A 144,179-nucleotide genomic window follows, 5' to 3' on the forward strand; every position below is an offset into this window, starting at 1 on the left:
GATCCTAGAGACGAGGAGGAGAAATATGTAAAAAAAGAACCTGTCAACCCAGAAACATCCTTGAAGGTTATTAGCATCTCCGACGAGCACCCTGAGCGGACAGTCCGCATCGGCGCTCAGCTAGCCCCAGAGATAGCCGGGGAACTCACTCAATTTCTGCGAGATAACGCCGCCGTCTTTGCATGGTCTTACTTTGATATGTCGGGCATCTCCCCTGAGATCATCACACACAAGTTGAGCATCAAGCCATCTTTCTACCCAGTAAAGCAGAGGCGAAGGGGCTTTGACAAAGAAAGATATCGTGCAATAGGGGAAAAGGTCGCCAAGCTCCAAGGTATCGGGTTCATCCGCCAAGTCAATTATCCCTAGTGGATTTCCAACTTGGTCATGGTTAAGAAATCTAGCGGAAAGTGGCGAATGTGTGTAGACTTCAACGGTCTCAACAAGGCATGCCCCAAAGATAGTTTCCCGCTACCCCGCATTGACCAACTGGTGGATGCCACAGCGGGACACGAATTACTCAGCATGATGGACGCCTTATCTGGATACAATCAAATCAAGAACGCTAGAGCAACATACCAGCGGTTGATGAACGCCATGTTCGCAGAACACCTTGGAAAAATAATAGAGGTCTACGTGGACGACATGCTAGTTAAGAGCATTAAGGCCAGAGGACACGTGGCAAACCTCCGCATCGTATTCGCCATTCTCTTGGCCTACGGTATGCGCCTTAACCCAAAAAAATATTTTTTTGGCGTCACTGCTAGCAAATTTCTGGGTTACATCGTCAGCGAACGAGGCATAGAGGCTAAACCTGACAAAGTGCAAGCCATCCTCAACATGAAATCTCCGGTGTGGAAAGTACACGTCCAGAGCCTCCAGGGCAAGCTAATCGCCCTCTCTCGGTTCATCTCCAGACTCACCGACAAATGTCTCCCATTTTCAAGGTTCTGAAGAGAACCCACAAGAAAGTAGTTCTACCTAGGGGTATCCCCATCAGTGGTAAGCTGCGCCATTGTACGGCAAGAAGGACAGGAGGAGTTCCCAGTATTCTACGCCGGCAGAGGCATGAACTGGGCGGAGACAAGATATGCCCCCCTAGAGTAGCTCGCTCTCGCACTAATTGTCGCCGCTAGACGCCTCCGCCAATACTTTCAGGCCCACACAATTCATGTCTTGACAAATCAACCGCTGAAACAATGCAGACCCCTGAGCACTCCGAGAGCCTCAGCAAGTGGGCCATCGAGCTCAGCGAGTTCGACATTGACTACAAACCAAGAACCGCTATGAAAGGCCAGGCGGTGGCGGACTTCATCGCTAAGCTCACTGAGCGTCAGGATGAACCCAACCTCAAGGCAGAAGAAGCTAACACGGCAATAGTAACTGCTGAGTAACCAACGCCCAAGCAACAGTCGGACTGGAACCTCCATGTAGATGGCTCCGCCTGTGCCAAGGCATGCAGTGCCGGCGTCATCCTGACAGTGCCAAGAGGAATGAACGTGGAGTACGCGTTGAAATTCAATTTCACATCCTCAAACAACATGGCGGAGTATGAAGCGCTCATTGCAGGCTTACTCCTCGCCATCGATTTAGGGGATGACAGCGTCAACATATTCAGCGACTCCCAGCTAGTCGTCAACCAGGTCAACGACAACTTCCAGGCCAAAGACCAACAGCTAGCGGCATACTTGGGATACGTCAAAACGCTCCTCAAAAAATTCAAATTCCACACCATCACACAGATCCCTAGAGAAAAAAACGCCAAGGCTGATTCACTGGCAACTGCTCAACCACATCAAAGTCCAGCGGACACAAGGGTGGAGTGCCTTGACAAGCCAAGCAACACTAAAACCCTAGTGGAAATCTTTAACATTGAGGTGAACCCCAGTTGGATGGATGAAATAATCGAATACAAGCGCAATGGAACACTGCCAACCGACAAGGTCGAAGCAAGGCAACTTAAGCGGAGGGCAACCCGCTATAACATCCAGAATGGCAAGTTTCACCGCTAAGGGTTCACTCATCCCAACCTTCGGTGTCTGACCCCAGAGGAGGGAAAGGTCGTTCTGGCAATGATACACGCCGAGGAATGTGGAAACCACTCAGGCGCCAGGTCTCTGGCCAATCGCACAATGCGACAAGGCTACTTCTAGCCAACGCTAGGCGACGACGCCATAAAGGTTTCCAGGTCTTGCCACAAGTGTCAACAGTACCCTGACCTCCCCCATGCCCCGGCAGAGCCCCTTTCGATCATCATTGGCCCATGGATTCACTCCACTTGGGGATTGGACCTACTTGGCAAGTTCCCAACCACTAGGGGTTAATTCAAATACATCATTGTCGCCATAGACTACAACAACATATGGATAGAAGCGGAGCCGCTGACAGCAATAACTACCACCAATGTAACTCACTTCCTCTGGAAGAACATCTATTGCCGCTACGGCGTCCCCCATACCATCATCACAGACAACGAAACACAGTTCAACAACAAGGAGCTCATATCTTTCACCGCTAACCTGGGCACCAAGATGAGCTTTGCATTTGTCGCTCACCCCCAAACCAACGGCCAAGTTGAAGCGGCAAACAAGATAATCAAGAAGCTGCTAAAAAAGAAACTCGACAACGCCAAGGGTTTATGGGCGGAGAAGCTCCAGGAGGTTCTGTGGGCCATCAGGACAACCCCAACATCCGCTAATGGAGAGACACTGTTTTGCATGATGTTTGGAACTGAGGCCGTATTACCTATCGAGGTCACCCAACCTACCAATAGGGTCGAGGGCCATTGTTTCGAGACCAACGGCGAAGGCATCCACCTCGACAAGGATCTCCTCGAGGAGAAATGCCACAAGGCCCATTTGCACAACTTGCAAAACAAACAGCGGGTATCGCATTTTTACAACGCCAGAGTCAAAGCCCGGAACCTCCAACTTGGGGACTGGGTCATGAAGGAAGTCATTCCCCTGCCAATGACACTCCGTGACCATACAAAATAGTGGAAGTCGTCAGCCCCGGCACCTTCTACTTAATGGACAAGGATGACGTCACAACGACCCACCCTTGGAATACCGAACACCTCCGGTATTATTGCAAATAGTCATGCCGCTACCCAGGAGCATCATGACTTAGCTAAATTTTTGTTCAACATTTAGCTAAGGGAAGCTACCCAACGGGTACAAACCCTTTTTTGTAAACGCTGATCTCTCAGTTATCAATGAAACGAGGAATTATTCAAACCATTGTTCTCCATAGCACAAGTTAACTGGCAACGCCAACAACAGTCAGCGGACAACGTCCGCTACAGCGTGCACTTGGAACAATTTTAATTCCTTTAATGTTTCATTGATTAACAAAAGCACAAATCAAAACTCTAGTGGTATATCAACATTCAAACAACACAATCATGTTATCAACAACAATCCCACACTTAGCAAAATTTTCAGAGACAAGAAAACGATACTTCATATATTTAAGGCCAGGACTCCCCGCCCAAAAATATTGTCGAAGTTACATATGACAAAACGCCTCAGCGGCAAAAAAAAAAAAAAAAGCAATGGAGCTAGGGCAGTCTTCAGGGATTGTTGGTAGTTGCAACAACATTTTCACCGTCAACCGACGGCTGTCGAATGGCCAGGCAGCTTGTTTGATTGGAGCCATGAGCGGTAGAACTCGGCGTCACTATAGTACCATCCGCACGTGTGTGAGCCGCCAGGAACTCGGCACGCAACACTTCGGACTGGGTAGGCAGTGGGGTGCGCTGAGAATCATCCGCCGGACCATGGTTGCTCTCGCCACTACCAGAGCGCACACCTCTAGTTTGATCAACGGCAGGCCCACCTACCAGCACGGGTGGCAGGCTCGATGTACTGGCAGGCCGAGCAGCCTTGTCCTAGTTGATCACACCCTTCTGGTTCAGCATCTCAAAGTTGGCCGCTGCACTAGCCTTTGCCGCCGCCGTCAGAGTTTGCTTGAACTCTGGAGATTGTTTATAGGTCTCAATGGTAGCGGCATCGGCACGGGTCCTCTCCACTCCCAGTCGGGCAACCTTGCCCTCCAGCTTCTGCAGCTCAGCGGTTTTGGTGGCAGACTCCCGCTGAAGGATCTTAATACCCCTACCCTTCACTGCCACCTACCCCTGCAGCAGGGCCACGTCTTGCTCCAGCTTGGCCACCTTGTCGTTCCGCTCCAAGTCCAGGTTGATGGCGACATTCAACTTGCCCCGCACATCCACCAGGTCACATTCGGCCTTGGACAAATGTTGCTGGGTGTCCGCCAGCCTTGTAGACGTCTCCTCTAACTCCTTCCGGAGGCCTTCAACTTCCTTCCTCAGCTGCTGCTCAGCAGGAGAAGACTTCGACGCCTCCAAAAATAGCTCGTGGAGCCTGACGGACAAGTGCCCGAAGGCCGACCTAAACGGCAACTGTTGGAGGGTCGTCAAGTGTACCGTCCCGTCCATCCCACCGAACCCGAGCCGTTCACAGAGATAGAACAGAAACTCCCGCTCGGGATCGGTCAGAAACTCAGCATATGCATCAAACGAGTCCAGACCGCTTGGAGGCACTTCCTTGGCGACGGCCACAGTCACCGGCTGCGAAGCCTGTTTTGCCCTTTTCTGTTGGCGGGCCCTGATGGTCTCCGCGTCGTCCTCCTCATCTCCTTCATCGGCGTCATTTTGCCGCCTTTTCCTTTGGAGAACCCCCTGTGTAGCACCTACGGCGCTAGGCCTCGAAGGTCCCTGCGGCTCCAAACCAGCAATGGTAACGGGCTCCTTCGTCGACACCGTTTTCTCCCTTTGGGGCCCTCTCCGCTGGGCAGGCACTCTCTCTTTGATCTTTGCGGGACCAGCATTGACATTGCTCCTGCTAGAAGCCCCTTACTTGGTGCGACACTCGGCCTGCACCAGCGTCTGACCAGCAGCGGTGAGATGGGAATGATGAGGCATTGGCATCACCACCTCAATCTCCGACTGGCTCACCGCCAGAGTTTGAGGGTCGAGGATGGTTTGTTAAGCGTTCAACCCGGCGGCGTACATGCCCTCAGGGAAGTTCTACAGCTCCACACGGTCCATGGCCTTATCAAACGCGTCGCGGCTGGCTTTGTTACCGGGAACGAGATCTAAACGAACAAGCACACAACGCAGGTTAGCGTGGGACAGGTTAAAAAAAAAAAAAAAAAGCACAAGTTGGCGGGAGACCCTTACCAAGGGCGCGAGTCAATTTCAAATCGACCAACAGCTCCCAACCAGTGAGCAGGCGAAGGTCTAGAAGGTTGCGGTTCTTCCAACACCCAGTAATCCTCGCAATACGACACCGCTCGTCACGAGTCAATGTGAACCGCAATCCCGCTGCACAAAGAAGAAAACAGAGACAATGTAAAAAAAAAAAAAAAAGGGAAGATATTTATAAAGATAACCGCCATAATGGCTCAGCGAAGACTAGTGACAACCTTGGATAGGTTGGAATTCCGATTTAATCCTAAACGACGGGGTTTGTGTGTTCGCCCCCACATCGGACTCCCACCCTGTGGTCGCAACACAGAAGGTCGACCGCCAAGGGGACATCGAATCCTTCAAATTCTCCATCAACTTAGGCGCCCCCTGGCGATGAATGAGATTCACCTGGCCGCTACAGCCCTGACGCCTCACGTAAACTAGCTCGTAGAAGTGCAGCACCTCCGCCATGGTCGGACCTTCGCAGCCGGACAACCGCAAGAGTGAGTTGAGCGCCATCAACAATCTCCACATATTATGGCAAATTTGCCCAAAGGCAAGGTCGAACTCGCAAACCAAAATTTGTAGATTTGGCAGTAGCGGAAACGTCACCCCCTGGAGGAAGATAGCCTTGTGAACGGCGGCATACCCTGCTGGCAGAATTGATGCTCTCTCATCCCTCATCGGCGGACACAGCTTCACTACTCCAGGAAGGCAAAACGCTCGCTTCAGACGATTCACGGCCGACATAGTCATCGGACCCCCCGCCTCGACAACAGGGGTACCATCACGGAGAACCCAAGCTGACTCTATCTCCTCCCCACCAGCCTCTCCCCCATCAGCGGAGCCGCTAGCAGTGCTATTGCTAGCTAGCCTCTCCTCGTGCTGCTTACGGGCGACAGTTTCTTCCCTTGCCGTCTAACTCTCTGGACGCCCACCGCGAGCCATGGCTTCTTCCCAAGGTATGGTTTGTAATGGTTCGATGTCTAGCGGTTCCGGTAGTGAGGTTCCTACAGGAGCAGACAGACGCAACGAGTCAATAAAAATCCTATCAGCAACGCTGAACGACACATCAGACCCGGAATCCTCACTGCTCGAGATCTCTAAGACGCTAGCCATCACAAACACCCTAAAACCCAGGTTAGTCAATTCCAAGAAGATCTAAGCTAACCCTATGTTAGATTTCATCCAAGAACAGTTACCCAGAAACAACCAAAACAAGAAAATAACATGTACACACCCAAAAATCCAGATTCGACCATCTAGCAAAACTACAACCTTCAATCCTCTGCCAAAAACGCCCAAACCAATCCCTAAACCATTTTAGACCCTCAGACACACCATAGAGTCGTAGCAATTACTTCGCATAACAAAAGTATCAATTGACAAAAACAAGGAGCAACCAAATAAATAGGGGGCTCAGATCACCAACCTGAAATATGGGAACACTGGTGCGCTTGGAGATGTTTGCCTTCACTTCGGCAAATTTCTTTCTTCAAAGGATAACACCCTCACTCGATTTGCAGAACGTACTCCTCAACTCTCAGAAAACAAAGCTTGAAGACGACGAGTTAGGTTTGAAGTGCAGAAGATGTCAAAACCCCCTTGGTTTCCCTCTCTTTTATGTCAACATCAAACAAATCCAGGCCGTCCGTGAAAAACGACATCAAATGAGAACCGTCCACGTGCCCTACGATTGCACCCACTATCCGGAATAACCGAGGTGTCGCCTCGATTACAAAAATGATAATTACTCGCATTAATGGTGAAGAGACGGCCGTGCTAAGGAGGCTGACACCAGCATGTCAGCCCAATGCATGACAGCCACGTGTCGGGAGTTGTTAGACGAAGCGTCTATCCGAAGTAACCTTCAAAAAGCAGGCATACCAATCGGCAAGTGAGACAGTCTCGGCTGAGCACAAAACCGCTCACGGAACTTTTCCCTTTCATCTTGCAAGCGAGACAGTCTCCGCTAAGCGCAACACCGCACACGGAACTTCTCCCTTTCATCTTGCAAGCGTGACAGTCTCCGCTACGCGCAACACCGCTCGCGGAACTTCTCCCTCTCACCTTGCAAGCGAGACAGTCTCCGCTAAGCGCAACGCCGCTAGCGAAACTTCTCCCTTTCATCTTGCAAGCGAGACAGTCTCCGCTACGCGCAATACGGCTCGCGGAACTTCTCCCTTTCACCTTGCAAGAGAGACAGTCTCCGCTAAGCGCAACGCCACTAGGGGAATTCATCCCTTTCATCTTGCAAGCGAGACAGTCTCCGCTACGCGTAACACCACTCTTGAAACTTCTCCCTTTCATCTTGCAAGTGAGACAATCTCCGTTAAGCGCAACACCGCTAGCGGAACTTCTCCCTCACATCTTACAAGAGAGAAGGTCCCCGTCACACTTCTTACCGCTTACTCCCAGCGGAGGGACTTCCGCCAACGGCGATTCCCGAGGCAACGCCTCATACAGACAACGACTGCCACGCGGCATTGCAGTCAAGCTATGCTAATCCGGAACGAGTAAGGGGACACGTCAACATAGTCTTCGACGACCCTGATCAAGCACATTGACCCCCGCCACTCGGGTATCAAAGATTGGGCTCGCTACCCAACACCTTCTGCTCAGCGCAGCTCCCCTTCAACCAACAATATGCCTGCCAAACGGAGGCCTATCTTAGCCGGGGAGTGGGGGACTCCCTGGAGGGCTTAACAGGGCCCACCCAAAAGGGTATAAAGTGTTTGCTCATAATAAAACCATGGTCGACAACACACTGACGCTAATTATGCTTTCGCAAGTCTAGTAGAAGTAATGTTTCAAACCGCTAGGCAACTCCCCAACCAAGATTGCCCTTCTTGACTGAGGACTTGGGGGACTTGTACTTACATGAGCATTTGCCAAGCATAATTAGCTATAATGAGCTACGCTCATATTATTGCCAGCGGTACCGACAACCATCAACGATGTGACCTACGGAAACACAGCCAAGCAGGATATCGCCTGAGCCCCGGCTCACCCCCAGATCATTGCTGACGCACCGCCACGCGCCGCGCCAAGATCACCTCGCTGAAGTATCAGAAGCTAGGAACTGAAGCATATTAGTCCCACATTGAAAACAAGGAAGAGATCAGTCTCTTCCCCACCTATAAAAGGTCAACTCCTCTCTTCTCATTAATTACGCAATTACTACTTACCTACTGTTATTCTGTCAACATAAATATATTGACTAACTTAGGCATCGGAGAAGAGAAGACCGCCCAGCGCGGTCTCCCTCTGACGCCCTTCGTATTTTACTTGACAGATAGCAGAGGCTCTGAGAACATCACAAGTAGCGGTCCGCCAACCGGATATTTAGCTACCGTTAAATCTTAGACATTAACATACACTATCCTCAATTTGATCATCACTTGTCACTTCTCTATCCCTACTTTTTAGTTTGATGTTCATAAACATGTTGGAGCTTATATATTTGATTATCAGTGAGTAGTTAGTTTATTGGGGCTAGGGTTGAAAGTTCTAGCCAATCTTGTATGACATTGATATAAATATTATGTTTGATGCACTTTTTATTAGCACCTTAACATGCGAGTTCAAGAGTTGAATGTTTATGCTTAAACTTAATCAATTTGGGTATGAATATTTGCCATGACATGAGAAACAATTAGGGTTTGATTAACCTTGGTTGTTTGAAGCATGATAGCATATCATATGTGCATGTTAGAGTTGTGAACTACAATCACTTAGAGATAAGCTTGGTTAGTTTGCATAATCTCTTCACCTCTAACCTTTATGCACTTAGGTAAATGCATTAGATACCTAACTGAATTGAAATGCATGACTTAAGTAGTTAAGTACTACACCCGAGAGGAGTTGCTTGATATCATCAAAGGAGCATGTCTCTTGTCATACCCGAGAAGGATGCAAGGAGAGAAATTGGCTAATTAAAATGGCATCATTCACTATAAAAGCATCATTGTTTGCAAGAGAGGCTAGAAGTGAAAACCTTAAGTCATAACTCCCATCCATTTCATTACATCTAATTTAGCTTAGCCTAGATTCATATTTCAGGTATTCATTTAGCTATTTCAAAATCAAATCATCTCCAAAACAAAAATCAAACCACTACACCATCTTGTATATATTCACTATGAACTTTGGTTCACTTGTGAGCCTTTGTTTATAACTTGCACATTTGCATATTCATCTAGCATCCTTTATGTTTTCCTTAGCTAGAGTGGGTTTTTCAATCATTTTGGTACGATATCCCCTACTCATAATCCCTACACTATAACTTGACCCTTATACTTGAGGGTGACTATTTTGCTAACAAATGTCGTCAATGGATGCACATAATTGCAGAAAAGGAAAATGAGTGAGAGAGAGAGAGAGAGAGAGAGTGTGCGCTGAATATGTCTTCATGGTGGTGTGAGAAGTGATGTGGTGTTTTTATTTTTATTTTTTTTTAAATATTTTGTATCTATTTAAGGACACTTAGTTTGTGTGTCTGGCCCAAACTCTAATTACTTATCTGAGTTGTAATATGTTAGTCTTACCGATATATACGGAGATATTTCAATCATTGTATGATTCAGTTACCTTGTAAGATGTAGATTCTTTGCTTGTAATCCTCTATATAAAGATGACCCTATTATCAATGAAAATACAACTCATTCTCACCCAATTTCTGATTTCCTAAAACACGTTATCAGCACGAGCCCTATCCCTGAAACCTAAAAGCCAAAACCATAATTTCGTAACCTTGAAACCCTAACTGCCCCCGCCGCACACCTCGAAGCCCTCCATCCCAAAAGCCCAGAACCGGCCGGAAAACCCCCAAACCGGCCACCAGAAATTTTGAACCGGTCTGGTTAGCCCCGCTTCGCTAGCCCCGCCTTGCTTGCCCAGTGCTCTGCCATCCCCCACATAGCGGCCCTAAAGCTCTTGATCCCAGGAGCACAGAAATGACAGTGGAACCTCCAGAACCGACTGGAAAACTCTCGAACCAGCCACCGAAAGTTTTGAACCAGTCTGGTTAGCCTCACCTGCCTACCTGCTAGCCTAGCCTTACCTGCCCAGCGACCCCCAGCCCCCGTACAGCGTCCGGCCACCGACGACATCTCTGGCCATCTTCGGAAGCTTTTTCCGGCCAATTTTTCGGCAACCCCTGTTTCTGCGTGAATTCAGAGACTAAGTATAAATCAAGATAGAGAGAGAGATGACATAACAAGTATAGTGATTCACTTTACCTAAGAGGCAGCAAGGCTACGTCCACTTAGAGATTTCACTATGAGTGAGGCTAAGTAGCCTTTGTAATAATACAAACAAGTATGGGGATCATGGATCTCATCCATTATAAGAAGGGGAGGACTCTCTTTTATGGCTAAAGAGGTCCTCTCCCATTTAATGTTTTCGATGTGGGACACAATGCATATCATACTTCTCTTGAAGTCTTTTAGAGAGCATGGGAGGGTGACCTCCCAACAAGGTAGTCCGACCTCCACCATGGCGAAGTAGCTCGGGTGTTGGTCTACCAAATGTATGTCGTAGGTGAGGTTAACCATGTTATAGGGACCACCTACGAGGTCGTTGTTTATGCTTAGCAGTATGTAATATAGGCGGTATGTACAAGTCCCTAAAGTCCCGGAGTAAGAGGCACTTCTTCGTTGAGGAGTTTAAACATGATGCCGCCAAGTATAAGTAACGACCTAGTAGAACGTCATACCCATACTAGTCCCCTAAGTCCGTAAGCAAGAAGAGACTCTTCGGGTTTTGTAAAGTCTTGCATGGCAGGTTGGTGCCACGGGGGCTCATCATCGAGTTGGTACCTGTAAATAAGATAATGATAGTGTAGAAATAGCTTACTGATTGCACTAGGGCAATCATTAAGGTGCATAAATGATTTATATGAGATGCATAAATGATTTATATGAGATGCATGTTACACATTGTGTGGATGCTTGTATTGTCGAGTGTTAATACGACGTATGAGTCTAAAATGTATGTGGTTTGTGATTGTTTACAAAGTGCATATGATGCACAGTTGTGTGATGAACACGATGGCACTGATATGTATATGTCGTATGCATATGATGCTCAGATTTGATGCACGGGTGTTGGGATCGAGAGTGTTGTTACTAGCCGAGTCCCCCAAGTCATGTAGTTAGTAAAATGGAAATTTGGACTTGGATTAGCCCGGTGGGGTACCTCGCTTAGGCCAGGGATTTTGAGCAAAGGACTAGGTCATGGCATGAGCGTAGAGCTCGCGGATGCCGATGAGGTATAAGCATAGAGCTCCAGTATCGAAGCAACTATTGGCCATATTGAGGAGACTATGACGTGGCCATGATAGTCCCCCAAGTATAGGTTAAAGGAAGGAACATGGAAAAATTGGGGAGGAATACTTAGTTATCCATGTTACTTTGATCAATCAAATATAGTTAATTTAATTGTATGCTTCAACATGGAGAAGTATGAGAATTAGTGTATTGACTAGCATATTTGTTTTGCATGAAAGTGATGCACAATTGATCATGCTTCACATAAGGTGCATTGTCATTACCTATATAGTAAATCACTGTGGCCTAGTAGCTACATGGGTGAAGTGAATATAAAATTTTTTACCATGGCAGCAAGCTTAAAGAGTAGTAGCTGGACATATGGTCTATTTGTATAATGTATACTAGTTTGCTTTTTGTAAACTAGAGTTGTCACGTTTGACATATATGCACTCAAATTGACACGATTTATTTGTATACTTCCAAAAATATGCATCATATAGTGGTGAATAATTGAGGAACCAATCATGTATAAGGTACTATTGATGAAATGGTGGAAAGAATTGTGCATGAGCTAGCAGTCATCTTTTACGATGTTGATAACGTTGTATGAGATTTGTGGACTAGCAAATCATATGTACCCACATAATGCTCATGATGTGTCAAGTGCCTAAGTGATGTTGTGAGAGTAGTGAACCACCAGACTGTGCATGTGGTCATGTCTTGTTAATGTTAATGACCGAGGGGGTCTAATTAACATTAGAGAGAAGAGAGAGAGAGAAGAGAGAGAGACTCGATGTATAGTGGTTCGTCTTCCGCCTTAGCGGGAGACTACGTCCACTTGAATATTGTACTATGTGTGTTTGGGCCGTAAGGATTACAAGAGATGTAATGGGATGTTGAGTAAGTGGGAAGGAGTCTCCTTTTATAGGGAAGGGAGGCTCCTTCCTTTACATGTTTTCCAATGTGGGACAAGAAGTCCCCATTCTAGGCTAGAAAACCATATTGTGAAGACAACCTGGCAAGGCCAGGAAGGTGACTTCTCAGAGAGGTCTTAGCCGCTTCCGACTATCACGGTGTAGCCTGGACATCAGGCTACGGGATGCATATCGCGGTTGGGTCCCACCATGGCTTGTGGGCCCACTAAGAGGGTGTTACTTATGCTTGGTGAGATAGCAAATTCTCCATATTGTTGGAGGTATGTACAAGTCCCCGAAGTCCCCAAGTAAGAGTGACTTCTTGGTTGGGGAGTTATACACATGATGTCATCAAGCATAAGTAACGTCTGAGAGGCGCCTGACCCCTATAAGTCCCCGAACTCTGTAAGCAAGAAGGGAGTCTTCAACCTGTAAAACAAATATAGGAACATGAGCACGTAGGATGCTTGTTGTATTGGGCAACGTATGTGAGTTGCATTGGTATGTATTGACATATGCGAATGTATGAGGTGCATGATACATGTTGATGTATATATTTGAATGGCGTTGAGTATGATCGGTTATGACGTATAAACTCGAGAACGCATATGGTTGTGTGAGCAAACGGATTGCATATGATAAATGCGTGATGCGCTCGAACGAGATCGAGTTTGACGAGGTTACGCTCGTGAGGTGTAAGTTGCATGGGTGCCGTGAAGGCAAGAGTTTTGTGACTCATGAACAATGAATATGCAAACATTTGTGTTAGTTTGGTTTTCGCTCGTATTAATGGAAAGTGAAAAGAATTCGATTTGTGGCAAACAACAAATGGTAGAAGAATTCAATGTTCCATTAATGTGTATTATGTCGAGGGGATGTGTGTAAAGCTTGGGAATGCCGGAAGGCAAGAGCATGAAAGCTCGGGGGTGCCGGGAAGGCTTGAGCGGGAAGCTAGGGGTTACTGGGAAGGCGTGAGCGGGAAGCTCGGGGTTGCTGGGAAGGCATGAGCGGAAACTCGGGGTTACCGGGAAGGTGTGAGCAGGAAGCTCAGGGTTACTGGGAAGGCGTGAGCGGGAAGCTCGGGGATGCTGTGAAGGCGTGAGCGCGAAGCTCAAGGGTGTCGCGGAGGCGTGAGCGTTAGAGCTCATGAGAGGGAAGCTCGGGGATACCGTGAAGGCATGAGCACGAAGCTCGGGGGTGTCCCGGAGGCGTGAGTGCAAAGCTCAGGGGTGTCGTGGAGGCGTGAGCGTTAGAGCTCGTGAGTGGGAAGCTCGGGGATGCTGTGAAGGTGTGAGCACGAAGCTCGGGGGTGCCGCGGAGGCGTGAGCGTTAGAACTCGTGAGCGGGAGGCTCGGATGTGATGCCCTGAGGCGTAAATGTCACCGTTGCTAATTATGCTGGGCTGTATGTAAGAGTCCCCGAAGTCCCCAGTCAAGGAGGGTTTTCTTGCGGGGTTAATACCAAAGCATGGCTTTGTGCCGTATTGAGAGCATAATTAGTGCAAGTGCGTTGTCCATCTAGAATTGGTTGGAGCGAACGCTTATGCCCTTTCGGGTGGGCCCATGCTAAGCCCTCCAAGGAGTCCCCCATTCCTGGCTATAGATCTCTGTATGGTCGAAAAGTTGTTTGATGAGGGGAGCTGCGTATAAGCAGTGGGTGATAGGTAGCGAACCTAATCTTTGATACCCAAGCGTCGAGGATTAACTATCAGATCAATGGCTGTCATGGGCTGCACTAATCGGTCCCTTTACTCTTTCCTGGAGGAGAAAAAACTTGACTGCAATGCCGCGTAGCGGTCATCGTCATTATGAGGCGTTTGCCTTACAGCTTGACGGTTGGTCATGGACCACAGACTCGTGGAGTCTAGACCGGTTTAGGTCTTTTTCCTGTGGGGAGAATTTGACAAAATATGGTGCCTGGAGGCTAGACCATATGTTTACATATAGAGTACATGTAAATTTTGCTTAATTGTATGAAGAACAAATAAGCATAGCAAGTAATTTTATGCGGATCTTATGACCATGTAACATGTACATCAGATAGTGGCAAGTGTCATGGGTGTCCAAATAAAATTTTGGGAGTAGCTCCCGATGAAATAGTATGAAGCGTTTGTGAACTTAGCGCTTAACTAAAGCATGTTGGACATGTTTGGGCAAGTTGAGTTATGTTCGAGCAAGTTGGGTGTAGTTGAGCGGGTAGGCACTGTGCAAGCATGCGGGGCGTGGCCCAAGCAAGTCATGGCCATGCTCGATACCTAAGCAAGTCGTTATCCGAGCATGTTTAATTAAGTCATGAGTGTTACAAGCTTCTAGATATGGCATGGTTTGTTTAAGTGAGTGTCACATTAAATTGATTTAAGCGTACTAGTAGTAAAGTTGCTAATAACATTTTGCATTTTGTAAACATGCTTAAGGATCATTGAGTCCGGTATGTGAAGCATGGTATATCTAGCATGTGAGGCCTAGAAAGTGTTGCCAAATCTACCAAATGTTGTAGGCATGCTCAAAAGTTATGAAAGCATGGCATGGCAATAGCTCAAATTGAAGAGCATAAAAGAGAAGATATAGTTACTTATCTTATGCCGATTTGGAGCGAGTTGACATTGGAATTGATATAAGTACCCCAATCATGTTGGAGTTGTTCAAGCATGACGCTCCATTGCTCCGGTGAAGTTCCTTAGTAGAAGGGTGATGATTTCGCTATTTGGAGAAGTGATCGGTGGTTATGTCTCCTTAAAACAAAATAGGTGATTAGTACACGAGTACATAAAATCAACACTAGTTTTACATATGTACTTTGATAAAATTTTAAACAAAGTGTATATGCAAAATTGTAGTTGACAACACATGACATATTTGATTGTGCGTCTCTAATGTGAATTTCAAAGTGGCCATGAAATGTTAAAGAGGCATGTTCAATAAGCCACTAAGCATCTACTAGACGATGGAGCATATACATAGAGTTATGTGTATCTAATCATTTTGCATAGGATAACCATTGGTCTAGAATGACTAAATTGGGTTTGGAACAACAGTTTGAGATAGACCCACTAATTGAAGATGGGTATGCTATATAATGCACATCAGTTCATTTGGACTTGGCCAAATATGAAAAGTTGACCTTTATAGCTAGTCCACATGTAGGCATGCTCTGCTAACCAAATTGAATCATGCATATTAATTATCATATGCAATTGTGGTACTATATAGGACAAGAACGGTCATGAAATTTGGACTTATGACACAATAGTTATCAAGTGGTGGCATATATGCACAGTTCATACGTAGGCATATATAATTGGCAAAGGAATTAGACATGTGCCTTCATTTGATACTTAGCTCAATACTAGATGAGTATGTGTCTATAGCTGATAAAAGCGGTGCATGCATCCAATATAGATACCCAACGTTAGGCGTAATCATGTATATCACAGCTAGCATGCATGAGCGGTCAGCTAAACATATACGTACATAGCATTAATTAGACATGTTGTCCTATCAAATATGGGGGCATGAGTGTATATGATGAACAAGGTTCGAAAAATCGCTAGGCGCTAGTCGGGCGGTGGCCAGGGGACTAGCGCCCAGACGCCTAGGCGGTTTTGTATTTTTTAATTTTTATTTTATTTTTATAGCTTTTATTTATATAATTAAAAATATATAAGGACTTAAAGAGTAACAAAATTGCATCTAGAATATTCAAATTTCAAAAGAGTCCTCAAAAATCAAAATAGAGAGAGAATGTTAAGCATCCAACATCGGTTGACCCACGCCTCAATGATCTATCCACTTCATTAGTAGCATTAGCTCCTCCAGAAGGTGCTATCAAGTTTTCCCCTATCAATAAACAAACAATGAAACAAATACAATTTAGCTTCATTACAAAGTGGCAGAAAGCATTAACATTTAACAATAGTGGCCTCTTGATCATTAACATTTAACAATAGTGGCAGAAACTCATAGTGGCAGAATGCATTTGCATCTGAACAGAATGCTTCTAAATCTAAACAGAATGCATCAATTTAGCAATGAAGCATTAAGCCATAATTCCCATTAACAGAATGCATAAGCTATTAACAGAACTAGAATGATTAACAGAATGCATTAGCAGACTACCTATTATACACTAAAGACAAACATCAAAACATTTATTTATTTATTTTGGCTAGATAAACATCACAGTCTCACCAGGGATTGATCCCCAGCACTGATTCTTCTCAAGGAAGAGAGTGTATCATTATGTCTGAAGATTGAAAGCTAGTTCAAAGAAGAAACATATAAGACTCGAGCACACACACATATAACAACAAGAATGATTCAATTGAACTATCTGCTGCACTTGTTAATTTAGTCATTATTCATTAACAGAATGCACTCAATGCAGTAACATGAATAATTGAATAGAATTTCAGTCAATCAAGACTAAATCACACTATCACATGTTCACAGCAAACTTAGAACTTAGAAGTAAAAGCATAATTAGTAATTAATTAATTAACAATCAACAGTTAATTCTTCTCTTCAAACTGAAGAACATTGCGAAGAACTGAAGAACAATCAACACCAACACCAATAATCAATAGCTCAACAATCAACACCAATTCATGCATCCAAAATAGATCAGTAGATTCAGTAGTCAGTACCCAACTACCCACTAACCAAAATAGTGAAATACCAATTCAAACTTCCAATCGTATCTCTCACTCCATCGATTTCAATGGAATTTGTAAGAAAATGAATTAAAGGTAGAATCTTTACAATGAAATTAGTTTCCTTTGTACAAAAGATCATCATGGTTTCAAAGGGTATCAAGCAATGACATGGTTTTGGGATTGATTTTAGCAGACACAAGATTCATTGCGGCTGAAGTTTAGAAATCAAAACTTACCGTTTAGAGGCAGAGGCGCGGAGCAGAGGGAGTCTGAGGCAGAGACGCGGTGGAGCTGCGGTGGAGGAGTTGAGCTGCGGTGGCTTGGGGGGAGGGTGAAGAGCGAAGACTAGCGAAGAGCTGCGGTGGCTTGGGTCTGTTTTGCCAGTTTTAGGGATCGAATGAATCGATCTGTTTTGCGATTAGAAGAAAAGACCTTTAAAAAAAAAACGCCTAAAGCCGCCTAGCCCGCCCAGGCGCCCGCTCAAGCCGTCTAGGCGGCCGCCTAAATTCTGTCCGCCTAACAGCTCCGATTACCCATTACTCTCCTCGGTGCTCTGCCGCCCAGCGCCTAGGCGGCCTGGGCGGCCGTTTTTTAGAACATTGATGATGAATATCACGTTTAGTTTTGACATGATTCTTGAGCACCGAAGAAACAGGCAGAGTATAGAAAGCTTAGCTTATTGCCCGGTCTAGGTTCCAGAGGTGCTAGAGTCTTTGACGACTGTTCGGAGCGTTATTCCAGATTGATGAGATTGCAGGTAACGGGACTCGTTGAACGCTGCAATTGAACGCTGGGCTGATGGATAATCGAAGGCGTTGGCTGGGGATTCTTGAAGGCATCTTGATACTGATTCAAGAACATGAGTTCTTGGCTGTGCCTTGGGTGCAGCAAAAATTGCTGGGTTGTGTCAAGGTTTTGCTAGCGGTGCCGCAAGGTTGCGTTTGGTACAACAAGGCTGCTGGCGGTTGGGTGATGGGTGTTGGCTGGCGCTAGTTATTAGCGGATCAGCTCACTGGCTGTATTGGCCGCTAGCCTAGCTAAGCGGAGGCGAGTGCTAGAGGTAGCGGAGCATTGGTCAGCGGTGTGGAGCCTTGGCGATGCCGCTGATAGAGCTTGGCAGAAGAAGTGTCCCGCTGACGAAGCTTAGCGGAGGAAGTTTGCCGCTGATGAAGCTTAGCGGAGGAGGCTTGCACGGTGCGTTAAGATGGCTGGCGGTCAGCAGAGCTCTTGTTAGCGGTAGCCTCGCTGACGAAGCTGGTTGTTGGCGTGTTGGTGCTAGCAGGGGTGTTGTCGGGTTTAGACAATTGCTGGCATGTCGGTGTTGCTGTGAATCTAATGACGGTGCCGCTGTAATTGCCGCTCGGCGCTGGTGGTTAATTTTGGCGCTTGCTGTGCGCTAACGATGGTGGAAGAAGATTGGTTAGCTTGGCGCTTGCGCTGCTGTGACTGGCAGCAAGCTGTGATTGTCGCTGATGAAGCTTAGCGGAAGATGTTGGCGGTTGCCGCTGATGGTTGGGTCGTGTAATGGAGGTTGCCTAGCGGATGATTGCTAGTGGAGTATGGCTAGCGGTGATTGCAGTATTGGTTGCGGAGCCTTGGCCATCGGTATTGATTGCTGTAGAATCGATTTCACCCTCTTTAAGTAGATAGACAATAGAAAGAAATAGACTTTTAGAATTAGAACAAGAAAAAGGAGGCAATAATTACCGAAGGGTATATTCCTACCATGATTTTTTCTTCGATTAAGAAGTTCTTAATGAGGACATTTTTTCTTCTTCTTCATATTATTACCGCAATATTGCTCATATGGCACTACCAAAACAAAAAGGTGACCTACGACCCACTAATTTTATTCGTGTGCATGCGAATAAAATTGTGTTGATACTGACTTCTCTTTCTAATTCTTGCTTGCAGTGTACGGTATTATATTAAAGGGTCCTTGACCCAAAGCACCAAAATCTACTAAAATTATCTCACTTACCCCAGCAACAAATTTTTATTCTCACTCACCCATTTTAGTGTAAAAAGTCAATTTTGCCCTCGTTCTAACTACAGCCACTGTCACTCTCTCATCTGTCTCTCTCATTCCGATTTCTCTCTCCGCGCGCTCTCTCTCATTCTCCTATCTCTCCTCCGCCGTCTCAAAGCGCTTTCTCCGCCGTCGATTAGCTTGTCCTGGCTCTCCAACTCCGTCTCCGCCGAGATCGAGCGGCTCCGGCAGCACCTGATTGTTCTCGCCTTCACGGTTCACCTTCTCAGCGACGGGAAGGTCCGGCGAGCTTGGGAGACTCCAAAGGGATGGGAGGGCTGTCTCTGCGCGCGCGCGCGCTCTCTCTCTCTCTCCCTCTCAGTCTTTCCCCGATCTATACTGTTTCTGCGTGAGACGGAGAGGAAACTGTCCTTTTTTTATCTTTCAGGTAGCATACATGTCATTCTCCGTGAGGGATCCGGATATCTCTCCCTCTTTGACCTTTCAGGTACTCAGGTAGCATACATTTCCTCTTTTTTGACTTGGCGTGGGTTTCAGCATTCTGGGGCCCATTACTCTCTTCAATTCAATTTCAACTTCAGCTTAACACTTCCAGAACGATGTGCAAACATTTTTTTTGGCAATAGATGTGCAAACTTGTGGTTGCAAAATTGCATGCCTTTTTTTTTTTCTTCTTAATATCTTTCTGGCTTTAGGACTGCTTTATTTTTAGTGGGCCTTTATAGCAATATAACATGGATTGAATAAGATAGATCAATCACGGTCTGGTGATTTATTATGGAGGTTGTTTATTAAGTTTTGCTTTTGGAAATATGTATCAGTGAGTAGGATCGATCATGTTAATAGGGCAGAAGGAAAGAAACAAAAAAATTTGAATATCTATCGGGGGGTAATAGACGTCTATTGGAGGGCAATAGACGTTTTGAATTGATATAATCTCTTCATTTTTTTTTCTTTAATCAAAGTTTTATTTGTCTAATTTTAAGAAGATTAGTTCTCATTCCGACTACCGAAAGTTCTATTGGGGGGCAATAGACGTCTATTGGGGGGCAATACATGGCTAATAGACATCTATTGGGGGCAATAGAGGTCTATTAGGGGGCAATACATGACTGATAGTCGTCTATTGGGGGGCAATAGACTATTGGGGCAATAGACGTCTATTGGGGGGTAATAAAGGTCTATTGGGGGGCAATAAATGTCTATTGGGGGCAAAAAAATATGGGAAAATTTCGCAAACAGTACACCAAGTAAAGGCCACTAATAATTCTTATACATAAAGTTCCAAACCAAACATTTCGGTACACGAAATCTGAAACTCGACCCACTATCAGTGCACGACGTCAATTTTTGACACCAAAATGTCCATTATACCTTCAGTTCTTTTTTTTTTAAAATAAATTTTTTTTTTCTGTTATTTTTTTTCTTTCTTTTTTTTCTGTTATTTTTTTTCCTTCGTTTTTTCTGTTATTTTTTTTCCTTCGTTTTTATCTCTTTCTTCTTCCTTCTTCCGGGCTCACTCCCTCGCTTCCAACGCCGCCCTTGCCCTCCAATTGGTGAGATTTATGGTCCTACAGCATATATTTGTAAATCAGCCAATATTTAGTCATGTGAAAAGAAAGAAAAAGATAAAAACGAAGGAAAAAAAATAACAGAAAAAATGAAGGAAAAAAAATAATAGAAAAAAAAATTTATTAAAAAAAAAAAAGAACTGAGGGCATAATAGACATTTTGGTGTCAAAAATTGACGTCGTGTACTGATAATGGGTCGAGTTTCAGATTTCGTGTACCGAAATATTTGGTTTGAAACTTTATGTATAAGAATTATTAGTGGTCTTTACTTGGTGTACTGTTTGCGAAATTTTCCCAAAAAATATTTCCGGTGAGATTTTCAGCAAATTCCGATGAGCGGTAGCCGGTGACCGAAATCCGGCGACCGGAATCCTGTAAAAGTTGGCAGGATTCCGGCGATCGGTGATCGGAATACGGCGAAAGTTGGCCGGACTTCGGTGGCCGGATTTCGGCGGCCGGTAACCGGACTCTGGCTGCCAGTGACCGGGCTCTGGCGAAGTCTCCTATGGTTTCTCTCTTCCATTTTCTCTCTCTCCCTTTAAGTTTCAAAGGGGTGAGGGTAAAATGGTATTAAAAAAATTTAAAAAAAAAAAAAAAAAAATCTTAATGAGGTATTAGGGAAGACCTCCTTAGAGTGTTTTGGGTAAGAGGGAATTAAAAAAACTTAATGGGGTAAGTGGGAAAAAAATCTCTAAAAATGGGGTAAATGGATAAAAACCCTATATTAAACTATACTTTTGCTTATTAATTGGAAAACAGTTTTCCGAGCTCCGTACCATAATCTAACTAAACTTGGAATTAAAGTGATAGGTTGTATGAAATAACTACTCTTATTAATCACTTGGTCAAATGGTATATTATTTTGTGATGAGTTGTTCAATTCAAATGCATGCCTCTAGGGAAATTCTACAGTACCTGCATGTATGTGATACACTCATTTACATATTTGACGACAATTTTGTTGTTCTCACCCTTCCAGCAAAGAAAAAAAAAAAAAACAAATGAAAAGGCTCTCACTGAAACCCTAGAAAACAATTATCCAGAAATCAGAGTAAAGATTTAGAGAAAAAATGTCAGATTACCTCCCTGAAGATATCGTGAACAGAATTCTGTTGAAGTTGCTGATCAAATCATTAATGAGATTTAGAGTCATTTGCAAGTCATGGAATTCCCTGATAAAAAGCTCGACCTTTATTAGCACCCACCTCCGCAGCGCAGAGCAATTCAACACTGAAAACGATGTTCATCTCCTCCTCCTCCAGGGTTATGCCGACGAAACAAGTCATCTGTTTTAGTCCTTGCACTGGAATGACCCAGAATTGAGTGAGTATACCAATCTCGTACCTCCCATTTACACCACTGCAGTTGATTTAATCGGAACTTGTAACGGGCTTGTATGCCTTAGTAACTGTTTTGTTAATGTTGGTTACATAATACTTTGGAACCCTTCCATTCGAAAATTTGTGTCTTCATCTATTCCATTGTGTTGTGTCTATGGTGATGAAAGCTATGCTTTTGGCTACGATTCGCATAACAATGACTATAAGGTTTTGTTATTAACGTACAAACTAATTAACGGCCAAAATGAACCTGTGGGTAAGGTTTGGTCGTTAGCCAATGGAGCTTGGAAGAGCCTCAGTTCTGAATCTCTTAAGAAAATTGATGTCTATAATCCCTTTTTAGATGGGCTAGCGTCTGTCAATAGTTCTTTGCATTGGCTTCAATATGAGTTGACAAAAGAAGATGATTACACCATCTCCATGGCTTCGTTTGACTTGGTCACTGAAATGTTTGAGATACAGGAAGGCATGTGATGGTGAAAGAAACTCTGTCCGCTCTCCATATTTCAAGGTATAGGGAAACCCTTGCTTTGTTTGAGTCTGTATCTTATGAGATCGAAGAAACTCTTGACATGTGGGTAATGAAAGAATATGGTGAACAATGTTGGACAAAATTCTTTACTATAAGGCATGGGCTCCCTCTTGAACCATTTGGTTTTAAGAAGAGTCGTGAAGTAGTGGTCGCACTGGAGGATTAATTAGGTCGTTTACTACTGGAGTCATCAATGGACATGGATAGCGAAGAAGTTAAACAATTTGGTCGTGATGGACATGAATACTACTTCATGGATTCTTTTATAGAGAGTCTTGTCTTACTCGACCATCCTAATGTTATTTCTTATTAATAAGCAACTAAAGTGCGGGCGTCGACGCTGCAACCCCGCTTAGGTCACGATAGAGCGGCGCCGCTTGCCGGACGGAGGCCAGGGTCGGACAGACCGGTCTGCAATCGGGTGGAGTCGCCGGCGACGTGGTTGCAGCGCTGCTCAGAACCTGCAATTGCAGGTGAGGTCGCTACCCAGAAACCTGCAACCTCGATCTCCTCCGACCTCGATTGCTGCCCAGAAGAGGTATGGGATGCCTCCGGCCTCCGCCCGGCTCTATTTGCGCCGCTGTCGTGGCCTAAAACACTGCAAAAGATCGACATCTGCACTTTAGTGATAGTGTGGACGTCCGCTTTGGAACGGGCCTATATATATATATATATATATATATATATATATATATATATATATATACAGATCCTATCCAGAGCGAGGTTAGGGTTTAGGGTTACTTTTCGGTCTCATATTCACATCTCGACCTTTCAGTTTTTAGGTACTAATGTATAGATCATCTCTCCAAAATTTTAGCCAAATTGATGGTCGTTAAGGAATTGATAACTGCCTTAAAGCTAATACGGTTCAGGTTGGACAGATTCAGTCTGTCCATTGGTTTAAGAGAGTTAGATACCTTAAAGATCATTAATTTGGCTGAAATTTTGCAGAGATGATCTATACATTAGTACCTAAAAACTGAACGGTCGAGATGTAGATATGAGACAGAAAAGTAACCCTAAACTCCAACCTCGCACTTTAATTTTAGAGCGAGGCCTCGCTCTGAATATGATATGTATGTGTGTGTATATATATATATAGATTGTAGATCATTTCATTCTTTTAATTGGCGCTGGAAAGTAAAATATCACTACATCACAAAGTTATAGGCTTTATTATTGTAGACGTAAGCAGTATTGAAACATTAATCCATTCTCAAATTAATTTTCTTCATGAGGGTTTTTGAGTGGTGAAAAAAAAAATTGTTCCAACGATTTCTGCAAATTATTGTGTTACAGAGAAGAACATATATGGAGAGGTACAATTTTATATACTGAAGAGGGGTAAAGCAGGAAGTTTAGGGAGAAAATTAAGTATAAAAAAAATAAATAGGAGTGTGTATTAAGTAGCTTGAGATATATATATATATATATATATATATATATATATATATATATATATATATATATATTTATAGGATTTTTAAACACTTGTGTTCGTTAAAATTAAGTAACACTGGATCGAATCTTCCAGCTTCATTGGTGGTTTAAAAATTTCTGAACTTACTGGTAACTTTTGTTATGTCAAGTTAATATGATGCATGCATAGCCCCAAAACCTAACTCTCTTTGGATCTCAAAACTGGTGGGTTCAATTAGTCACTAACAAATATCTTCACCATTCTCATTTTCTAACCTTACAGAAGAAAGTTTCTCACTCTATTAGGGCTGGGCACGGGCCGGGACGAGCCGAAATTGTGGTAATCCCGATCCCGGGCCCGGAATTATAAGTCGGGACGGGTCGGGACGGGATGTTGGTTTTTCAAAACTGGTACCGAGGGTACCGAAACCGAACGGGTTCGGTAAGGGCCCGGGACGGTTTCGGGATGAGAGCTGTTTTGAACTTTAATTCATTTCATTCATCATTTCCAGAATTGAAACCTGCCATTCTCTAATATATATATATATATATATATACAGATCTTATCCAGAGCGGAGCTCCGCTTTGAAATTAACGTGTGAAGTTCGAGTTTTGGGTCACTTTTCGGTCGCATATCCACATCTCGACCGTTCAATTTTTAGGTACTACTGTGTAGATCATCTCTGCAAATTTTCAATCAAATTGATTATCGTTAAGGTATCTAACTCACTTAAACCAATGGATGGACTGAATCTGTCAACATGAACCGTACTAGCTTTAAGGAAGTTATCAATGCCTTAACGATCATCATTTTGGCTGAAAATTTGGAGAGATGATCTATACACTAGTACCTAAAAACTGAACGGTCGAGATGTGGATGTGCGACCGAAAAGTGACCTAAAACTCGAACTTCACACCGTTAATTTCAAAGCGGAGCTCCGCTCTGGATAGGATCTGTATATATATATATATATATATATATATATATATAACCTGCAGACGGCAAACTGAAACAACATCATATAATCATTGGTTATAATATATGACCCAAGCTTATACGTTGATGATTGATCAGCCCTAGTTAATCACTCAAGTTTATACTAAGATCAGACAATCAACTTAAAAATCTCATATATGAACAATTGCATAATTGCTTACTGAGATTGTAAGACTATAGATCAAGTTACCAATTAAACTTACAAATTAACTCAGCCTAATTCATTTAACTAAGAAGAACCGAACTGGAGATGAATGGTCTTAAAGCCCCGAAGCAGGTGGATGAGCAACTTGCTTCTTCCAATCTTCCCTCTAGCCATCAAAATTTGAATCGAAGAACTGAACTGGAGATGATCGAAGTGTGAAATGGACTGGAAGTGAAATCAATACTGATTACTGAAGAACAGGAGAAAATTTGGGGAAATTGGAAAGAAATTGGGGATCAGGGATTTAGATGAAGAATAGAAGAGGAATTGGAGAGTGGAGAAGAGAGTCTCAAATCTCAGTATTGGGGATCGAATTAGTCTTTTAGGTTAAATAGGTTTAGTGATCAGGTGTGGTCATTCTTTCATGTTCCCATATATTTGACTAAATCATCCAATCAAACTCAGCCAAGTATATAAAACAATTAAAGATTTAATTTATTTAATAAAAATGGGACGGGACGGGCCTTAACGGTATTGACTGGGCTGGTACCGGTACCGGGCCCGTTTGTCTCGGAACGGGACGAGCCCAAACAGTAATATTTTAATTTTAATCCCAGCAGGTTTCGGGACGGTATCGAGACTTCGGTTTTGGGTGCCCAGCCCTACACTCTATAGCTTGGAAAGGAATCCTTGATGGCAGAGATATCATTCTTAAGGGTATGAGATGGATTGTAGGTGATGGTATGTCAATTCTCTTTTGGTCTTTTAACTGGGTGAATCCCTTTCCTCTCTATTATTTGATTCCTGAACAGGATAGGAATCACTTGGATTGGTCTCTTAAAGTTGGACATTTTATTTCTAATTCTACTTGGAATAAGAGGCTTTATTATATGTTCTTCCTTTAGATATTGTTGATCAAATTGTTGATGTTCCTCTTCTTATAGAACCTACTAATGACGAATTTTTATGGAGTCCTTCCCCTTCTGGTAGTTTTTCAATCAAAACTACTTCTTCGATTCAATATAACCAGGTTCATTCTTATCCTAAAGCTCTTTTGTTAGATAAAATTTGGAAGTTACATATACCTCTTAAAGTTAAATTTTTTACGTGGCTCTAATTCATTCGTAACCGTCTTAAAACCGGGGATAGACTTGCTTCGTATAACAGTTCTATATCTCATTTATGTCCTCTTTGTAATAATGATACTGAAACTCTGGACCATTTATTCAAAAACAGCCATTTTGCTACTCAGGTTTGGTCCCATACTTAAACTGCTAGACCTTTTCATTGGAATGGTTCGTAAGTTTCTTGGTTAGAATCTTTTAGTAATAATAGAAACTATAAAGAGGTGCTTTCTGATGTTATTCTCATACTCTGGTCTATATGGAATGCTAGAAACAAAACTATTTTCCAGGAGAAACGGTTTTCACCTACTGCTGTTTGGTATGATGCTTTTCATTTTGGCCTAACTTATAACCAAGTAAATAATAGCAGGAATAGTCATCATTTACAGTCTAATATGCATATTAAATGGTATCCAACGACTAACCAGTTTCTTAAACTAAATTTTGATGGTTCAGTCAGGAACAGAAAGGCTTCTATTGGTTTCATTATTAGGAACTCGGATGGCAATCCTTTAGTTGCAGCTTGCAGAGTTTTAGGTGACACAAATACTCTAGTTGCTGAGGCTACGGCTCTGCGTGAGGGGCTTCATACAGCGTATCTTCAAGGATTCTCTCATCTTACTGTTGAAGGAGATTAAAAGCTTTTAATTGACTGTATCAAAGGCTCTGCAATGACTCCGTGGATTTTAAGGACTCTAATTAAGGACATTAAGCAATTGGCTACTAAGTTCCAGGATATTATCTTTAGGCATACTTATAGAGAAGCTAATTTTGCAGCTGATCACTTAGCAAATTTAGCCTATAATTATTCTCATCCAAGAATTTGGTTTTACTATCTACCCCATTTCTGTGTGCCCATCATTCCATTTGGATCAGCTGGGAATGGGTATTAGTCGTGGTTTTTCTTTCTCGTTGTAACTTTTTCTGTCATCGAAAAAAAACTAGCTGGTGAACCTGATCTCTTTTTTTCTCAGTACGTCTCACAAGATCATGGGGCTTCAAGTTATGAAAACCATAGAAATGACTTCTTTTCACATAATGTGGATTTACCGCTTGTTTTGTAGGAAAAAAATACGTTATGTAGTTTAACGCATGAACGCTATTAATAGTTGCACCTGAAAGTTATCCGGCCACTATGCAAGTGTGTATATTTATGTATGGCCTCATGTGATTGTGACAAATAAATGAATGTTGTTTTTACAATCTTGTGTTATTAATAGTGTTCACTTTTTTGACCGAAACTAAACCAAACTAGATTAAACGGTTTGGTTTGGTTTCTTATACTTGTAATACAAAAACCAAGACTCAAACCCCATCGCACTAAAAATCTAGTTCGACTGGGTTTAAATTTTGGTTTCTACCAAAAACCTAACTGAATCCTATACTTGCATACAAGGTAACTCACAGAGTGAATATTCATAAAAACAAAATCAAGAGTGTCTTGGTTGGCTTTTGTAACTCCTTCTAGAGCCTGTCCTTTGTGGACCTCGTACCTTTTATGGGCTGTTGCCATTTAATGCAATGTTTCTATTTAATCAAAAAAAAGGAAAAAAGAAAAAGAAAAAGGTAACTCACAAAGTTGTAACAAACAATATGTCCAAGTCTTACTCTATTCGAATGTTGTATTGCTCTTTAGTGTGTAACTACTCACAAATTATTAATGATATTCATGCTTTAACTACTTGCTTTAGTTCGGTATGCTTCAAACACGTTTATAGGGAAGCAAATTTTGTTGCAGATGCTATAGCAAATTTGGGGCATACTGTTGTAATGACTTCTACTTGGACCAATAGGGTCCCTCCGGAGGCCTCAAAAGCTTTATTATTTGACACTGTAAACAATGGATGCCCTAGAGGCTTCCAAATTTAATTATAATCCTTTCGTATCAAAAAAAAAAAAAAAAAAAAAAACTACTCATTGAAAGTCTATAATTTGGTATAATTTAATACTGCCATGATAGAAAAAGGATGTCATCTTGGTCATATGAGAATGAAACCCACCTTACTTTAGATTATGACCATTAGGTCATTAGGAGTATGTGATTGTGAAATTGCCACAACTTTTGACACAATGGCATATTCCATTTGAGAACCTCCAAAAATGCGATTTAATTTCTTTCCCCTCTAGGACTCTATATGTTTTTTTCCTACTTTGAGGAAAGTTCCTTCTTATTTTGTTCTTTAACAATAATTCCCAATAAATGCTATTTTTATATCTTGACAAAAAAAAAAAAAAAAAAGGCTTTTTTTTTCTCTAAAAGTTGTCATTTTTTCCCTTCTTCGGTTTCAGCCCGCCTTGGTTGAGATCCATTAGCCGGGGCAACGTGGCGTCCTTCTAGTGGGCCTTGACAACCACGCCAACCAATAGTATTACATCTTCACAGAAATAAAACATTGACCAATCATATGAGAGCAGTGATATGGGTACCCTGTTTTGCCAAGTGGTTTAATCATAGCGCAAATAGAGAATCTTCTCCCAGCATAGTGTGTTCACACCGATTAATGACTAAAATGACCTTACTAAGGCATCATTTTGGTGCAACGAATTTGCCGCACTTTTCTGTCGTTCTAATTTCATCCGGTTTTTAATGGAAACAGGTGCCGAAGAAAATTATGGACATTGGCATTCATTTACTGTCTTTTTTGTCTTTTATACGATAAGGTGGTGATTTTTTACTAAACAATCAAAACAGATGAGTAAGATAAGGATTAATTTGAGGGCGATTAAAATTAAAATGAATGGGTGTTTCTCAAAATTGTTTGAAAATTGAAAGTTAAGTGAGTATGTACGATTATAAAATTAAAAAAAAAATTAAAATTTTCATTAAAAAAATATGAATGTACATTATTATTTTTTGAACTAAAATATGAATGTAAATCCACTTAATCATGCTAAATGATTGTGTTATGATTGAGGATTTTGTCATAAACTCATAGTACAATGAATCGACTAGATCAAAATTCAATATCGTACGTTTGGATGAGAAAATTATGAAATCTGTAGGTATTTATAAATGATGGAATATTTAACTCCATCAATTTAAAATTTCATTAATTGCAATTTTTATTGTTTGGTTGTATCTATTTAGGATTTGAAATGTGTAATAAATTAAGAAAGTTTATAACAAATAAAAAATTAAAATAGAAAAATTCCTTGTTTTGGAAATAAAAATTGAATAATGTAGATGAATTCTTAATGAATTTTATTCATTTGCTAAAAAAAAAGGACCAAAAACCAAATAAAAAAGAAAGGATTTTGTTAGCACACAATCATTGGAATAATATTCAAACTTTTTTTTCTTTCGAAATACCGATATTAAATAAAACATCTTTTCGATACTATGTTTATGTTTTGACATATCTTACGTTACGTTTTGTAAATTTTATCAAAAATTCCTTTATAGATTTTAAATCTAACATTTTTCCCCATGTCAATTAATATTTTTCTTTTTGAGCCCCAAATCCAGAAAGGGAATTACTCAATAAATTAGTTACTGACACATCCTACAGGCGTGGTTGTTTTTATCCCTGTGGTAAAATGCACAGGTGTATCCATAAAGTCAATTAAAGTAAGTTGACAAAAATCCAATAAGCATCAAAATGGAAGGAGGGTACTTTGGTCAATTAGCCAAACTAATCCGTTTCATATTACTCCTCGAAAAATAACTTTTGCTGGTGGGACCCAATTTCTTTTTCTCGCCCCACGCGACGGAAATGAAATTGGAAATTTGCCCCAATCACAGACCTCGACTGACCAAGTTTTCCTTTGAAGAGCCCACCAACCACCGCAGCCACAGGCGTCCAAGCGAATCCTGACCGTCCAAAGACCCCCAGAATCAGACGGCTGATATCAAAACACTAGAACGTTCTCTTTCCTCACGGCCCCCTTTATATTCCTCACTGAGCCCTGGACTTGTGCTCTACTCGTGCCAGTCCATCATCGATCGCCTAGGGTTGGTTTTGACCTCTCATTTCTCTCGTCGTTTCATCTGCTTCAAAGGTACGTGCCGGCCACACTTTCACTCTCACTCTCCGGCGATCGAAACGACCTCGTTTCCAGATCCCGATTCGATTTCTCTTTCAATGCCGGCGGTTCTGAAATCCGATCTGAAATTGATGAGTTTGATCTGAAATTGCAGGACTTTTTTGACCATGGGGAAGTGTTACCCAACCGTCAGCGAGGAGTACAAGAAGGCCATCGACAAGGCCAAGAGGAAGCTCCGAGGCCTCATCGCCGAGAAGAACTGCGCTCCTCTCATGCTCCGTCTCGCGTATGTCTCCGATCCCTCTGTGTGTGTGTGTATGTTTTTTTTTTTTTTTTTTTTTTTGTGTGTGTAAATTCTCGTGCTGTGTGAGAGTGAGGATTTGATTGTGTGTGGTCTTCTGCAGATGGCACTCTGCTGGAACCTATGATGTGAAAACTAAGACTGGAGGTCCATTCGGAACCATGAAGCAGCCAGCTGAGCTTGCTCACGGTGCTAACAATGGTCTTGATATTGCTGTCAGGCTCTTGGAGCCAATCAAGGAGCAGTTCCCTATTCTCTCGTACGCTGACTTCTACCAGGTATAATAGATTAACAATTTTATGAATTTATATATATTTATGGTTTAATTTACTGGATGAATTTTCAAATTTTTTATTTTAAATCTTGGTTTTTGTTTTGGAAATAGCTGGCTGGAGTTGTTGCTGTAGAGGTTACTGGTGGACCTGATGTTCCATTCCACCCAGGAAGAAAGGTCAGTTAGCTTTCATTGTCTTTTACATCGATCTTGTAGCTTCAATTGGTATTTAATTTTTTTTATTGAGGTTGACTGAGCTCTTGGTGTATATAAGTGTGCAGTCTTGATTAGGCTGTATTTTAATTGTTTATATGACTATGAGGTTTGAAGGTTGTTAGTGTGTCTTGCTCTTACTGCATTTAGAGTTAACGTTTAGGAAATTGGATTGCTGTGCTTAATTTAACAACTACAGGCCAGCTTGTTTGTTTGATATTAGGACCTTAGGTATGATATTAGTTTAAGGCCAATGCATTTGCACAATCCTGGGCTGCTCATATTCTACTGTCTCAGATTAAGAGTTCTTGCTTTTCTTGTCCTTTGTTTCTTTTACTCAACCTATATAAGATTGTTATATAGCAGTAAACAAAACAAAACAATGCGTGATTATTCGTCCAAGTTGATATCTTTTCTGGAGTACATACTGTTAAGTTTTTTCATTAGTTATTTTAGCTATACATGGTGTGCATACTAGTAAACAAAACAAAACAAGGCTTGATTATTTGCTGGAGTCATGCATCTTCTCTGGATTACATACAATTCAATTTTTCCATTGGTTATGTTAAGCTATACACTATGTACATACTCTTAAAACAAAATAAAACAATGCTTGATTATTTGCTTGAGTCATGCATCTGTTTCGGAGAACATGCTATTCAATTTTTTCATTTGTTATACTATTTTGTGTATTTGGGCTCTATGCTATATATATTGATATTGCTTTTGTCTCTCAGGACAAGCCTGAACCACCTCCAGAAGGCCGTCTTCCTGATGCTGGCAAGGGTTAGTATTTTATTAAATCGTCTTGGTTATTCTGTTATGTGAAATGTTCGACTTAGTGATTGAGCTTATCAGTGCTCTTGAATTTCTGCAGGTTCTGACCACTTGAGGGATGTGTTTGGCAAAACCATGGGCCTCAGCGACCAGGACATTGTTGCTCTCTCTGGTGGTCACACCTTGGTTCGTTAATTCTCTTGTCTTCTTGGCCATCAATCGTGCTATTCTGCATTTTGGTCATGACATGCATGTTATTGTCAACGAATGGTGCTGTTTTCTCTTTGCCTAATGATGATGGTATATTTCAGGGAAGGTGCCACAAGGAACGATCTGGATTTGAGGGACCCTGGACTCCCAACCCCCTTATTTTTGACAACTCATATTTCACGTGAGTTTTGTTTCTCTGTTTAAGTTTTTGGCAATACCTGTTCTCTGGGGTATTGCCTCCTCGCATGTAATTTGCTTTGTAAAATAACTTATAATGTTCTTGGAATTATCACAGGGAGCTGTTGAGTGGAGAGAAGGAAGGTCTTCTACAGCTTCCAACTGACAAGGCTCTTCTGTCCGACCCTGTCTTCCGCCCTCTTGTTGACAAATATGCTGCGGTATGTATTTTATTTGCGGTGGAAAGTCTGCATATCTGTCTGCATTCTGCTTAAATATTGTTGTTCTGATTGATAAACCTCCTTTCAGGATGAAGATGCTTTCTTTGCTGATTATGCTCTAGCTCATCAGAGGCTCTCTGAGCTTGGGTAGGCTTTCACTTCTGCGTACGCTATTGTAGTTTGCTCTGTTTTCGTTGAAAAATGGGCCTAAATGTGTCATCACTTTTTTATTATGCAGGTTTGCTGAAGCTTAAGCAGTGGAACTCTATTAAAGGATAAAGGATGATGCCAATGCCTGCGTGCCTTGCTTCTGTATTTTGTGTACCTCAGTTCTGGGGTTTTAGGCAGTTGGTATTGTTTCTTATGGGTTAGGAGAGTCGGATTTCTGTTTCAGTTTGATGAATGTGTTGAATGGGATAGAATGTTTTGGTAATCATCCTTTAGATTAAATAATACACATCTTCTACTTCGATATTGTTTCGGTTCTTTAGTTATTCTCTGAGTACTCCCTTACCGTTTCTTTAATGTTTCATGCCTTGATTATAACCTGGATGTGTGGTGCATAAACAGTATAGTTTATTTCAATTGCCTGGTCAACAATTTAACAAAGAGGCATGGATCTGCTAAAGTTGACCAATTCCAATCACCAGGCATGGATATAGTTAGCTAGTCTGGAGTCTCGTTTTTGTGTTGTTGGTATCTCTAACTAATATTCATATCTGGGAATGATTCATTTCTCCTAGCAACCCAGGTTGACAATTGACATTTTCCCTTTGGTGTACGTTGGGCCGGTCCAATGAGGTTTTAGGATTCATTTTACGCGTACAGCACAATGGGCTGGTCATTTTGCGGTGCATTTTGACAATTAGTCTTCTGTAAAGTACAAGCATAGAAACTCAGTTGCAGGATTGAATAAGCCATCGTCTAGATGCCTGTACTTTTTCGGTCAATTGGTGTAGATATTAACCGAGTGCTGGTAACCAATGAGCGTTGTTTCAACGATCAGTGAAGTCCCCAGGAGATGGGCATCCGCCGGGGGGGGGGGCTTTGGGCGGCATCTGAATTATGAAAAGAGAGATGAACTTTTAAGTCCTGTCCAGATGGAAAGGCGCGTAACTAAGGGTTCATGGTCACTTTTACATCCGTATTTCAGGCGTGCTGGTGACTATGATCTCACCATCTCGGTCATGATAGGACCTCCAATGGGCAATGGCAGGGACCAAATGGAAAGGCAAGACCAAAGAGTTCTTCACATCCACTTTGCAATCAATATTGTGCAATAATGAGAAGAGTAGTGCTACAGATCCCAAAAGATTATACCAAATGTTCATATCAAAATCCAGCAAATTAAATTAATTTCATTTAAAATAAAATTATTCTTTAACAAAAAATTTAATTAAAGAGCCAAACTAATCCTAACGCAACCAAAAATGTAGATCGACTAACAATGGAAGTTTCATCAAATATATCAATTTCCATGGTCAAAGCTCATATGCCCACCTCCTCCCTCAGTGAAGTGTTCTGTAATCCATCTGGGCTAATTTCAAATCAAAATTAGAAATCATTCTAGATTGGTAATGAGATTAGATGCTTGCTTATTGTTCTGCGTGAAGAAATAACAGTAAGTTAATTAATTGGAACACTTATATTTGCCAGTTTAATCACTTGATTTGTTTGGATCTTTGATTAGAAGTCTAATTTCATCAACGTCTGAGTATAGTACAGTCAAATCCATCATTTTTAATAGATTGCCAAAGAGGGATTGCAGTGCCTCCCTATAGAATTCTTTATCCTCTTTATTCACATAGGCGTGTAAATCCCTATATAATGATAGTTTTCTGTTCTGTTATGCTTGCATTTTCAACTATGTTTCTCAAGTGACTGTCAATCTTAATTCTAAAGTAATGGAATCTGTAAATTGGTCTCTAATATCCTACTTATCAAATACAATCATTTGGAGAAGTGTCTATGTGATAGAGTTTGAAACTTTGAAACATATTCGAGTTTTTTTTTTTTGATCAAGAAGAAACTTCATTAATAAATGAACTGGATACAATGAGTTCTGGCATTATCTCATACACAGAAATGGCCACTGGACTTCACATTGGAACTCCAACATGACTGACTAATGGAGCCAAAATGGCCCCGACTCAACTACAGACTTAACTTACACTACAATTAAAAGGTAAAGACAAGATACGCAGGCGCAGTGAATCCTTGATACACAACTTTGTCAACACTAACGCGCCACCCAGAGTCCTCCTGACCTGCCTTTGATCGACCAAGTCTACACTAGTCGTGACTTCGAACCCAACCAAAAGAAATGCTGGACCGTCAGACCTGAGACTAAAGTAAACCCAAGACCATGGCCACCTTAATGTCAACATCGTCAATTCACAAATGCTCCAAATCGCCATCACCTCCGACTCGAAGATCAGACAGGAACAATCCCACTAGAAGGCCAAGGATGATTGTCAATGCCAGTATGCCACCGCTAGACAATTTCGCCACCACTGCTGACCTAACTCCAGAACAGGAACGACCGCTAGACCGCCGAATAAAAGATTGTCTAAGCCAAAATTGCAGTGCACCCGACCCAACATCTAAACTTAAAACAAGACCTTGAAAGTAACTTATTGCTGAAAAACAATAACATAAACTTAACATGCGAATAACATAAAATAACACATTTTGGGACCTGAGCCCAAGCACAGACCCAGGCCCAAACTCCATCTAGCCCCAGCAACAAGCCCCTGCCCAAACACCGCAGGCCGAGGCCGAAGCAGGAGAAGCTCCACCAGCGGCCGAGCTTGGCCCATACCCCCCCACTGCCGCCGGACCACCGACTACCTTGCCCTGCCAGATCTGCCACCCATGACGACCATACCAGTTCATGCCACCACGACCACAGCAAATCCAAACCAGAAAGCGCCAAACCTGCTCAGATCTGATCCCTTCCCAGATTGGATCCAGAGATCCAACCCGGATTGCGCCACCGACCACCCCAGATTGGACACCTCTGAAGGAAGATTCGAACCACGCCACACTGCCATGCCCACGACGCCACCCAGCAGCCTCCACACTTTCGCAACCAAACCACTCCACCGACCAAGCCAGCGAGGATCAAGCCAAAACCCGACTGCCACCTGGATCTCCCTCCACCGCAAACTCCCCGAGCCGAACTAGAAACGCCGGCAGAGGTGCAACTCACTCTAATTCCAGATGAGATCGACAAAAGCTCGTCCGACGACGGCGAAAAGGCTCGCCGCCAGACAGGGTAGGAGGCTCTCGCTCGCTCTCTCTAAAAGTCTGAAAACTTGAAAAAAGTATTTCGACATGAAACATATTCGAGTTTGACTAATATTTTTAATTATTAACATTTTATTTTAAAATTATAAAGTTTAATCATTTATAGAAATACAAGCTAAAAATTATTAGGTTGAAAATGATAATGTGGTCCTGATGTGTCGATTTCCACATCTTTTAGTATTGATATTTGGCATAGTGTTTTGGGATCTCAAGTATTTTCCTAATTAGAATCCTCTTTTGTTTGGACCATTCATATCCACATTGCAATCAATGTAGTGCCATAATCGTATTCTTTTTTGCTTTGACCATCATTAGGGTTATACAAATTGATTTTAGGGATGTTATCAGATGAAAGAGAACTTATCAACAACATGACAATGAGTAGTTTCACAATGTCCACAGAAATGACAAGTGCTTACGGAAGTTCAACTATGCTCCAATCAAAACTGAGGAAAGAGATTGCAACGCTTTAACATTATGTTTTTTTTTTTCCTTCCAAAATTGTGCGCAAAGATACATTTAGAGGTAACATTTGGTTCATATTTTAGAGGAGCATGACCTATAGCTGCTGCTCTAATTTTCTCGTCATTGTTGTTGAAAATCTATGCTAAGCTTCTGCGTTGTTGAAGTATAGTTTTGTGAATCATTTTTGGGCATCTTGCACCTTGGAAGAATCGATTACTCTTGTGAAGGTTGGTTTTTCTTATAGGGACGTAGTGATGGGGCAAGCTATTTTAGCTACGCCTCTAGCTCTTATCATCCAAACAAACATTTAGGTTCTATGCCTGCAGCCTAGTTCGCCAATGTCAAGTTCTCTAAAGTCTTCAGTTTTTGTGAACATTGTTTGTCAATACCAGGCCCAGACCTAAGGCGAGACCCATCCATATGTGGAGACCCAAAAATAATTTTTGAATTGCATATATTTATATCATGATGCATACTTAAGAAATATTGACTGTAGTACAATGATCTGCGATGGATGGTATATGCTAGGGTTGGCATTTTGGGCCGAACGGGTCGAACGAACTGAGTTTCAAACCGGCCCGAATCGGAATGGGCCGAAAAATCAGTCGGCTGAGCCGTACCGAGTATGTATACTCAGCTCGGCTACGGTATGAATATTCACATACCGTCGGTATATCATACCGACTATATATAGGTATATATACTGTATATATACAAAAATCGGTAAGAGGAAAGGATCAAACCATATACCTCTAACACACAACCTTCGCTCTCAACCACTAGAGCTTACTATAATATATATAAATTTTATATTTATAGCATCTTAGTTCTTTCTATCGAATTAAACAAAGAAAAATTCTTGCGTGGGGGCTGCCATGTGGTGGGGCCGTGCGGCCCTCCAATCAAAAACCCCAAATTTTTTCCTCTTTTCCGAAACTGTCCCTAAATTTTAATATGCAATACCCAAAATACCCCCCTGCTTGGGCAGTGATTGGCCCGCCCCACTGCCACGTGGTGCGGGTGCCGTACCGAAGACTCCCTCTTAAACAAAACCAATAAGTGAGATAGGGATTCGGCATTTCCCAAGTGAACCTCATCTTCGTTTCCAGTCTCATCTCTTGCGCCTCCCTCCTCAAAATCACCGAATCCCAGATTCGTGTCCCTATATATTCGTGAAATCCACACCCGAAAAAGGGTTTCCAGTTCGCATATACATCTTCTAATAGTTTCTTGGCCTTAGTCTTAATTTTTCAGAACATTCTGCAAAACCCCAATTTGCCTAAACCCTAGTTCTTTGAGATTTCGGGTAGAAGAACAAAAGTTTTCCAGAGCTGTTCGAGATGGTGAAGTAGCCCCATATTTCAGTGAAGAAGACGAAGAATGAAGAGCCCCACATTTTAGCTCAACTTTGTAAAGGTTTGTCTCGGTTTTTAGCCCAAAATTCATTTGGGTTTTCTTTCAAATTGTTGATAAGAACGATTGGGTGATTCAATGATTAAAGTAATTTAATTATTGGGTTTTGTTTTCTCATAAATCTTTTACAAAGATTGTAACTTTGTAATGGGACCATGAAGGCATAGTAGACTAAAGGAGTGAAGGGTATGATTCATTGATTTGGACACCATGAATGCATGAATGGACATGAAGCAGGGAATGATTATTAATCCATGAATAGCTATATATTAGTGATTCACTTTTGGTTTCCAGATCTTCCCGTCATCAAATCATCAAATTAGCATCATGAAAATACAAGGACAGAATGTGATTTTCTAGAAAATGAGGATTGCAGTGCACTGATCAATTCTTACTGGGTAGCAGAAACCAAAAATAATAAACAGAACACCAGATTTTGGTTACGCAGTGAAAACCTCAAATATGAGATTAAAAACACTGCGGGGCTCTTACTCTTAAGAGCCCAAAATAAGAATGATCTTATTATGAAGAATATGTTCTTTTACAGACTTGAATAGCACTAACTCGGCTACAATGATTAGACAAAATCTACCACAAAGCTTGTCTTCCTTCTTGAACTCCTTCACTTGAACGATCATCCAATCTTGCTCTTCTTTCTTCACAATCTCTCTACTGATCTCAAGAGAGTTTTATGCATATGAAAACATGATCAACAACACTTATACATGGACCAAGTGTTTTGACTTCTTTGTGAAGACTCAATCTCAAGTAAACATGCAAGACCCTACAAAAATTCTTGCGTTCCCAAAAGCCTCTCTATTTGCCGTATGTTTTTCCAAGCTATATGAATAGCTGCCGCACCAACCAAAACAATCAAAACAGCCTTTTTACCCTAATCCCCTTCTACAAGGAAAAACAAATCTTTTTGTGTTAACAAAATATAAACAATTAAGGAGACCAAATCCTAAAATATTTAGGAAATCAATTACACCCTTTTACACACAGAAAAATATCTTCAAATAAATAAAAGATATTAAACCCATTAAGCTGCAAAGATATTTTCCCGTTTTGTATGGAATGCCAACACACCAAGTTGATCAAAACTTGTACCTACAATCTCCCCCTTTGGCATTCCTATACAAAACATAAATTAGGACAAACTCTCCCCCTCAACAAGTACAAGAGGAGCATCACAACTCTTCATCCATTCATTCCTGAAACACTTATCACACATTGGTAAAATGCATAAGATAGAATAATGTTATCATAGTCACACATCTAAGATAGAATAACGTTTCTCACACATCTAATTTCTCCCCCTTTTTGAATAGGAATGACAAAGGTAATTTACGTAGCGGAAGCTATGTAGAAGAAGGATTACCATGAGATGTTGTGCAATAGACACCAGCCCAAGAAAAATCAATTAGAGAAAGATAGTCCAAGTATCAATACTCCCCCTAAGTGTGATCATGTGATGAGAGATGCAAGAATGAAATGCAAACACACAATGAGTGGGTTGTATCCAAATGCTAAGAACAGATTTAATTCGCATAGCTTTTCCAACAAGAGCAATACCACTTAACCCTAAATAAGAGTGCAACAAAATAAGTTCACACGAGTGAATTGATTCCCACAATCACAAGGTAAGATAGAGGGTGATCGAGTATTCTATACCTCTTGTTGTGAAGAGTGAACATATCTCAAGATGGGGTGTGTAATATTTGTGGAAACCTGAAAAGCAAGGCTCACATACGAAACACATTTAAGCACATAAACTTTATTCCCCCTTATAACACCGTGTGGGCATGATTTTGAATTTTTCTTTTGGCCTTTCACACAAAGTAACATTTTTGCTCAAGAAGACTACGACCCATGTAACGAGTATTATGCTAGCAGCTCCTAAGTCAGATGACTTTAGGGTACTAGATGTAACAAGGACATCCCAAAGAGCACATCTACTTTAGTCAATAGTTTCACAATCCACCGGGGTGACCAAACCATTCCCGTTTCTTCCCAATCCTCATATCGTTCGTCACGACCGAGGCCTGTTTACTTTGGGAATAGCCTGGCCATGCTCCATAAATCATTCTCCTTTTATTATTATTATTATTTTTTTATAAAGGAGAAGAAAAAATAAGGAATAATTTCGAACATGAGAATTGAGAACAGGCCAACCAATAAATATGACTTACCACCACTTAGAGTATGTGTGCATGTGAGGATTCAAAGTGATAGAGAATATGTTGTTCAAGCTCACAATTACAGAGTGATGCAAGAGCAAATTCAAAACATGCTAGGCACCTCATTGCACACAGATTTAAGGAAAAGAGTATGGCCCTTGTCAATGTAAGTTCAAAATAATCTGTCAGACACTCGGGGATACAAACCACTATTTTTCAATCCTGAATTTCCAGAAACTGAACCTAACAATGCAGAAACGTAAAGAAAATGCACCTATACTATCATGAAGACATACACCATGAATGCATGCAAAATGGATCAAATGAAGTGAGAGTATCAATACTTAGAGCATCCACCAACGGTGCTTCTAAGTGATTCAAATTGAGTTCTGTCTAACGGCTTAGTAAAAGAATTAGCTAACTTATGTTCAGTAGGAACGAAAGCAAGCTCAAGCATATTATCAAGATTATCTGTATGAGCAGAAAGATGATTATTTGAACCTTTTTTTAATCCAAATTTGCTTCTGCTTTGTTTTTGTTTCCAAATCCACAGGGATTGAAGCCAGCTTTGCAATCCTGGAGATAAGATTCAGACCCTCTTTCAACTCAGCTTGCAACGAGGCAGGTGAGTTAATTCTCAACGTTTTCCTCTGATTTTGAGTAGCCCTGGGAAGCATATTGCACGTAGGACGTATGTGTCCTAATTTTCCACAATAATGACAAGTAGGAATGAAGTTTTTGGGGTTGTGAATATACCTGGGCTGACGCACAGACTTGTGACTGTCAGAACTTACTTGAGCACCTTTTTGATGGGTTTGAAGGGCTGAATTTGCCTCTGATCTTTTGGGCAACTTGGGTCCAGAATCATTATTATTTGAAGCTTGTGACTGATCCAAGGAACTTTCACATTCCACACCTTTAACAAAGGTTAAAGGCTTGCAAGACTCACCTTCATAACCTACCCTTCTTTGTTGCCATGAGTTTTACCAAAGCCCATCATCTTGGAGACCTTTTCAGACCCTATAGAGAACTTGTTGAAGCTTTCCTTGACTTGGAGTAGCTCATCCTGCAATTTCTCATTTTCAAGGGTTAGTGAAACATTTAGAGTGGACTGAGCCTTGACTTCAACCTGCAAAACTTTAATTTTGTTAATAAGATCACCATGTTCCTTGTCCCAATCCTTAGACTTGACATCACCCTGCAAAACTTTAATCTTATAAACAAGGTCAGTACGTTCTTCATCCCATTCTTTTAAAGAAGTTTCAAATTTTTGCTCAGTTTTCATCTTTTCCACTCTTAAAGATTCAATTTCTTCTTCAAGTTTGTTATTTTTTCGAAGAACAATTTTTGAAGCATTATACAATTGCTTACACTTTTCATTTGTTTCTTCATCAAGAGTATCATTTTCCAAGTCGGAACCATCAGAAAAATCAATATTAAGAAAGGAAGTAAGAACAAGATTTACCTCTTCACCATCTGATTGAGACCCTTCATCACTATCACTCCATGTGGTCTTTAAAGCCTTGTTACCACGTGAATTATACTTCTTGTTGTCACAATTGGCAGCAACATGTCCAATTCCACCACACTCAAAGCATTTAGGTTTGTTAGGAAAAATTTTCGAAGAGTTTCCAAAGGATTTTTTATTTTTTCAGAAAATTTTTGAACTCTTTTGTCAACAACGATAAATCCACATAATCATCATCAACATCATCTTTCTTTTTAATAGAAGATAAATCAATATTTTTTACCTTTTTCTCGGGCTTGATCCTCATCTCAAAGGTTTTGAGATTACCTATAAGTTCGTCAAGAGAATAGGTGTCCAGGTCTTGAGTCTCCTCTATAGCTGTCTGTTTGGATTGAAACTTTGATGAAAGAGACCTAAGTATTTTCTTGACAATCCGATGCTCTTCAAAAGGATCACCAAGACTGTGACACTGACTTGTCACATTCATAAGACGAGCATGAAAGTCATCTATTGATTCATCCTCCCCCATTTGCATGTTCTCAAACTCCAAAACAGGACTCTGAAGCTTCTGAACTCTAACCTTTTTATTTCCTTCATAAGTGACCTGAAGAAGATCCCATGCTTGTTTAGCTGTGCCACAATGGCTTATTCTCACCCTCTCCTTCTTGGATAAAGCTGTGTATAAGGAATTTCGTGCCTTGAAATCACAACTTTTATTCCGAACCACCTCTTCTGTCCATTCCTTCTTAGGCTTAAGAACTCTTGCAGATGTCCCTTCTACTTTCTTTGAGTCTTTAGCCTTGGTGGGGTGTTTCCATCCATTCTCAACAACGTTCCACATATTTTCATCCTGAGAGTAGAGAAAAGCCCTCATCATAATCTTCCATTGTGAATAGTCTTCACCATCAAACAAAGGAGGGCAATTTATAGAACTAGAAGCTCTGTTATATTCACATTCCATCCTTGACCACGGATCTACTAAAAAGCTTTAGAACCTGCTCTAATGCCAAGTGAAAATACAAGGACAAAATGTGATTTTCTAGAAAATGGGGATTGCAGTGCACTGATCAATCCTTACTGGGCAGCAGAAACCAAAAATAATAAACAAAACACCAGATTTTGGTTACGCAGTGAAAACCTTAAATATGAGATTAAAAACACTGCGGAGCTCTTACTCTTGAGAGCCCAAAATAAGAATGATCTTATTATGAAGGATATGTTCTTTTACAGACTTGAATAGCACTAGCTCGACTACAATGATTAGACAAAATCTACCACAGAGTTTGTCTTCCTTCTTGAACTCCTTCACTTGAACGATCACCCAATCTTGCTCTTCTTTCTTCACAATCTCTCTACTGATCTCAAGAGAGTTTTATGCATATGAAAACATGATCAACAACACTTATACATGGACCAAGTGTTTTGACTTCTTTGTGAAGACTCAATCTCAAGCAAACATGCAAGACCCTACAAAAATTCTTGTGTTCCCAAAAGCCTCTTTATTTGCCGTATGTTTTTCCAAGCTATATGAATAGCTGCCGCACCAACCAAAACAATCAAAACAGCCTTTTTACCCTAATCCCCTTCTACAAGGAAAAACAAATCTTTTTGTGTTAACAAAATATAAACAATTAAGGAGACCAAATCCCAAAATATTTAGGAAATCAATTACACCCTTTTACACACAGAAAAATATCTTCAAATAAATAAAAGATATTAAACCCATTAAGCTGCAAAGATATTTTCCCGTTTTGTATGGAATGCCAACACACCAAGTTGATCAAAACTTGTACCTACAGATCATTAGATCTTCCTCATCTCCATCTGCATCATCATCAATTTCCAGATTCATGGTCTCCGGCTGTAACCAAAATTCAAGCCGAATTTTTGGTATTCCGATATGTTGGTAACCGACGGCGGCGGTTCGACTTCTGTTACAGATTTAGTAAACCGACCAAAATTTGTTGGTAGCCGGTTGACGGAATTGTTGGTCGGTTTCTTACAGAATCTAGCCTAGTATATGCTAGTAAAGTGGGTTAGATTCCTAACTTTGATTATTGGGATTTTTGAGCCAAAATGTTTCCTTGTTTGGTTTTTTAGACTTGAAGACCATTGCTTATGCGGCAAGGCGAGGTATTTTTCATTTAATAAGACATTAATGGAAACAAGGGGGAGCGAGGAATTTTTTGTTTGGACCCAAAATGAGCATTTTGGCCTGACAAGGCACGTCTTGGAGAAATTGAGCCAATGTCAGTGGCTCAAGCTATATATTGTCGACAAGTTCGAAATATATATTTAGAGGCTAATTAAAGCCTACTATGGAAGCATGGAAATGAAAAGTCAACTTTAGCACATTTTCCTACTTCGGCTAGGAGAAACCGAGCTAAACAAGGAAGGAGGGGCGGCAGACTAACCAAACGAAATCCAAATGAGCTAAAACTTTCCATATTAAATCTAGACATCCCAAGGATCATTTCTTATGAAGAGTGCCAGAGCTATTTTTGAGTGGAAAGCCTTCAAACAATCAGTCCAATTTTCTGCAGAAGCAAAACTGGAAAACTGGACCTGTAAGGAGTCCAGCAGCATTTCCGGCCCAACCACATGGCAGAAAGCTCTGAAAATTTTCCACAATGATCTACACTCATTTTGGATCATTTCATATGAAGAAGTCGAAGGCCCAGTCTGAGTTCTTGATGGATATATAATTGAAGGAATAAAAGAGCCAAAAGTGCTTCCTTATCTCCAAAATTCATCATTCCTTATCTCCAATTAGTGCTCCACCATCATTTGTTTTAGGCCAACCACTTTGGCATGGTAGCCTATAAATAGAGGTTACAATGAAACACTTCAAGACACAATTCATCACAACAATCTCTAAGATTATCCAAGCCTCTCTAGAGCAATCCCTCTCCTTCTCTTACCGGTAGTCACACTCCAGTCCTAATCTTCTCAAGGAGCCGACTGTCAGTGCCACCAAACCTTCCAGCCAAGCTAAAGTCACGCTTTAGCAAGTTCTCCTTCACTTCCCAGTGGTTCTCGCTCTGCTCGATCTACAACATCGAGTATCGATTATGATTTTGAAGAAGTTCAGCAAAAGTCCTCGCCACGAGGCACAAAGAATCCCACTACGAGATTGGTGCCTCGTGGCGAGGACTTTTGCTGAATTTCTTCAAAATCATAATCGATACTTGCTTGTCCACAATCGCTTGAAAGAAGTCAGGTCAAGGAATCTAATGCCCCCAATAGATGTCTATTGCCCCCAATAGACGTGTATTGGCCCTAATAGATGTCTATTGCCCTCAATAGACATTTCGATTACCGAAATGGAAACTAATCTTTCTAAATTAGACAAATAAAATTTTGATTAAAGAAAAAAAAGAGGAGATTACATCAATTCAAAAAGTCTATTGCCCCCCAATAGCCGTGTATTGGCCCCCAATAGACATGTATTGGCCCCAATAGACGTCTATTACAAGATAATAAAAGTTTTTTTTTTTTCCTTCCGTCCACAGTTTACCAAAAAAAAAAAACGAGTTGATTTGGGCACCCACCTATTCACCTTTTCTTTGCCGGTTGATGTTTTGGGGCAGAAATAGAGAGAGACCCGGGAACGGCTCCCAGATCCACGCGAGCTCTCCGACCACCTTCAATCTCCCGTTGGAGGACTCAAACACCTTGCATCGTAGAGCGAGATCTTCCTGCAGCCATATTCACGAACTCCATCAGAAGGTCCAGCCCGTCCTTGCCGAGCTTCTCGGCGATAAGGACCGTCGGCTTGGCATCGAGCCTGGCCGAGGAGAGCATGACGACGAGTCTGGGAGCGGCGATGGCAATCGTGGCAGAGCAAGGTGGCGACAGAGAGAGAGAGAGTCGGCGTCGTGGGCGTCCGGCTAGGGGGGGAGGGAGGGAGGGAGAGAGAGAGAGAGAGAGAGAGAGAGAGAGAGAGAGAGAGAGAGAGAGAGAGAGAGTGGCAATGTTGTAGTTTATTAATTAGACTTAGGGCAAATGGTCATTTGCTGTTAAATTGTGTAGGTAGGAACAAAAATCTGTTGCTGGGGTAAGTGAGATAATTTTTGTTGATTTTGGTGTTTTGGGTTAATGACCCTTTATTGAATGAAGAAAAAAGTTTAAATATATTTATAAATTACATAAAACAACTTAAATTGAATGTTTTAAATTAACAAAAATAATAGAGAGCTTCATCTCGCTATCTATATTTATGAGCGAGATAACTAAAAATTAAAATGGAGAGCTACTTAGGAGTCTAGTGTAGCTGCTAAAATTGAAAAAAAAAAAAAAAAAAAAAACTAAACTAAACATGTTCTGCAAAATAGCTAAGGAGTCAAGATAGAGAGTCTGCTAAATATGTTTTAAGGGAACGAGTAAATGACTAAATGGGGATTTGCTAATCGCTACTTGAGATGTTTTTTTGCATATCATAGGGTTTTACTTTACTCTTTGTTTTTATTTTCTGAAGTGTTCCTTTATTTCTTTTTCTATTTGGACTAAGTGAGTTATTCATTCACTAACCAGTGCAGTTGCTAAAGATTTCTTTTCGGACATTATATTTAGACTTGTATTTTATTGTAGGCAGTATTGCTTTGTCATATGTAATATCCTGATTGTAATTGTTTGAAGAAGCAAAATGAGTTTTGTTGATATGTACGATTACAATGGTAAAGCATGGCATCCATGATTAAATCCGGAGTAGTAGACAACAATTCAGAATGCACATTAACATCAAACCATGAGAATCTATATGGTCAATTGGTGAAGACCTTACCTACCAGTAATACCTACTTATTGTATGGCCTAACATAATTATAAAAAGAAAAGCCGGCCTTCACATTAAAATACAAATGAAGACGACCCTTTCTAGTATAAAACAGATGACTCTCTGATCACTTTTAGCATGAAGCTACATCGTTAGGCACTTTGGCCGAAAAGAATGAAAACCTAATCTATATTAGAGTAGATCCATTGTATCCGTCCATATATGCCGACAGGAAGAGAGAAACCTCTTCTTCTTTTCTTTCCTTTTAAGACCAGATAATGTATAAGAAACTAATTCACTTATGGCCAAAGTGAGACTAGACTTCAATCTATTTTTATACAAAAACGACAATACGTCAAATTGGACCAGTGACCATGTAAAACATGGATAACTAATTTCCTCAGGTCTCCTGACCTAAAAAAAGTTCTTCATATCTTTGTAGGTTTTCACGTGATGGTTGGCCAAGCCAAAGAAGCACATTTTATCCCTCAATGGTTATATTGAAAATTGGAGAATGCTTTAAAGTTCACCTCAGTTAGTAAATTTGCTAATAATATCATAATAGGACCTGTGCGATATGTGTTTTTCATGTATCGAGTCCTATATTGACATACATACTTATATCATACACGATTTACATATGTGGACGAGGTACATTCGTCCACATGTGAATGAGTCAGTGTCGGTTATAGTGTGAATGATATAATCTACATTTATCAACATACTTATTTTATTTAACAGATATGTTGATTATAGTATCGATGCCAGGAAACTCCAAACTCGGACGACATTAATCTGGATTGGATGAAGTGTGTACATTTTACTATCAGATTCCTAATTTTGGCAAACCAAACTAAAGTCAACTTGCAGAATTCAAACCCAATGCAGAAGTCAGTCTTCTTTGTAATAAGGGACACTTCTGGGAAGTGAGTGAAAAACGTGCTAAACAAATGTTGACCTATAATCTCTTTGTGACGCACAAATGTATGGGACACGCAATTAAAAAGCACCAATAATGGAGAACCCTCACAGCATCTTTCGGAATCTTGTCTTTGTTAGAAGTTGTGGCTTAATTAAATCCACTTAATCCGGTCTTAGCCAAGCTATTAATTTTCCAATTACGCAACTTAGTTAGCCTGCAGCACTAGCCTGATTCTTTCTTATTTTATTTTCTATTATTATTTGTTTTTTTTTTTTTTGGAATAAAGGGCTGGTGCGGCTGCCCTCAAGCCTTGATTAATGAAACCGTCGAATACAAGGGGGGGGGGGGGACATTGAGCCTAAACCCCTGATTACAATAGGCACCTAGAGTACATTCTGAAATAATATCATGAGTCTCTACTAAACAATTGTATCCAAATACGCACCAACTAGCAAAGAACGCGCACATTATATCCTTATTTGTTCTTAATAAGGCACATTATTTTCAATTTTTCATATAAGATTTCTAGTTCCATCATCCATGAAATTATTCTTAGTATTTTCTATTTGACTAACAAAGGAAAAAGACAATATATGCAAAGGAATAAAAAATAATGTAGTATAAGAAAAATATGGATTCAGGCAGCGAAGATAAAATTAGGGTTTTATTATTATTATTATTATTATTTTTTTTTTTTGTCATCCAAACTTTAGTAAAAAAAATCAAGAGATGTGTCAATGTGTCATTTGTATGAAAGGGATTAACCAAGCCAAAAGAGATGTGTCAATGTGTCATTTGTATGAAAGGGATTAACCAAGCCAAAAGAGATGTGTCAATATGTCATTTGTATGAAAGAGATTAACCAAGCCAAAAGAGATGTGTCAATGTGTCATTTGTATGAAAGGGATTAACCAAGCCAAAAGAGATGTGTCAATATGTCATTTGTCTGATCTCTGATTGTTTGCTGATCCCAATTGTTGAATAGTGTTCCCAATTGTTGAATAGTGTTCAAGATTCCATTTCTAGTGCCATTGAGGAGTGCTAAAATGAATGCTATATTTTTCTCTATGAAATGCTTCACCGATTTAGATGCCAAGCTTTCTTCGCCTTGGTTGTAAGTTACATCTTTGTCCTCTTCTTCTCCATCTCTTCCTCTGTTTCCTCTAAAGTTCATCAATAAGCCAACTTATTGCAGGTTTTCTAAGAGCTGAACATCAACCAAGAGCTATAAATTCTTCACGAGAGATAATTGTTGCTTCTCCCCAAGGATAAACGAAAGTGTCGGCCCCTGAGACGAAAACTTGGATACCTCCATCACAATTTCTCTGTTACAGTACTGGATTTGGAATTGTTTTGATTTTTGTAAAACATTAGGGTTTTGAGATATACGAAAATAATATTTTCTCAAAAACATTGTGTTTTGAAATTGAAAATAAATAAGGGTTTTTGTCCATTTACCCCATTTCTAGAGATTTTTTTCCCACTAACTTCATTAAGTTTTTTTAATTCTTTCTTACCCAAAACACTCTGAGGTCTTCCTTAATACCCCATTAATCTTAGCGGGAGTCTCCGATGTCTAAGCAATGGATGAGTCTTTTTTGTATTACGGTATGATATTGTGGAGTTTCTTTTTCTTTACAATCTTCACTCTTTTCATGTTGCAGACAAATAATAAGGCTTCAAGTCTTTTGATTATACTGTCAAAGTCTTTTATACACAGTTTTCTCTCTTTGACATGTACTCTGGAGTGGGTTACTTGTGCAATGTTCACAAAATGCATTGACGCTTTTATCTCACATATTGAAACACATGATATTGAAGTTTGGGTTTTCTTCCGACACAATCAATTGTCATCTTGAAAATTTGCTCTCTTTGAAATGTACTCTAAAGTGGGTTATTTGCACAATGTTCACAAAATGCATTGACATTTTTCCTCACATATGTGAACATATGATATCAAAGTTTTGAGTTTTCTTGAGGATATAATCAATTGGCATCTTGAAAATTTTGCTAAACCAGAACATGTAATAAACCATTAATATGACCCCATTTTGATCTTGCAATTTTCGTGTTTACTTTATATATAGGGAAAAAAAAAAAGGAAAAAAAAAAACCCATAAACGACATGAAGGACTTCATTTCAAGTCTTCATCATGCCAGTGAGTCAGTGACACCACCCACACGTCTCCCCCATCATAAAATAAAAGAACGATTCAGAGCAGTCACAGAAGAAAAGTCTGAAAAACGAAGAACGATGACGTTGAAAAGTTTGAACGAATCGCATCCGTTCACCAGAGGCGGCTGAAATCTCAGCCCTCCATTCTTTTCCTCCAAACGCGTCCCCACGGGCTTTAGTCTGTGGCACGCTTTCGCAGCACCAACATGAGGAAGGGAGAGACTAAGTTTAAAAGCCCCTCCACTCTCCTCTTTCTTCTTCGTCAAACTTCCATACTAAACACCGAAAACCCCCCAAAGCTCATTTCTAGAGAGAGAAACAGCCAAATACTCCTGAAGAGAGAGAAAGTCAACTCCACTACTCCCAACTCCAATGGCTGACCTCCCTACCGGCAGCGGCGACTTCCCGGCGGTTCCGTCGCACGGCGGCCAGTACATTCAGTACAACATTTTCGGCAACCTCTTCGAGATCACCAACAAGTACCGCCCTCCGATCATGCCGATCGGTCGCGGCGCCTACGGCATCGTCTGGTACGTCGTTTTTTTTTTTTTTTCCCTCAGGATCGTTTTCGCTTTGATTTGGTTTTGGTTTTGATGATCGGAAGTTTTGCAGCTCCGTGTTGAATTCGGAGACGAACGAGATGGTGGCGATGAAGAAAATCGCCAACGCTTTTGATAATCACATGGACGCCAAGCGCACGCTCCGTGAGATTAAGCTGCTTCGTCATTTGGATCATGAAAATGTGAGTTGTGATGCTTTTGGTCAAAGTGCTTATATTGAATTGTCAATTGCTTTTCAATTCAGCTCTAACTGCTTGTATGTATGTGTGTGTGCAAGTTGACATAAAATGGAATTTTGCTATTTTTAGTAATTAGCTGAAGTAGAAGCTTAATTGATAGTAACTTTTAGATAAAAAAAGTAGAAAAGTTGAAGTATGTACTGTTTTTGTTTTTGGTATGAAATTTTTTGCTGACATTAGAATTTTATGATGGTGAAACAGGTCATAGCTATTAGGGATCTGGTTCCTCCACCTCTAAGGAGAGAATTTTCAGATGTATACATTGCCTTAGAGCTCATGGATACTGATCTGCATCAAATTATTCGCTCGAATCAGGGTTTATCAGAGGAGCATTGTCAGGTACCAGTCTTTGCTCTTGTAGTTCTTCAACCAATCCCCATTGTTAGTTTTTGTGTAGTTAAATGGTTTGAATGCTTGAAGACTGATTGGTGTATGTTGGAATGCTTTGCAGTACTTCTTGTATCAGATTCTTCGAGGACTGAAATATATACATTCGGCAAAGGTTATTCATAGGGACCTGAAGCCCAGCAACCTCTTGTTGAATGCTAATTGTGATCTGAAGATATGTGATTTTGGCCTTGCCCGCCCGACTGCTGAGAATGAGTTATTGACTGAGTATGTTGTCACCAGATGGTACAGGGCACCTGAGCTATTGTTGAACTCTTCAGATTATACTGCAGCAATAGATGTTTGGTCTGTGGGCTGTATCTTTATGGAGCTTATGAATAGAAAGCCTCTATTTCCCGGCAAAGATCATGTGCATCAGATGCGCCTATTGACAGAGGTAAGATGAATAATAGACAGGTAGAAGTAAAAGTTAAATTTGACATTGACCTGACTTTTGATTTGGGATTGCGGGATCATAGTTTAGAAGAAATGAAATGCCATTATAATGCTCACTCCTCGGAGATCTGTTATATGGTTTTTGTGACTTTCTGCTTGAATTAAAAGGCGTTTGGCACCTGCATCAAGTACATAACAAATGGAAAATATATAAAATCCAACTTACATTTTCAGGGATGATTTCTGCTGTTTAGAATGCTGAACACTTTATAATAGATTCTCAAGTTACTTGATGCTTCATTCAAAATTACCTAATCATCTCTAGTTGTTAAGTTCTAGTCCACTGTCCAGATTTCCTCCATGACTTTGGAGGACTGAGTTATTAGCTATCTCCGAAAGAAAGAAATATCTGTTGGAAATATACTAAAACGTGTTTTTTATGTTTTATTATAGCTTCTTGGGACACCAACTGAGTCTGATCTTGGGTTTGTTCGGAATGAGGATGCCAGAAGATATATTCGGCAGCTTCCCCAGCATCCTCGTCAGCAAATGGTGAATCTTTTCCCACATGTGCATCCGTTGGCCATTGATCTAGTGGATAGAATGTTAACCTTTGATCCCACTAAAAGGATAACTGGTAATTTCTCATCCCATATCATTCTTTTGGTGCTTTTTGAAACAGCAATATGTAATTATCTTTAACTTTTCTATTACATGGTCTTAATGGTTATACTATTATTGCCTCACCATGGTTTAATTCTTTTACTTGTGGTTTTGCAGTCGAAGAAGCATTAGCTCATCCTTACCTGGAAAGACTGCATGACGTAGCTGATGAACCAGCCTGTACTGTTCCATTCTCTTTTGATTTTGAGCAACAACCCTTGGGAGAAGAGCAAATGAAAGATATGATTTACAGAGAGGCTATAGGATTCAATCCTGAGTATGCTTGATATGATAAGCAGAATTCCTCCTCAGTTCTTATATTTATAAAATAGAAAGATTTGGAGTTCCACTTCTATGATCAAAAAGGTTATGGTGATCAAAATACTCCAAAGCATCCGTGTGCATTGTGTTGAATAGAAGGCTGCTGATCAGGTCACCGTGATCATCATGTTTCAAAATACTCAGATGGGTTTGCTGATTTTACCAATATGACCGCCCATCAATATTATTAGATGTTTTATATTATTTTTGAGGTGAGTTCCTCTTCTTCTTGCAGTTGAACTTGTATTTGATTTATCTTGTTTGTATCTTAATTTTTTTCTTTTTTGCCTTTTGATGTACGAAACTTGTACCATGTATATCACGATTGGATTGACGAACCTAACTGAGATTCAATAATATCTTCTATTTATTCCTTCTGGGGCTAATCTGGGATTTAATTTTCACAAGTTGTGAAGCTGTTGTACTTGAGTTATCTGCCTCTGTTTAATGGACCAGTTTATGGTTGTGAGATTGTTAATCTAGTTTTTTTTTTTTTTTTTGCCACAATCATAGTTTGCTTGTGGATGCAATCAATCAGTGTTGGTTGACATTTCTAATCAGTTTGTAGTAAATCAAAATCAGCTTGGTGACAATAAACTCGGATGGTACTAGTTAAAGGATTTTGCTGCTCTATTTGTGTAGCTTGGTTGGAAACAATACATGGTGTTAACTTTTTTTTTTTTTTTTTTTCCAAATAAATCAGTAGATCTTGGCTAACATCCAAGAAAGAATTACCTGTGGAATTTATCAAATGATCATGACATTATGAACTTGGTTAGCTTGAAGTTTCCTTCAAATATGAAAGTCATGGCACTGACAAGAAAATACTTGTGTGACATTTACAGATATTTGAAAGTAGGAAGCTGGTGCTTGTTGATATTAAAGCCTTTTAGCTGAGTCCTTTAATGATTCTAGTAGGGAACCACAATTAGTGTGGCATCTACATGTATTTACATAAAGGGTTGGGAAAACAGGTTAAAAGAGACCGTCTCAGTTTAAGCAGTTGGGTTCATGGATGCATCACTCTCTGTAAACACGGGAGCAGAAATGTCGGGTTCTGGTGGTAGACGAGGTGGTTGGATCATCTCTTTAATTGTCATAGCTCTCTCTCTCTCTCTCTCTCTCTCTCTCTCAGATTAGTACATGTTGTATCTCTAGTTGTCTTCATGCACACTTGTTCAGCACAAAAGGAGGAAAAAACAAAAAATCCTTTTTCTTAGCTAAACATGTGTTTTTCTTGTTTGATCAGGAACTGTAATGTGCTTGACGCTTGCCGCTGGAGGATGGCAAGCAAATTTGATTGTATATCTGATTCGGGAATATAACGTGAAGAGCTGCTGCTCGGATAGTCAGATTTCAAATGTGATCAATGGTTGCACTAATTTATTTCCCGTCATTGGATCAATTATTGCAGACTCTTTCTTGGGCTGTTTCCCTGTCATCTTCATCTCTTCTGGTATCTCTTTGCTGGTAATAGTCTCACTCGATTTCTATTCTTACGCTCACAAGTGCGCACACACACACACACACACACACACACAAAGGAGTTATGATATTTTTTCTTCTTCAGGATGTCTGCATTTTCTAGGAAAGAATTTTAGTTTCACTCATTGAGAAAATATAGAAAGCAGTTTTGAAGTATCAGTTGATGAATTTAGTAGTGTCTTCACATATATAGCAGTATGATATTAAACAATGTTACTTTATATATATATATATATATATATATATATATATATATATATATATAAATATTTTAATGCTCTACATGATTGCCTAAAAGCGATGGAAATAAAATGAAATATCTCAATCCTAGAATAGGTTCAGACCAAAAAAAGAAAAAGAAAAAAGAATCCTAGTATAGGTTAGTGGCAGAATTCCATCTTTTCTTCTTGTATCCACCTATTAGCAACCCCTGCAGCTTATATGGGTCCAGTACATCAGAAAAAAAATGATCTTCCTGTTGAAAAAAATTATTTTATTCCTTGAAAAAATTATTTTACAGAAAGTTGCTTTTTTTTTTTTTTTGCTTGCAATTCATTACCATTTACCCTTTCAGGGAATGGTCTTATTCACTTTGACTGCAACTGTTGACTCATTGAGGCCTCCAGCATGTGAGAATGGATCAATCTCATGCAGACCACCATCAAGAATTCAGTTTGCAGTCCTCTATGCCAGTATAGATCTAGCATCAAGTGGGGTGGGAGGCGATCGCTTTACTATAGCAACAATAGGAGCAAATCAATTTGATAAACTGAAATATCAAGGGATTTTCTTTAACTGGTTTTTCTTCACACTATATACAGCTTCTGTCATAAGTGCTACTGCCATTGTCTATATTGAGGACAATGTCAGTTGGGGATTAGGATTTGGCCTATGTGCTGTTGCTAATTTGATTGGTTTAATCATTTTCTTTATGGGGAGCCATTTATACCATCACGATAAGCCACAGTGTAGCCCATTCATGAGTTTAGCTCGTGTTATGGTTGCAGTATCCAGAAAAGGAAGGTCCTACTCTCATCCGGGATAGATGATGACCACTACAGGAATGATGGAAAGGCAGAGATGTTGCCTGCAACACCTAAAAAGAGTTTCGGGTGCAAATTTGACTTACCTCCCATGTCCATATACTTCTGTTTATAACCTTCATCTTCCTTGAATATTAAGAAACCTGGAATAATCAGTATTTTTTTTTGTTCTTTTGGATATAGGAGATATATTACTCTTGAGTATGGTAGAAGAAAAGTAGAACAGTTCACTTAAACTGAAGTTTTATAAAAAACTCACAGGAAAACACCAAACTCCAAAGATAGTCCAGAACTAATAAGATCTCTTAGCTCAAGAACTGTAGCAATCTTATTTGATACTTGTGGCTGAATTATTAATCTTATTTGAAACTCATAAAGACTTGAAAGTAATTTTCCACATTATACAACTGAAACAATGAATGATTAATATGTTGTATTCGTATGTTGAAATGTTTTGCTCATGAAAGCAGATTTCAGCAAGTATTTTCTCTTATGGAAGGCAAAATGATCATATCCTGGCAAAAGGAGTCTTTAATTAGTCTTGCATGTATACTCACATTTATTTTACCTTCCTATGTTCCTTACAAACAGATTTACATAGGCCCTTGATTTTCTTGGTATACAACTCTATCCTTGTAAGAAATGTATGCCTCTTCCTTCTTCGCATTGTGAGGACCAGTTGAAAAGATAATTAGAACATTTTACACCAATGTGCATGATCTAGGAAAGAGAGAAGGAAATTTGTCTTAAAGACGTTTTTGTGTCAGCAACATGGTGCATATAATTATTAGTGAGAGAATATTGGAAATTTTTTTAGTAAGTTTGTCCCTGGCATAGCAAACAGAATTTAATCCTTCCTATTCTTCTGCTAAACAGACATAGCTCAAAAGTCAACTCATCACAAATTTGACCTAACAATACCTAGCATACTTTGCATTGTGCATTTGAGATGAAGCATTGTTAACGAACAAGAAGATTAAAGATGCAAAGTCTTGAAACTCATCATTGCTCTGTTATCATTGAATTGTCAATTACATGGCGAATGGTTCTGTTGAGAATATATACATCTCACATGGGAAAAATGGGAATTGCATATGGATTTATAAGGGTTTGAGCGCTCCACACGTGTATGGCTTGCCAATTGGTTTTGGATGTGAACTCCAGATTACTTCCTATGAGTTTATAAGGGTTTGGGCCACTCCATCCATTGCCAATTGGGAATGTATATATTCTCAACAATAGTGAGATTAGTGCTGGATTTGCACATCACTTAATCCAAAAGGATGTAGTTTGGATTTAGTGATGTGCGATGACACTATCTGCAGTGTCAAGGGGCCAGCAAGCTTCTCGTCCATGTGGTCTTCTGTATACTTTCATGATAGTTTAATGGGAGGCAAAGCAATATGAGCTGATTAATTTAACACCATATAAACCTTATCATTTGGCATTCGTGATCCAGCAATTTGGCCCGCTTGGATATGCTAGTCAAACATAACAAAGGCAAAGAGAAAGTTTGGGAATTTCTGATGTATTGATCTTCTCCAAAGATGGAGTACATATACAAAGTATACACATTCCTAATAGGAAACTAATTACACAGTGATATTCTCCCCCTTAACTACATAATATTCTCCTTAACTATACAATCCTAATTATACTACAATTCCTACAATTATGGAGAGTGACTCACGCCAACACTCCCCCTCAAGTTGGAGCATACAGATCACGGATGCCCAACTTGTCAAGTGAGTCACAAAACGCTTTGCTAGAAAATGCCTTTGTAAGAATGTCCGCCAACTGCTCCTTAGTAGGTACGAAGGGAAAAGAGATGATTTGTTGATACGCCCAAAATAGACGCTCAACTTAACCCTGCAAAATGTAGTCGTTAGCAATATAGAGTAAGCAAGGATCGTTCAAGCCGGGGATTGAGGGTAACTATATTAATCACACAAAAGAAAACAAAAGAAAACAAAACTATTACTAAAGAAAACGTCACACACAAAAAGAAAAGAGAGAAAGATGGAGGGACAGATAGGGGATAGAAGAGGGCACTGCAATCCTAAAAACGAAACTGATTTGGGGTTTTTGGGTTTTTAACGAAAATAAACAGAAAACAAAGAAAAGAAAACGATTTTGAATTAGGGTTTTGAAAGATAATGATGAAGATGTTAGGAACTCGGAAATCCACCACCAAAATATGCTTGAGACAAATTTATCATCCTAGTTTCAATTACTAAGTCGTGAAAAAGGTTTCAATCAAGAACAAACCATGAATGCATGCATAAGTTCTTATCACTTCCCTAGATTACTTAAGCAAGATGAACGCACCATTACTAAGCCTTTAGAATAAACAATCAAGGTATAGAACGCTATCCTATCAACAATTCATTCTAAGCATTAATCACATGTGGAAGTTTGATCGAAACAAGTATGCAAAACTAGTGTGGAACGCCTACCTAGCATGCAATCCTTTTTATTTGGTTTCACCTATTGTCCTATAGGTTTTACTACCATTGAAATAAGCATTATTAACCGTTTAGGAGATTAAAATACCTATTTCTAGCCCCACTCACATGATCATAATATTTTATGTGCGCATTCATAAAACATAAACATGCAAGAGTTATCTGTAAACCAAAACCAAATAAACAATTTCACAACAAAGCAATCACGAAACTAGGAATCAAAATATTGTCAAAGACATATCTTAGGGGCTTCAAACCTCGCCCCTAACAAAAGTAGATTAGCCACACATTGTCTTAAAATTCACAACTAAAAATATATGAGTTTGATTTACAAGAAAATAAAAACCGTAAAGGGCAGAAGATGAGAGCCACGAATTCACTTTTAGGCAGCCTCGAACGCAAGAACTTCCTTCAAGATAGTACACGGCAAGGCTTGATGAAGATGGATGATGGTGTGCACGGTTTTTGCTCTTGGAGGACTTGGGAATTTTAGACTTTGTGTGCTAGGGTTTGGGAGCAGAAGATGGCGCTGTAGGATGGTGTTTTTCAACGTGTTCTGCTGTTCTATATATATGTGGAGCATCCTCAAGTTTCCTTTTCCAATTCTGCTTTGAAAGCCTCCCCTAGTTGCTTGAGGATTACTCTACTTGGTGCATAATTAAATGATTTTCAAGCCTTAATAATCTTCCCAAAATCTTGAGGAATCATTCTAGGACTCTCCTTGTAATTTTCAGCATCAATAAACTTCCAAAAAATGCACCCAAAATTCGTCCATAGAAGATTTCTGCCAAACAGTCCTGTTTTGACTAGGATTCAATTTCTGACTCTGAAGCTTCCTTCTTGGACAAGAAACGACTTCGTCTTGACAGGTTTCTGGATGGTTCTTGACTCCCACGTGTTCTATGACATCATATCTTCTAGATTCATCAACAACCTTCTGGAAAAACTCCAAGAAAATCGCCGGAAAAGATCTCCCAAAAACCTTCGTGAAAAGCTGACAGTTTCTGCCTTATCGGGAAGCCTGTTTTGCATTTGATTTATTGCTGCCTCGTTGACGTTTCTGACCAGTTCTTTAGCTCTAGTTCAAGTATAACATCATGTCTTCAAGGTTCGCTGGCCCTTTCTGCATAGGTGCAGCTGGAAGAATGCAAGAATTTCTCCTCAAAACCGTTCCCAGAAAGTTGATTCTGAAACTGCAGTTTTCTGCTTTGCAGCAACTGTTTTGCACAATGATTTCCGTGGACTTCCCTTGTGATTTCTGGCCAAATGGTTGATCAAAATAAGTCCTCTTCATCAGTACTTCATGATCCATGGCTTCGTTGCTCTCTTTAAGCTCTTATTTCTCTTGAATCACTCCACGAACTACCTAAAAAGAAAACAAAGTTAAAACTGACTTTTTAAAGGAAATAGCCAAGAAAAGTGTAGAGGATTGCACATTATATTTGTCGCATTTATGCTCCTATCAAATTCCCCCACACTTATCTTTTGCTAGTCCCTTAGCAAAATCAAAACAAAGAAAATAAAACAAAGACTCGAAAGACTCAAAACAAACTATGCCTTCAACATTGTTGTCTCAGAAACCTCTTACTTTCATAGCATCAAGATTAGCACGCAACCAAGATTCAATCATAAGAATTCGAGAGTTAATTAAAACATATATTCCACATATAAGCATGTAAGACACGGGGGTGACAATGGTGATGGGTGGAGCTCAGCATGTATCAAACAAGTATGATTCAACCTCACAGGATTCACCACTCTTTCTTCTCTCAGATCAAGGCTAATGCTTAAAAGCTTTTTCACTCAAATATATGTGATAGATGATAATATTTTCGACAAACAAAAATCTCACATATATAAAGAAAGAAAAGGCTATGTCGAAATCTATGCATTTTTTTTTTTTTTTTTACGATCTCATGAAGGATACCAACTACTCGCCGAACGGACCAACCATATGCTCAACTCTTGTAACCAATCTCCACAGATCAAAGGCTGCCCATCTTAAGGATCAAAGAGGTCTTACTTCAAGGTTGTAATGAGGCCAAGGTTTAGGGGTTTAAAGAATCGAAAGGGTAAAGACTATCACAAAGTGTTCTAAAAACCTAGTGGAGCTTTCATTGAAGTATTGAGACGTCTTCTTGTACACACCAAAGCATCTTGCAACATTGAACTTCTTGTATGTCTTTATTGAGGGCCGAATGTCATTGTGTTGGACCCTTGCTTCATTCTACTCTTCCTTTAAACACTTGTGAAATAGGACAAAGACCAAATTCATCGTACTTAGGCCTTCACTTCAAAACAAAACTCCTTATCCACAATGAGGGGACTAAAATCCATAAATACTTTCACATTTTTTTTTTATTTTATTGCCGTACACTTTTTTTTTCTTTTCTTCTTCTTTTTTTTTTTTTTTCGGCATACAATTTTTTCTTTCTTCATCATGGACAAGTCTTTTCCCCCACACTTATTCTTCCTCATCATCTTTTTTGTAGTGCCTTCAAAATCTTGTATGTCTCGTGAATTAGCTCCACTAAATCCTTACAACAAGGGTATGGATATAACTATACTGAGGTTTAAGGGTTAAGATTTGGAAGGTGATGAAAGAAAAAGGTTTAAATGTAGGCTCAAAGGGGTTGAACTAAGGGGTGTACATCTTGTGTACATAAATGGGACACAGGCTATTTTTGGCTTTGGTGGAAGTTCCTAGGTGCCTTTATCCTTTCCAGAATCAGGAACATGTATTGATAAAAGTTTCGACCAGCACAAGAGCAAGTTCTAGTAATCTCTAGAGTCCGTTAAACTTAATCTGTGGCAAGCAGTCAATCAAAGAGAAAGATAATGAGATCACTAAGCATCGCCAAGAAAATAAGAATATATATATTTTTTTTCAATAAACACTCACAAAGAATGGCAAATAGGCTCAAATTCTCACAAGGGTTATTATGAATCAAAACTCATCATCAACATGCTCATAATTCTGTACCAAGGTCAACAAAAACCACATCTACTACACAATCATATGCTTTACATATATCGTAATTAACCAAAGAATTATTTTAACATCATCTCAACATTGTGATCCTCTTTTATCCATAATTTCAGAGATTAAGTTCATCCTAGACAGTTGAGAGGCAACCTAAGACTCGAACAACAAAACAAAAACTGAAAACAAGAACTAAAGACTCCAAAAGAAAGGAAATAACTAACGATTTTTTTTTTATTTTTTTTTTTTTTTATAAGACTCAAATTCAAATTCCCTTCCCCCACACTTGAATCATACATTGCCCTCAATGTATGGCAAATTAAATCAAACAATGCATAATAGAAGCATAAAGAAGGGAAATCAAAAAGAAGAAAAGAAGAAAGGTGAAAAGGTTAATAGAAAATCTCCCCCTCGTAGACCTCCCATGCTCACGACCTTTGGAGATGACAACCAAGACCCCAACCTCAAGACCAGAAGGTCTTGACTTCCTAACGTAAGCTCCGTGCTATATTGACTCCAAAAGAAGTGATGATGGGTTGAAAAGAAGGGAAGGAACGAAAAGTGCACTTTCGACTTCACAATTTTGTGTCATGAGGCCAACTTCCAGCCCTTATAACTGCAGCAGGGACTGCCCACTGGATGAGATGCTTCTGGGAGCTGAAAGTAGGTGTTATAAGCTATCCGTACATATGTGGCACGTCTCCTAACTCCAGATAGATTGAAAATGGCAGCCCTGCAAAGTTAGAAGAAAAACAGAAATTTGGACAGAAAAGCTGAGAAAAGGACCCTTACCCACTCAAACCTTTATTCCGGGAGCATCACTGGTCTGATGGACGAGATGTTTGGCCTGAAGGTAGTATACATATAGAGCTTTGAGTCCATGTAAAGAACTCCTCATTTCATCCACGGAAATATGCCCAGTTTCTCCTTTTCTGGGACACAACTGCGCAGTGTTCTGTTTTCCTGGGCTGACCTTTCTGCATTCAAAGTGGAACTGGGAACGCATATGAACTCCGAATCCAGTTCTGTAAAAACCTACAGAAACTAGACTCAACTATCTTTCCATTCATGTATGGTACATCTCCTAACTCCAGGGGAGCTGAAAACGGCGGCCAGTCAAAGTAGACTGATCTGCACGTCTGGACTCTGTTTCGCACAAAAAGTGACACTTTTTCATACTCTTCTACACTGTTAAACCTACACAAACACAAAACACATCAAAATGAACTAAATATAAAACAAAGAAATAAAGAAAGCATCCTTTGGGTTGCCTCCCAAGAAGCGCTTGAATTTAACGTCCTGCAGCCAGACGGAGTTATTCTTTTAGTCCATGGGAGGTGGTGTATCATGGAGGTTCGCCTCCTCTACACTATGCTCCATAAATGCATCATAGTAAGGCTTCAAGCGGTGGCCATTCACCTTGAATTCGTTCCCACTCTTCTCACTCTTAATCTGAATTGCACCATGAGGAAACACATTAGTAACAATGAAAGGACCAACCCAACGAGATTTAAGCTTACCAGGAAAGAGTTTAAGACGAGAATGAAATAAAAGAACTTTCTGACCCACAACAAAGGTTTTTCCACGAATCATCTTATCGTGAAAAGCCTTTGTTTTCTCTTTGTAAATCCTTGCACTTTCATATGCATCATTCCTCATCTCTTCCAACTCGTTCAGCTGTAGCTTTCTATGAAGTCCGGCCTCGTCAATGCTCATATTGAACTCCTTCACGGCCCAAAAAGCTTTATGCTCAAGTTCCACAGGTAAATGGCAGGCTTTTCCGTACACCAACCTAAAGGGACTCATCCCTATTGGTGTTTTATACGCTGTTCTATATGCCCAAAGTGCGTCCTCCAATCTTTGGCTCCAATCCTTGCGGTTGGGATTCACAGTCTTCTCCAATATTTTCTTGATTTCTCGATTTGAGACCTCAGCTTGCCCACTTGTTTGCGGATGATAAGGCGTAGAGACCTTATGAGTGATATTGTACTTCTTGAGCAAAGCTTCAATGGTCCTATTGCAGAAGTGGGATCCTCCATCACTTATGAGTGCTCTTGGCATTCCAAACCTAGAAAATATGTTAGACCGAATAAAATCTGCAACAACTCGAGAATCATTAGTACGGGTGGCTTTTGCTTCCACCCATTTCGAGACATAATCCACAGCAAGTAATATATAAAGAAAACCTTGAGATGAAGGAAAAGGCCCCATAAAATCTATACCCCACACATCAAAAATTTCAACAACAAGAATAGGAGTTAAAGGCATTTGATTTTTAGGTCCTAAATTTCCAACTCTTTGGCATCTATCACAAGTCAAACAAAAAGCATATGCATCTTTAAACAAACTAGGCCAATAAAAACCAGATTCCAACACCTTAAGAGCAGTTTTCTTAGAACCAAAGTGACCACCACAATTTTTAGTATGACAAAACGATAAGATATGATTAAATTCAGATTGAGGCACACAACGTCTTATCAAACCATCACCACAAAATTTCCATAAGTAAGGCTCATCCCAAACAAACCGATTTGCATCTCTTTTAAGTTTATCTTTCCTAGCATGCGATAGAGTGCTTGACAATTTCTTTGTAACTAAATAATTCACAATATCCGCATACCAAGGAACACTTACCTCAAGTCCGAAAAGTTGCTCATCTGGGAACGTCTCAACCATAGGAATGGTGTCCTCATCATGTACTATGCGGCTCAAATGGTCTGCAACCACGTTCTCACTTCCCTTTTTGTCTTTTATTTCGACATCAAATTCTTGGAGAAGTAGAATCCATCGAATTAGCCTTGGTTTTGCCTCCTTCTTTGAGAATAAATACTTCAAAGCTGCATGATCAGTGTAAATAACAACCTTAGTTTGAAGTAAATAAGATCTAAATTTTTCAAGAGCAAAAACAACAGCTAATAATTCTTTTTCCGTAGTTGAATAATTCAATTGAGCATCATTCAAAGTTCGAGAGGCGTAGTAGATGGCATAAGGCTTTTTGTCTTTTCTTTGACCAAGAACTGCGCCTACTGCATAATCTGAAGCATCACACATGAGCTCAAAGGGCAAGGACCAATCCGGAGGAAGCATGATAGGAGCAGAGGTCAGAAGTTCCTTCAATTTTTCAAACGCCACCTGGCATTCCTTAGACCATTCAAACGCCACATCTTTCTGCAATAGTTGACATAGGGGTCTTGCAATTTGAGAGAAGTCCTTGATAAAGCGTCTGTAAAATCCTGCATGTCCAAGAAAAGAACGAACCTCTCTCACAGAAGTGGGAGAGGGTAAGTAGCGAACAAGATCAACCTTAGCTTTATCTACTTCTATTCCCCTAGAAGAAACAATATGCCCTAGAACAATACCTTGAGTAACCATGAAGTGACATTTTTCCCAATTTAGAACAAGGTTTGTTTCAATGCAACGTTTCAAGATTAATTCTAGGTTTCCTAAGCAATTTTCGAAACTATCTCCAAAAACACTAAAATCATCCATGAAAACTTCAATTATTTTCTCAATATAATCAGAAAAAATACTAAGCATGCATCGTTGAAACGTACCTGGGGCATTGCAAAGTCCAAATGGCATTCGACGGTAAGCAAAGGTGCCAAAAGGACAAGTGAAAGTGGTTTTCTCTTGATCCTCTTGAGCTATGCATATTTGATTATAACCAGAATAACCATCAAGAAAACAATAAAAAGAATGACCAGCTAACCTCTCAAGCATTTGATCGATGAAGGGCAAAGGAAAGTGATCTTTTCTTGTGGTGGCATTGAGTTTCCTATAATCGATGCAGACTCTATGTCCAGTGACAGTTCTTTGGGGCACAAGCTCATTCTCTTCATTCTTCACCACCGTTATTCCGGACTTCTTAGGAACTACTTGAACCGGTGAAACCCATTTGGAGTCCGAAATAGGGTAGATAACGCCACAGTCAAGGAGTTTGATAACCTCCTTCTTCACCACTTCCATCATAGGAGGGTTGAGACGTCTTTGAGCTTCCCTTGCTGGTTTTGACCCCTCCTCAAGAAGGATTCGATGCACACAAGTAGTAGGGCTTATTCCTTTGATGTCAGCCAAAGTCCATCCAATTGCAGTCTTGTGTGCCTTGAGAACTTCCACGAGTTGTTCCTCTTGTATAACCGTGAGTTTGGAGGCGATGATCACAGGCAAAGTTTCATTATCTCCCAAATAAACATACTTCAAGTGATCCGGTAAAGGTTTAAGTTCAAGTGACGGAGCCTGAACCACAGAAGGAAGAAGTTTATTAGTAGATAATTGAATTGACAAAGGAGGAGTATACCGTTCATGACGTGGTAGTGTCTCAAGGGAGGCTACGGTTTTGATCATGGCATCATCCAACGTTTCTTTGAGCTTCTTTGTAGAAATTGGGGTGCCATTGCATGTGAATCCGATCCCTTGCTCAATGGTGATTCCCAACATGTCCTCATTCATTGCTTTTAAGAATTCCTGCGCAAGTGTATCAAAAACATCAATAGAAAAGCAAGAATTAATTTCATGTAAAGGATACCTCATGGCTTCAAAAATATTGAAGCCAATCACTTCGCCATCAAATTCCATGGTCAATGAGCCTGCATAGACATCAATCTTAGTCCTTGCAGTTCTCATAAAAGGACGTCCCAACAAAAGTGGCGTTGGAGTCAAAGGGGACTCTTCCATCTCTAAAACATAAAAATCCGCGGGAAAAATTAGCTTGTCAACCTGCACAAGAACATCTTCCAAAAGGCCTTTTGGATATGCATTAGATCGGTTTGCTAATTGAATGATAACATTATCCTTTTTAAGCTCACCTAGGCCTAGAGATGTATAAACAGAATATGGCATAACATTTATGGATGCACCTAAGTCTAGCATAGCATTGTCAAATCTAATGTTACCAATCACACATGGAACAGTGAAACTGCCAGGATCCTTGCATTTAGGAGGAAGTTTTCGATCAATAAGGGCAGAAACATTGGCGCCAACTTTCACTACTTCCTTCTCACGAATGTGTCTCCTTGTAGTGCAAAGCTCTTTCAAAAATTTTGCATATTTTGGTACTTGCTTCAACGCATCAAGGAGAGGGATGTTTATTTGCACTTTCTTAAAGACTTCCAAGATAGCTTTCTCACTTTCATCTTTCTTGGATTTTTCAAATCTGCTTGGAAAGGGCATGGAAGAAGGAAAAATATTAGTATTAACCGGAATGGAAGAGTTGGACGTTTTACCTTTTGTTTCTGGGTTCGTTGGGGATTGCAATGAACTTTCAATCCTGGACGTAGCAGGGTCTGGGATTGCAACGTTTGTTTCAATCCTGGACGTCGCTGGGCCATTTTTTTCCTTCCTTTTTGAAGTTGGCGTCTCCTCTTCTTCATCAATGTGCACGGTGGTGTTCTTTTGTATCTTGGGGACGTCATTGATGACCTTTCCACTTCTGGTGGTGATGGCATTGGCGGATTCAAAGCTTCCCTTTGGATTTGGAATAGTATTACTTGGAAGCTTACCACCTTCAGGGCCTTTTGTCATGAAATCAACCACTTGGCCAAGCTGTTTCTCCATTGCTTCCATCCTCTTTTGCATGAGATTCTGACCTTGCATCAAATTGTTGGTTTGATTTTGCATTTGATTCTGGTTCTGCAACAAAGTCTGAGTAGAAGCAGTTAAAGTTTTGATAATCTCATCATAGTTATTAGGAGAAGATGATGAAGAATTTAAAGGAATAGAGTTTAGAGGAGCCTGAGGTTTTTGGTAAAAACCAGGTGGAGCACGATTGTAATTGGCGTTTGGGGAAACTCCTTGGACGTTGTCATTGTCTCTCCAACGGAAATTTGGGTGATTTCTCCATCCTTCATTATATGTGTTCGAGAAAGGATCATTACGAGGACGATTCTGCCCTTGTTGGAAGCCAATGGCGTTGACTCCTTCATTGTCCATGAGTTGAGGGCATTGATCAGCTGCATGCCCTTGCATTGAGCACACTCCACAAGCCATGACTTGTCCTTTCATTCCCTGAGAAACAATAGAAGTAAGCTTGTTAATTTTATCTTCCAATTGAACCAAAGTACTTACCTCATGGACCTTTTCACGTGTATGGGTGGACTTGGAACTTCCATATTGTTGTTGATTCAAGGCCCTATTCTCAATTAAGACCATTCCAGCTGCAGGTTCCTTATCAACAAATGATCCTCCAGAAGCTGCATCGAGCATATCTCTTTCCAAGTTGGTGAGACCATCATAGAAGCAAGTGAGCAAGGTTTCCTCCTTCATGCCATGTTGAGGGCATTGAGTGATAAGAGTCTTGAACCTTTCATAGTACTCTGCGTAGGACTCATCCTGCCCTTGTTGAATGCCACTTATCTTCTTCCTAAGCATGATGATACGAGATGTAGGGAAGTATTTTTCCAAAAACGCTTTCATCATGCCTGCCCAAGATGTGATGCGTCCACTTGGCAACTCATAAAGCCATTGTTTTGCCTTGTCAGCCAACGAGAATGGGAAGGCTTTCAACTTCAAAATTTGCTCATCAGCTCCTTGTGGCTTCATGCTTGTGCAAATGAACTGAAACTCCATTAAGTGCTGATTGGGATCTTCCATAGAGAGTCCATGGAATGTAGGAAGACGATGAAGTAGCCCAGACTTCAACTCAAAGTCAGCTGTTGCTCCCTCAGCTGCAGCAGGGTAGGTTATACAAGTGGGGACGCCACCTGGTGGAATCACAGAGGTCGAAAGTTGCCTAATGGTGAGAGCCATTGGTTGAGGTGCTGGCGTTGAAGGTCGCTCTTGGAAGAGTGATGGGATGTCGTACACCTCTTCTTCTACTTTTGGTGAAGACGAGCTTGCTTCCTTAAGCTTTTTGTTGATTCGAATTGTTTTTTGTAACTCAGGGTCAAAAGGAACAAGCTCACCTTTTGGATTTCTCCTTGTATGCATACACGAATTGAAATACCTGAGGAGAAAACAAAAGCAGCGTTAAGAATCAAAGAAGAAAAACGAAAAACAAGGAAATATATATAGGGTACGAAAAAAATGTAAAGATTAAAACAAAAACAAATTGGATTTCAATTAGAAATCGTAAACCAAGTTAGAAAAGAAATAGAATTCTAATCGTTAACAAAAACTTTCTCTCTAAGTCGTTCGGTAACTCCTTTCCAACACGACCAGGTAGGTAAGGAACGATTTTGGTGGAGACAAAGCTCACTTGAAAACGCTTCTCGTATCCAGACCAATCCTAGACATCGTGTTGTAATAAGATGCGCCTAGTTAAAATAGAGATAGAGTTAATGTTAAAAACAAGAATTCCAAAACTATTCAAGTATGATTTACAACTCCTAATCGAAACTTTAAACAAACTAAAAATTAAAAGTGTGAAAAATAAGTATTTTTCAATCCCCGGCAACGGCGCCAAAAATTGATACGCCCAAAATAGACGCTCAACTTAACCCTGCAAAATGTAGTCGTTAGCAATATAGAGTAAGCAAGGATCGTTCAAGCCGGGGATTGAGGGTAACTATATTAATCACACAAAAGAAAACAAAAGAAAACAAAACTATTACTAAAGAAAACGTCACACACAAAAAGAAAAGAGAGAAAGATGGAGGGACAGATAGGGGATAGAAGAGGGCACTGCAATCCTAAAAACGAAACTGATTTGGGGTTTTTGGGTTTTTAACGAAAATAAACAGAAAACAAAGAAAAGAAAACGATTTTGAATTAGGGTTTTGAAAGATAATGATGAAGATGTTAGGAACTCGGAAATCCACCACCAAAATATGCTTGAGACAAATTTATCATCCTAGTTTCAATTACTAAGTCGTGAAAAAGGTTTCAATCAAGAACAAACCATGAATGCATGCATAAGTTCTTATCACTTCCCTAGATTACTTAAGCAAGATGAACGCACCATTACTAAGCCTTTAGAATAAACAATCAAGGTATAGAACGCTATCCTATCAACAATTCATTCTAAGCATTAATCACATGTGGAAGTTTGATCGAAACAAGTATGCAAAACTAGTGTGGAACGCCTACCTAGCATGCAATCCTTTTTATTTGGTTTCACCTATTGTCCTATAGGTTTTACTACCATTGAAATAAGCATTATTAACCGTTTAGGAGATTAAAATACCTATTTCTAGCCCCACTCACATGATCATAATATTTTATGTGCGCATTCATAAAACATAAACATGCAAGAGTTATCTGTAAACCAAAACCAAATAAACAATTTCACAACAAAGCAATCACGAAACTAGGAATCAAAATATTGTCAAAGACATATCTTAGGGGCTTCAAACCTCGCCCCTAACAAAAGTAGATTAGCCACACATTGTCTTAAAATTCACAACTAAAAATATATGAGTTTGATTTACAAGAAAATAAAAACCGTAAAGGGCAGAAGATGAGAGCCACGAATTCACTTTTAGGCAGCCTCGAACGCAAGAACTTCCTTCAAGATAGTACACGGCAAGGCTTGATGAAGATGGATGATGGTGTGCACGGTTTTTGCTCTTGGAGGACTTGGGAATTTTAGACTTTGTGTGCTAGGGTTTGGGAGCAGAAGATGGCGCTGTAGGATGGTGTTTTTCAACGTGTTCTGCTGTTCTATATATATGTGGAGCATCCTCAAGTTTCCTTTTCCAATTCTGCTTTGAAAGCCTCCCCTAGTTGCTTGAGGATTACTCTACTTGGTGCATAATTAAATGATTTTCAAGCCTTAATAATCTTCCCAAAATCTTGAGGAATCATTCTAGGACTCTCCTTGTAATTTTCAGCATCAATAAACTTCCAAAAAATGCACCCAAAATTCGTCCATAGAAGATTTCTGCCAAACAGTCCTGTTTTGACTAGGATTCAATTTCTGACTCTGAAGCTTCCTTCTTGGACAAGAAACGACTTCGTCTTGACAGGTTTCTGGATGGTTCTTGACTCCCACGTGTTCTATGACATCATATCTTCTAGATTCATCAACAACCTTCTGGAAAAACTCCAAGAAAATCGCCGGAAAAGATCTCCCAAAAACCTTCGTGAAAAGCTGACAGTTTCTGCCTTATCGGGAAGCCTGTTTTGCATTTGATTTATTGCTGCCTCGTTGACGTTTCTGACCAGTTCTTTAGCTCTAGTTCAAGTATAACATCATGTCTTCAAGGTTCGCTGGCCCTTTCTGCATAGGTGCAGCTGGAAGAATGCAAGAATTTCTCCTCAAAACCGTTCCCAGAAAGTTGATTCTGAAACTGCAGTTTTCTGCTTTGCAGCAACTGTTTTGCACAATGATTTCCGTGGACTTCCCTTGTGATTTCTGGCCAAATGGTTGATCAAAATAAGTCCTCTTCATCAGTACTTCATGATCCATGGCTTCGTTGCTCTCTTTAAGCTCTTATTTCTCTTGAATCACTCCACGAACTACCTAAAAAGAAAACAAAGTTAAAACTGACTTTTTAAAGGAAATAGCCAAGAAAAGTGTAGAGGATTGCACATTATATTTGTCGCATTTATGCTCCTATCATTTGTTGATCCAGCTTCTCTTTGATGAAATGTCTATCAACCTCCACATGTTTTGTGCGATCATGTTGGACAGGATTATGAGCAATTTCAACTGTAGCTCTGTTATCACAGAATAAGGGCATGGCTTTCTTTTGCTTGAACCCTAAATCCCTCAACAAGTGCCTTAACCACAACATCTCACAAACTCCACGAGCCATTCCTCTATATTCTGCTTCAGCACTAGAATGGGCCACCACCTTCTGCTTCTTACTCTTCCAAGTAAATAAATTCCCACCTAAAACTGAAAGTATCCGGAAGTGGACTGCGGATCAGTTATACAACCTGCCCAGTCTGCATTTGTATACCCCAACACATCCAAATGCCTATGCTTAGAAAACACCAACCCTTTTCTAGGAGCAGACTTCAAGTATCTCAAGATCCGAACTACAGCTTCCATATGAGCCTTACTAGGATTATGCATGAACTGACTCACAACACTAACTGCATAAGCTAAGTCTGGTCTAGTGTGTGACAAATAAATTAATCTTCACTAATCTCTGATATCTTACCTTATTCGTAGGTACTTGATCTGGATACTCAACTAACCGATGGTTCTGCTCAATGGGTGTGTTAGCTGGTTGGCAATCAAGCATACCCGTCTGCTAATAAGTCAAGGACATACTTTCTCTGGCTCAACATAATACAATCTTTTCCTCTAGCAACTTCAATTCCCAAGAAATATTTCAAACTCCCCAAGTCTTTCATTTCAAATTCTGCTGATAATGCACTCTGCAACTTCTTAATCTCCTCAAGATCATTACCTGTCACCACCATGTCATCCACATAAATAATTAAAGCTGTAACTTTACCCTTCTGATGCTTAAGGAATAGGGTATGATCTGAATTGCTCTGCCTGTACCCAATCCTTCTCATGAATGTTGTGAATCGACCAAACCAAGCTCTTGAAGATTGTTTGAGGCCATATAGGGGCTTCCTTAAACAACACACCACCTTGACTCCAGTGGAAGTACCATATCCCGGAGGCAAGTCCATGTATACTTCTTCATTTAAATCACCATGCAAGAACACATTTTTAACATCAAATTGTCGCAGAGGCCAATCAAGATTAGCTGCTAGAGACAGAAGTACCCTGATTGTATTGATCTTTGCTACTGGTGCAAAAGTTTCATCATAGTCCACACCATACTTTTGGGTATAACCCTTCGGTACTAGCCTTGCCTTATATCTATCCACCGAACCATCTGAATTGTGTTTCACTGTATACACCCATCGGCACCCAACTGTTTTCTTTCCAAGAGGTAGTGATATTAACTTCCACGTTTGATTTTTTTCAAGTGCATCCATCTCCACAGTCATTGGTTTTGCCCACTTCTCGTCCTTCATCGCATCATGCACTTTACTAGGAAGTGACACAGAAGATAATTAGCTGCAGGATATTTAGTCTTAGCACACAAACTTGGTTCATATTTCTTGGCAGGCTGGCCACAATTGGACCGCTTTGGTAAGACTCGTGTTTGAACATGTGTAGAATCAGTTAAAGGAGTAACACTATCAGACAAAGGTGAGTTATGGGACAAAGGCAAACTACTACGTACCTCAAATGAAGATTGAACAGGGGAGACCACTGATGGAGAGGCAGAGACTGAATGATTAGGAGTTTCTTCTTGAAGGGTAGATGATTCGGCAATTGTCTTTTGTGGTTCGGAATTCACAATGCTCTGTTCGGCAGTTGCATGGCGAAGAGTAGACGATTCAGCAATTGCCTTTTCTGTTTCGGAACTTGCAATGCTCTATTCGGTAGTTGCATTGTGAAGGTTAGACTATTCAACAATTTCCTTTTCTGTTTTGGAACTCGCAATGCTTTGTTCGGCAATTGCCTTTTCTATTTCTGTAGGAGTCTCGTTGGTTTCTGGGGCATTAGACACTTCCTCTTCACTAAACGATCGATCGTTTGAGATAAAGCGATCGATCGTTGGCCCTGTTTGGCACTGTCCTTCATAAAAAACGCCCTGCTCCCCCTTACTATGAGTCGTAGAAGGTGGAAAATAACATGTATCCTCACTGAATGTCACATCTATGGTGATATAAAATCGTTGAGAGGGAGGATGATAACACTTGTATCCTTTCTGCTGAGTCCCATACCCGACAAAGACACACTTGAGAGCCCTTGCATCTAACTTAGAATGTTGGTTCTTATAGAGATGGATAGGCTACACAACCAAAGACACGAGCAAGAAGGGTATTAAGAGATGGAATAGAGACATAACTAGACAATACCTCGAATGGAATACGACCTTGAAGAGAGGAAGATGGGAGACGATTAATAAGATGGGAGACACACAACACTGCCTCTCCCCAAAGGTATTTAGGAATATTGGCACTAAGGAGAAGGGCGCGACCCATGTCTAACAAATGACGATTCTTCTGCTCAATGACCCCATTCTGTTTTGGTGTTTGTGGGCAAGTGGTTTGGTGAACAATTCCATGAGATTGGAAGTAATTACGAAATGAATGATTAACAAACTCCCCCCCATTATCAGACCGAAAGATCTTAATACGAGCATCATATTGGGTACGAACAAGATTATGGAATGCTGTAAAGGCAGAGAAAACTGCATCTTTTGACTTAAGCAAAACAACCCAAGTTAATCTGGTGAAGTCATCATGAATAAAACAAAATAATGCATTCCTGAAAGAGTTGAATTTTTGGAAGGTCCCTATAAATCGGAATGAATTAATTCAAAAGGCATTGTACTAGACTGAAAGCTAGGAGGATAACTAGACCTATGACTCTTGGCTAAAGAACAAGTTTCACAATGTAGACTAGAATCACTTATTCCCCAAAAAAGGGAAGGCATGGACTTCTTCATGACACCAAAGGATGGGTGGCCCAAACGGCAATGCCACAACCACAATTCATTCATCCTATCAGAACTCAATGTCAGGGCAACAGGACCTTGTGGACTTGATGGTGCTTGTGTCGGTCCTCCGTACATGCAATCCAAGTGAAACAGTCTCTCCCTCAGATCTCCCTTGCCAATTATCACCCGAGTGCACAGATCTTGAAAGATAACATACATAGGATAAAAGGTGACAGAACATTTGTTTTGTGTGTTTAATTGAGACACAGACAAAAGGTGATGAGATAAAGAGGGTACATAGAGGACATTATAAAGAGTAATGGACGGTGTAACCTGGACTGACCCAATTCCTAAGACTAGAAAGGACTCACCATTGGCATTAGAGACATGTGTTATGGATGGGGAGGACAACGTGACGAAGAAAGACTTATCATAGGTCATATGATCAGACGCACCAGAATCAATTATCCACGTATTACTACCAGTAAAGCTAGAAACATTTAAAGCAACATCAATTTTACCTCGATTCTCCTGAGTTAGGGAAACATTACCCTTAGTTTGATCTTGACCCTCCACATCATAGAAATCAGGTTCTTGCTCCTGCACCAGTTGGATTGCCGCCTTGCTTTTCTGACCATTGTTACTTCTTTTCCAACCAGAGTTATTGGAGTTGAGTCTTAGCAACTTGGGGCATTGACTCTTGTAGTGGCCAACAGTTTTACAATAGTTGCAAGTCACCTGACTATTGAACAACGAACAAAGGGACAAATCTGCCATTCTTCTTCTTCTTCAAGCAGCAACACAAATCACAAAATTTAACACGGCTAAGGAAGGAGAGGTTGACGGCAAGGTATCGCAAACTTTAGGGTTTTATGGAAAAAGGAACAGAGGATGAAGACAAAGGACAAACTCTTAAAGAGTACAAAGACAAATTTGCAGCAGAAACAAACGAACAGAGTCCTAACGGATCTATGCTCTGATACCAAGTCAAACAGAACAAAAGCAAAGAGAAAGTTTGGGAATTTCTGATGTATTGATCTTCTCCAAAGATGGAGTACATATACAAAGTATGCACATTCCTAATAGGAAACTAATTACACAGTGATATTCTCCCCCTTAACTACATAATATTCTCCTTAACTATACAATCCTAATTATACTACAATTCCTACAATTATGGAGAGTGACTCACGCCAACAATGCTGACATAGATCTTCCAGCCCAGGGGACAGTTGGAAATTATGTTGAACTGATATGAAAGATAGTGTGGTGTAAACTGTAGGAAACATAGTATCATGCACAATAAGTCAATGATGAAATGATAATATTATTCCCTCCACTCACCATGAATAGAAGTTTTGCATCCAATTGCTAGTGATGTGACATAGAGCCAATTTCCACAATTTAACAGTGGTAGCTCTTTTTTGCTGCAGCTTTCTGAACCATGTTGCGCTGAAACTGAAGGAGACTGCAATGCGGACTAAAACACCAGATGGAACAATAGCTCTATGTTTTTGAATAACAAACAAGGTTTTGTAATTAAACAACTTAAGTAAGAAGAACACAGGAATTGCTGACGCAGTGTAAACCTCACCACTGAGGAAACATCACTGCGTGGCTTTTAACGTAGCCAATACGAGGAACAAATCCACTATTAAATCAAATTGTTACGGATCACAAGTCGTAGTATTCAACACAACTACGTTACTAGCAACACAGCTAACTTGTATACAATTTGAAAAACCTATACTCCAAACTCAAGTCTCTCAAAGTCTGATAAGCTTTCAACGAATCAATCTTTCCCTTTCGCCTTGTATCAAGGGCTCACTGATCTCAAGTATGATATGTGAGAAGGAATGCAGTGAACATGAAAGGTAAATATCAAAGAGAGTTTTTGGGAAATCTGTTCATGAAAACTATGCAACACATGAAACAATCAAAAATGCCTAATCCAAAAACTACTTTACAATGCAATTTTAAAAGACCTTTTATAGAGGAGCTAAACTCCCCCTCAATCAAATCTCTTCTTGTCACAGAAAACAAGATAAACATGGAAAGGTTTTTAAAACTGATTTCGACAAACACTCAATGCTTTCCAACTGTTTGCAAATCCAATCTATAATTGATATGCATATCAAGAACATTTTAATGCAAATAAGTGTCACAAATCAACTTAATCAATATGCATATCAATTACAAAATCATGTTAAAGATATGTGATGAATACCGCTTTGAACTCAAGATCAGTGAGACGATTTTCCTTGATTTCCTCTCTATGATTTGATTCTGCAATCTTCTTTTTGTTTACTTGAACCACCGGGGAAATAGGAGAAGCAGTCTCCTAGTTATGTGCAGTCTCTTGTCTCCTAGTGTGAGCCCCGAAAAAATTCAAAGGTTTAGTGAGATCATTTAAGGAATTAAACTCTCAGTCTCGATGGTTATTTTAAATACTCGGGAATGTTTATCCAAATTTTTCACAAGATTGAATATGTTATTTTTGGACTCGATAATAAAATACGCGATGCAACGAGTCTGTGGGAATTTTCGGAGAATTTTTAGGATACCCGAGCTAATTTATATGAATTTTAGAAGTTTTGGGATTATAAACAATTATTTAAGGAAAATGGAAATTGTCTGGTTCAATCTGATCCATTCATTTACCCACCGCTTAATCTGGACCGTCCAAGATTTATTAAGGGGACTATATATAGACCTTCCATCAGACCAACGCATCAGATCGTTCCAGAAGCATCAAGCTCCCTCTGACCCGCGACGTGACCCGACGATCCGAGAACAAGACCCGGTCGGAACTCCTCCGTTCGACCATATCTCGCGGCGGACCACCGGCGTTCGCTTCGTCTCGACGACGCCGACGTGCCTCTGGCCACGGATCATCCATGCACGGACTGTGGAGAGAGATTCGAAGCTTGAAAGGTTTGAACTTTCCGGCGATGCTTCTGCAATTTTCGGCGATCTTCGGGGCTGTGTGAGGTAGGAAAACTAACCCTCTCCTTACGCTCTACGTGCTGGTATAAGTGGTTCTCGAATTCGATTAAGTTTTGATGAATTTGTGTTTTGGGTGATTTCGGGTATCGACGGACCGCCGTCCATGGCGGCGATTCCAGGCTTCTAGTTTCGTTTCTAGCGTCTTGGAAAACCAGTTGAGGTCCGGGGAAGCTTGGCTCCTTGAATTGGCGTTCGGTGATGCTTTGGTCCTTACTACACTTCAAACTGAAGGGAGAAATTGGGTGAGCTCTGCCTGACGTTTACTGAGCTCGGTAGCTGCACGTATAGGCATGCTCAAGATGGCCTATGTTAACGATTCTTTGATTCTCAAAGGTAAATTTGGAATTCCGAAACAGAATCGTTCTCCTGTCAAATTCTGGTTGTGAATTTGGTTTTGTGAATGGTGATTGGAAGCTTGAAGTTGTGTGGTTGATTATTCTGGATATGCAGATAATTGATTCCATTGAAATATGATTCATTATGGTTGGTATTGATTGAACAAGCTGAATAATTATAATGCTGAAACGCAATTGTGATCTTGAATTGAGTATATGGGACATGTGAAAATGGTAAAAAATGGCTTGATTTAATGATGGGTGTCCATAGTAATTGGAGCGGAATTACTATGAGGCGTGATTATTAAGTGAATTGGAAATGTTTGCAAAAAGTTGAAAATTTGGTGTTCTGTCAGATTTCCGGAATGGTACAGATATGTGTAAATCGAGCAAATGGTATAAGAAGTCCAGTAATTGAGACACTATAAAGCTAGATGTGATTGGTCAACTTTGGTCAATCCTGGTCAAACTTGGAGAAGTTGGTCGGACGATTAGATAATCGTTTAATAGTTGATTAATGGATTATTAACGATTATTATGTCGGAATCTAGGACTCCAGTTACCCGAGGAACGAAAGGTTCGTGAATTTCGGACGACTTCGGATTCCAGGTAGGGGATTCGGGGCCTTTCTCGATTAGTAGTTTTCCCGTTTTATATAAAGTGAAGCATGATGCATGTTAAATTATATGGTATGGTTATGTTTAAATGCAATGCATACTAACCATTCCGTGAGAGATATCGTTGATGGCTTGAGAGCGAAGGGTGGCTCTGACTTCCTTGGGTTCGATCCCCAAAACCTCCGGAGGGTTAGCTACACCGGTCGGACGGTGCGCGATTGTAATGACGACCCGATTCCGTGTGTGTAGCTAGGTAGCGGACGCTCTCGCTATGCTTACCTAGTTATGAATTGATTTAAGGTAAGGTCGTGTAGTTGATCTATGGGACTGGCCATCAGGTATTGTTTTGGGCCCGTATTTACTTGAAGTTCATGCATCAGATTTTATATCGGAAAACCATTTAAGTTGTCGTTCTTAAAGAAAATGCATTTACATATGTTTTTATACTGGCGCCACAAAAGTCTATTTAAAAACCTAGCCGGGGTGAAGTCCCTAATGAGCAGCGAGGACGAAAGCTCACCCCTACAACAGTGTGGATGCAGGTACTGTGCACTAATGACGGGATTGACGGACGGAGCGGGTGTGCGGAGTCAACTTCGGTAAATGGTTGTAATGGGAACAGGTTTCGAAGTTTAATTCCATTTCTTGATTGTTTAGTGTTATCTCAGAAGTAGTTGATTGATCATTTATTCTAAATTCGATTCTCGGATATGTCGATTATTTCTTGACTCCTTGTTGACTCAAGCTCTAGACGAACAAATATTTGAAATAAAAGTTTTCAAGTTTTCACCTCAATATTATGTTAGACGTTTTCGCTGTGCGGTTTACAAAAAAAAAATTATTTATTAAAATGCCTTGCGGGGTTCTGGAATGTAAATCGAACCTTCGGTTTATATTTCGGGGTCTCGCAGCGCTGTGACGTGCTCAAGTTGGTGAGGTGCAGTTTGGGTCGTTACACCTAGTGTCTTTGGGAATGTGTGTGTTGAATGAGAATAGTCCAACATACTTACAGACTGCAATGCGGATGGCTCAATTGCAAAGCCATGGTGGCCAGGCACAATCCAACAAGTAGAAGACCTCAAAAGTCTCACTAGAGTTTTCCCTTTATGGTCAGCCAATACTTTTCTCAGTACCCCAATAGCAACCTCCAAGCTCTAACCATGGACCGCCACCTCAGTAATAGACATTTCAAAATCCCAGCTGGCTCCATGCTAGTCTTGGTTCCAATGTCCACCTGCTTTTCTCTCCCACTGATCGATCATTTCCTGAGCCCTATTTGTCATAAACCGACCCATCAATCTCCTACTCCACTTCAGTGACTTGGATTAGGCCATGTGTTAAACATTATCAGTATCAGCATGGCTGTTTCAGCGTTAGTGGAGTCGAAGCGTCTTAAAACAGCTCAAAATTCATGTCAGCTTTGTGGTTGGTATTGGAGAAGCATTTCATGCTCCGGGCCAACTTCAATTGTTGTATCAAAAATTTCCAGTGTCACTTCAAAGCATATATGGCAACTGCAATGGTTGCAGTGATGGTAGGCATTGTTTACTACTTGGGCACAACTTTGATTGATCTTGTTCGAAGAGTTACAGGATGGTTACCAAATAATATAAACCACGGGAGGCTAGATAATGTGTACAGCATGGTAGTGGTGATAGTTGTCTTAACTTCGGTTATTATTTATCATGTGCCAAGTTGTACAAGAATCAGAATGTTAACAAGGGAGTAGTGAAAGGTGCTAAAACTCATAGTCACAGTGAAAAAGCTTGAAATTGAAGCAACAATGGTGAATGAAACCCTAAGCTAGAGGAGGAAGAAGACGAAAAAAGGCAGAGAGAAAAAACAGAGAACCAATTGTATTATACTTTAGTAACCGTACAGTTTTTCTCAACCAAATGAAAATAGTTAAACATGACTATTTATACTACTTAGTTTCTATTACTGGTGTAACAAACCACAGCAAATCACGACACGTGTTCATCATGATCCGATCCATTTTCAGCTTGACTACTCTCTCCTACTCTCTTAACAAAAGGGAGTTCAGGCTCTCATAGTTGACAGCTTTGAGTGCATTCAGCACTCAATACCAGCTATTATACACCATAATTATAATTCTATCAATGTAACCACCTTCTATTTCATAAGAAATAAAAAGGATGTTCAAATCGTCACAGGCTAAAATTTTCAGAAAGCCCCTGCAAAACAATACTGGTGTGTCAGGATGAGGAAAGTTCTTAGTTATAGAATATTACTTCTTTTCCAATTGTATTTGATGATATGCTTAATAGTAGCGAAGGGATTGGAAGGAAAGAAACATCTGGTTCGTACGTAAATGGGTTGGTCCTAGAGAGGCTAGTAGAATTCCATCTTTGCTATATCCAGCTGTCCCTTAGCACCTCAAATATTCAGAGTCATGCAATCTTCTTGTTGAGACCTTCATTATAATCTGTAGCTAGTTTGTGTTTTTAAATTTCAGAGAAGGATGATTCTTTAGCTTGGACTGCAATGGTTGGCTTCTTGAGGCCTCAGTACCAAGCTTGTGTAGAGCACCATTAAGGTCCTCTATGCCTGTATACGAATAGCTTTGGTACCAATTGGAGTGGGAGAGGTACTTGCTTTACTACAGCCATTATCTGTACTAAGGACAATATCAGTTGGGGATTGGGATTCAGCTCATCTGCTCTTTTTGATTTCATTGGTTTAACCAATTCAACCATTTCCTTTTCAGGAGGCCATTTCTATGGTCATTTGTGAGCCACAAATTGAACAGTATTGAACTTAGCTCGTGTTATTTATGTAGAAAGCGAAGGTTTTGCGCTCAACCAGAAGATAGGATTACCACTAGTCCACTACCGCAGTGATGGGGAGGCAAAGCTATTGCCTGAAACACCAAGTAGAGGTACGAATTTGACTTAAATTACATGTCCATATTTTTGTGTCAATTACCATGATGCAATTTCTGTTGCGTACCTATTTCTGCAGAAAACAGAATAATCATCAGTTTTATTTCATTTTTTCTTTCTTTGGTGAAGAAAACTATTGTAGAATAAAGCAGAAGAGAATTACTATAGTTTCAACTCGGATGCATAAGAAACTCAAATGCAATATTTGTTGGGTTTGGTGCCTATCCCTCCCTTGTAGAGATATTTTGCATGGCATGAGTGCATGGTATTTATGGTTTGTGCATTCATGGTGATAACTTATGCATGAGAAATTGATGCATAGTCAAGTGTATGCATTGAGCATAAATGAATGGTCAAGTCGATGCATTAGGAATAAATGCGTGGTTAAATTCATGATGGACCTTTAGTATTCTTATGGAGTTAATGAGGGAGATGAGTGGTTGGTTCCTGAATGAGCATTGATGAAGTGACTCTGGAGACTTCTATCAATTGTATAAAGGGGAAATGATCATTTACCAAATTTTAGCTTAAAAATTGCCCACTTACCCAAACACTCTAAGAGATTGCCCACTTACCCAAACACTCTAAGAGATTATTTCCCTAATACCCAATTAAGTATTTTTTCATTCATTTTTGTTTATTTTTTAGACAATTTTGCCCTCTCCTTTTTTGTCACGTAGAGAAATAAGTCATTGGAGACCTTGCTTGACTCCAGTGGCGGACTCCGGCGACTGGTGACCCGACTCCGGCGACCGGTGATCGGAATCCGGCAACCGATGACTGGAATCCGGCTACCGGACTGGTGACCGGATTCCGGCATCTGAATTTATTGCCCCTTAATAATACCCAGTAACCATATTATTGCCCCCCAATACGCATATTATTGCCTCCCAATAATCATATTATTGCCTCCAATAATCATATTATTGCCTCCAGTGAATTGCGTAAACTCCCAAAACCAAAATGAATACACTACATACACAATTGATCAATTTATATGCATATTATTGCCCCCCAATACTCATATTATCCCATCCCAATAATCATATTATTGCCTCCAATAATCTTATTATTGCCCCGCAATAGACATGTATAACTACTCAATAAAACTTTTTTTTTTTTCATTCTTCTTTCTTTCCTTATAAGCCTTCTGCCAAATTTACCAAAAAAAAAACAGAACGACGTTGTCCGAGCCCTAGCAGCGAAGCCCAGACCAGATTCCGGCGTGGAGGTTTGGAGCTTCCCGGACATCTGACGAACAAAACCGGCGAAGCCCAGAGGGGTTGGGATTGTGGAGTTGGATGGCGTCATCCTCTGGTGGTCCGACAGTGGGGACAGAGTGGCGGCGGTGGAGTCCCGACATCGACGGTGGAGTGGTGGGCGTGGTGGCTTGATGGTGGAGGCCCGACAAACCGAACCCAAATTCAAACCCGAACCGGAAATTTTTGATCTGCAGACATGGAGAGAGAGAGAGAGAGAGAGAGAGAGAGAGAGAGAGAGAGAGAGAGAGAGAGAGAGAGAGAGAGAGAGAGAGAGAGAGAGAGAATCGGTGAGGGGGGAGGAGAGAGAAAATAGATCGAAGAGAGAGTCTGAGAGTTGAGATGTAATTTATTAATTAAAATAGGGGCAAAACTGTCAATGGATGTTAGATTGGGTAAATGGGGTTAAAATACTCTTAGTCTAAGTGGGCAATTTTTAAGCTGAAAATGGGTAAGTGGTCACGGCCCCTTGTATAAATAGATGAAAGTTGTGTGGAGGCAGACAAAACGACAAGAACAACTTTGTCTCCAAGATGTAGAAGATAGGTGGGGGGGGGGGGGGGGGGGGGGATGATTACTCTTGTGGTAGAGTGATCTTCTAGGATGAAAGAGGGTATACAAGGGGTATCTTGTTGGATACAAGGGTTTAGGTTGGGTATAAACTTGAGTGGTGTATCTTGTACTTATGTAATTCTCTCATAATGAAGATGAAAACTCTTCGAGGACATAACCATGGATTTTGGCCGAATCTCGTTAAATCTTGTTGTTTTCTAGCTTGGCTTGCTTATTTCTTCTTTCCATCTCTGTTGCTAATACTTGTGTGGTGGGGGATTAATTTCCTAACAATATTAAGCTGAAATGATAAACTCTGAAGTTTGAACTATAACAAACCTCCATTTTTACATTCAGAAACAGTAGCACTAATGATATATACTTTCAAAGTGTAATGCCCTACTTTCAAAGCAGTCTTCTTTTGAACTGTGAGTGATAATAAAAAACAGGGCTAGAAGCTAGATTTTATGTTGAGTAGATACTAACAATTCATTCTCTTAATTTTTTTGTTTGAAAACCTAGGATAGAGAAACTTTCAGTTACGTGGGAGCTTAGTAAATTAAACATTCGATCAGCATATTATCCATGCTTGGTTTTGAAGCTGGGAAAGCAACCTATCCATGCATGGTTTAGAATAATATTCTTCCCAATTCTCCTGTCAACCTATCACAGGCTTGTCCAAAGTCCAAACAAGATTTTTAGCTTAGCTGCACTGTGCATAGTTGGAGATGATGCAGTGCCACAATTCGTTCTGTTAGTGCTCTAGCTATTCTATAATTGATGATCAAATTAAAAGTGTCTATGACACGTGCTTTTCTGTTTTTATTTTAGAATTCAAGTATCTAATGGAATTGTTCCACATATACTGGAGACTGACTCGACTAGACCCTGCGACGACTAGACCCTGTGATATGGAAACCACGCAAACCTGTTGATAGTTCGCCCAAGTCCAAGTCCACAAAGGCCTTGAACTCGGCATAACAGATTTGGCCTGAGTAAACCACAGTGGAGGCCTTTGTGGACTAAGTCTTGGGCGAACTATAAACAGGTTTGCATGGTTTCTATCGCAGGGTCCAGTCAAGTCAGTCCCCAGTATATGTGGAACAAGTCCATCAGATAATTGAATTCTCAACAATAATAGAAAGCACGTGTTATAAACACTTTTAATTTGATCATCAATTATAGAATAGTTAGAGCACTAACAGAACGAATTGTGGCAATGCATCATCTCCAACTATGCACAGTACAGCTAAGCTAAATATCTTGTTTTGAGAAGCCTGTGAAAGGTGGGACAGGAGAGGGACAAGCTATAGGATCATGGATGCACTCAATTTATAATTATTTGAATAAAAATTATAATTTTTATAAATTCAAATTACAAAATTAAGAACAAAGTTACTATATTCATTTACACTATTTACATATAATTAAATAAAAATTACAACATTAACAATGAATTTGTTCAGAAACTTGTAACAAGGTCGTAGGTACGTGGTGTAATTACTATTAATAGAACTAAAATTACTCAAAATATGACTCAACGTTACTACTTTGATAATAAATTTGTTGTCACATTTATAAATGTGTGTATGACATATGGGTATGTATTATATAATTTTTCGATAGGAGAATATATATATTTTTTTAAAAAGACGAAGAATGCAATCAAGTGAATCAACAACCAGTACTAGCGTCACCTGAGTTTTTATATATTAACTACTTACAACAGTAAAGCTCTATATTTGTATCAATTTTGACCACCTATCATTTCGCGGTTGGTGAAAGTGAAAGAAAAATAAAAGATAAAATTAAACAAGAAGACAGGTAGCTAGGGTAATGTAGGGGTTAAGACAATTGGATTCCTGCAGACAAGAAAGTATTGCTTTCACTTTCATTTACTTAAAACAGTATACCTTTATATTTGTATGAGTTTTGACCACATTCAACAGTTGGTGAAAGTGAAAGAAAAAAAAAATTACAATAAAACAAGAAGACAGATAGAATAATGCAGGGGTTAAGACAATTGGATTCCTGCAGACAAGAAACTATAGATTTCATTTTCAATAATTGGGGACATAAAATTTAAAATATTAAGAGTAGTGCGGAGAAAGTTGATAATTGTAACTAGGCAGTGAGTATTGGTATTAGGTAGTTGATGATTTAGTTTAGAGTTTAGTGCTTTACACGATAGAATAAGTATTGGTTATTGAGATTTGAGATCGATCTAAAATTATTGATGATTGAGATTTGAGATCGTAAGATAGTTGTAAGTGGGTTACAAAATCCAAATCTGTAAAAAGGTGATAATTTAATTGATTGACTAACCGCATCTTTTTTTTTTTTTTTTGACAAGAGACTAACCGCATCTTCATCACGGAAAATTCTACAATGTGTTAACGTTTGATATGCATACAATTGCCTTAAAAGTGGTAAAATGAGTCCTCAAAATAGTAATATTAGTCCTCAAAGTGGTAACATGAGTCCTTAAAGTGGTAAAAATAATTTATGTATGAGAAATGTTAACATACCATAACTTTACCCCTTGATCACTACCTCTTTTGGATGAACAAATTAACTTGCGTCAAATTAAAAGATTGTCTTATTGAAGAAATGATTGATGGTGGCTTCTGTTTTGAATGAAAAGACTAATTGATAATGGTTTAGAGGGATGTAATTCAACAATAAGGAAGTAGCCATCTAATGAAGCTGCATTATGCAGCAACCGCTTTAGTTGACAACTACATGCAATTAATTGGAATAGTATAGCTACCAGGTTTATGTAAGATCACTCGTATAAGGTCCTACTAAAAATAAAAAATTGGCCTACTCATTAAGATTCTGAGATGATATGTATTAACTAAGTGGGCCATATTTCGTTAATGTCACTTGCACTGCAACAAGCAAGCATAAAAACAGCAGCAACTTGGAGCTTCTTCAACAGAGCTCACCTACAAGTCCAGCATGGCTAGCTCCCTCTCCCCTCTGTCATCAGATTCCTCTAGCAGGCGCGGTGGTTGGATTACTTTCCCCTTCATCACTGGTCTCTCCCAGACTCCCTCTCTCTTTTCCTTTCTAGACGCACACAACCATGCATGTTGCGTTGATATGTACAAGCACTACATGTACTACAGAGTAAAGAGCGACAAAGTTACTTCTAATTTTGTGGTGACAATGATTATTTTCTATGAATATTGAGCAGGGACTATGGCAGGCTTGACACTCGCAGCCGGAGGATGGGTTTCAAATCTGATTGTGTACCTGATTCAAGAATTCAATGTAAAGAGCATTGATGCAGCCCAGGTTTCAAACGTGATGAATGGTTCTACCAGCTTTTTTCCTGTCATTGGAGCCATCATAGCTGACTCTTTCTTAGGCTCATTCCCAGTTATCTCAGTTTCCTCATTCATTTCTTTGCTGGTACGTAACAATTCTGTCTGTTAATTACCGTCAATTATATATTATTCAATGAAGTCCTTAAATGAGTGCCCCTGTCTTGAGTCTTCTTAGATCATACATGAATGACATCTTACACTTCCATATATGATCAGATGGTCAGAAACAGTTCACGGAGCTGTTTCATCTGTTGATAAGGTTCTTATAATGAGACGATCCTGTCGTTATGCGCTTTAAATGGGTGAAAGAAACAAAAGAATCTGTAGGATATACATACTTGTGTATGTGCTAATTAATCCATGCTATCTTTTGCTGATCTATGGGGCACTAAGTGATATATTAATGTTTTCACTTGGTTGTGCCTCGGAACACGTACATTCTTAATATGAAAGAAACTTGCCTTTTACAGAAAAGGAAAACCTACCTAAAGTTAGCAATGAACAAGTGATTCCTGTAGAAGCTTAAATATGGGATAAAGTATTGTTAGAAATTTAAGCTCACATTCACAATAGAGTTTTTACTGAGAATGCACTATGACATGTATGTAGTTACAATCTGTTATGTACTGAAGTAGGACAAGAAATTGAGAAAAATATAGCATCACATAGAATTCACTATATGTTATATATATTTATAATTAACATGCGATGTAGGACAAGAAAGATAAAAATACAGAGAGGGGAAGAAATTACAGCAAGGCAGCAACACGCAAAGGTCTTGGAAGAACTTCAACTCAACCTTCGCAGAAAATTTCACAAACTTTCACTATCTAACAACTTGCTTTCAAAATTTACAAAGTAGTATACTAACCATGTTGTAGAGCCATTGATGCAATGCATGAAATCATTTAAATAACCCAAATTCATTTACGTGGGAATTCCAGAAGACATACAATTCATGACAATTAATCCATGTAACATGTTAAAATAGGCTCTTAATCATATGACTTAGTACTTGGATAATGTTCTCTCTTATAACTTGAACTTGGCTCCTGCATCATCATGTTAACTGAATTATATCTTGGTAAGAACAATCATGCTCCATACGAGTGAAGTGCAGTGCAATAGAAGTTGCATAGTGTAATTATAGAGCGTGGGACAAAGTTGGTGGATAGAAAGTGGGACGATGTAAATGACATACTATATTGACTTTATCTAATTAGTGTTTAAATCCATTATTATTGAATACTGACGAGTTCCCCGAAATTGGCAAAGTCTGTTCTCTGCAATAATAACATATAGATATGATGTCTACTCTCTTTGAATTGCATACTAAGTTATCGTACCTCTGTGCATCTTATTTGCTTAACTAATTACTGGGGAGACATATTAAGTGTATTACTTGGGCTATTTGGTTTGCAGGGGATATCTCTTTTAGCATTAACTGCAACACTTAGTTCATTAAAGCCTCAACCTTGTGTTATCGGATCGGAGTTATGCCAACCCACCACCAAACTTCAACTTGCAATCTTGTACACAAGTATAACTCTGGCATCGATTGGCTTGGGCGGCACACGTTTTACACTGGCAACAATTGGAGCTAATCAATTTGATAAGCCTAAGAATCAATCAACATTCTTCAACTGGTTCTTCTTCACCTTTTATGTTGCTTCAGTGGCAAGTGCTACAGTCATTGTGTACGTTGAGGACAATGTGGGATGGAAATGGGGGTTTGCCCTATGTGCCATTGCCAACCTAATTAGCTTGGCCATTTTCTTGTCTGGGACCCGTTTCTACCGTTTTGATAAGCCGCAAGGCAGTCCATTCATTGGTTTAGCTCGTGTTATTGTTGCTACTACTCGGAAACGGAATCTCCAGATCTCATCTGATGAAAGCAAAGATTATTACTATGGGCATGGTAGAGTGACAGATGTAGTGGCTGCACCACCGAGCAAGAGCTTCAGGTACAGAATTTTAATAAGGATCCTGTGCTACTATGTTTTTAGTTTCTTGATATTCTCTGCTTATTTCCTAAATCTACTATATTCCAATATAAATTCACTCATTACCAAAGATAATCAGGTTTTGAACATAAACATACACAATACCTTGCATTACTAGAATTTTTTCGTAAGTGGAAAGACATCTGAATTGTTGTTTCCTTTACCTTTAAGGAAAGAAATGTGTTGTTGAATCCACCATACTGGGGTAACTCAAGTCTAGCATTCAATTATATTTATTGAAAATTCTTTCTTGCACCATTTCCTTTGTCAATTTTATGTGTTGGCCGGAAAAAAATCTCTATCATATTTAAGGTTTATAGCTATTAATTATATTGCTGAAATTGCATAGCAGTTACCATTTTCTTAATCTTCATTGGTCAATCTATTGGAATTAACTTGTATAGATATAATATTCTTAAGAAGCTGAACATGAAATCGATAATTATACAAAAAAAAAAAAAAAACTTAAGTTCTAGATTATCGATATCTTTCCCGCAATGGATATCCCTGCGGAAAGGTGTTGCTAAATTGATACTTTACGCAATTTCATGTAGAATTACTAGCTAGAGCGTTGGTCACTGCAGAGTACGTACGTACTAGTACACTTATCTGTTATTGAGTGGCTGATCAGGAACCACTACTGGTCACTATGTCAAGTTGCTAGTGAGGGTCATGAAACAGATTAATTGAGAAAAGTAATCTAGCTGGTTTCTGGATAGTGACTGATCAGGAGCTAGCAGAACAATGTGGGGTAGATATATATCATGCTCAAAGTGGGTGCATGCGGTCCATAATGCACAAAGTGCATGATTGAAGCTAATTAACATGCTCAAAACAAAGTTGCTTTCTAGTACGTAAATGTGAATTATCAAATTAAATACAATGATGCCCTCTTTGTTTGCAGGTTGCTTAACCGTGCAGCGCAGAAAATTGAAGGAGACATAAAACCAGATGGTTCAATTCTGAAACCGTGGAGACTATGCACAGTTCAGCAAGTAGAAGATTTCAAGACCCTTGTGAGAATTTTGCCATTGTGGTCAAGTAGCATATTCTTAGGTACCCCAATAGCAGTACAATCCAGCTTGACTATACTCCAGGCTCTCAGCATGGACCGTCACCTCGGTCCTCATTTCAAAATACCAGCCGGGTCTATTTTAGTTGTTGTACTAATCTCCTGCGCCCTTTTTCTCGCCGTCATTGATAGGTTCTTATGTCCCATGTGGCAGAAGTTGATTGGTCGGTTTCCGTCGCCCCTCCAACGCATAGGGTTAGGCCATGTGCTAAATGTTCTCAGCATGGCTGTTTCAGCACTGGTTGAATCCAAAAGGTTAAAAATCGCCAAAGACCACCAACTCCAAGACCAGCCTGCAGGTGCTATCACCCCAATGCTGGCCTTGTGGCTTTTCCCACAGTTGGTTTTGGTAGGCGTTGGAGAGGCATTTCATTTTCCAGGACAAGTTGCATTGTATTACCAAGAATTTCCCGTGCCACTGCGAAGCACATCAACGGCGATGATTTCGTTGATCATCGGGATTTCATTTTATCTAAGCACGGGTCTGATCGATTTTGTTCGGAGGGTTACAAGTTGGCTACCAGACAATATAAACAATGGGAAGCTAGAGAATGTGTATTGGATGTTAGTTGTGGTTGGGGTGGTAAACTTTGGTTATTATTTAGTGTGCGCAAACTTGTACAAGTATCAAAATGTAAGTGATGCGGACAGCTCTGATGATAAGTGATATATCTGGTTGATAAAGCCACCATTAATTGTCGATGTAGGAGTCGGTTTGATAACGTTGTGTTTTCTATTATTATCTGTTAGTCTTGAGCTGAGTAGCAGGACGTGGACTATATATATGTTGACATCCCTGAAGTGATCAAGAACAGGAATTAATGTCACTTGAATGAAATAACAAGAAGTTCATGTGTCCTGTTGACTATAATAGATTCTAACTAAACTATATATGTTTGCCTTTTATTATACTCTTACTGATTTAAAGTAACGATGAGAAAATAACTATCAAAAATGCATATGTAAGGGGCAGTGATCGACAATATAATTGATGAGAAACATGATAATGTGTATTGGATATCTGGTTGTGGTTGGGGTGGTAAAGTTTGGTTATTATTTCGGGTGCCCAAACTTGTACATACAACAACCAAAATGACAAAATGCAAGCGGTACAGTTTGATAATAAGTAGGTGTTTAATAATAGTACCTTAAGTCTGTCTGATACCGTTTTTGTGTTTTTAATTGGGCTAAATACTGGTTACTATCCTGTGGTTTAGGTCCAAAATCAATTCAGTCTCTGGACTTCTAATTTTATCAAAAACACCTCTGTACTTTCAATTTTGATCTAATATGACCTATGTTTTATGATGTGGTGTTGAGGTGGTATGCATAGTCAATTTAAAAGTGGGTCTCACTATTAGAAATCTATCAAATAAAAGGTTTTTCATCAAATAATCCAACTATAAGTTGAACCCATAGCAGAATACTAACAAATTGGACCTATTAGATCAAAATTGAAACTGCATGGGTGTTTTTGATAAAATTAGAAGTTCAGGGACTGAATTGATTTTGGACCTAAACCACAGGGTAGTAACCAGTATTTAACCCTTTTTAATTATATTTTGAGCGTCGGTCAAGAATCAGGTATTTGCTGAATTCCAAAGAAATTTATTTATAATAAAATATATATTCTCGTATTTTAAAACAAGTCTTATTATTGATGCCTGAATTCGAAGCTTTGCAGTGGAGGAAATCCTAAGAACTTGCAACTGCTGCTCATGTGGTAGCACAACAAGCTTTGCTAATGAAAGGGAGGAGATACTAGAAGGAAGTCGGACCATCATGGCTTGAGGACGTGCTAAAAATAGATATAAATGGTTGATGTAAGGGAGATGGTATTGTTTTTTACTCTTGCTACGATTAAGCGGGTTTTTTTGACAAGACCATAACCCTATATATAGTTGTAATTGACTACGTTATTAATGAAAGTTTTTCTAGTGATAAAAAGAAACACAAGCCATATTAGTATTGAACAATTTGATTAACATGCAAAACCAAACAAAACAACAAACAACATAGTGAGGGAGGGTGAGGAATTGCAGACCAAATAGCTGATCAAAGAATCTGGACTCAGACCGGAAAAACATGAATACCTACCGATAACACTAATCTCGATCACAATCTCTTTGATACGCTAAGCTAACCTACCCCTTCTAGAAGAGAAAGCTACCTGCAACAACGCTTATATAGTGGTCTCAATCTCTACATAAAATGTAAAAGCTCTATTAGTAGTTTTTTTTTGTATAAAATGCAAATAATACACGTACTGACCTTTTTTTAGAAAAAACTTATGTACTTTGTATTTTTCAAGAGGCCTCGTTACATTTTATGAACTTTTTAACCTCGAAGTATTATACATGATTTTTACATTTGTTCTATATATATATGGAACAAAAATGAATATAAATTAATATTTTAAAATTAAAAGAAAATTATTAATTAATTAAAAATATTTTACCGAATTTTTCTTCAAACGATTATATGAAATGTACAAATAATACACGTACGCATTTTTCCGTATTCACGTCCGCTTTTATACTAATGGAGCATAAAAGTTTGAAATCAATGTACAACCGAATGTGTTTAACCCTCGACAATTTGGAGTGATTTACAAGCTAAGTCGATCAATCTGATCGAAGGAATACAAAATGCCATCACGTTTTGATATTATAATACTGCTGTATGGTGCTTATCAATAGTAGTAGTAGGTAGCATAAAAATCATTTATATCTCCACGGGGAGATCATTGCTTTCATATTTCTAACAAATTAGGTACGTGAAAGAAAATATAATCAAATTAATGACGAGAAAAGTCTAACAGACTTTAAATTTGTACCATGCTTTCACCGGGCTTGGGGCAATCTAGGCCACTACCCAGGTCAAGCTGCTAACCCAGGTCGGGACCCAGACTGACCTGGGCCTCCAGCGTAGCCCAACAGAGAGCTTGTCTTCTAGCGTCGAAAAAGTCTGACGCACGATGCCCCAGTCTTTTGTCGCGTAGCGGAGGCAGATGTTTGGTTAGTGGGTGACATGTCTTCTATCAGTTAAGTAGCTTTGGGCCATGCTGCAATGCCAGCCGTTTGATTGCCATAATTAATCTACGCCTTCTCTTCTCTTTTCCCAAATGTTTCTTTGCCAACTGCTCCGAAATGATATTTATGCAATTGTGTTCACTCTCTTCATACTTAAACTATCTATAAAGCCAAAGTAGTTTTGTTTTGTTTCTTTTTTCCTTCTATATAAATGGCCTTATTATCAATGAAGAAGTACGCATTATTCTCTCTCAAATTTTCTCATTCTACAACACGTTATTAGCACGAATTCTAAACTGAGCACTAAAAAGCTAGAATATCCCTAAAACCTGAAATCCTGAAATCACCACTGTGCGCACCTTCCTTCTAGCACCCTCCGTGCGCCACTCGCATGCGTCTGCCTACTTTGCGAGACTTATGTACGCCTCTGCTTGCTTTGAGCAACTCATGCGCACCCCTACTCATGCTCCAGCGCGCTTGCGCATCCTCAGCGCGCCTTGCTCACTGCTAACAACCCCTCAGCACACCCGTATCCTCCTATTAGCTCCTTTTATGTGTCTAGCCACAAGCTTCTTCGAATTACTTTGCACCCAAGAAATCAAGCTTTGAACAATCAAGTTTTTATAAGCGTTTCTGCTTTCTTACTTTTTGCTTTCCATATTCGGGGATTCTAATATCCCTTACCTACACTCACATTTCTATCACGTGGGATTCAAGCCGAACTATGAGGGTTTGCACTGCTTCGAACTTTGGTTTGTCGAAACCTTGAACGATTTTTGATTTCAGCCATTAAGATACGTCAATGTTTCAGTCTAATCCAACTCTTTGTAATTAACATTTCTTAGTATCACTTTCCGCTCAGAAACCAATTTAATTAGTTATTCTCGTCGAAGCCTTTTTAGCTCCTAAATACTAATATTGTTCATTTTTACCCTTTTCAGGATATGTCAAACTCGAACAAGCTCAACTTCGCCCCATTGGACACTACTGGCCGTGGATACCACAAGTGGGTCTGTGATGTCAAAAATCACCTCACCGCCAAAGAAATCTTTGCAATAATCCAGCCCACCAACGATGATTTGATTGCACAAGGCCCCGATGCGAACAAAGCCAATGCCCTCATCTTGATGACGCCCCACATGGGAAATTCGCTTAAACTTGAGTATATGGTAGAAAATAACCTAAGAAATCTATGGGTTGCGCTTGAAGAGCACTTTGAGAATGTTTGAGACTCCCACCTCCCTGAATTGCTCTAGAGATGGAAAATCTCCACTTCGCAGACCTATAAGTTCGTGCTAGAGTACAATTCAGAATCTCTCAGCATCAAATCAATGATGCAATTCTGTAATCAAACTATTACAGATGAGGACCTAATTGAGAAAACTCTCTCCACCTTCCCCGTCTTTGGTATGATGCTAACTAAGTAGTATAGAATTGATATTCAAGTAGGACAGATCACGAGAGTTCATCAACTAATTACAACAATGACCGTTGCTAAAAAGCATGATACTATTCTCGTAAAGAATTATAATTCCCGACCTATCGAAACAGAAGTTGTTTCAAAGTTGAATTATAATAACACTCCAAAATAAGGTCGTCGTGAGCAAAACCCTAAACCTAAGGGAAAACAATCTGGATGATCTAGTCCGTACGATCGCTCAGTGCAGGAAGAAAACCATCGGAACAACTAGCGTGACAACCACCATGGCCGTGGAGGCCGCTGCGGACAGAGAGAGCTCGCCGCCAGCCGGAAGGTTCAAGGAACCCGCGGGAATCCCGCGCCTCAATCAAAGGAGGATGACCAAAAATTGAGAAATAAAGAGATGTGTTTTCGAAGTGGATCGTTCGATCATTGGGCGAACATATGTAGAGGACAGAAAGAAGTAGCTGAAGCATACAAGATCGTGAAAAACGCAAGAGAAGCCTATCACGTTGGACATGATCAAGGTGTTGATCTCGAGGTTGCAAACATTACTTCTACCGAAGTCAGGGACATGGATACCGCCAGATATGATGACTGGAAACCTCTATCGTTTTCAAGGAATTATGTAATAACATAAGCCATATTTTATTTGTTTTTATAAACCATTTTTGGATTAGATTTTTCCGAGACATACTTTCGACGTGATTGTTGGCTTATATTATTAATGAATAAATTTTGAGTTTATTTCCTTGATTTTATTTTAACTTTGAGTTTTTATTTACCTATAGAAATGGCGTTGAAGAATTACAATGTCTTACGGATAGTGCGACTACGCACACCATTTTTCGAAATAGGCAACTATTTTTGAGATGTTCTCCACACATTTCTCTGTGACAACTATGCATGGAAGGTCCATCAAACGTTGTCCTTAGTCGTGGTAAGGCCCAATTTGCTCAAAATTGGTTGTGATATGATGATTCATATACTTAATGCTTCACATGGACATCTTTTTTTACGAGCTACACGAAGCAAGAATCATATGCCGATTCCTCAAACCACAAAACGTGGTCTCATACTTCAATTGACTGCAACCAGCCAATTGGGTGATGATATCTGTCTACAATTGATACCTGTCTGTGTTCCATCTGTCTTCAAAATCACTTGAAAATCACTTGAAGACAGATATCATCACCCAAGACCACATTCGAGAAACATATGCACGTAGTATTGGTCTTCAAAAATTATTCAATCTCCCACTATTGTAAAAATCAGGGGGAGACATTGGCATCAGGGGGTGGTGTGATGTCTACATGGTATTCTCGAAATGTGAGGCGTGTTGTACTCTTTTTTCACTTTGACCAAGGTTATTTTTATCTCGAAGGGTTTTTTTGATACTCGGCAAGGTGTTTAACGAGGCAACGTGAAAAGCATCATCGACATTACATGACGTCACATTTGGACATCACAAGGGAGAGTATTGTAGTTCACCTTGTTTTGGTGTGATTGGTCCAAACGGGAATGTGAATCTTTATGTAATAGGGAGAGTATATTTAGTCATAGATTTCCTATCCATTTTCTGAATAGGATTCCTTGTAATATTATATTCAGATTTTATGCAAGCTTTGTACTCTTGTTCTATATAAAAAGACATATTATCAATGAAGAAGTACGCATTACTCTTTATTAAAAATTTTTCATTTTACAACTAATAAATAAAAATCTCTACGAGGGGAAGGCTAGCTATAACCTAGAGGCTCTTGACTGTGATCTGTGATACCTCTCTGAGGCGATTGTATTTGTATGAACTTGTTCCCCTTTAACCCTGTACGTAGCTCTCGATCTCATAAAAGCATAACCTGTCGTAAATTTAACCTGCAATACTATAGTACGAACCTGGAATCTGTATCCATGTAAATACTATAGTACGAACCTGCAATCTGTTCCAGACAAGATTTCATACTTTCTGGCGCATCTAAATGTAATAACAAACAAGTTAACAAAATGATAAATTTTTTTTTTGGACAAAAAATGATAAATTTATTAAGTTGGTACTTGGTAGCGTGTACCTGTTTTAATGGAAGAAAAGTTGTGATAAATGACAAAACTGTCTCAATCACTGTAAAAGAGAAATGTTACACGAGAGAAGCATTGCCAATTTATAATAGCGCATAGATGATACATTTGCATCAACTACGTATTATTTTTTGGCTAAATGTTAAACGGATACAATAGATATATTTGAAATTAGAGTAGAATAGAAGGATTCTCAGATTATATATGTGATCCCATGCAGTGGGTTCATGTAGAACAGCACACTACAATCAATTAAGCAGCAACTTTGAGCTTCTTTGATCCATAGCTAGATTTGACCTAGCTCCAAAATGGAGAATGGCTCCCTCTCCCACACCAGTGAATCCCAAATCATATCATCTGATTCCAGTAGCAGACGCGGTGGTTGGATCACTTTCCCCTTCATCATCGGTCTCTCTCTCTCTCTCTCTCTCTCTCCACACAGAAATGTCGCCTTTTAATATAGTGTCTGACTTGAAAAACAGTGTTGATCTATTTTTAATGTAAATTTACACTTTTGGGGTATAGTAATTCTCTAACAACATGCATTCAATATAACTATATTTATACGGCGGACTAATATGTATAAGGTGATCTGTTCTATATTGACCAGGGGCTATAATAGGCTTATCACTTGCAGTGGGAGGATGGCTCTCAAATTTGATAGTATTTCTGATACAAGAATTTAATGTGAAGAGTATTGATGCTGCTCAGATTGCAAACGTGGTTAACGGTTCTTCCAGCTTTTTCCCAGTCATTGGAGCAATTATAGCAGACTCTTTCTTTGGCCCTTTCTTGGTCATCTCCATTTCTTCCTGCATTTCCTTGCTGGTAATGAAATAGTGGATCGGTCTGTTAGTAGATGCTTGTCTTGTCTCCTGCTGTGACGATGCCCTATATTTGTTTATTTTCTTTAATTCTCTTATTTACCGGTAGCTGTTTTATATTCAATTATACTTCTGAAAGGTCACTCTGCGCACTCCGATTTTTTTTTTTTTTTTTTAATTCGTATGATTGCATAGGTAAACTAACTGTTTGAAAGTGCAAATGACATTACCACTTAACTGTAAGCAAAATTACCAATCAAGTCATTTTTTAAATCTAAATTTGCTCATTCCATCTGTTACATGTTATTTTCCATTGAGGTTTTTTTTTGTCAAATATATGTATGTTTATTTGGCAAATGGAAATAAGATTCAGATTTAGAACCTACTCCTTCTTTGTTCCACTTCGATGTCAATCCAGCTAGAGCTCATGTGCTTGCCTAGCTTGTAATACTTTGGGTACGTAATAGTCTATGCAAACAGTTTCACATGTTATGCATGTTGTGATATATGGTGCATTTAAATAATTTATCGGTAATATAAATTAGTATTTTAACTGTGGTTTTAGATTAATTTTTGATAAGATGTCATATATATGAGACTATCAGCAATACTTGCGTTCACAGGGTATTGTTTTTTTGGCATTAACTGCTATATTTGATTCGTTAAAGCCTCAACCCTGTTTAATCGGATTACAAATATGCCAGCCAACCTCAACTCTGCAATATACAATCTTGTATACGGGTATAGCTTTGGCATCAATTGGCTTGGGAGGTACACGCTTTACCCTAGCAACAGTGGGAGCTAATCAATTGGATAAGCCTAAAAATCAAGCAACTTTCTTTAACTGGTACTTCATTGGCATATACTCTGCTTCAACCGTAGCTCTAACTGTCATCGTGTACATAGAGGACAATGTGGGATTTAAATGGGGTTTTGGCCTAGCTGTTGCTGCCAATGTTATTGGCTTGGCCATTTTCTTATCTGGAACCCGTTTCTACCATTTTAATAAGCCTCAAGGGAGTCCATTTGTCGGTTTAGCTCGTGTCATTGTTGCTACTACCTGGAAAAGGAATCTCCAACTCTCATCTGAAAGCAAGGATTATTGTTACTATGGGCATGAGGGAGTGACCAACAGGGTGGCCACAACACCAAGCAGGAGCTTCAGGTACAAAGTATAAGCTACGGATGCTCCAAATCGGAATATGATCATACATTTATGCAACTGATGGTGCTCTCTTTGTATACAGTTTCCTTAACCGTGCAGCACAGAAAGCTGAAGGAGACATCAAACCAGACGGGACAATTGCAAAGCCATGGAGATTATGCACAGTTCAACAAGTAGAAGATTTCAAGACCCTTATAAGAATAATGCCATTATGGTCAACAAGCGTATTCTTAGGTACCCCAATTGGAATCCAAGGCAGCTTGACTATCTTGCAGGCTCTAACCATGGACCGTCACCTAGGGCCTCATTTTCAAATACCAGCTGGGTCTGTTGTAGTCGTCATTCTAATTTCCAGTATCATCTTTCTCGGCCTCATTGATAGGTTATTATGTCCCATGTGGAAGAAGTTAACTGGTCATTTTCCGACACCCCTCCAACGTATAGGATTAGGCCACGTGCTAAACGTGTTCGCCATGGCAGTTTCAGCACTGGTAGAGTCTAAAAGGCTTAAAATTTCCCAAGACCATCCTGGTGCAACTACTGTCCCCATGTTGGCATTGTGGCTCTTCCCACAATTGGTTTTGGTTGGCGTTGGAGAGGCATTTCATTTTCCAGGACAAGTTTCTTTGTATTACCAAGAATTTCCTTCGTCGCTGAAAAGCACAGCAACAGCGATGATCTCGTTGGTTATCGGGATTGCATTTTATTTAGGGACAGGTTTGATTAATCTGGTTCAGAGGGTTACAAGATGGCTACCGGACAACCAAAACGATGGGAAGCTAGAGAATGTGTATTGGATGCTAGTTGTAATTGGAGTGGTAAACTTTGGTTATTATTTAGTCTGTGCGTACAAGTATCAAAATGTACAGGATACAGATGGTAGTTTGGAATCTGATAAGAAGTGATTTTTTTTTTTTTGTGAGAAATAAGAAGTGATGTTTTTGCTAGTCCCTTTCTAAGCTAAGCATAGTTAGTGTCTTAATGAGTTCGACTCATGAAAAACTAAATTGATTTTGGCCATCATTTATCTCTATTACTATAAAAGGATGCTCTAGTTTGGTATCAAAGAGTTTCACTAAAATCTAACGTTTGCGTAGTTGAATTCTTTAGAGAATAAAAATCCCAGAAGTCCAAAACAGTAAATCATTAAAATAATATAAAAGCAAAATAATTTTTGTTTTTAACAAAAAGTAAAATAAAAAAATAAAAAATAAACTCATGTTTTTATAAATTAAGATGTTAGTATAGAAACTATGATATACACACATACGTCCCTTCTAGTGAGGGATTTCTTTTTTTGGCCATTTTAAGAGATTACTTATTAGACCAACTTTTTTATCACATATCCACATCTCAATCGTTCAGTCTTTAGGTCTATAGGAGTAGATCTCATATGCAATTTTTCAGCAAAAATAGATAATCGTTAAGACATTAGAAACTGAACGATCGAGATGTCGAAATGCGATCGAAAAGATATAGGAGGACCCTTCCACTAAAAGATCCCTTTTTTTAGCCATTTTAAGGGATTCCTTTTGGGATCCATTTTTCGATCACATATTGACATTTCGACTGTTCAGTTTTTAGATCTCCAAGAATAGATTATTTCTGCAAATTTTCAGCTAAATTGATAATCGTTGAGGTACAAAACTAGATCAAATCAATGGACAAACCGAATATGTCCAACCTGAGCCGTTTGTGTTCATAATTAGTAAATCACAATTATGAATACCCAAATGATTATCAATCTGGCTGAAAATATGCAGAACTAATCTACCCATAGGATTCTAAAAACTGAACAGTGGAGATATTGATATGTGAGCCCCAGAAAATTTTATCGAGCTTAAGTGAAATAGTTCGATAATTTACTTATCGATCTCGATAAAAGTTAAAGTACTTGAGAATATTTTCAGAAATTTTCACCAAGTAAAATCCTCAATTTAGGAGTTGGATAATAAAGTACACCACACGACAAGTTTGTGGAAATTTTCGGAGAATTATTCGGAGACCCATGTCCGAACCTTTGGGATTTTAGAAATTAATTCAAGAAATAGAAAACACGTGGAGCAATCCTGGCCATCCATTTTCCCCCACCGCTTGATCTGGACCATTGATCTCTCTTTAAAGAAAGGAAGACCAGGTCAGCTTGCTCCATAACATGCGTGAGAGCATCAGAGCTCTCTGACCCAACGCGACCCTGAAACGCGCCACAGGATCCGACCGGCGCTACTCCGTCCAGCCACCTCACGGCGACAGACCTCCTGCATTCTCTTCCTCTCGGTGTCGCCTACCTCCCTGGGTCGTTGGATCGTCCATGCACTGAACGGATAAGAAAACCCGACGACGTGAAGCCCGAACCTTCACCGGCAACCTCTGCAATTTCCGACTCCTCGGGCCACCGTCTGGGCCGTCTGTGGTATAAAACCTCTTCTCCTCGTCATGATCTTCAAGTCTGTGCAATTATTTTTCAATTTAGATTAAGTTTGATGATTTACGTTTCAGGGTAGCTATGGCTTTGCCGTGTTCTTCGTCACCGGCGACCTCTCCGGCCTTTTTGGGCTCCATCTCTTGCTCAACTGCACTTCTAGTCAACAACCGAGGAGTTCTTCGAGTTGCTGGTGTGAAAATCATCAGCTCATCACCATTCCTGTCTCGGCAGTGAGTTCTGGGGACAGAGTTTGGATCGATTGAAGTTGATTTCCGATTTTCCCAAGGTATAATCCCGACCTTGAATCAAAGTTTGGTACTTGATGATAATCGGATGTTAATCCCGAAAGTTGAGAATTTGGGTTGTCTGTGCGGTATGGTTTGCATGTGTAGAATGAGTGTGTATGTCGTGATTTGAAGTGTTGTAGTTTTGGAATGGATAAGAAATCTGATAATGTGTTGTTGAAAATTTGGTTGCATAGAATCGATTGTGTCGTTGTGCTTGTGATGGTGCATTTAGAATGAGCTATGGAGATTTGAAAATGGTCGAGTTATGATTTTGGGTGTCCATAGTAAATTCGGTCGAATTACTATGCGACAAAACTATTAAGTAAATTTGAGATCTATGGTTAGTGAAGTCGTTGTACTATGTATTTTGCGGTTTGATAATGAGTAAAGAAAAGAAAGTGTATATATATATATATATATATATATGGACGATATTGTAATTTCAAGTAAATGTTTGATAATTTGAGTTAGTTATCGAACTTGTCTCGATTGGTCAAACAATGGTCAAAATGGTCAATCTTGGTCAAACCAGGAAAAGTAAGTTGGACGATTTATTAATCGTCGAGATTTCATCTAATTGTTTAATGGATTATTAACTATCGAAATGTCGGAACTTAGGACTCCAGTTACCCGAGGAACGGAAGGTTCGCGACTCTCGTAGTATGTGAGAGAAAGCATCGGAATCCAGGTAAGGATTCAGGACTCTCCTCGGTTAGTCGCTTTCTTATGTATTGTGTTAAAGGGATGCATGTTAAGTGGTATGGTTTGGTTATGTTAAAATGCAATGCATACTAACCAAATCGTGAGAAATGTGATGGCTTGAGAGCGAAATGGGTACTAACTTCCTTGGGTTCGATTCCCTAAACCTCCGGAGGGTTAGTTACGTCGGTCGTCCGAGAATTCCGATTGTTATGACGGACTCGGTACGTGTGTGTAACTAGGTAGTGGACGCTCTCGCTACGCTTACCTGGTGATAAAGTAAATTGAGGTAAGGTAGTGTAGTGGGTCTATGGGACCCACCATCGGGTAAGATTGAACGCGCGTATTCAATTGAGTAACATGCATCGATTTTGCGAAAACATTTTACGAAAAGTTTGTCGTTCCTTTAAATACCTGGTTTAAGCATGTTTTCATACTGAGGCCTCAATAATTTATTTATCGATTTTCAAACCTAGTCAAGGTAGAGTTTCTGTTGAGCAGCGAGGACAAAAGCTCACCCCTACAACAGTATGGATGCAGAAACTGTACACTGGTGACGGGACAATAGCGGACGGAGCTGGATGTGCAGAACAAGTTCGGTAAACCATTGTCTAGACTTTATTCTAAATTCTATTTCTCGAACTTCGTATTTCGGAACTTGTTGATATTTGGTCTTGTGTCAAATTTAGTTGAATTCTCTTTCATTGGGATTCGTACCTCGTGTTAGCCTTTATCCTAGTTCTGGACGAACGAAATAGATTTTAGCAACTCAAGTTTTTCACCTCAAAAATATTTGTAGCTTCCGCCGTGTTTATACAAAAAAAAAGAAGAAGAAGTTTTTCAAACAAAATGCCTAGCGATTCTCTAGAATGTAAATCGAGCGTTCGGTTTATGTTTTAGAGACTCGCGGCACTGTGACGTGATTAAGCTGGTGAGGTGCAGCTTGGGGCATTACACGATATGTGACAAAAAAGTTGGTCTAATAAGTGATTCCTTAAAATGACCAAAAAATAAATCTCTCACCAGAAGGGCCCTATATATATAGCTGGTGTGTGAAATGAAGATATGAAGATATTATTAGTGTTCGTGTTGCAACTGCAGCGAAGTTATGTGAACATCAAGCAGCTTGACTGCAACAATAACTATAACACAACTGATAAGTACGTCAGAATCAATAGCATGCCATCATATCTCTACTTCTTCAACTCATTACCCCGTCCTAATTGCCAACGCCAATAACATCTACCACGTTGTCCCCCCATCCTTGCCGACTCCCAATCCTGCTTAACTTTCTAAAAACTTTCTACCATTTTCATATATCTACTCCATTGCTCCTATCTTTCATTCTTGTCTTTATTGGATTTTTTTTTTTCCTCAAGGACAAAATAGGATTTTAAAAATTATCAAAAATTAGGGAGGTGAACATACCAATTTGATAGGTATGAATAGAAGCTCTCATAGTTCAATCAGAAGTTCAAAAAAAGAAAACAAAGGACAAATTGGAAGATGCTAGTTACCATGCGCATACAAGGTAATTAAGGCCCCGTGATGTAGGGGTGGGCTCGCGAAACCGAAAATCGAAAAAAACAGCACCGATACCCGAACCGAAGCCGAAAAAAACTGCACAGCACCGAATTTGGTCTGTTCGGTTTTCGGTTTGGGCTGGGCCGAAACTTAACTGAACCTCCACAGAAACGACATCGTTTTGTATATGTGGAATCGGAAACCCTAAAAACCTAAAACGCTCATTCCGCCTCTCTCACTCAGACTATCGACTCCTCTCTCTCTCTCTCTCAGTCTCAGATTCTTAGATTTGTCCCGATCGCGATTCGACCTCAGCCCCAACCCCGAGTCTCGACCTCTCCCTCTCTCTTTGACCTCTGTCTTGATCACGCTTCGACCTCAGTCCCCAGTCTCGGCCTCTCCCTCTCTCTCTGACCTCTGTCACAGTCGGTGGTCGTCGTCGTCTCCCTCACTACTTCGCCGGAAGTCGAAGCTCTCTCCAGTAAGTATATTGCTAATTCCCTTCTTTGTTGTGCGTTAATTTCACTTCAGTCTCTGTTTACTTTTCATCTTCAGCAAAACCCAATCGATCTGGGCTTTTTGACGTCTCTGTGGATTGGAGCCCGGTGATAACCTCATCAAGTCTCTGTGGATCGTCGTCTCCCTCACACCTTCGCCGGAACCGAAGCTTGGAATTGAGTATTTTATTGCCAGGTACACCTCTTTGATAACCGAAGCTTGCTCTCTGTCTCTTATGGATTCTTGTTTCTTGATTCTTTTTTATTGAAGATGTTTCTGAAGTTGTGGTGGTTTGTTTCAGCATGCAAGTCATTATGCTTATACCTTTGACAAATTTGGGATATGGGTTTCAGGTACTCTGCAATCTGCATTTGTTTTGGCCGAGTAGTTCTAGACTTAAGATTGCTGAAAATGAAGAGGCAAATGGAGAAATCTAAGTCATGTGGTACAAGTTCTGCCTCAGCCCCGAAGAATAAATCATCTTCATCATCTCAGGTAGCATTTTCTTATTTAAAATCTGTAATCTGTTTGTTGATGTGGTGTGCTTTGAAGTTGTACCTTAAATTATTTGAGATATAGAATATCATGATTTCGTCCTTGATTACATGTCCAACTTGGAACTGATTGTATTATTCTGTATGCTTCGGTTGTATGATTAATTCAACTTGGAACTGATTGATTAATTCAATAATTAGTGTACTGTTGATTAATTGTACCCTAGTTATGGATAAAGCTAGAACTAGCTGGGGTCTTGATTTGAATAATCAGCTGTACTATAGAATTCACTTGTTTAATTGATCATGTTCTGTGGGTGGCATGTTCCGGATATCTCTAGTGCTTAATTGATCATGTGGAAAATAGGAGCTGGGGTACAATTAATCAACTGCACTTAATTTAAAAATTGCACTTAAAAACTGCAGTTTCTGTTTTGGTTGATTATTCCAGTTTCCTGTATTTTGTTTTTGTTTGCAGTATGAGTTTTGTGCTTAAAAACTGTAGTTTCTGTTTTTTGTCTGTTATTGCAGTTTCTGTATTTTGTTTATTTTTGCCATGTGGAGCTGCAGTGGGGAGTAGTCGGAGCGGAATGTTACCTCCAAAGTTGAAGACTTCATCTTTCTGAGCTTGAGATCATGCCATTGCTCTCCTTCATATGTAGATGTTGGTTCATTCTTTTTGTGATGTTTAATCTTTTAGTGAACTTACACATTTTTAATTTGTGAGGTTAGTGACTTAGTGTTGATGTAATGATGGACTGTTATAAACTTTGGACTCTATATTTTTTGACCATTTCATTATTTCATATGTTGATGACTTGATGCTAGAACTTGATGGACAATTAGATTATATGAATTGAATTATATGGACTATGGTAAACTTGTATGGAATTATAGATTATTGTCTATTGAAGTACAAAGCATGCATTAGTAAACTTGTAAACACATTGTGATAAATTATTATTACAGGTTTGGAGAAACAAAAACTTCTCGAGTTACAATACCAAAGAAGTATGAAGTATATTTGGTAAAAATCTGTTTACCAAAAAAAAAAAAAAAACCGAAACTGGGCCGAACCGACCCGAACCGTTCAGTTCGGTTCGGTTTTCGGTGCCAACTTCTGAAAATACAAAAACCGCACCGAACCGCACCGATTCTAATTTCGGTTCGGTTTTCGGTTTAGGCTCGGAACCGAACCGATCGGAACCGAACCCACCCCTACCGTGATGCCATCCACAGATCTAGACACCTGGACCCCAAACCGAACCAAGTGCACAACCCCATAGCGAGTAGCGACGTAGATGAACCACGAACAACCCATCAGGACAATTGTCTCCCAAGCAATGTGAAACGGCCAGAAACTAGTCAGAGGAAAAAAGGGAGATCACCCCCAAGTCGAAGACCATAAAATCCTAGAGGTTTCTGGGGGCGATGGTGAAGGGAAAACCCTAGCCGTTGTGTTCTTGAATGAGGAGAGGTCAGAGAGACCTCATGTTTGATTACTCAGCAAAGTGAATTTTTTTCTTTTTTCTTTTTTTGGTCAAGTCAATGAATACGCCAACAAGGGCAAGCCCTGAGAGCACAAAGGTTTTACAAGCACAAGCTAACAACCAAAGGCCAACCAATGGGAATTAGAAGATAGACCTCACAGACTTACTACCATGCAGAAGAAGCCTAAGGAATTAGAAAATGCCAAGATTGAAGAGAAACCGCCACACTACAGTTACGCATAATCTGCTTCCAAGGTGCTCATTCAGCAGAACCAGGGCACACCTTAATTATATGAGGAAGATAAGCAGCAATCTTATCAAGAGTACTCTCGCAATTCGGCAAATAATTGAATGAAACTGTTGTTGGCTCCATCTCGCACACAAAATCCATGAAGATCAAAATTCCACTAATATAAGAAGTCAGAGGCCAATATCCCCAACAACAATTTCTCAGGTTTTCCTGAAAAAGAAGACATGTATGTATAAAAACAAACGTGGTCAGGACATCTATGAAAGTGTTCAAAAAAGGAAAAACTACACATATCTGCCTACTTGATTATGATGGTTTTGTATTGATTTCAAACCATAACCATTCCTCCATTTGCGTAGCCTATACAACTAAATAATGATCCTTCCTTTTGTTGATGTTATGATACCAAGGTCGTGTGTTATGTCACCTGATAATACAGGCCCGTTGGTGCGGTTGTAATAGATCAAGGGGCCTCTCTGAAGCATTTTTTCCCATTTGGGAACGATTGCCTCACCCTAACATCTTTTGCATTGATTGAGAAGTGGACTATGCGGCCCTCCTCCTCACCAACAATTCGTCTAACGTCTGCGGGAGACTTACAAAGAACACGAGCCCAAAGGATAGTCATCATGTGAATTCTCTCTACTCGGTCTTCGAAATTCCTATCCCGTCAAAACAAACAAAATTTTAATTAACGCCGAATGTAGTTACACTTACATCTTAATCACAAATATACTTAAAAAGAAAAAAAAAATACTTACCATCGTCGAATTAGGGTTCGGAGTTCTTCTATTGAGACAGGGTGGCCTTTGGAGAAGGTGAAGTACAAACTTCTTTTTTCCTCATTCAACTGATTATTGACAACCTCTGGCGCAGGATTTGGCGGGACAAAAGGTGACCAATTATGAATCTCTTGTCGACCATTCAACCAATATTGCTGGGAGAGGATTATATCACCAAAGGCTTTTTCACAAATCTCCTTCATTAACCATTCCATTTGTTTCTTAGCTTCTTCTTTGTTCCGTAACACCAACCCAAAATTGGGAACAACCTCAAACAGCCTTTTGAACTGGCTAGGTTGAGAAATATTACAATCTGTAATCAAATAAGTTAAGCACGCAAGCGTCTCGTTTGCTAACTCCCTGAACTCTGCATCGCCTATAGGTTTAATTTTCTCTGCCATAAATATGAAGTGGTTTTTTTTATCAAGAAAATACCAAAAGGCTACGATGGACTTGGAGTGATTAAGATCAAATCCATGCTGGAGAAGCCGTCTATATATGTTGCGATCCATGGAATGGAACCCTTTAAGTTCGTTAGGGACGCATAATTCCATTGTGCTAGATCCGATACTAGAAGAGTTTAAGAGAGGTTTTTGAAAGAGATGGCTAGGGTTTATGAACGCTGGGAAGGAGATAAGTTTTTCGCTCCGTTTTTGAGCAAACTCATTTTTTGTATTAATCTCCAAAGATTTTTTATTGGAAATGTAATTAGTACAAAACAAAACCTCTAGAGATAGTTTTTGTTACTATCACTAACACTGATTTTGATTCCTTTATTAACTACAATTTCATATGGTATGGCAATGGAAATTGGCTAAATTTTTTTTTTTTTTGGCTAAAAGTTAGGACTGTTTGGACTTTTTGCCAATCAACATATATTTGATTGGTCATCAAAACCCTAGATTCACATATTATTTACATGTTGTATCTGGAAATAACAGTGATGAGCAAGAAAGAAGACCTGGAAGCTGGTTCTCTTTTATTCGTATCAATGTATCATAGCCTATACTTTTTTTTGTCTTTGTTTGGGCAAAGACAATTAGATTTGTTCATGGAATGAAAGAGAACTTTCAATTATAGTTTGTATTGGCCGGAGGGTTATGAACTGTTTTTTTTTTCATGGATCTTAACAATGTTTTTCAAGGTTTGTTATCACATAGAATGTGGGCGTCACAACTGGAGGGGTCGCTGGGATCATAATTAACCTTAAAACAAACAGATCCGTAAGTAAAGAGAACAGAAAAGGAAAGAAAAATAATTGATATTTAATATCCTTCATACAGTTACAATTGTAAAAAGGGTCTTTCTAAATGTATCTAGCAAATTGCTATGTAGACCCAGCAAATCAATTTTACATGAAAAGACATTTATATCCTCGTACGAAATGACAATAATAGTCATGGTAAATAAAAATAATAACAAAAGAAACCATCAAGTTTAAAACTCTTTTTTTCTATTTGTACCCAGCAGTTCAGTTGGTAGCAATTCACTGTGTTTACGTTGTTTCTTCTAGCAAAGCCTTAAACCCAAATTTCACTTTCCTTTATAATTGCTTCAAGGGTTTAATACGCATGATATTGACAAAGTTGTGACTGCAATTATGATTTTGGAGGAGTCAAATAAGGTTTGTGTATTTTGTTTATCATAGAACCAGAAAAAAACAAAATAATTTTTACTGCAGTTTATAGCATTTCAATCGGTTAATAAACACCGAAAATCACTAGAATATTCAGTACTATACCACCGAACAAAGTAGAAAGGTTTGACAGATAACCACCGAAATTTGGCAATATATTCGGAGCACAAACACCGAATACTACTGCTTCATTCAAGCGATAACCACCAAATATTCGTATAATTTTCAGCACTCAACCACCGAATAACTTGTCAAATTCTTTTACTATTTTCAGTTCCTTTTATATGAAATATTTATAGCTTAATTATTTATTACTGCGACGTGTTCTTTTTTTAACAGATTAATTCTGAGTCTATTGAAAGTGGCAATGGTTGGACTGACTGTGTTTTCGAAACAACAAATCAATTTATAACTAGTGAGGTAAGTAGCTTGTAAAACGTCAAGATAATTAATTTTTACTTCGATTTCCATTCCAATTTGAATAGTAAATGTTTGTTTGTACAGGTATTCAAAAGTCGGAATGAATTAGTTAACTGGACTCGTGAAGAAGGAAGAAAGTGTGGAATAGTAGTTGTAATCAGGAGGTCTGATGTTCCAGGGAATTGTAGGTTAAAAACAGGGCGAATAACTTTTGGTTGTGAGAGAGGTGGATTTTATCAAAAGAATAGCATAGACTTAGAATGCATGCAAAAGAAGAAGCTTAATGCCAGCTTGAATCCTTAAAAGAAGAAGTGTGATAGAAGTGGTGGTACAAAGAGGTGTGGTTGCCCATTTCGCCTTGAAGGGCAAAAATGTTGGTCCTAGGGATGAGTGGATCGTTGAGGTTGTAAATGGGATGCATAACCATCATGCTGCAAAGTATCCTGAAGGGCATTCCTATATGGGGCAATTAACCAAGGAAGAAAATAATTTGTTGGTTAATATTTCAAAGAACCTGGTAAATCCAAAAGAAATATTATACACTTTAAAGAAAAATGACCCACTCAATTCAAGCACTATGAAGACAATCTACAATGCTCGACATATTCAAAGGGTGATTGAAAAAGCTGGTATGTCAGAGATGCAAATACTGCTAAACAATTTGGAGAAATACAATTATGTGGAATGGCATAGGAGTTACGGCACAGAGAACATTGTGAGTGACTTGTTCTGGACTCATCTTGATAGTGTAGTAGTGAGTTACACTTATAAATCATGACTACACTTACTGTGGGTTCATTGCCAAGTTTTAGAGTGAAAGACAACGATCTTTTCATTTTTTTCTTTATATATAGTGTTTTTTAGTTTATCCATGTATATTGCTTGATGAGAGAAATAATTGCAGCTTTTTGTAGTTTTTTTTCTTTTTTTCTTTCTTCCAACCAAAAGTAAGAATTTTATTGCACAAAGTCAAAAATTGTACAAGACATAACAGAAGAAAAACAAAAAAACTACTAGCAAAAGGGCAGCTCAAGAACATGCAAACTCCAGTAGGACACCCGCACAAGACATTAGCAACCAAGCACCATTAGATGAAAAGTGATGCAGTAGCATAATGTGAAAAGTGTTGCAGCAGCAAAAGAAGAATAAATTACTATTGCTGTACGAAGGTAAAATAGAAATCCATTTTCAAGTTCTCAGTCAGAATTTATTACTTTTTCAAGTGCAAATGCAATGCTAAAAAGGCTCAAGTCTAAACATTGTCACGGCTCAATTGTAATCAATATAAAAAAACTCAAGTCATCAACTACATTCAAGAATATGAGTTAAATCATCCAAACAAATAAAATAAGCTCAACTCTCTCATAACCAAATTGAATTCAGAGCAAAACAAAAGTTAAACAAAACAATACCCATGAATCAAAAAAATATCAACAAGTGAACCAGAAATTCAAACCCTAAACTAAGAAATTAAACTAATGAAAGAACTCGTGCAAGGAAATTTAAACCAAGAAGCACGGGATACCTTCAAAGTCGGCAGGTGAGAGCGAAGGAAATAGCGATGACCCACAAAGTCTAAGATGGAGATACGCTTGGGTTTGAGACCGCTCTTCTTTTCCCTCAACTCGGTGCCGAGTCGGTCGTCTATAATGATGCTCTGGACAAATTCCTCAGTTGGGGAATGATCTTGGAGCAACCCTCATTGACGCGGAGATAATCGGGGTTTTGCTGGGTTTGAGTTTTGGGTGTGAGATTTGCTGGGTATACGTTTTGTTGGGTGCGAGTTTTGCTAAGGGTATTGTTGGAAAAGTTGCTGCATACAATTATAAATTTTATTTTTTTATTGGGTGTAAAAAACTTGCTGGGTCTACAAATTTAGAAAGACCCTTGTATATTTAATTGCTAAATGTCTCTAGATAGACCTGGAAAAACACTGTATTGTGTTGTATTAAGTTTGTTTCTTATACTTTTCGTGGAACACGATAACAAATCGTTAAACTAATATGTGGAGGTTGAATCAAAACAGAACTAAAAAATCATTAAGACCCGTTGAAAAAAATAACTAGATGTTTACTCACAACATCTTTACCTAAATTTTATACAGTCAAGTTATCTTTTTCTTTTTGAAAGTTGAGAGTTGAGATTGTTTTCGTGAAAATTGAGAAAGGGGTTACGATCAATTAGAGATTTGCATTAGAGTTTCTAATGTATGTTAGACAGAGAAACTCTAAATTTACAAGAATACCCTTATGTTAATGGTTCTTATTGTGATAACGGATAGATTAATACTACACCGAACCATTAAAATTAGTGTTCTTATCATGGTGATCCTATAATGGAACCAAACCAATAAACCTCAAATCAAACCTTTACAATTATATTCGTGTTCGTGTCGTGTAACCATATGGTTTGCAATTTTGCCAGATCTATCTCTAGATGAAACTTTATTTGATAGCTTAATATTAAGGGAAAATTTTTCAAACAGTACATGAACTAAAGGTCACTGTGAATTAACGTTCCTCACTTTACACTAATTACATTTTGGTACCTGCCTGAACAAACCCTACATACTTTTGGTACACGCCGTCAATAACTTCATTAGTTAGCATGCCACCTGGCATATTTTCAAGGGTAAAGTTGTTTCTTGACTATCCACCTTTAGAAAGCCAATTTTTTTTAATAAAAAGAAAAAGAAAAAGAAAATTGGTGGTGCGATCTTGACTGTAGATCTACCCTTGAATTTTTTTTTCTTTTAAATAAAAAAGAAAAGAAAATTTCTTGAGGTTGGTTTTCTGGGTCAGGAAACCATGGATAGAAGATCTTTGGGAAAGGCGACCTTCGCCTTTTGGAGGAGATTGGTCAGTGACTGGGTGGCGCTGCGAGGGTCGGCGGCGTAGAAGGTGAGCTCCGGCTTGGTCTGAAGGAAGAGGTCGAGATCTTGTGTCGATGGGGAGCCTCTTTGTCGATGGGGAGCACATTGAGGTTGTGGTCAAAGGAGAAGACATGGACGTGGCTGCCAGAGCTTCCGGCGTCAAAGATGACGGAGTAGGAAGTGGAAGCAGGAATCTGAATAGGAATGTGAGAGGAGGGAGTGAGGTAGAGGAGCGTGGTCAAGAGGAGAAGAGGGACGGAGAAGGAGGAGGAGGCTCTGGTACTTGTAGAGCTTGTCAAAGAGGGAGTCGGTGCTCTCTCTGGCGGGACGTTTGAGCGTTTGAGCAAGATCAGAGGGCAGAGAATTTGGTCTGAAACGGGGGCTGGGATCAACAATCCTAATCCAATCACACCTTGTTGTTGCAATTTTGTGTGTATAAGCAAATGTGCATAAGAAGAAGAAGGTGTATGGAATTTGGGTTATTGGTGTAAATTTGCTTCATAAGGAGTTCCATGGATGGAGGATGAGCACAAGCTATTTATGCTTGGATTGGAGCTGAGATTAAGAGAGACCGAGTGTTCTAGGTTATCCATTTCTCTCTTTCATTCTTAATTCTCATTTGATCTTTGGTTTGTTGATTGTAATTCAATTCTTTTCCAATTTGAATTCATGAAATATATATGTGATTTTGCATTTAAATCTTGTTTGCGGAATTCATGTTTTGTTTTATGGGCTGCTAGTATTTTCAGTTTCTTTGGTTTGAATTCCTGTTTTGTTTTCTGGGTTGCTGGTATGGCGTGGATGGGGAGAGAGAGAGAGAGAGAGAGAGAGAGAGAGAGAGAGAGAGAGAGAGAGAGAGAGAGAGAGAGAGTGAAAATACCCGAAGTGTAATTAGTGTAAAGTGAGGAACCTTAATTCACAATTTCCTTTAGTTCATGTACTGTTTGAAAAAAAATTCCAAATGACAAATATAATATATAAATAGGTGGCTTATTCTCAATTGCAATTTTTGGAGTGAGCAAAAAATTCTCAATCCAACAATCTCCAAACAATGAGTAGCACACAATATAAACACAGTGGCTGTGGCCACACAAATAGTGGGCTTATTAGATAGGAATATAACTACAAACATAAGACTAAAAGACTGAAGGATCGCGGGCTTCTTCAAGTAATACTCTCATAATTGTGATCCAAAGACTGAACATCAATTGCCACAATAGTATTTTGTGTCCTCTACTTCAAGTCTTTAACTTGACAAATCCGGCTGACTTAGGTTGAAATATTTGTTTTCTGGCAAAGAGATTTTCACCCGCCTATTTTACTGGGATAGTTCTAGTTTGACTTCCAAATTTTATATTTGAATCTCTCCTATTTATTAAACCTCTAATTCAATTTTTTGAATACTTGAAAAGCTAATTACCTCCAATTCCTTTTCCTTTCTCTTTGGTGCCGCTGCACTATGGTTTCCTGTATTTTCAACTATTTGTTATCTTTTTCTTATTGTTAATAAAAAAAACAATCTATTTTTTGCCTAAGTTTTCTGTTACTCGATCTAGATAGATTTATCATTTTATTTCAATGTGAATTTTAATTAGCTAATTAACTATTCAATTTTTTTTTTTAAACTTCTAAAATCATGTTGGAGTCATTAACCTAGGGTTTTTTTTTTTTTTTTTTTCTCTCAAACCCTAAGGACTCCTTGTAGCCCAGACTTATTCCTTCCTCCGTCCGGCGGCACGTCCTAGCGACGTCGTCGTCGGACGGGACGTGATTGTTCGAGCACCCTTGGAGGCTCTGTTGTCTCTAGTAGGACTTTGGGTCCGACAGCTGTGTCAAGGATGGGGAAGAATGTCTGGTCGGCAAGACGGGAGCATCTCTGGGATCGATGGTCAAGGAATGGCTGGTGGAAAACCGGTTCAACGGGTCGGATCACACCCTTTAGCAGCGCTGGGTTTAGGGGTCGGGGCGATGTAAACTTTGATGTGCGACGAGCGGGGATCGATCTGCGCTTGGATGTTTGCAGGCGGGATTGGAGATTGTTCTGGTTGGGATTGATTGCAGGCGGCGACTTAGATCGATCTGCTCTGTGTGGATCTGTGGTTCGCAGGTTGAGATCGGAGATCGGTCTGGTCCGGCATGTGGCCAATAGGAATCGTCCGCTCAGTTCAGGCATGTGGTTTGGGATCGACGTTGTTGCTGCGACGGTGGGGAAGATTCGACGGTGGCCGTGGTCTAGTGTGGACGGTGGTGCGATGTCAGGGGTGAGACATGAACGTTTGTGGCCCGGGCTTGGCCTTCTCTCAATCTTGGATGGTTCTTGGGCCTGGGTTCAGGAATTGGGCCCAATGTGGGCAGTTATGCTTATTGCTTTTAATTATTTTGTTCCAGTTTTAATTTAGGGTTTGGTTTTTGGTTTCTTTGTTAGTTTAGGGTTTAGGGTTTGGTTTTATTTTATTGTTGGTAGTTTGTCACTATTAAAGGTGTGGCAGAGACAATCTTCTTTTTGCAGTCTTGGGGGTCGTTCCTGTTCTAGAGTTGGGTCAGCAGCGGTGGCGAAAAGTCTGGCATAGACAATCATCCTTGGCCTTCTAGTGGGTCCTTCCTGTCTGGGATTGGGTTGGAGGAGTTGGCGTTTTGGAGCAGGGGTGGATGGATGGTGTTGACAATAGGGAGGTGATGGTGTTGGTGTTTTAGTCCCAGGTTTGAAGGTCCGGCAATCCTTTTGGTCGAGTTTAGGTCACAACGAGTGTTGGCTTGGTCGATCAAACGCTGGTCAGGAGGACTCTGGTTGGTAAGTTAGTGTCGACACAAGTGAGTTGTCTAGTTTTAGAGTTCTTACTGGCTGGACGAGAGGTGAGATGTTAAGGATTTACTGCTCCTGCGCTTGTTGTCTTTGTCATACAGTTGTAGTGCAAGTTTAGAGTCAGTATATAGAGTTCCAGTGGGAAGTCTAGTGGCCATTTCTGAGTAAGAGATGTCGCCAAAAACTCGTTGTAAGCAGTTCATTATTAATGAAGTTCTTATTTGATCAAAAAAAAAAAAAAAAAAACTATTCAATTTTTCGTTAATTCATATTCTTAGTTAGCCAAGTAATGATTCTCATAAAAATAAAAAAAAGTTAGCCTAGTAATGATCGATCGAGCAGCATGAAGAAAGAATGAAACTTGATGAAATTTTGTTGTGGTGGTTGTTTGTTTATGCTGATTTATTATATTCACTACGTACGGAGCACTCATCATGATGGCTAATTATCATCTGTTGGTGTTGATTTCATCGCGGCCTGGAGTTGATCTCCTCAAACCCAATTCCGTATCATCTGCTACGGCATGGAACGCCAAAAACCCTCGAAGCCTAATACATCGATGACGATGGTTTCTAAATCCAACAACACAGCGCTGGGGTTCCAAATCCAAGAACACAGTACAACGCATAGGCTTCTTTAGAAATCAAGCTTTTTCCATATCAGATTTCATCAGAGTCCAGTTCCGGCATGTAAGATATTAAGGATTTCGACTTTAAAGAATAGAAATCGACAAGGAAGTGAAAGAAGAACGGGGGGAGAGAGGGGGAGAGAGTGGATTTCTCTTTTCATATGACTTGATCAAATTTATTAATAATTGAAAAAAGATAGAGATCCAAATATCAAATTTGATGGTCTAACTAGAACCATCCTTATTGAAATGCCTTTTATTATACTACAACGAACTTCACTAATCGGTTTTTAAATTTTGACTTTCTCGAGCCAATAACATTAATTAGGATTAAATTCAGTTTACCCCCTTGAGGTTTGGGGGTAACTTCATGTTAGTCCATGTGGTCTCAATTTAATCAGAAACACTCTTGAACTTTCGAATTTCAATTAGCCGTGTCCAATTACTCAAGCTCCATCCAAATTGGACGTTCACTGCTGATGTGGACCCAAACTTAAGGGTTAAATTACGCTTCTAACCCTAGGCTTAAAAATCAACTTCACCTTCTTCTTCCTCAGTTCTTCTTCTCCCCAATTTTGTTTCTGCTCCAAAAAAGTCACAATTTGTGTGCTTCATTTGCTCAATTTTATCTCTAGTTTCAAAATTTCTGTCTGGGTCTGATCATTGATTAATGCCCAATTTGGTCTAAGGTCTCAACTTTGTGTTTAATTGCTTAAGTTTTTTGCTTGTAGTCTCAAAATTTCCATCTCCCCGAAAACTACCAAAGCTTCCTCACTCCTCCCATTCTGGTCAAGCCCAGCAATCATGGAAGTCCACGAAATGGCATTCTTCCCAGACATCACCTCAAACAACTTCTTAATTAGCATCTTCCACTCTTCCATAGATAAAACATCCATGAATCATCTATTCAAAAAAAAAAAAAAAATCCATGAATCATTGAGTTGCACGCAGCCACATCCCTTGCGGACATTTTCTGAAACATGCACTCTGCCATCTCAACTTCACCAAACTACAAGTACCCATTCATCATCGTCGTCCATGACACGACAGTACTCTTTTCAGGCATTCCATCAAACAGCTCCTTAACCTTACCCAAATCCCCACAATCCAAACACCTTTTTGATCTTCGCATTCCAAGAGACCACATCTCTCTCAGCACTAGCTCATAATAATCTCCATAGGACTCAAACAACCAGTAATAAAATTTGAGACTGAAATGAATCTAGACGGACGAGATCTTACCCTAGGTTTCTCCGGGTATAAGAGAGAGTGAAATGAGTCTCTGATGCTGACGACGACTCGCGCCTGATTACGTTCTGCCATTGTCAATTGTCTCATCACTCATCCCAATTTGGAGTCAGGTTGGTCGGAGTAGGGGGATGGAGGTGAGGGTGGGTCATCGGGTTTGGAGAGGAGAGGAGGGTAGTGGAGTGGAGAGGGATGACAAGTCGTAGAGGGCTTGTTGGGTTCCTTGGAGCTGCCCACCAGAGCTGAGAGAGAGAAAGGGAAGAGGATCAGAGGAAGATGAGAGGGTTCAGAAAGAGGGTTTCAGAGAAGAGAGAGGAAATGACCATTTTAGCCCTTATAGTAGGCCCCATTATCGGAGATAACGTCTAATTTAGACGGAGCACAGTGAAATTGGACACGGCTGACTGCAATCAGAAAGCTCATGGGTGTTTCTGATTAAATTGAGACTACAGGGACTAACATGAAGTTACTCCCAAACCTTAGGAGGGTAAACTGAATTTAATCCCATTAATTATGTTCCACTCAAAATAAGAGCACGTCTACTTAGAACTTTGAGACTGCATATCTTCTCAACAGAATGTGGAATCTCAGAATTCCACTATTCCACCAAAGGTAAAAATCTTTAGCTAGATCCTCCTTAGAGGAAAATTGAAAGCAAGGGACAAATTACTGAGATTGGGTATTATTACTAATGATCAGATGTCCTCTGTGTAATTCTGACTCGGAATCCTTGAACCATTTATTTGGTTCTTGTGACTTCATTAATAGAATTTGGAGGCTTGCCAGCATCATGAACTTGAATGATAATTTCTTTGTGAACTTGGGAATTTATTTTCTATTAATTCCTATAACCATGTTCTGTTTGCTAAAACACTAATGTTATGTTGGAAAACGTGGTGTGCGAGAAACAATGTTGTTTGTAGACAGGAATCACCTTCGATTTGCTTCTGTTGTGGTAGCGGCTACTGCTTCAATTTCCCAGTCTTATCACAATCACAACTCGATCGGATCCAGTTAGATTGCCGAGAGCTGTAACTTAAATAAAATGGTACCCTCCTCCTGTCAACACTTTCAAGATAAATTTGATGGTTCTGTCATTCAAAACACTTGTGCTGCTACTTCTGGCTTCATTATAAGAGATGGTGATGGCAATCCAGTCATTGCTGGAGCTAGAAGACTTGGTCGTACTAGTGTTCCCCTTGCTAAAGCTATTGGCCTTCGTGATGGCTTACTCAAAGCTAGGAACAAAGGTCTCCAAAACAGCTTTGTTAAAGGAGATTCTCAATTGTGTCAACACTTTCAAGATAAATTTGATGGTTCCATCATTCAAAACACTGGTGCTGCTACTTCTGGCTTCATTATAATTTATAAGTGATCGATGGTGTTGGCAATCCTGTCATTGCTAGAGCTAAAAGACTTGGTCGTACTAGTGTTCCCCTTGCTAAATCTATTGGCCTTCGTGATGGCTTACTCAAAGCTAGGAACAAAGGTCTCCAAAACATCTTTGTTGAAGGAGATTCTCAATTGGTTATCAATTGAGTCAATGGTAGTAGTGGCGGTCCTTGGAGACTCAAGACCATTGTTCATGACATCCAATAATTGTCCAAGTCATTTACTTCAATCAACTTTATGCATGTTCAAAGAGAAGCAAACTTTACAGCAGATGCTTTAGCTAATCTTGGTCACTCTACTAAAACGAGGAAGTTTGGAATAGTTATCTTCCCCATAGTGTGTTAAGGGCTTTCAACTGACTCCTTTGGGTTGGGTTGTGCTAATGAATTTTGTTGTTGTAATCTTTTCTTATTACATGAATCAAAGGTTAAAAAAAGAAAAAAAAAAAAAAAACTAAAAATATTATATACTGTATACTGACATGATCAATAAATCTTTTGTGTCACGAAGGTATAGACGGTGCGGAGCAGGGGCGGAATTAGAGAATCTAATGAGGGAAGGTTATATGTAATAAAAACAGCAATTTTAATTGTAGGGGCCAGAATCAAATTTTGTGAGAAAATTATCAGAATTTAAAAAATAACATGGCTCTTTTTGCAAAATATAAAATATTGTGGGGCCTGTCCTTGTCAGTCCCGAACGCGATGCCAGCTCACTTGAAATTTTGAAATTAAAATCCTAATTGACGAAGGAAAAACATGCCCCCGATGAAACTAGGAATTGAAGGATATATAGTTTGCCCACACACGAAAGGAAAAGCAAATAGGGAAGTGCTCGAAAATCTTATATATAACCCCCCAATAGTCTCTGCATTTTCATTCATCTCACAGACCCATTCAGCCATTAATTCCTATTTCGAAATCGGTCTCCTTCGTCTTCTCTGTAATTCCTGATCTACCCACCAACAACGTACATGGCTGAAACACTCCTGTTTCCATCTCTGTTTGCTTCAACAAGGGAAGAGCAACACCTACCCTGTGCACTCAACCAAGCTGAACACAGAGGTCTTGATCTAGGGCTAGGGCTAAGTCTGGGCTCCATTGACTACGACCCGTGGATCATCAAGAAGAAGTTGACGGTCAGCGACCTCGGAGAATTGAGCAGGCTTTTGGTGCCCAAGAGTTTAACCCAGAAACATGTTTTGCGATTCATGAACAAGAGCTTGAACGAAAGGGTCCACAGTAGCAATGGGGAACTTGTCACCGTTTACGACTGTGACATGAAATCGAAGCATGAGTTGGTCTTCAAATACTGGCCGTCGTCAAAGAGTTACGTTTTGCAAGCAAACTGGAAGAAGGAGTTTGTGAATGTGAGGAAATTGAAGGAAGGTGATCAAATTGGGCTTTATTGGGATGCCCGGCGTTCCATTTTCGTATTTTCTCTTCTTAAACGAGCAGACTGATTGAAGATAGTCCTGTGGGATGAAGGAATTACGCATGGCACCAAATGACCATCTATGTACAAAGAGAGAAACTGTTAGTTTTAGCTGGGTATTGAACTAAATGATGATTAGTTTGTTACTATTCTCTTTAGTGTAACGTCAGATGTACCACATTTTCTTTATGATCCGATTAATTGTCAATATATAGTTTAGTTCTCAGCAATTACTTTAGTACATACATTATTTTATGGGTTTTGCAATGGCTTGTAATTCTGGTTATGCATCAATATAGGAATGCTGGATATGCTGCCAAGCACATTGAAATGATACGTACTCCAGCTTATACTAATACACCATGAATATGCATGATGCATGCATTTCCATTGAAATGATGCTCGAGCTTAAATCCCTAGGATTAGAAAACTAGCTTCTGAATTTCTGAAAATTCAGGCCTCATTCTTATTCCATCACTGTGAACATATTTTCTTTTTTTGTCACTAGCAAAATGAAAGGTTCTTTTCCTTTTGCGCCCATACAGCAAGCAAATACATGATTTAATTTGAAAGTTAAACTTCAAGTTTCATGCAAACACTAATACAATAAGTTCGTCTCAAAACTCGAACTTGTTTCTTTGCTCCTACCTCTCTATCACTCTATATTATATTTATGCGACCCGCTTTAGCTAAAGCTCACAGGGGAGACGAGCAATACTTGGGTCTCAAGTAACGAATAGCACTTAAGACAGCTAGTTCATATCTCAAGCTACCGAACTTAACTATAAACTAGTACTTGTAGTACACCTGCATCAACGTCAAACAGCGACACTGCTCAGGCAATGCCGCCAACTAACTGCAGTATTTTTAAGCATCTCTGGCTCCTCTTTGCAATTCAGGACCGAGCATGACCTTACCATGTATGCTACGCACTGGTCAACTTGTTGTATTTGGAAAGGCTCGCAGTTATACTCGCGGTTCCACTTGGGGTGGGGTAAGCCTCATGAGTACTATTGAAGATGCTGATGAATACTTGGGTTGTGAAGGTTGCTGAATGCTGATAAAGGCTTGATGGGTTAGGTTGGAAACAGTAGAAAGACAGTTGCTTCATATAAGATAAAGAGTAAAAGAGTTAGGCTCCTCTAGGAGGTGTAGTTCATTACTTACTTAGGGTAGACTTCAATTAAATATCGCAAACATGCAAAGACTTGTTTTATAGTTTTAGTTAAAAGTTAAAACAAGTTTTAAAAATTCTAAAAGCGAAGTAGCAAACCAGTGAATCATGGCTTTTCCTTTAACTTGCTGGTATATTAACTGGAGATGATGAGCCTGCCAGCCTCTTAACATTTCAAGGCCTATTCCAAAAAGTAAACACGGTCACACTAGGAATCCTTGCAAAAAATAAAATTTGCCATGAATTGCTCAAAAATTTAAACTTGTACCCAGTGTGCATTTCTTGAGAGAAAGTTTGCACTGCACTATTCATTTGGAAATGCAGGCAAAACAAAAGTGGTAAAATCTAAAAAGAAATGGAAAAAGAAAGGAAGGATTTTTCAAGTATATGTTCTAGACGAAGGTATTGTGGAAAATGTCAGTAGAGAATTAGTGACGATGACATTGGGTTGTTGACAAAGGAAAAAAGGCTGTCATATTGTGAGTGACATCGAATGATTAGGCAAAACCCCTCTTCGGTTATTGAGAACCGGGGGGGTTGTTGGTATGTTTTGTACAATCAAATGGTCCAATTACTTGATTTTGTTTCCGTTTCACCTGAAATTCAAGACAATGAAACAAGTGAGCTCCTAGTACAGAAATAAAAGTCAAATTCCATACAAATGGGTTTCCCACCTACTGAGATTAGCCACTAAGAAAGTAGACAAAACTTGCATTTCAGTTTTAAGAAAGAATTTTGGGAAAAATTTAGTGCTAGAAGAAAAAATCTGCCCTGGAAAAAATCAAGACAAACTAGACGAAAGTGTTGATAGAAAGTTCATTCAAAGAATATGATGTTTCTCATTCTATCACTGGCAGTCCAAATCTGTGTTGTGTTCATGTAAAACAGGCGTAAAATCACCAATATAAGATTGTCTAGGAAGCGAAAACATACCGGTGAATATGGACCTAGTTGAGGAGGAGACTTGTTCGGGGGTGAATTCTGTACAGCACCACCTTTCTTGGTTAAAATTTCCTGCAGAAAATCTTGGTATAAGACAACTATTACCAAACTAAAAGCAGTTATTTTGTTTTGAATCTTTGTCTTGTATCAACCAAGAACTAAGAATACTAACAATATTCAGCCAAAAGGAAAAACATGATAATAGTAGCAATAACAATATTTACATATGTGTAACAAACTCAACTATGTGTCCAAAAGCCACACATTCAATCCCATCAATTACTCATCCTCGTGAACTGTGTGTACAAGTTATGGTTAAACTTCAAACTTAATCTGTGATTAGATCATCAACGTGTAGGCTAGGGTTTGTTTTTCTTTATTTCTAATAAGAACTTTGTATTTAATTGGGAAACAAATTATACAGGCTGTATTATCAAACAATACAGGCCAGAACCTTTCTTATGGAAAAAGCGATGAGATCAGCTCAGTTCTATCATTGATTTATATGCCCAACCTGACCCAGCAGTTACAATTCCAGCTCAAGTTTCAACTCATTAAGTAAGACTTTCAAAATTATGTGTATATCAGGACCCAAGATAAATCAAGAAAGTTGTAAAATGCAGCAAAAGAGTGACAAAAGCAGTGGTGTGCTTGAATTCTAGTGTGCACATGAACGCCTAGTAAAAATGTTACCTCTCCAGCTGCTTCAATTGCAGCTAACCATTCATCAGAGAATGGAACAGCATCTGATGGAGGTTTTATAACAAGGCCATCTTGCTTCCTTCCGCTCCTAGACTTCTTACTGCAATTAGAAACAAGAAATTTGAAGTCTCACAGAATTTCATGTAGCATCCAAATTGACTAGTATATAAACTTTATCTAAGCTTTTCATTACATACAGCTCTTTTGTTGCATCCTTATCTTTTGGTGGGTACATGGTATCATCTAATCCTTGCTGCTGTTCATCGTCAAGAGTATGATTAATGTTCAAGATATTAGTTTCAGCATCCTCTGCCAAAGTGTTGCTGCTCAATACATTAACTTCATTATCCTGCAGAATGGTTCCACTTGGTGATGTCTGATCAGAAATAAGAGATGACCTTAGTTTCCCTTCCAAGGAATTACATGCCAAAGTTTGCACAGAATCTTCTTCATTGGTTGTCTTTGCAGATGAGTCAGACTCCACGGAAGCAGCTTGATCACATAGCCTATTGGTATCCCTGGACTTTGTATAACCGTGAACCTTTTCTGGTGATTGCTCAACCATGGAACTTCTAGTCACTGCAAGTTCCAGTTGTGAGTAGTCAACCTTTCCCCCCAAATCAGGTGTGCCATCAGGTATTGCTGGTGCTACTTCCATACAAGCATCTGAACACTTGGGTTCACTTCCACAAGCATCATTCCGATCTACAACAAGCTCATCAGTTTCCTCACATTCCTTACAGGAAGCATTATTTGCAAGCAAAGTTCCATTCAAATCTGATCTGGGCTTAAATTCCTGTGATACTTGTACTGCTACAATATTTGGATGCCGAAGCTCTGGACATCCAGATAGTTTATGTGCATTATTAAAACCCACTGAGTACCTGCAATTTGCAACTGAGGACTCCTCTGGAGATCCAGGTAGGGGTTCCTTAATCACATCATTACCTTCATCAACTTGTTTATTTGCTTCTTCCAAGATTTCATGCTTAGATAGATCAGGGGGGCTTTGCAATCCACTTGCATCACACCAGTTTACTTTCAAACTGATATCTTCACTGTTCCCAGTGTTATATTTGTGGCACTCTTCCACAGATTTGCTACCTTCAAATGAAAGGCCATAATCCCCTGGAATCCAGTTCAGTATTCTAGCTTCTGCCCTAAAGCAAGAGATATCCTGCTTAGCTTGTTGAACATTGTGTTTTCCATCATCAAATTCACCACTTGGCACGTTAGTTTCCTCTTCAATTACATTTATTTCATCACTCATGAATTTAATTTGCGCCATTGAAGTATCTTGGTGGCAAGAGATTATGTCATATTCAGGCTGCAACTGAGAGGCATGACAGCTACTTTCAACAGATAAATCTGAACCTTTAAATCCCAAATATCTGTGTTCAATTGTGTCTTTTGCAGAACCAGCCTCAACCTGCATTGTCAGGTTTAGTTGGGACGTCGAATCTCCACTTTTTAAAGAAGTTGTCTTAATATCGTGAGCAGTCAGTGAAACTCTTCTTTGATCTTCATCCATGTTGTGCAATTCCAAAGAAGCTTGCCCATGAAGACGAATGTCATTCCTGAACTGTGTATCAAGGTTGTGGTTCTCAACCACTGGCCCATTGTCTTCAGATACCGATGCAATATTCTCCACACTAGGGGAGTCCACCATTTCCACTTCATTAAACCTGCAATCAAGCATCACAGGTGGTATAACAGAAAGGTTTCTGGAAATTGCGGGTTCAATTGGGCCGGCACCATTTCCTTCTGCTTCCTTTGACTCAAAACGCGGAAGAACATTGTTCTGCTGGGAATCTTCAGGAAGAACATCAAAACCATCCAACACACAATCATTTAAGTTTAATCTTTCATCCTGGTAAACTTGTTCTCCAATGTAGCAGGGATTTGAAAGGTCTTGGTGTTCAGGTTTTTCACTATCAACTTTCACCAATTGCCAATTATCAGGAGCTGATGTGCTCAGCTTGACACCATTGATTTCATCTGTTTTTCTATCTGAAGCCAGCATTTGTGCATCTTCCACATGCAGATTCCTACTCATTGTCTTCAATGTACTAATATCATCTTTTGCTTGATCTTCACATCTAGAGTAAGAGAAGGCATCAACTATTTTGTATTCAGCTGCACTACCATTTTGGACTTCTGGACTAGCATCTGCAACCTTCTCGAAACTGTGGCCCTGAATCTCTGTACTTTTTGGAGGAAATGCAAGAGACAACCCCTGATCCATTAGACATTTACCATCACTCTGAAATTCTACATCTTCCATGTAAGAAAGCTCTTCAGTAATATTTGGTTCTGCTTGTGGGGTAGATTGTTGGTAGCCATGAACAGGTATGCTATTTAACTTTCTGTGATCCTCTGTCATACCATAACCTTTTGACTTAGATGATACCTTCAGTTCCGCCTGCACATGTCTTATTTGCGAGACTGAATCCACTTTGTCCATTGCCGCAGGGCTAGTATCAGATAGAACGGAACTTGAACTTGAACACTGAACATTAATATTTCCCATTACTGTCCCAGCATTGGTCACATTTGGCATTTTCCCAAGTGAAGGCGGCCTCAATTCATGACTTGGATTTACAGAACCAATTTGCCTAAACTTAGGAATTTTGCATGGTTGTGAACTGCTCTTATGGGAGCCAGGTAAAGAAGAAGCTTTTTGCTACAAAGAAATTAACCAAAAAAAAAACAAAAATGAGTGGCAAAGAAAATTCAGAAATATTGACAAGTAGAAATATATACTCTTTTATGCAGCTACAAAGCTACAAATTCAAATTCACGTGAAAATACCTGATTAAAGAAACTCAGCGAGGGTGATGGCATCCGCAAACCTGATGGTTTTGATGTTTGGAGTTGAGTATGTGGCAAGTTCACACCAGTGTGAGGAAGAGGAACTGCAACTTTTCTAAGTCTGTCATCACGGCAGTATGATGCATTACTGGCAGAAGGAAGTGCTTGTTTTGAGGTCACCTCCTCAGGAACTGCAATTTTTCTGGATATGTCATCACGGCCATATGATGTATGACTGGTAGAAGGAAGTGCTTGTTTTGTGATAACCTCTGATCCATTGTTTGCTTCTGTAACTGGCAGACATTGTGCTTTGGTTGGTGAAGACTTCACTGAACTGGCCTGCACAGTTATGTAAATTCACAGGGCATGAAGCACACACATCATTATTAATAAGTAATCATTAATGCAAAATGAAGAAAATGTCGACTACTTATAGTCCCACATCTTTTAGTTATTGATAAACAATAACATTTCAATAAGCTTCAAGTTCTCACCACATTTCTTCTGGTTGGACGAGTACAACTTTTAGCAGTCAAGGATTTTCCCATAGGACCAACTTTTGCATTATTTAGACCAGTTTTGGTGTTGTTCAAATTGACTGCCGCATCAGAGAGAAGCAATTAACACAACATAATCAGATAATGCCAACTGATTCCAATTGAAAATTAATATATACTTATCTTTAACAGAGTAAAAACATGCTATAAAAATATGAGCGCAGCAGATATTTTTGGTAATGACACTTTAAAGTTCTCCGAAGTAAAAAAAACATCTAAATCGTTACCAGGATGAGCAATCTGACTCCGTTTTAGATCACTTGCACCAACTGTCACGTTCTTGGATGTCTTAGAGAGAGCACATGGAACAGGTTTTGGAACAGGTAGCTTAGAAATTTTTGGTTCTTTAGTTGCTGACTTGAGAGTATTCACATTTGCAGGCCTTTTCAGAGTTGAAATAAGTCAAGGACAACTGAACCACAAATTCATATCAATTACAAGAAATACCAAAACTCCTACATAAAGGAAACTTAGTCAAAAGGATATGAAGAGGAAGCCATAGGGCGAGGGCAACCACTGCGTTTTGAGCCACTTCTATTGCTATCACGAGCTGACAGCACCTTCCGTCTGCCCTGGAAAACAAAAAATCACACAAGAATTTAATTTTACAAGACTTGATGCAACAATCTTTAACTTACAGAAAACTTTACCATCCTATACACAGATGTGGGAACTAACCGCAGAACCTGGTACTGCATTATCTCTAGCTGGTGAAGCATGCTTTGGCAATGGTCTGCCACCAGTAATCCCATCTTTCTTTGGTGTACTTCCCGGAATCTCCTTGAATAAGTTCTCTTCAAGCCCCTGAAGATACGCTGAATCAGTACCACAACTAGTCTCTTCATGGATGACTGACAACGACCCACTAGAGTTTACACTGCCAGTAATCATGGATAATTCTTCGGAGTTCAATACACCTGAGAAAAGAAAAGGGCAAAACCCTTATAAATCCCAGCTTTGCAATCCTACGAAAAAAGGTTGCCAAATTCAAAAACAAAAATTTAACCTTCTTCCTCAAAGAAAGCTCGATCCCAAGCAAGGCTTTTACGCAAATTGTATCCTCCCTTCTTTTTCCTCTTCATTTGCTGCGGGTGGAGGCTGAATTTCTTTTCTTCAATTTTGTTCAAGTTAGAGTTCTCTTTAGTCATACTATCCCTACATGAAGGTTTTTGGGTATCCCCATTCACTTTCACAACCTCTGCAATACAATTCAAAAGAAACTCCTATTTACGCTCTGTAAATTGTAATGTAGGTCTAATTACGTAAAATCAGAACACAAACATGTACGAAATGGATTCAAATTTACAGAAAGGAGCACAATTAGAGTTCGATTTGAGTCGCATTATTCAAATTCAACAACGAATTAAAGAAACCCTAGAAAGCTAGAACAGAGTAAAAGGAGGGAGGCGTAAAATTGGAGTGGGAGGGAGATGAAACCCTAACCTTTGGGTCTGGATCTGGGGGGTTGGAGAGGCGAGCAGAAGAAATAGGCGTCGTTGTTGGGGTTTTCGCTGGCGGTGCTGGTGGAAACGGTGCCGTGTGGAGTCGACTGAAGAAGCGAGTCGTCTTCTCCGGCGATTTCGATCAGAGGGAGATCGGAATCCATTCCTCTCTCTGTGTGTCTCTCTCAGAGAGAGTGTGTCTGGAAAGATCGAAGGGGAAATGTTCGAGTGTGTGCTCTGGCCAAGTGTCTCTGCATCTTTAATTTTTTTGAAAGGATTTGAAAGCGGCAAAGAGAGTTGGGAATAGAGAGAAATAGAGTAATAGACCATGGTCACGTGACCGAAACATCCAATTATGAAATAGCCTTTGTTGTCAAAGTGAAAGCCTGGTTTGGTTCACAGAATGGATTTCTTAGAAAAATTGTTCATTTGTATTTCTATTGGGAAAGGAAATTAAGATTCCTACTAATGTGTTTGGTAACCGTAAGAACAACTGAAACAGTTTTCCTATAATTTCTGTATTATAGAGAAGCAAAAGTCAAAGTTTTAGTATTCTTTTATTCTCTAACTTCAACAGATTTCTTATTTTACAGCAATATCTAAAATCTCCATACTTCTTCCTTAAAATTTTAGAGATTGTTGTAAATTTAGAAAATTTGGTTTTCTCTATCCTCACTATCTCTAAAATGAGGATAGTGAGAATATGTAAGGAATCTGTTGGAGCAAAAAAAACTCATTTTTCTCTAAAATAAAGAAAAATCAAAATATGGAGAAGCTGTTGGAGTTGCTCTTAAGGAATGGAATCAATAACTAATAGTATAATTAAAGAAAATTGGTATTTATTTTTTTATAGAATTATTTTAGTCATACAAATAGTGTAATAAATGTTAGAAAAGTGTAATAAATGCTAGGAAATGAGAAAGGAAAATGGTTCCTTAGGAGAATGGAATGATTCTTTTTTTTTTTTTTTTTTTTTTTAAAGAGGATCAAAGGGTTTCACTCTTGCCCCCATGGTGACTCGAACCCATGACTTCGTACATAGGTAGTGGATGCTCTAACCACTGAGAATGGAAGGATTCATTTTCCTTCCTATTTTCCCTTGTAAGAGGAACCATTTTCCTAACATTGCACTTACCAAACACAGGAAAGTAAACATTTTCCCTTTCTCGAGCTTAAAATCTGTAAAACAAACGAAGCCTAAATATTGTAAGCCAAGGTTTGAAAAATCGCTAGGCGCTAGTCGGGCGGTGGCCAGGGGACTAGCGCCTAGGCGGTTTTAGTTTTTTTTTAAATTTTTAATTTATTTTTTTAGCATATATATGATATATAAAGACTTATTATATTTTATAAATAAGAATAATAAGAATATTGTTTTAGGAAAACTGAAATTGAGAGAGAATTGAGTTGTGCTTTCATTGATAATAGGGGTCTCTTTATATAAAGGATTACAAGCATAGAATCAGAGTCTTACAAGGAAACATAATCGTACATTGAATAAGATATCTCCGATAATATCTATAAGACTAACTCTATTACAACTTGAACAAGTAACTAGAGTTTGAGCCAGACACATAATCCAGACATACTTGAACACTTCCCCTTGTGTCGCCCAAATGCGGTGCTCCTCTCATTGTCTCGTCAAAAACCTTGTCGAGTAACAAAAACCCAGTGGAACAAAAATAACCTCAGTCGAAGAAGAAAAAGAGTACAACAGACCCTTCACGTTTCGAGACTAAACATGTAGACATCTCCCCCTGATGTCTGCATCTCCCCCTGATGACTACGATCATGGGAGTTCGGATAACTTCCGCAAATGATGCTACCAACATGTTTCTCAAAAGTGGAATTAGGCAATGACTCAGTGAACAAGTCTGCCATATCGTCCTCAAATTGAACCTAGTTCGCTTTAATCTTGAGGAGAGTCTGTTGTCGCTGATTATGCTTGGTGTTGTCGCTTTTGATGTAGCCTAGCTTCATTTGTTAAATGCAAGCAGCATTATCCTTATAAATGCTCGTAGGCACATATGTGGTAGACTTCAAACCACAATTGCTTCGAACATGCGTAATTATGGATCCAATCCACATACATTCACGAACTACTTCGTGAAGAGCAATAATCTCTGCATGGTTTGAAGAAGTAGCAACTAGGGTCTGTTCTGTAGACCTCTAAGGTATCGCGGTCTTACCTATGGTGAACACATAACCAGTTTGGGGATGACCTTTGTGGGTCAAAGAGATACCCAACATCAGCAAAACCTTCCAAAATACCAATCTTGTTTTGGGATGGGGATAAAAGACGCAGACCAGTGTTGGCAACGTTACTGGTGTGTGATGGGTCTGAATCCATCATCTCTCTGTAGGGATAGAACAAGCCCATATCAATCGTACATCTCAAGTATTGAAAGATATCTTTTACACAAATCCAATGATGTCGCTTTGGCTCGGAGCTATACCAAGCTAACAAGTTCACTGCAAATGAGATGTCTGATCTTGTTCATTGAGCTAAGTACAATAATGCGCCTATTGTACTCAAGTAGGGCACTTCTGCCTCTAGCACATCTTTGTCATCATCATTTGGACGAAGAGGATCCTTTTTTAGATCAAGATTACGGGCGATCATGGGTGTGCTTGAAGGCTTGACCTTGTCAAAATGCATAAGCACCCATCAACACGATGCTCAAGTTCCAAACCGAGACATAATCGTGTTCTCCCAAGATCCTTCATCTAAAACTTGGATTTAAAGTGGTCAGCGGTTTTCTTTAACTCTTTAAGGGCTTCCAATGAAGATCATGTCACCAACATGAACAGCGATAGAATCCGGAACTTGTCATAGAAAACGCGCGCGGGCATTTACATATCCCTTCCCAATCAAGTAGTCACTTAGTGAGCGTTTCAACCTCATTGCAAACACGCTCCGTGGTCTAGAACCACTTGACTTGGGTAAATGGAGTTCACCATGAACCTTCATGTATATTCCGTGTCTAGATCCTTATAGAGATACGTGGTGACCACAATCGTAAGCTGCATGTTCAGTTATTCGGAAACTACCAAACTGACAAGGTAGTGGAGTGCAAAGACATCCATTACGAGATAATATTTCTCATTGTAGTCGATTCCAGGGCGTTTTGTGAGAAACCTTGCACCATAAGACGAGATTACCATATCCTTTTCTCATCATGCTTTCTAACGAAGACCCATTAGTCAACAAATTTTATGTTAGGAGGTGTTGGCATCATTGGCTCTAAAAAGCTTCATCTTCGTTAGAGAATCCAACTTAACCTGGATTGCATCTTTCCATTTAGGCTAAATTTCTCTACGTTGGCATTCATTCATCAACGGAGCGTGGTTCGATATCATCGGACTCAACGAACTCTTGCGCAATGAAATGCGCGAATACAACATCAATCGTGATGAAATTTTTATCCCACGTCTCATGTACACTAGTGTAATTTTCAGAGAGCTCTATATTCTCAGGAATAAGTTCTGACGTTGAGGCGTCTCCCAACGATAACCATAATCCATAACATTCTCATAAGATGGATTTTGAGTGTCGATGATCAAAAGATTGAAATGTGCCAAAGTATCCTTCAAACTCACGGGCCTCCCACGCATCCTAGCTGGGGCTATGACCTGTAACGCTAGAGTGCCACTCTCTATGGCGTTGGTGTCATGCCTACCTTCGTGTATGGTGGCGCTACGTCCTTTCGTAAGGACATCCATCCTTGCAGGCATGTTTGCAGTAGGTATTAAGTGTCAGACGATTGTTGGAGTTTTATGTCCAACGTATTTGCCCATTCGTCTATGAGAACCCATCGTAGTGCGCTGTGGCTGAGCAGTAGGAAAATAAATGGCTCACTCAAATGTGCATAAATACAAGATACGTGTACCCAGTCACTAGCTATAACGCCAAGATAGATTGAGTGGCGGTGGGTCGTAGAAGAATTAACATAGTTGCATGCGATATTGCATAACCCCAAGCAGATATAGGGAGATTGGTGTGCATTACCAATGTTCGTGCTACCATCGTAGTCGTTTCCGCGAGACCACTTGGGTGTGTACATGGGAATATGATGTCCAACATCAATTTCAGTTATATGCAATAATCATCGAAAGTCTTCGATGTAAACTCTCTAGCATTGTCAAGTCCAATTGATTGAATGGGATGATATGGGGAGTGAGCCCGTCACCATATGATCTGTGCTAGGAGTGTAGTATAAGCAGCATTACAAGTGGACAATGGTACAACACGTGACCAGCGTGTTTGTGCGTCAACCAACATCATGAAATATTTAAACGTCTGCAAGTTGGTTGAATCGGTCTACAGAATCCCCTCAGATTCTATGTAAGAACAGAATGAGTATTTTCGTATCCTTTGATAGCGGCGACACTAGAGGCAGCGGCGGTGGTCACACTTAGTCCAGGAATCAACCTTTGGTTCATGCTTCGTTTTGCTCGAAAGAATGGATGTTCGTGTGAAGTCTTTAATTGACGGATCATCATATATATCATGACTAGGATCACCTATCCTGTCGTGACAAAGCCAATATGTGTCTAAATCCAAGAGATCTTCTCTCATAACTTTATTGGATTTAATGGCTCGAATAATGATGACATAAAAATCCACTAGAGAGACACATAAACTTCTCTAAGATGCGCCTTTATTCGCAATCATTAGAGGAAATGCAAAGGAACTCTTTTCCGTTCTCTTCATGCACTTTCGCATGGAATCTGTTGGCTCGAATGGCTCAATAGGGTTCGATTCGCCTTAGGAGCATAGAGAGTTTCTGTGACGATGTTCAAGGTGCCATTTGGCAAGCGGAATTTGGGCCATTCCATATCCTTGAACTAATTCTGATGGCCCAGTCATCGTAGTCACAAAGTAATATGCTTAGAATCAAAATGGAGCCATAATGAAAAGAACTCGAAATTTTATTCCTAAGCCAACGGAGTACATCATTGTTTTGTAACCATTAAGAGAATCTAATCTAAATATTAGCTAACGCAAAATAATGGTAGTCGTTTGACTTCTTTTGGTAACTCCAAAATAAATATGACCAGGTAAGTAGAGAGATGTCAGTGGAGCAAAGCTCGCTTAAGTACCACTTATCTCAAAACCTTCTTAGACATCATACTCACTTTGGATGAGCCTAGTTGAAGAAAAACCAAACCAATGGCATTTAATTTGAAATATATGGCAATTGCCTATTACATCTCTTGGAAAAATAAAGACTTAAACAGAATTGGCGATCTATTGATCACAGCCAGATTTGAAGTCTTCAACCCTTCATTCTAGATCACTTTCTTGATATTCTTGTTCCACATAGTGAGCTTTTCTTGCTTCACAATATGCTTTGTAGGCGGTGACAATATCTTCACGAGCTCTACAAATGTGTGCCCAATGATCGAATGCTCCGCATCGAGAACATACATCTCTGTGCTTAGACTCCATTGATTGAGGCAATTTGAAAGCGTCATTTGGATGGCTCTTAGTGTTGGTGGCACCACCAATATGGCCAGAGGCGTTGCCTCCCTCTCTTTTTCCACGTTGACCTCTTCGGTTCCGTGTTTGCCTATTTTGGCGGTTACCTTCTTCATTAGAGCGAGAATATGGATCAAAATATCTAGAAATGTCCCTAGATTTAGGGTTTCACTCTTGGCGTCCTCCCTTAGAGGCGCGACTATAATTGGACTTCGGAATATGCGCTGTTCCCACGGGCCTTGAATTATAGTTCTTCACAAGGATGTTGTCATGCTTTTCATCAACATTCATAGCTCCAATGAGCTCATGAAACCTTGTGATCTGTCCTGCAGTAACATCAATTCGATAGTTCTTAGCAACCATCAAAGCAGAGATGGGGAAGGTAGAGAGAGTCTTCTCAATCAACATCGCATTTGTGATATCTTTTCCATAGAATTCCATCAAAGATTTAATGCGAAGTGCTTCCGAGTTGTAGTCAAGGACTGACTTGAAATCATAGAAGCGAAGGTTATGCCATCTCACTTCTAGGTTAGGAAGTAGGGAGTCACGGACGTTGCTAAATCTTTCTTCGAGTGAGACCTACAGGTTTCTAGGGTCTTCTTCATTCATATACTCGTATTGGAGCGAATCATCCATATGATGAGTCATTAAGATGATGACTTTCGCCTTATTTGCCTCCAAGGCTGCTCTATTTGCTTCCAAAGCTTGAGCTTGCTCAACAGTTAGCACGTCCTGGCTAGGCTCAAGAATCGTATCCAGGATTCCTTGGGCCTTGAGATGCTGGCGGACATCACGAACCCACCTGTGATATCCAAAGCCAGTTGTTCCCAATGGAGCAAAGTCTAGTTTTTTCAGGTTACACATCCTGAAAGAAAACAAGAAAAGGGTTAGTTTAGGAGAAAAAAGGCTACCACAAAAACAATAAGAAATTTCTGAGCGTAATCGCTCCCAAGAAATTCAATTCCAAGAAGTATTGGTTTAGATCGAAACAATGATGTAAGTGGTCGATCATAAATTCTCTACAAACTCTAAGTTTGGAGATCTCAACAAGCTCTAAGCTTGGAGATAGCACGAACTCCCACAGTTCAGCTTAGGTCTCCCCATGAAAGAAGAAAGAGGGGTAGAAGAAGGGAGGTTGCAAGTCCCCGAGAAAAAGAAAAGAAATTGAAAGTACTTGAAAGTGGGAACTTTAATGAAAAATTACCTTGAAATAGACAACCGGGGGGTCGCCGGAGCTTTTTGGTAGGAATTTGGCCCCAAAAAGGTACTTCTGGCCGGTGATGGCCAGAATTACCCTAAAAACGTTTCTGTCCGGTTTTTCTGCCTGTAGTCCAGTCATTCAAGCGGCCGGTTTGGCAACTTTTAGACCGATTCTGGAATCGTGAGGTCGAGACGCTTCTGATGACAAAATTTTATGACAATCGGAGATCAGGAAGGCGGCGAACTGGCGGAGGATTTGCTGCGGACGGTTTTGAGCTTCCCGAGGCCGGTTCGGTAACTTTCCGGCCAGTTTTGGTGGATCTGCCGCCGGTTCTGGACTCCTGGAGTTGAGGGCTTCAAGGTGTGCGGCGGAGGTAGAAAGGGGTTTCAAGGTTTTGTGATTAGATTTACGGTTTTAGCTTCTTGACTCAGGGTTTGGCTATTTGTTTCAAGGTTAAGGCTTCGTGCTGATAATGTGTTTTAGGAAAACTGAAATTGGGAGAGAATTGAGTTGTGCTTTCATTAATAATAGGGGTCTCTTTATATAGAGGATTACAAGCATAGAATCAGAGTCTTACAAGAAAACATAATCGTACATTGAATAAGATATCTCTGAGAATATCTGTAAGACTAACCCTATTATAACTTGAACAAGTAACTAGAGTTTGGGCCAGACACATAATCCAGATATACTTGAACAAATATATCTAATTATATTTTATATTTTATAAAGACTTATTATAGTAAAGGCTTATTATATTTTATAATAAGAATATATAAAGACTATTATATCTCATTTTATTCCCAAGTTCATAGTAATCGACCACATGACCGATAAGTTCCCTATTCAACACAAACCCAAAAGACAACATGGACACCAACAAACTAAAAACCGGAGAACGGAGGCCAGAACCCAACTTGGAATGACCAATTCCTCTTTAAGATCTCATTCCTGTTCCTCGCCAGGGAGACTTCGGGGATCACGATCTAGATCTACGTTGTTGGTTGCATCCATCGACGAGCTCGTCGAGTTCACAGCAGCTCAAGATTCGCCAGCCGTCGGAGTGGCCAAGGAGCTCACTTATGTCTGATTCTCTTGTCTTCTCACTTCGATCGACCATCATGCACAAACATCAAGCTTCAACCCTCTCTTTCTCTTCCCTTTTCACACTTTTGATCAAGCTTGAAGCTATCTCCATCGTGACCTCAGTTTCATAATCAAACTTGGTTTGATTGGTGAATTTGGATTTCTCAGGTTTTGCGATCGATGATGACTAATATTGCTTACTATCAGCTAAATTTGGGTACTCCTTAGGTTTACGTTGGGAAATTGGATCCTTAAGTGACTAAAAGGGATCTTGAAGGTGATTTTCAGATGTTCGGTGTTCTTCGTAACCCTCTTAGACAGCACCGCTCAACCGCCCAGGCACCTAACTAGGCGGCCGCCCAACCCCAACCCGCCTAATCCCGGCAATTTGGCATTACTCGAGTCGGAGAGCCGGCGCCGAGTTTTAGAACAGTGTTATAAGTATAAAGGTGACTCCAATTTTTCAGGGAAAAAAAAATCTCTCCTTTCAAAATTTTTTTTTTCTCTAAGAGATCTCCAATGAAGATATTAAAATGGTTAATCCAAAATTGAATTGGAAGGTTGACATGATAATAGTCATTTTTATGTCATAGTACTTTCCATCATGTCCTTCTCTCTGACTCTCACACGAGAGAATTTCCGATTGCGGTTATCTAAACCTAGTGGCGGCGGTATACTTACTACCTGAAAGGCTGGATCTTCCCTCTTCTCTGATCGTTCTTCGGGTGACGGTGATGGGCTTCGTTCTCAATATGGATTCGTCTTTGTTGCTTTTGGTCTTTTGTTGTTGATCGGGGACGTCTTTACAAAAAAAAAAAAATTCATAGGCCTGTTTTTTTTTTTTTTTTAAGTCCTTGACCCAAAGCACTAAAATGAGCCAAAATTATCTAACTTAGACCAGCAACAGATTTTAGTTCCCACTAACCCAATTTAAGAGCAAATGACCATTTTGCGCTTAACCTAATTAATAAACTACATCATGCCACTCTCTATCTCTCTCCTCCCTCCGATCTCGTTTCTCTCTCTCTCTCTCTAGCTCCGGTCTTTGGTCTAGATGGCCAACGGCGAGATGAGGCCGATGATGACCGGTCACCGCTGGTAGGCGACGAGGAGTCAGACCTGGTAGGCGACGAGGAGTTAGACCTGGTAGGCGACGAGGACCGGTCACCGGTGAAGGTTGAGTATGAACCGGTTGCTTCGACCTAGCCAAAGGAGGAGGAGTAGAAGCCGGTCCAATTTAGGCCTCATCACCGCTATGATTTTTTTTTTTTTTTTTTTTTTTGAAGAAGGCCAAGAAGGAAAGAAAAAAAAAGTTTTATAGGGGGAATAAAGGTCTATTGGGGGGCAATAAATGTTTTGAATTAATGTAGTCTCCTAGTTTTTTTCCTTAATCAATGTTTTATTTGTCTAATTTTAAGGAGATTAGTTCTCATTCCGGCGACCGAAAGGTTTATTGGGGGGTAATAAAGGTCTATTGGGGAGCAATAAAGGTTTATTGGGGGGTGTTTGGCTCCAGTTTTTCTTGAGCTGGTCAACAGTCTCTTTTCTTGCGTGGGTGTGCCAGCACCGTTCGGGTGTAGTCGTCGGGGGTGTCCCTTGACCTGACTTCTTTTGAGCGATTGTGGACGAGGAGAGCACTAACCTTGTCGCGGGATTCTTTGTGCCTCGTGGTGAGGACTTTTTCTCAGCTTCTTCAAAATCACACAATCGATACTCGACGTCGTAGATCGAGCAGAGCGAAAATCACTGGGAAATGGGGAGAACTTGCTAAAGCGTGACTTTAGCTTGGCTGGTTTGCGAGGGCATTACCCTTGCTTGGCTGGTTCCGTAACAGTTGTGGTCACAGTACTACAGTCGGCTCTCGAGGAGACTAGGACCGAAGCACGTTGACAGAGGATTTGGTGGCACTGACAGTCGGCTCTTGAGGATTCTGGGACTGGAGTGTGGTCACCGGTAAGAGAATGAGAGGGGTTGCTCTGGGAAGACTTGAGTAGTCGTAGAGATTAGCTGATGAGTTGTGTGTTTTGTTACTTCTTTGTAGCCTCTATATATAGGCTACCAAGCCATAGTGGTTGGCCTTAAACAAATCATGATGGAGCACTTAATGGGATTATGGAGCACTTAATGGAATTATGGTAGGTTTAATGGATGGTAGGTTTAATGGAATTTTGGTAGGTTTTACAATTAAGCACTAATGGAATCATGATAGGTTTTCCAATTAAGCACTAATGGAATTGAAAATGATGAGTTTTGGATTGGTTTTGAGTCACTTTTTGCTCCTTTATTCCTTCAATTATATCTCCACCAAGAATTCATAATGGGTCTTCGACTTCTTCATATCAAATGATCCACCATGAGTGTAGATCATTCTGGTAAAATTTCAGAGCTTACTTCCATGTGGTTGGGCTGGAAAAGCTGCTGGACTCCTTACAGGTCCAGTTTTCCAGTTTTGTCTTTCAGAAAATTGGACTGATTGTTTGAAGGTTTTCTACTCCAAACTAGCTCTTGCACTATTCATAAGAAATGATCATTGGGATGTCTAAAATGAATCTGGAAATTTTTAGCTCATTTAGATTTCGTTTGGTTAGTCTGACACCCTCCTTCCTTGTTTAGCTCGGTTTCTCCTAGCCGAAGTAGGAAAATGTGCTAAAGTTGACTTTTCATTTCTATGCTTCCATCATTTCCTTTTCTTGCAGCTCGCATAATCTTCCATAATTCTGCAAGTAGGCTTTATTTAGCCTCTAAATAATATATTTCGAACTTGTCGACAATATATAGCTTGAGACAATGGCTCAATTTCTCCAAGACGCGTCTTGTTAGGCCAAAATGCTCATTTTGGGTTCAAACAGGGGGGACAATAAACCTCTCCGGCTCCCTATGAGATCTACAACAACCTCTTTGGGGATCTCCAATGAGGTTTCAAAAACTTTTATTGCGCCCCAATAAAGATCTATTGGGAGGCAATAAAGGTTTATTGGGAGTAGGGCTGTCAATGGGTCGTGTCGGGTCAAGGTGTATGTCGTGTCACAAGAGACAAACCCAAACCCAACCCATTTATTAATCGTGTCGAAAATTTAAACCCAAATCCAACCTATTTATTAAACGGGTTACCTGTTTCCAACCCGCTTAACCCATTTAATAAATAGGTCGTGTCGTGTTGGACAAAATGACCCATTTAAGGGTTAACGCTGCTACCCATTTAACTAAAAAAATGCATAAATTGATTAAATTCACTAAAAACTCCATATGACGAAGAATATAAATAATTATATATAATTCATAAATAATTAAATCTAATAATGATGAAGCAAAATATTTTAAATTGTCCAATCCTAGGATTAAATACTCCAAACGTCCAAAATTTCAAGAAGAAGTATAACATAATCGGGTTATACGGATTCACTTCGTGTTGGCGGGTTGAACTGCGGCCGACCCGTTTATTAAATGGGTCATGAAGGGTTGACCCGCTGCCGACCCGCTTTTTAATCGTGCGGGTTCAACCCGCTTTATTTCGTGCGGGTTTCGAGTCGTGTTATTGGGTCGTGTCGGAATTGACAGCCCTAATTGGGAGGGCAATAAACCTCTTCGATGACCTATGGGATCTCCGACGACCTCCGACTAGGTTTTCAGAGAAGTCCGGCGACCGGTCACCGGAATCCCGCGACCGTTGATCAGATTCCGGTGACGGGACTCCGGCGAAGTCTCCTATGGCTTCTCTCTCTTTCATTTTTTTTTTTTTCTCTCTCTCTCTCTATGTAACAAAGAGGTGAGGGCAAAATAGTCTCAAAAAAAAAAAAAACTTAATTGGGTATTAGGTAATACCTTATTAGAGTTTTATGGGTAAGTAGGAAAGAAAATAAGTTGGTGGTGTAAGAGCATCTCCAACAATGGAGTTAAAAGCCAAAATGACTAAGGGTTTTTTTTTTTTTTTTGGTACAGTGGGGGCACAAGGCCCAGACACAAGGAAGAAAACAGAAAAAAAAATTAGTCTATCTTAGAAGACATAAAGGTTCTAGGCCTTCTTTCAAAAAAAAAAAAAAAAAGGTTCTAGGCCTAGAAATGCCATCTAGGGATGGCAAAAATCCCCATCGGGTAGGGTACCCATAGGGTTTTCGACCCTAACGGGGAGAAATTCGGGGGAAATCGGGTAACGGGGATGGGGATCCCCAGTATTCGAATTCTGAAATTTTTATATAATAAATTAGTAATATTGTTGACGGGGATTTGGGCGGGTACGGGGACCTAATCCCCAATGGGGACGGGGACGGGGAATCCCCAGTATCTTATTACGGGGATTTGGGAGGGTACGAGGATGGAGAATGAAGTCGGGTATGGGGATGGTAATTTAATCCCCTTACCCTACCCTCCCTATTGTCATCCCTAATGCCATCAATATCATCTATCACAGCTTGACTAAGGGGCTTTTGTTTCACCATCTCCAACCCAAATCAAAAGGGCGTCAAAATGACTAAGGAATGAAGGTAGAAAGCCAAAATGGCTTAGGGGAAGAAGGCTAGGCCCCACCTTCCACTATCCAAAATGAGCGGCTCTGATTCACTCCTCTTTAACTCAATTCAAAATGGAAGGCCAAGATTAATTGATACCAAAAATCAAAAAATAAATATATAATTATTTAATTTCTAATCTGACGGTCAGAAAAATGCGATGAATTAAATTTAATGGCTAATAATAAAGTAATGTAGTTTTAAACGAAAAAAAAAAAATTTGAAAAAATAAAATAAAATAAAATTTTCTTAAAAAATTTTAAACGATGATATATTATATAAGATTATTATGTATGATATATAAATTCATATTATAGTTAAATAATTATCTAAAATGATTAAAATTTTGAAATGACAATGGCTTTTGCATAAAAGGGATTGGAGATGCCAAATATGAATGAATAGTAATGACACTAAGGGTGTCAAATTTTTCAAATGACTTTGGTTTTTGACTAAAGGGTTGGAGATGCCCTAAGAAGGAAAAAAAATCCTTAGAATTAGGGTAAATGGTGAAAATTCTTTTTTTCCTGACAGGAGTTTAGTGAAACCGTGTAAATATATAAATAGTCATTTAAAAAAAAAAAAAAACTTCAGACCACAAATGATAATGCCAGGAATTTTGAAGATATAATTCTTCGGCTTGATGTCCGTACGTTTGATAATAATTGAAAATGCTGCATAGTAAAAATGTAAAATTCTACATTGCAGGGTCCTTTCTAGGTTGTATCTACCAACCCTCCCCATAGTCGGTGTCTTCTTCAGGTCTAGAATATAATATATCCAACGACAGAGTCGTTGAGCAATCAGAGTCGGGTTACATTTTCAAAAAGAGAAGAAAAAAAGAGAGTTAGGTTGGGATCTTGTCATCTTGATGCTAAACAATTGGAACAAATGAAGGATGGTGCGGAACAAAGAGTCTGACAAAAAAAAAAAACTGACTTTATTGGCTTCAAGGTCTTTTGACTACATGTGCACTGTGGATCAAAATAAGGTACTGATTAACGCGTAATTAGTTGGAATCAATTTGTCTAATCTACTTTCACGTTGCTCTCAGGTTGGGCTACCACTCCAGAACACCAAACCAGACCAATTGATTTGTAAACTTCGCGGTCTTTCAATAGAATTTATTTTTGCGTACTACCACTGTTTGGATTACACATATACACTCTTTGTAGCCTTCAAATCATTACTCCCTTAACTTTCCCTCTTCCATATTCCTACAATCTCTCTTTTTTCTGTGATCGATCTCTCTTTTCTTGTGGATTTTCCAGTTTCTTATTTGCGTTTTTTCTTTTGTTGCATTCTTGCCTAGACCGTGTTTGTTTTCTTTTGGTTGTTTCCAATGGCCTTGGAATCCCCAACGGCCTCTGCATCACTTTCTACATCAGTTGAATCATCGGCTCCACGGTGGAAGTATGAGGTGTTTTTGAGTTTCAGTGGTACAGACACTCGGCGGGGTTTTACTTATTATTTATACAATGAATTGCAAAACAGAGAAATCAAGACATTCATGGATGTCGACCCAACTAGTTTGGATAGAGGAGAGGGGATTTCTCAAAGTATCCTAGAGGCCATTCAAGAATCAAGATTTGCAATCGTTGTTCTCTCGCAAAATTATGCTTCTTCCAGTTGGTGTTTGGATGAACTCACACAGATTATGCAGTGCATGGAAAATAAGGAAACAATTCTGCCAGTTTTCTATCATGTGGATCCCTCTGATGTGCGCCATCAAAGGGGGAGTTTTGGAGCGGCCTTCGCTGCACATGAAGCGCGGTTTAAAGATCAAAAAGAGAGGCTGATGAAATGGAGAGACGCCTTGAACAAAATCGGCAGCATCTTTGGCTGGGCATGTGGGAGTGGGAGTTCTGAGTAAGTGATCGATGAGACTTTCTTAACAAGAGTTGGGTACTTCAGTTAATTTGGGTTTAATTGCATGAGAATCATTTGACTCTTCTTATTCATTAATTACAGGTCAGAAGGACACCTTGTCCAACAAATCGCGGAGTTTGTCTGCAGCAAATCTATTGAGTCGACGGAAGATATTGAAACAAAACAAGCAATGAATGGAACTTGTAAGTTACTAATCGGTTAATGTTAATACTTCCTCTTCCATTATTCACTTAGTTGTGGGTTTTGGATTCACTGTATTTTCTGCTCTGCCTTTTTTTTTTATTGGTTAATTTCTTCATTGTTCTTTCTATAGATCTTGCATGTTTTCCTTTTTAGTTGTTTTCAATGGCCTTGATCAACCTAAAAGGCTACCTGTACATCACTTCCTTGAGCTAAAATCAGCTCCTCGTTGGAAGTATGATGTGTATATAAGTTTCAGGGGTGAGGACACTCGTCAGGGTTTTCTGTCCTATTTACAAGCTGAATTGCAAAAGAAACCAGCAAACCTGAAGATAGTAAAGGAAGATGGACCACTTGCAAAAGGGCGGAATATAGCTTCGTATCTCCTAAAGGCCATGGAAGAGTCGAGGTTTTCCATTGTTGTTCTTTCGCCAAACTTTGCTGCTTCTACATGGTGCTTGGAGGAACTAGCAAAGATTTTTGAATGCATGGGAAACCAAAATAGAATTCTACCAATCTTTTATCATGTGGATCCCTCTGATGTGCGACATCAAAGGGGGAGTTTTGAAGATGCCTTCATTAGACATGAAAAAAGATTTCGGGATATTCATGAGAAAGTCAGGCGGTGGAGACATGTTTTATCAATGGTGGCCAATCTCTCTGGATGGAGTTCGGATAACTACAGGTAAGCATGATGAAACTATCTTAACAAGAGAGTTACACATTACTTTTGGGTTTATCCTTATTCGACCCTTCTTCCTCAAATAGGTATGAAGGACAACTTATCAAAGAGGTTGTGCAAGCTATGTGCAGTAGACTAGTTCAGTCTACAGAGTCGACAGAAGATTTTGAAGCAACAGGAGATGTCATGGACCCAACTTGTAAGTTAATTACTAGCTCTCTCTCTCTCTTTTTGGTGATTTGTTGGAGAATACTCCAGCCTGAGGACACATACAGAGCCAGGGCCGGTCCTGAGCTTTTTGATGCCCAGGGCGAAATTTTTTGTGTGTGCCCAACTAATTAACCTAAATAGACATCTAATAATTCTTTCAAATGTGATACTCTAAATCTTTTTTTAAGGGGCTATTAGTCTATTACATAGAGAAACATTATACAACGGGAACATAAAGTGATAAAACTAAAACTTCATATAAAAAAGTTTAGAAATCATCTAAAATGATGTCTTCTTGCATTTCTTGAAGCAAAATCATCAATTATCTTTTCATAGTCAACATTTGCCAACATAATTCTTTCAATGGTTAAAATAGTTAATCCATCCAACCTATCTTGAGTCATGTAATCCGTAGTTAAGATTTTAATAATTTTAATTTCAAAAAACTTGATTTTAATAATTTTAATTTCAAAAAAAATCTTTCAGCTGATGCTACCGTCACCGGTATAGTCAATAAAATCTTGTAGGCAACCATAACACTTGGAAACATATCCATTTTCTCTGCAAACTCCATAATTTAAATGGATGTCCAAGGCCTATCTGTTTCATATGCCTTCATTTGGCAACATCTCCTGCAAAATTTGTAACTCCATAAGCAAATATTTCACATCAATATCAAAACCCTCACCACTTCTCAAAGCAGTTTCAAGATTCAAACAACAGCTTTTCAATTCTGATCGAGATTGACTTGCAAATCTAACTTCACCTAATATTGAAAATTGAAAACCGATGAATGAGCAAGTTGTTAGAAATCACTTTGAATAATAATTGATAAACACTGGAACATAGAATAATACCTGAAAATATGAAATTGAGTAAACGTTGCAACCAATTTAAAGAAAAAATTTGCTGGGTTTCAAGGTTTGGGACTTGAGAGAAAGAGAGAGAGAGACTTTTGCCCAAACTATTCTTTTCACTAGCTGCTACGATGAAGTGAAGAAGAAAGAGAAGGAAGAGGAGAATCTGGAGAGATGAAGAAGAATGGTTGCGGGCAAAGAGATGGGACTATATAAAGTATACTTAAATTATTATTAAAAACAAAAAAAGAACAAAGAAAGAGAAAGGGATGTGGGGGGCAGAGAGACAGAGAGAAATGGGAGTGTATAGGGTAGGTTTTGTATTTTATTAGAGAAAAAGATATTATATAGTATAAAGTATAATTAAAAAGAAAAAGAGAACAAAGAAAGAGAAAAAAATGGGGCTAGTGCGGTGGTGGCAGAGAGACATAGAGAAATAGGAGTGAGGCAGTCCATAGGGCATAGGGTAGGTTTTGACCATTTTGTATTTTATAATAAAAATTTTATTAGAGAAAACTATAGTATAGAGAAATGGGAGAGAAATTTGGTGCCCCCATCAATCTTGGGCCCTGGGCTGTCGCCAACGTTGCCCATGGGCAAGGCCGGCCCTGTACAGAGCTCCTAGATAAGGCTATATATGGACTCTTAAAACACCTTACCAAGCTCTATTACAAAACTCTTGACTCAACTCTTACATACTTACAAGTTACAACTGATAAACTTATATCGGCTTCACCTAGGACACTCATTATTTCTAGAACCGTTATTACTAGACCTTCCAACATCCTAAACTGTCATTACCTATATAAAACTTAAGACTCCTTAAAACCTTAATTCACCTTATGACCTTCTAACTTCAATGACTCTTCACTTACTCGCGTCATTTAAATCACTATTTTGGTTTATTTCCACCACTGTGAATATCTTTGTTGGTTTCTTAACTGTTCTTGAGATTTGTCTAAATTTTGGTGTATTACAAATTTACAATGGTCTTGATCACCACCCTAAAAACATCTACATCTCTTACCAGCTCCCCAGCCTGACCCAGCTCCTGTGTGGAAGAATGATCTGCTTTCGGGTTCCGGGATGGAAGACACTCGCAGGGGTTTTGTAGCCCATTCAGACCATGAATTGCAAAACACAGGACTAAGTAAAACATTCAAGGATGAAGACCACCTTGAAAAAGGGGTAGTCCCCCCCTCTGCATCTCTTTCCTCAACTGAACCAAGTCCTCAACCAGCTCTTGGGCAGAAGAATGATGAGTTTTTGGGTTTAAGGGGAAACGACACTCAAAGGGGTTCTGTCACCCATTCAGGTCATGAAGTACTAAACACCAGAGTGACTAAGACATTCGCCGATGAAGAACATCTTGAAAAAGGGATAGCTGCCCCCTCTACGTCTCCGCCTTCATCAGCTGAACGAGATCCTCGGCCGAAGTATGATGTGTTTTTGAGTTTCCGGGGGGTAAACACTCGTAAGAGTTTTATAGCCTATTTATATCGTGAACTGCAAAACACCAGAGTAATTAAAACTTTCAAGGATGACGTGCAACTACAAAAAGGGACGGTTATTTCTTCAAATCTCCTAACGGCAATTGAAGAATCAAGGTTTGCGATTATTGTGTTGTCGAAGGACTATGCTTCTTCTGCATGGTGTTTGGATGAACTTACAAAGATTTTTCAGTGCATGGAGGGTAAGGGCACAATTCTCCCAATTTTTTATGAGTTGGATCCCGCTGTTGTACGATATCAAAAGAAAGAGACAAGTTTTGGAGAAGCTTTCACTAAGCATGAAGCTAGAGAAGACATTGAGAAGGTGAACCAGTGGAGAGCTGCCTTAGAAGGAGTGGCTGGAATCTCTGGGTGGCATTCAACCAAATATCCGTAAGCATATATTACAAGACTTGTACTTTCGATTTATTATTTGGCTGAAGATTATTTTGACCCCTTCTTCCTTGTAGGACGGATATAGAACTAATTGAAGACATTGTGAAACATTTGTGGGAGAAAGTACTTGAAGCACCCACCGGAAATTTTGAAACATTTGAAGCGACAAGGCAAGCCATGGATGAGGTTATGAAGGTATTAAAAGATGATCAAGTCACTGTCCTTGGGGTGCATGGAGTGGGTGGCGTTGGAAAGACGACGATGGTCAAACATGTTGGTGCACAATCTAAGATAGATGGGCTTTTTGATCATGTGATCATGGTTGTCGTATCCAAAAACCCTGACTTGGAAGAAATTCAAGGCACATTGGCAGAATCGCTGAGCTTGAAGGAGGGTATCATGAGAGGAAATAGGATGCTTATAATCTTGGATGACATTTGGGAGAGTCTTGAACTCTCGAGCATTGGAATTCCCAGTCACCATGAGCTTCAAAGGTGCAATTCTAAAGTTATACTCACCACAAGGAAAAGCAATGTATGCCATTCTATGGGGTGCGATGCCCAGATCCCTCTCAATGTTCTATCAGAGGAAGATTCTTGGAAGTTGTTCATGGAGACGTCGGGGAAGTCTTTTCATGAATCTACCGTTTCCTATGATGAAGCGAGAAAGGTAGCTGGAGAATGCGGTGGTCTCCCAAAAGCAATAAAAGCAGCTGCAAGGTCACTTGGAGATAAATACTTGGACGAATGGAATGAAGCAGTTGCAACAGCATTTGGAGATGACTGCTTGGACGAATGGAATGAAACGGCTCAATCTGTCAACTCCGAAGCTGAGGAAGACGCATTTCATTCATTGGCATCTGATGATGCCAAGTCATGCTTCTTGCTATGCTGCCTATTCCCAGAAAATTATGATATCCCAATTGAAGAGTTGCTCAAGTATGGGATTGGAATAGGTTTGTTTCAATATGATACAATGCAAGAAGCCAGAGATAGAGCACATTCTGTGGTCAAGTACCTCAAAGCTTCTAGATTGCTTTTGGACGGTACAAAGAAGGGATGCATAAGGATGACTGATGACATTCGAAATCTGGCCATGTCCATTGCGTTGTCCGAAGAAGGTGATGGGTTTTTAGTAAAAGCTGGTTGTGAACTAGAGGAGTGGCCAGAGGCAGCATGGTGGCAAGGTATGCCACTACACCCCCTTAGTTTTTTTTGGTTATCTTTTATACGTGACTAACTTCTCCAGTCCTATTGTCGTTTTCATTGCTGAACCATCGCCCATTCACTGATCAATTAGGATTACTTCTATATATTCTGCAGCTAGACTCTTCCCAGCGTTTAAAATTTAACTTGTACATCATATCAGTTACAGGATCCTATTTTCATACACTACCCATACTCACCAACTCCAATTGCTTTTCTACCATTTCTGTCGTTTAAGAAAAGTAAAATTTCCTACATTGATGGAGGGTAAAAAGCTTAGTTACCAAAAGGGATAAAAATAAGTAAAAGATTAAAGATCCAAATTACTATATGAGTCTTTGACATAGAACGTGTTGAACACTTGAACAGCTGAGGTCCGTAATTCTTTTAGTCATACAAATTCTCTCCATTACTATTCATGAATAATGCTTTGCATATTTGTTTAGGTTTAATTAAATTTGGATAATTTAGCTACAATTAATTTTCATATTTTAGGATTTTGCTTAACAACTTCTATGCCATTTGTGGTTAACAATTTTGCAACCGCAGGATTTACTTCCTGGCTCCGCTACAGCTGGGATTGGCCAATAGATGCTCATGAACGATACTCAACAATCTCACTCATGAAAAATAAGCTACATAAGCTTCCCGAATATTTGGTATGTTCAGAGCTCCAAATTTTATTGTTACAAAGTAATGCTGGTATATCTGACATCCCAGAAACCTTTTTGCAAAGTCCTAATGCGCTAAGGGTCTTTGATCTTAGCTTCACTAGTATTTCATCACTGCCTCCATCATTCAGTTTCCTAACCAACATCCAAGTTTTGAAATTGGATTTTTGCCATAAGTTAAGTAACATATCCATTCTAGGAAAACTTAAGAAACTTGAGATTCTTAGTATGAGAGAACTTCCTCTTAAGAAATTTCCGAAACAAATAGGAGAATTGACCAGTCTAAGGAAG

At 39.6% G+C, this 144,179-nt stretch overlaps 9 protein-coding genes, 1 long non-coding RNA gene, 1 other non-coding gene and 1 pseudogene across 11 annotated transcripts in view; 11 read left to right on the forward strand and 1 right to left on the reverse strand.

Moving 5' to 3' along the window:
- The first annotated feature begins 30,010 nt into the window (after positions 1–30,010).
- Positions 30,011–32,797, forward strand: LOC133733192 (L-ascorbate peroxidase, cytosolic). The gene is made up of 10 exons (XM_062160816.1): positions 30,011–30,167; positions 30,307–30,438; positions 30,557–30,731; positions 30,839–30,904; positions 31,678–31,726; positions 31,818–31,903; positions 32,029–32,108; positions 32,223–32,325; positions 32,414–32,472; positions 32,564–32,797. The coding sequence occupies exons 2-10, from the start codon at positions 30,320–30,322 to the stop codon at positions 32,577–32,579; spliced, it is 753 nt and encodes a 250-aa protein (XP_062016800.1). The 5' UTR covers positions 30,011–30,167; positions 30,307–30,319; the 3' UTR covers positions 32,580–32,797.
- Positions 32,798–49,284: 16,487 nt separating this feature from the next.
- On the forward strand, positions 49,285–51,971 carry LOC133731812 (mitogen-activated protein kinase 3). Its single transcript, XM_062159232.1, has 6 exons — positions 49,285–49,562; positions 49,645–49,774; positions 50,033–50,170; positions 50,283–50,615; positions 51,068–51,251; positions 51,395–51,971. Exons 1-6 carry the CDS (start codon positions 49,405–49,407, stop codon positions 51,562–51,564), a joined length of 1,113 nt encoding a protein of 370 aa, XP_062015216.1. The 5' UTR covers positions 49,285–49,404; the 3' UTR covers positions 51,565–51,971.
- Positions 51,972–52,260: 289 nt separating this feature from the next.
- LOC133730466 (protein NRT1/ PTR FAMILY 2.3-like) lies at positions 52,261–77,658 on the forward strand (annotated as a pseudogene).
- On the forward strand, positions 65,834–65,940 carry LOC133734901 (small nucleolar RNA R71). Its single transcript, XR_009858647.1, has one exon. It is a non-coding gene; the product is annotated as a small nucleolar RNA R71 (small nucleolar RNA).
- Positions 74,517–75,472, forward strand: LOC133731813 (uncharacterized). Its single transcript, XR_009856819.1, has 2 exons — positions 74,517–74,921; positions 75,056–75,472. It is a non-coding gene; the product is annotated as an uncharacterized LOC133731813 (long non-coding RNA).
- A 5,825-nt stretch (positions 77,659–83,483) lies between the features above and the next one.
- On the forward strand, positions 83,484–87,869 carry LOC133727945 (protein NRT1/ PTR FAMILY 2.7-like). The gene is made up of 4 exons (XM_062155361.1): positions 83,484–83,642; positions 83,802–84,019; positions 85,357–85,898; positions 86,842–87,869. Exons 1-4 carry the CDS (start codon positions 83,564–83,566, stop codon positions 87,674–87,676), a joined length of 1,674 nt encoding a protein of 557 aa, XP_062011345.1. The 5' UTR covers positions 83,484–83,563; the 3' UTR covers positions 87,677–87,869.
- Positions 87,870–93,745: 5,876 nt separating this feature from the next.
- Positions 93,746–96,432, forward strand: LOC133734304 (protein NRT1/ PTR FAMILY 2.7-like). The gene is made up of 4 exons (XM_062161924.1): positions 93,746–93,945; positions 94,148–94,365; positions 94,985–95,526; positions 95,609–96,432. Exons 1-4 carry the CDS (start codon positions 93,846–93,848, stop codon positions 96,429–96,431), a joined length of 1,683 nt encoding a protein of 560 aa, XP_062017908.1. The 5' UTR covers positions 93,746–93,845; the 3' UTR covers position 96,432.
- Positions 96,433–105,575: 9,143 nt separating this feature from the next.
- On the forward strand, positions 105,576–106,809 carry LOC133730467 (uncharacterized). Its single transcript, XM_062158050.1, has 4 exons — positions 105,576–105,599; positions 105,951–106,031; positions 106,116–106,195; positions 106,338–106,809. Exons 1-4 carry the CDS (start codon positions 105,576–105,578, stop codon positions 106,807–106,809), a joined length of 657 nt encoding a protein of 218 aa, XP_062014034.1.
- Positions 106,810–115,947: 9,138 nt separating this feature from the next.
- Positions 115,948–116,436, forward strand: LOC133730468 (B3 domain-containing protein At2g33720-like). Its single transcript, XM_062158051.1, has one exon. It carries the CDS (start codon positions 115,948–115,950, stop codon positions 116,434–116,436), a length of 489 nt encoding a protein of 162 aa, XP_062014035.1.
- A 1,390-nt stretch (positions 116,437–117,826) lies between these two features.
- LOC133733893 (uncharacterized) lies at positions 117,827–124,122 on the reverse strand. The gene is made up of 10 exons (XM_062161539.1): positions 124,038–124,122; positions 123,601–123,792; positions 123,273–123,511; positions 122,822–123,166; positions 122,532–122,635; positions 122,038–122,376; positions 119,424–121,909; positions 119,218–119,326; positions 118,516–118,596; positions 117,827–118,178 (listed from the first exon to the last, which is right to left on the reverse strand). Exons 5-10 carry the CDS (start codon positions 122,583–122,585, stop codon positions 118,101–118,103), a joined length of 3,147 nt encoding a protein of 1,048 aa, XP_062017523.1. The 5' UTR covers positions 122,586–122,635; positions 122,822–123,166; positions 123,273–123,511; positions 123,601–123,792; positions 124,038–124,122; the 3' UTR covers positions 117,827–118,100.
- A 13,527-nt stretch (positions 124,123–137,649) lies between these two features.
- Positions 137,650–138,180, forward strand: LOC133730469 (TMV resistance protein N-like). The gene has a single exon (XM_062158052.1). The coding sequence runs from the start codon at positions 137,650–137,652 to the stop codon at positions 138,178–138,180; it is 531 nt and encodes a 176-aa protein (XP_062014036.1).
- The window catches only part of LOC133731926 (disease resistance protein RUN1-like), a 7,702-nt gene continuing 1,693 nt past the window's right edge, over positions 138,171–144,179 (forward strand). The window contains exons 1-7 of the mRNA XM_062159375.1: positions 138,171–138,176; positions 138,279–138,379; positions 138,600–139,062; positions 139,146–139,258; positions 141,157–142,009; positions 142,087–143,198; positions 143,767–144,179. The exon at positions 143,767–144,179 is cut by the window's right edge and continues 1,259 nt beyond it. Coding sequence (XP_062015359.1) covers positions 138,367–138,379; positions 138,600–139,062; positions 139,146–139,258; positions 141,157–142,009; positions 142,087–143,198; positions 143,767–144,179 — 2,967 coding nt within the window. The 5' untranslated portion in view covers positions 138,171–138,176; positions 138,279–138,366. The remainder of the gene's footprint in view (positions 138,177–138,278; positions 138,380–138,599; positions 139,063–139,145; positions 139,259–141,156; positions 142,010–142,086; positions 143,199–143,766) is intronic.

This window comes from Rosa rugosa, chromosome 2 (genome assembly GCF_958449725.1).
Source record: "Rosa rugosa chromosome 2, drRosRugo1.1, whole genome shotgun sequence".
Classification (NCBI taxonomy): domain Eukaryota; kingdom Viridiplantae; phylum Streptophyta; class Magnoliopsida; order Rosales; family Rosaceae; genus Rosa; species Rosa rugosa.

Bases quoted from the DNA above. Each gene is read 5' to 3' on its own strand.
- LOC133734304 (XM_062161924.1), top strand. From the start codon at position 93,846: ATGGAGAATGGCTCCCTCTCCCACACCAGTGAATCCCAAATCATATCA. The intron at 93,946-94,147 runs GTCTCTCTCTCT...TATATTGACCAG, and splicing joins CACTTTCCCCTTCATCATCG to GGGCTATAATAGGCTTATCA. The intron at 94,366-94,984 runs GTAATGAAATAG...TTGCGTTCACAG, and splicing joins CTTCCTGCATTTCCTTGCTG to GGTATTGTTTTTTTGGCATT.
- LOC133733192 (XM_062160816.1), top strand. From the start codon at position 30,320: ATGGGGAAGTGTTACCCAACCGTCAGCGAGGAGTACAAGAAGGCCATC. The intron at 30,905-31,677 runs GTCAGTTAGCTT...TTTGTCTCTCAG, and splicing joins CATTCCACCCAGGAAGAAAG to GACAAGCCTGAACCACCTCC. The intron at 31,904-32,028 runs GTTCGTTAATTC...GGTATATTTCAG, and splicing joins TCTCTGGTGGTCACACCTTG to GGAAGGTGCCACAAGGAACG.
- LOC133730469 (XM_062158052.1), top strand. From the start codon at position 137,650: ATGGCCTTGGAATCCCCAACGGCCTCTGCATCACTTTCTACATCAGTT.
- LOC133733893 (XM_062161539.1), bottom strand. From the start codon at position 122,585: ATGGGAAAATCCTTGACTGCTAAAAGTTGTACTCGTCCAACCAGAAGA. The intron at 122,377-122,531 runs GTGAGAACTTGA...ATAACTGTGCAG, and splicing joins GTCCAACCAGAAGAAATGTG to GCCAGTTCAGTGAAGTCTTC. The intron at 118,179-118,515 runs GTATGTTTTCGC...CTTGAATTTCAG, and splicing joins AACTAGGTCCATATTCACCG to GTGAAACGGAAACAAAATCA.
- LOC133730468 (XM_062158051.1), top strand. From the start codon at position 115,948: ATGGCTGAAACACTCCTGTTTCCATCTCTGTTTGCTTCAACAAGGGAA.
- LOC133730467 (XM_062158050.1), top strand. From the start codon at position 105,576: ATGATTTTGGAGGAGTCAAATAAG. The intron at 105,600-105,950 runs GTTTGTGTATTT...TTTTTTTAACAG, and splicing joins TTTTGGAGGAGTCAAATAAG to ATTAATTCTGAGTCTATTGA. The intron at 106,032-106,115 runs GTAAGTAGCTTG...TTGTTTGTACAG, and splicing joins ATCAATTTATAACTAGTGAG to GTATTCAAAAGTCGGAATGA.
- LOC133731812 (XM_062159232.1), top strand. From the start codon at position 49,405: ATGGCTGACCTCCCTACCGGCAGCGGCGACTTCCCGGCGGTTCCGTCG. The intron at 49,563-49,644 runs GTACGTCGTTTT...GAAGTTTTGCAG, and splicing joins GGCGCCTACGGCATCGTCTG to CTCCGTGTTGAATTCGGAGA. The intron at 49,775-50,032 runs GTGAGTTGTGAT...ATGGTGAAACAG, and splicing joins GTCATTTGGATCATGAAAAT to GTCATAGCTATTAGGGATCT.
- LOC133727945 (XM_062155361.1), top strand. From the start codon at position 83,564: ATGGCTAGCTCCCTCTCCCCTCTGTCATCAGATTCCTCTAGCAGGCGC. The intron at 83,643-83,801 runs GTCTCTCCCAGA...AATATTGAGCAG, and splicing joins TACTTTCCCCTTCATCACTG to GGACTATGGCAGGCTTGACA. The intron at 85,899-86,841 runs GTACAGAATTTT...CTTTGTTTGCAG, and splicing joins CCACCGAGCAAGAGCTTCAG to GTTGCTTAACCGTGCAGCGC.